A 104464-nucleotide genomic window follows, 5' to 3' on the forward strand; every position below is an offset into this window, starting at 1 on the left:
CTAGCAAAAGAAGAATTTTAGGGGTTAGAGATGTTGAAGATGAGGACGAATATGATGCGTTTGATGACTCTCCCCCTTTCACCGCCCCTACACTTGATGTAGCAAATGATGCAGACAAGGATACAAATTATATTCGATTAGACCACAATGAGGGAATACTCGAATGAGGTACAATGTTTTAAGAATTTTCAACTTGTAAATATGTTGTGTATACCAAATATGAGTTATTAGAAGGATTATATGTGAACTAGGAATGAAAACAAAGAAGTTGGGAAAGTTAGTAGCTCTTTTTTGCCATTTTGAACTTATTTCGCTCCTATAACCTTGCATTAGTATGAAATCAATTAATTTTAAGCATTTTCAACCTGTAAACATGTTACTAATGACTAATTGTTTGCGTTTTTCTTGTGGTGGTAGGTGTCTGAATAAAATAGGAGGTGATGAATATCTTCACCTCGAAGAGGATATGGATGATGAAGACATTGGTAGTTCTTAATCTGGTGACGAGTTGTATGATGTCAACAAGGAGCAAGATTTGGGTGAACCAGAAGACCAAGCTCATGATGACTTGCAGCGTAGGCTTGATGCTTATGAGATGACAGCTGACTGTGCCCCCCTATTATGGACAATATTGTCTCCGAGTTTGTACAAGATTCACAAGGACAAATGCAACGCCAAGTGAAAACCAGTGGTGGTGGAAAGGCACCGGGGAAGAGAAAGGTTAGGGGTGCAACAAAAGCCTTTAAGAAACCCAGGGAGCCCATGATTCTTGAGTTTGACGAGTTGGATCAACCTACTGGGGAATGTCGCAGCAAATATTCCACACACATTGGGATATTGACTCGTAAAATACCCATCACACTTGACTGAGCAAAGATACCTAAGGGGTTGCTTCAACTGTTTTGGGATGATACAATGGTAAGTGTTTTGTATTTTAGTTTTTCTCATAAAACTTCGTAAAAATATCAATGTGCATTCATCGAAATTAACCAAACTTAACCAAAATCAATGTGCATTCACCGAAATTAACCAAACTAATTAAACCAAATCAATGTGCATTGACCGAAATTAACCAAAATCAATGTGCATTCACCGAAATTAACGTGCATTCACCGAAATTAACGTGCAATCACCGAAATTAACGTGCATTCACCAAAATCAATGTGTATTCACGAGGCCAATATCAATGTGCACCTGCCTAGGTTGCTGTGCAGCTGCCTAGCCTAGCTGTGCAGCCTTCCAGGGCTGATGTGTAGCTTGCCTAGGCTGGCTGTGCAGCCTACCAGGGCTGCTGTGCAGCTTGCCTAGGCTGGTTGTGCAGCCTGCCAAGGCTGCTGTGCAGCTGCCTAGGGTGGCTGTGCAGTTATTTTTATTTTTTATTTTTTCTTTATTTTGTCGTTAACTAACATGTATGTTTGCCATTCTTACAGAGTGTGTTTATTATTCCTGATGATCCAGAAAAGAGAAGATCGTTTGAAGGTTTTGTACAAGAGAGGTTCAAAAACTTCAAAAGTTCGTTGAGAACAAGATGGATCCATAAGAAACAAAGGCATAAACCAAAGAAAACTGTGAAGGGTAATGCAGGAGAGGAGGAACCTGAGAAGAAACCGGGGGATGTATATCCGCAAATAACAATGAAGGACTGGGAGAAGTTTGTGGCAAAATCAACTACTACTACTGCACTTGTAAGTAGTTTCATATACATTACAGTTGTTTTCACAATTTTGCTCACTACATATTATGATGCTAACACTTGGTAATGTGTAGGAAAAAAGTCAACAAGCTACGAGCAATGCTGAGAAGAAAATGTATAACCATCATATGGGTTGTAAGACATTTGCGGAAAGTAGACCAAAGTGGATCAAAGAGGGTCTATACCCCGCATCCAAAATACCGTCATCTGATAAACCGATTCCCTCCACGGTCACCAATTTAATAAGTCGTGCAAATGATTGGTGGTGTGCTATGCATGTGATCGACAAGAACACCGGGAAGTACGTCATGCACCCGGATACAAGGCCAGTAGCAGATGCACTAGTAAGGACCCTTTGACATTTATGGTAATATTCCACAGTTATTATTAAATATTACCGTAGAAACTACAACTAACTTAGAACTGGAAACTTTTTGTGTTGTTGCAGCTCGAGCATACGTCGGAAGTGGTTGAAGGCAAGCTCACTCCAAGCGTAGAGAACGATCCTTTTACCTTGGCTTTGGGAAAACCATACCACCCTGGGCGAGTCATTGGTGCAGGAGGGAAACAACTAGGGTGGGAAAAGGTTATGGGTTCAGAATACACTAGATCAGGAAGAACTAGATCTAGTGTTAATTTGCCCCACCATATAAATGCCAAGGAAATGGATTTAATTAAGGTGGAGATACGCAAAGAGGTGCAAGAACAATTGCAAAGTCAATTCAATGCCATTTTGAAGCACATGAACTTGCCAACCATTTCTTTGCCCTTGATAACCCCAGTGGACTCATGTAGTCACCCAGAAGATGTCGGGGACAATCCACATGAGATCGAGGTAATTGAATTACAATTAAGAACATGAACTTCATATCATCAAACGAGGCCTTATGTTCCATATTTATTTTACTATTGCAGATTCCTACTCAGCATGGAGACTCAAAGAGGATTGCAAACCAGACACCTGATCCTTTTCCAGATGTTCAGGTAAATTTCAAGTCTTAATGAAATGTAAACGTATTAGGCTGAAGCTGCTACGGTGCGATTTGGTATGCAGCTAGCAATGCGACTAAGTGTCTCACACATTTAGATTGAAGGAGACTCATCTATTGTCTTCCAGAAGATTGATAACAACTTCACTGGATGTTCTCCTATATGCCTGATATATGATGAATTGATGATATTAGGAGAATGTCAAGTTTGTTCAATGTTTTTATTTCCTCTCATGTGAGAAGGGTAGGCAACTCGGTAGCCCATTTAGTAGCTTGATGGGATACTAGTACTGTTTCAAAACTTGTTTGTATGAGTCCGTTCCCCCAAAGCGTCATTACTTTAGCGAAACTTGACCTTTAATAATATTTGCCTAACCTTTCTTCAAAAAAAAAAAGGTCTACATTGAAGCTAGACTATCAATTTTGATTTGTCTAGGTGTGCTTGTATTTGGGCCTAGGGCCATTTGCATGAAATTATTATGCTAGTGTCTAATTTATGTACATTTTCAAAATAAAAATATTTTAAAACTTTTGTTTCAATGAATACTACAAGAAGGGGGGGGGGGGTTGAATTGTAGTATGATAGATTTGTCAAACTTTTTGCGGAAATAAAAACAATTAAACTTAAGGAACTTAAAGTGCAAGATAGATTTTACGTGGAAAACTCCTTGGCCCTAATGACAGAGGAAAAACCATGACAACAAGGGATTTTAGGAAAAGATTCTTTACTAGAATAGGGCAATGACCTATTATAAACTAAAGACTCTTACTTCAAGGTCCTCATCGAACTCAAAGCCCCAAGCAACAAGTCACTCAACCTGTCACTCTTCTCTTCTCTTTCTCCTAGCTTCACTCAAAGCTAAAACAAAAGTTCACTCAAACTTCCTAATTCCCCAAAATACAACTCGAAAGAATTAACTCTAGTATAAGAGCATAAGAACACTCTAATTCACTAGTGTGGAATAGGACTCTTAACTCTGTTAAAGAAAACAAAAGATAAAATCTATTTGAGGAAGGGTGAGTTTTTCCAACAGAAATAACTAGCTATTTATAGACCGTTTTAGCTTTGGAAAAACGCCTTGTGCTACTTAGCCTTCACGCCAATACTCACAACCCATTAACCAGAACATGTCCTAAAATTAAGGGCATGATCTCCTTAATGTGCGGAGTAGTCCACAAGTTTTGGAAAACTTGAGCACATTTTATTTTTGTAATTGATATTTCAAAATCAAATGAAAATAGAATCTTTTTCATAAATTAAAACGATAATATTTAAACCAACTGTTTCCTAAATTTAAACAACACATAAACTTATATTTTAGACCAATTCCTCACATCTAATTTAGAGTATAAACTTAATTCTTATACTTACATAAATCCTAAAACATAAAAATATTTTAGTCTACATGTTTCTCTGATGAAGTTTCTACTCCGAGGCTTCTATTCCTTTAGAGGAACTTCTCTTCTCTGGTGAAGCTTTTACTCCGAAGCTTATGTTCCTTAAAAGGAACTTCTCTTTTTAAGGCTCCAACTCTTAAGCTACAGTTCCTATGAGGGAACTGTTCTATTTTGGATTACTTTGTCCTGTCCTATCTTGTTTCTCATGGAATCTTCGCAAGACAACTCAATTCTCCTAGTCAAAACATCTGATCACACACTTAAACAATCAAGCACTTATTGGTAAGTAAATAAGTTAGGTTGTGTCATCATTAAAATCGTAAGGTCAATAATATTCCCCCTTTTTGATGATGACAAACAAACCAAACTTATTTACAAACAAACCAAACTTATTTACTAGGAAACAAAGATAATTTGAAACTAAACTAAAAAGAAAAAGATTGAATGAAACTAAACACAGAATGAAAATAAGCACTAATAAGCAAAAATACCCTTTATTTACATATTCCTGCTTATAGAGAGTAGGAAAATTGTGAAGACTTCGAACAGAGACCATAGAATGATTAAGTTTCCTGGAGTTTGCACCTTTTCCCCTTTTTGGCATTATCAAAAACCAACACACATTGCAACATACACCATAATACAACACCAATCCAAGTTGTTTCGGGGTTTTCTGATGTCCTGCGGGAGAGTTACAATTCCGAGACTGGAACCGGACGCCTGTACCTGCAAAATAACGGAGACTCCTGAGAGCTCCGCCTCCAACGGTCAAGTTAGTACCCGATTAAGGAGTAATCAATACAGAAATTAAAGTAATGAGATCTCTCTAGGTGAGAGTGCTTAGCGTTGGTAATCTGCGTTGTTAGCGAGATTAGCCGGTTGTTAATAACTCTGTTCTTCTCTGCTTGATCTCTTAATTATTCGATTCCCTGATTAATGAGGATTAATCGAGTATTTATAGCCTTGGGAAGCGTGCAACTCTCTAGGTTTAAGGTAAACCTAGGGCTGACCGGGCCTCTAGACTGGACTGGGCCTTGATGGCCGGTTTTCCCATTTGGCATGGGCGGACACGTGGCGTGTCTTAAGTGGTCCGTAGAGGACGTATCTGTGATTGACACGTGGCAGGCTCCTGTTGGCCTTCGTGAAGGACACGTGGCGGAACCTGGTTGGTCCACTTGTCAGACGGTGATTGGTGGATAAAAATCCCCTAATCATTTGCCCCTCACAGGTGGCACGCGACTGGTCACGTGTCGCCTGTGACAGGTGTCGCACGGTGACAGGCGACGGCCTGTTACAGGTGTCACCTTGCAGACGGCCGGGAGATTTTCCCGCCCAAATTTTGAATTTGGAAGCGACCCTTCGCCTTCTCACTTTGCCTATAAAAGGAAGTGCTGACTTCGGTCATTTTCACATTTGAGAACTTTTGCGAGAACATTCGGACCCCTGAACTTGCTCTGACATTTAAGACTTATTCTGCCTACCGCCTGTTCTGACAAGCCGACTGACCCGAACTTCCAGGACTTCATCAACCGTCACCCGTTCAGGTAACTCAGTTCTCTTACTCTTAATTTTCTTTTTATTTTTTGAAATGGCACCATGGAAGCACACGACACGCCCTAAGTTAGTGATCAGCCGGTCACCGGGGACGGCTGAATCTAGGACTAGGAGTGCCGCCTGCCCTTTTCTGGACCCATCTTTGCCCTTTATACAAAGTCCGACTGAATCTGTGTCTATGCAGAACGTGATGGCCAGAACAAAAAAGACTGCTATGATATCAAACTCAGACGGCTCCTCCCAAAGGGTGCTCCTTAGTGAAACATCTGACCAGGCGCCAGATGTAGAACGAGGCGACTGTCAAGCTGACAGTTCTGAGAGAGGGACCAAGGTGTTCCCTTCCCATCTTACCGTGGACATGTCTAATTTTCCTTCTGCTCCTTCTAAGGGAGAGGAGGCGGGCCCCTCTAGGAGAGGGGAGGAGTCGTCCTCTTCGGACTCGTCAGGGGACGAGTCCGAATCCAGCTCTTCTGGCCACAGTTCTTCTGGCTCAGAAGAAAAACATAGCCGCCTACAAGAGGCGAGACGTTCTCATGCAGTTGAGAAGGGGGATAATTGGGCAGAGCCGTCCGCCTCTTACAGAGAGGAAAACGCCCCCTACTACTGCAGGGTACCCCGGGGCCGGATTGCAACCATGCGAGACAACGTGGCGAGCTTTATTGCTAACCACAAAATGGGCCCGGAGTATTTACTGTTTGTGCCGGATCCAGAAGATACTGTCGTCTGGCCGGCTGGTACCAGCTATGGTGACGGCTGCTTTGGCTGCTATGTGGCGGCCATCAAAGCTGGACTGCGCTTCCCATTACATCCGGCTGTTCAGCGGATTTTAGATGGGTATGATCTGGGGTTATGGCAGTTAGCCCCCAACTCTTGGGTAAACGTACTCGGCTATGTGGCCGGGTGCGAACTGAACGGGGTGGAGCCAAGTTTTGAGGCTTTCGCCCACATGAACTATCTCAGCCGGACCCCTAAGTCGGGAGGTACCGGCTGGTATCAATTAACAAGCCATAGGGGTTACCTCATGACGAGAGGTAAGGCAAACAAATGGAAGGATTGGCGGAACACCTTCCTTATTATCGAGAGTTCAGACACGGAGCTGAACAAACGTTTTAACAAGTGGAACAGGGATCCGCCTCTTCTCGCAGGCGGCCGCAGCATGCCGCCTGTTCCCCCAAAGGCCAAAAAAGAGATCCTAGACAAAGGACTCTTCAAAGTAGAGACTAGGGTGAACTCTACTTCAGGGGTACGAGAGCAAGTACCCCTAAACTGCGTCCCGAGCTTCAAGTGGCTCTATGACGAGTACTAACTTTGCTGTTTATTTCTTTCAGCCGACGCCATGAGTAAAATAACAGCATCTAAGACTGCGGCGGCCATGCTGCGGGTCTCGCTAATGAAACAGTCGTATGCCGACTCCCCCAGCAAGGAGGCACCCTTGGTAAGCTTTGAAAACTCTTCTCCTTTTAGTTGTATTATGCATATACTAACTCTTTTTGTTTTCAGTCTGGCACTCCAAGGGCTTCTTCCTCGCAACAGCCGGACCCCAAGGCCCGGAGGACGACTGTTGCAAGCTCTCCTGGGTCTTCCAGGAAAACAGTGGCGGCTGAGAAGCAGCCGGCCACTTCTTCAAAAACCCAGGCGGGGCCGCCTAGATGTATGGACACTTGCTTGTAAAAACTCACCCTTGCTTCCTTCTTGATTAGGTCTAACTTGTTTTTTCCTTTCGCTTAATGCAGCCGGCCCCCAGGGACTTGACTTGGTTGAGGTAGCCAAGTCAATGGTTAAAGTAGTTCCTCCATCTGACAGGGAGGCGGTCAAGGGTGCCGGCACCCTTGACCTTGATGGAATTTCAGGGGTCCTAGCTGAGGTATACTTAGCACCTTTTTGAGCTTTTGAGTTCCAGGACGCCTGTTAACTCTTTTGATTGGAAACTGACGCCTGTTTTTCTTTGTACTTAGGCCCTGCTCCGAGTCAACAGCCTTCGCAAGCCGATTGATCGGAAAAAACAAAGAGGTAAAGGCCGCAAAGGCTATGGCCGCCTCCAGCTGTGATAAGGCAATGTTTCAAATTGCCCAAAATGAAGTACTGACCCTTGATCTTCTTTATTATCAGGCGCAGGCGACCGCCGCTGTTCGGGCTCAGCTAGAGACGGCCCAAAAGAAGGTTGACGAGCTGGAGGGGACCGTCACCAACCTTAAAGCCGAGCTGAAACCCCTTCGCCAAAAAATGCACTCTTACGAAGCCATGGAGAAATCTTTGGCTAACGTAAAAGAACGCCTGGTGAACCAGGAGAAGAGTCTTACCCAAGAGCTCTCGGATAAGTCCGAGCAAGAGAAACAAGAGCTCGTCCGGGAGATGGTGGAAGACTCCGCCCAAATCCAACGCATGACCTGGGAACGACTGTTCCCCAGTGCCGACTTTGCCTCATGGGAAAGAACGTACCGCCAGTGTTCGGAAATATATAATCAACAGATCCTGGCGGCTGCTGAAGAAGAGGCGTTGGATGGTGCGTTGGAGGAGGAAGAGCCGGTTGTGGCGCTTGTGCCACTTGGGGGTAAGGCATCAAAAGATGGTGCAGCTAAGGCCGAGTCCAGCAAGAAGAGTGCTGACCAGGCGGCTGCTGCTGATACTGAACTGCCCCCTTCTTAAGCTTTAAGTATTTTTTCTTTTCACGGCCTGCGTGCCGTTTGCTTTGTAATTACCCGGCCAGGGGGCCGGGGTTTTGAATATTCTGCTGGTCTTTTGTGGCCGGCTTATTTTTAATCAAATTTTCAGTTTTGGTTCAAATTTGTCTAAGTATTTGAAATTTGCTCACTAGACCGACTGTTGTGTATGGCCGAACGTTGAGACAGGTACAAATAGTAAGTATGCCGCCTATGCCCCTGGACGACTGGTTATCTGTTTCCAGGATCGATGATCAGTCGGTCATTTAATCAATCGGTATTCGAACTCTTTATTCAATTTGACCAAGTAAATAGAATTACCTAGTAGCCAAGGAATTAAGTAGGAAAACAAGCGGTGGGTACCGGTTGTTTCCCTTTATTGCCAATGTTGGCTTTTAATTCGTTATTTGTTAACCTAGCAAGAGTATTGGTTGAGAGCCTTTGTTTATTAAAAACAAGTGGACGACTCATACCTTTTAGGCTCCATACTAAGTTTGAGTGACTATTAAGTTAACATAGGAGTTACTTAGTCTTTGTCACAATCTTGATTGAGTAGTAGAGGTATCAGGCGGCGTAGGCCGGCTAGACCCCTTGATTCACCAATGTTTGTTGGCTATTAACTCAATAGGTTATCCAGTAGGAATAGGGGTTCGAGTGCCCTTGTTTGTTTAAAACAGGCGGACGACTCAAACTTTTTAGATTCCATACCAAATTTGAAGGAGTGACTATGAGTTAACTTTGGAGTTACTCAGTCGCCATCACTTTTGTTTGAGAAGTAGAGGTACCAGGCGGCGTAGGCCGGCTAGACCCCTTGATTCGCCAATGTTTGTTGGCTATTAACTCAATAGGTACCCCCTGCATTTATCCCAAGTAATACAGGCGGTCATCTGACTCAGATGTCAACTGCTACCACTGGTTTGGTTAGTGATAAAGTTATCCTTGTCTCAAAAATGGCTACGTGGTTGCCCTTGGGGACAGTCGTATAGGTGCCGTGTAATTAGTTTATAGAACAATGTTCCACCCAAAAGGGAGCTGCTCTCTGCGACGAATTTCATCCGGAGGGATGCCGTCGGACGCCTGCTATGATGTTGGGACAGGTCGAATTAGTTTTGTAGTTTTGATCAGGTGGCTTGGCGCCTGGTCTGATCATTCGGCCGGTGGCCTTGGTAAGTTCTTGGTGAACGTAGGTGCTAAGTAAAAGAAGGGTAGCCGCCTGTTAGTTACAGGATCGGCCAGGCCCTAATCTTTTTAGCTAAGTATTGTGAGTAAAATACTCGATGGAGAGTAGCCGACTGTAAAGGAACAGACGGCATGCCCCTCTAAAGATAAAGAGTGAAAAACTCAATGGAGAGTAGCCGACTGTAAAGGTACAGGCGGCATGCCCCTCATAATACAAAATTGAATAGTAAGTGCAAACTTTATTAAGTAGCTCTTTACTTTACATCATTCAAAAGAAATATTTCTTAAGGTTATCTACATTCCAAGTTCGAGGCAACGGTTGTCCGTCTGGTGTTTCCAGACGGTAGGTACCGTCCCTGACTTCCGCATAGATTCGGTAGGGTCCTTCCCAGTTGGGAGTTAGTTTGCCAGACTCATTAGCCCTACCAACTGCTTCCATTTTCCTAAGTACAAAGTCCCCTACTTTGAGTGGACGCCTGTGTACTTTTTTGTTGTATGATCTAGTCATTCTCAGGCGATAGATCTCATGGCGCAAAACAGCATTGCCCCTCTTTTCAGGAAGTGAGTCTAATGCCAGGCGCATAGCTTCCCAGTTTGCCTCTTCGTCATATAGCATTACTCGAAGAGTCGGCTCGTAGTGTTCTATTGGAAGAACAGGTTCTGCACCATAAGTTAGGAGGAAGGGAGTTTCTCCAGTCGCCCCTTTTTCAGTCGTCCTAATGGCCCAAAGAACATGTGGTAGTTCATCTGCCCATAGGCCGCCTGCTCGTTCAATCTTTTTCTTGAGACCGTCTGAGATGATTTTATTAAAGGCTTCTACCTGGCCGTTTGCTTGTGGACGGCCGACAGATGCAAAGTAATGTGCAATTCCTTGGTCTCCCAACCAGCTTTTGAGAACAGGCGTCTCAAATTGGGGACCATTATCAAAAACCATAGACATGGGAACCCCGAACCGAGTGATGACGTTTTTCCAAATGAATGAAATTACATCTTTCGTCTTGATTCCCTTTACAGCCTCCGCCTCTACCCATTTAGTGAAGTAGTCAACGGCAACAAGTATATACCTTCTGCCGCCTGTAGCAGGCGTATATGGACCCAGAATGTCCATGCCCCACTTAGCAAACGGTAGTGGGCTGTGAATGGTAGTGAGGTCAGTAGCCGGACGGTGAATTAATTTGCCAAACCTTTGGCACTTGTCACATTTTTTCACCATCTCCATTGCATCTGCTTCCAAAGTAGGCCAAAAGTAGCCCTGCCGCCTTGCCCTTTGAGCAAGCATCCTACCACCTATATGGGAAGCACAGAAACCAGAGTGAAGATCATCTAGTATCTCTCGTCCCTTTTCAGGAGTAACACACTTTAAGAAGGGTTGAAGGTGCCCCCTTTTGTGAAGTTCTCCTTGTATCATTTCAAAACAGGAGGCTCGTTTTTTCAGTGCTGCCGCCTCTTGAGGATCATCCGGCAGTGTACCGTTTGTCAGATATGCCCTGATTGAATCCATCCAGGTTGAGCTTCTGTCTAGGATTCCAATAGGATTTTCCTCGATGCTTCTCTTCTCCATTACTTCCCAAAACACAGTTCGAGGAGTATCGGAGGAGGCGGATGATGCTAATTTCGAAAGCGCATCTGCCTGGTTGTTTTCTGATCTCGGCACTTGGATCAGATGGAAATCCTCAAGGGAGCCGACTGCTTGTCGGACCGCCTGTAAATACTTGATCATGGCCGGATGTGTTGCTTCGTATTCGCCATTGTACTGACTCACTATCAGTTGTGAATCAGAACAGGCGTCTATTTTCCTTGCCCCTGCCGCCTTACACATGCGGATCCCGGCTAGTAAAGCTTCATATTCTGCCTCATTGTTTGAAGCCTGGAAACTGAAGCGTAGAGCATACTCGAACCTGTCGCCCTCTGGAGATTGACATACGACGCCTGCTCCACAACCGTTTGAAGTAGAGCTTCCGTCCACATATACCTTCCAGACTTGGTCTGGAACTTGAGAGTCAGGAGGACGAGTCATCTCTACAATAAAGTCAGCAAAAGCTTGCCCCTTCACTGCTTTTCTAGGCTCGAAAGTAACTTCGAGACTCTGCATTTCTATGGCCCATTTGATCATTCGTCCGGAGGACTCCATGGTGGTAAGGGGCCGCTTGATCGGTTGGTCGGTATACACGACGACTGCATGTGCCAGAAAGTAGGGCTTCAATTTTTTAACAGCCATGAAGAGTGCAAGACCAAATTTCTCCACTAGGGGATACCTCAACTCGGCATTTTTCAGTACGTGACTGACAAAGTAGACCGGAAGTTGACAGCCGTCTCTTTCAGCAAGGAGCACTGCGCTTAACGCATGATCAGAGACGGCCAGGTACATGTAGAGATTTTCTTTGGGCAAAGGGCTGACCAGCCTCGGCAAGGAATGCAAGTGAACCTTTAATTTCTGGAAGGCGGCCTCAGCATCCGGCCCCCATTCAAACCTTGCCTTTTTCTTAATTGCCTGGAAAAAGTATAGGCATTTGTCGCCTGATCGGCTTAGGAATCTTCCCAAGGCCGCCAGACAACCTGTTAACTTCTGAACCTCTCGGACGGTACGAGGCGACTGCATGTCAATGACCGCCTGTACCTTCTCAGGGTTCGCCTCTATTCCTCTCTGGTTGATAAGGAATCCGAGAAATTTCCCAGACTCAACTCCAAATACACATTTCTTTGGATTGAGCATGACATGGTGCCGCCTGAGTGTGGCGAAAGTTTCTCGGAGGTCCGTCAGATGATCTTTCTGAAGTTTAGTCTTGACAATCATATCATCAATGTACGCCTCGACGTTTCTCCCAATCTGGTCAAAGAACACTGTGTTTATCATTCGTTGGAAGGTAGCCGGGGCATTCTTAAGACCAAACGGCATGACCGTGTAACAGTATAATCCCTGATCAGTGACGAAGGCCGTCTTCTCCTGATCTTTCTTCCATAAAGGAATTTGATGAAAACCAGAATAGGCGTCCATAAAACTCATCAAGGCATGGCCGGCTGTTGAGTCGACCAGGTTATCAATTTTAGGCAGAGGGTAACTGTCTTTGGGGCACGCCTTGTTCAAGTCTGTGTAGTCTACACACATTCGCCAGGTGCCATTCGGCTTTTTAACAAGCACCACATTTGCAACCCAATCTGGGAAGTAACATTGCCGAATGAACCCTGCATCAAGTAATTTTTTGACTTCGGCGGCTGCCGCCTGACCTCTTTCTTCACCATGGTTCCGCTTCTTTTGTCGTACCGGCTTCTTTTTCGGATCCACAGCGAGTTTGTGTACTGCCAGATCAGGACTAATGCCTGGCATTTCATGGACTTCAAATGCAAAGATGTCCTTGTATTCTTTCAACAGGTTGTGAAAGTCGTCACCAAGGTTTCTCAGAGCAGTCGTCCCTACTTTGACTGTTCGGTCAGGATGGGAGTCGTCTAATATCAGGTCCGCATGCTCACCAGCCGGCTGAGGGCGGAACTTATCCGGCCGGTCCTCTGCCAATGATTGCTATTTTCTTGCCTTTCTTGCGGCCTCTGACTGGGACGCCTTTCTTTTTCTGTCGCCTGTTTCTTGAACAGGCGCACTTTCCTTGACATTGTCAAGGTCTGTTTTTTCTCCACCTGACCCAGTGGCCATAACAGTGGGCTTGACATCCGAGAGATAGCACTCTCGGGCCATCCTCTGATCTCCCCTTAGGGAGCCGACTGTTCCATTATCCCTTTCAAACTTAAGCAGCATAAGTGACGGGATTATAACAGCCTTGGAATTATTCAGGGTTGGTCGACCCAGAATCATGTTGTAGGCCGAGAGTTCCTCTACCACTAGGAACCGGACTACCATGTGTCGTCCTTCCCCTTTTTCGCCCAGGCGAATGGGTAGATCCACTCGTCCCAGTGGGTGGACGACTCCTCCTCCAAAACCTATTAAAGGGTGGGAGGCCGGATGTATGCAGTCCGTCTGATATTTCAGTTTTGACAGACATTTGCTGCTGATGAGATCTGAAGAGCTCCCGGTATCTATGAGGATTCGGTTAACTCTCTGGTTGGCCACTTTACATTCAATAACGAGAGGGTCGTCATGCGGCCCTCTTATTCCTCCTAGATCCTCTTCAGTGATGACAATCTCAGGAAAGGTATATTTGGACGGCCGTTCTTGGTGAACGGAATTTACATCTAACCGCCTTATATTATCTTTGTTGCCCCTAATAGTGGGGCCGCCTCCTGAGAAGCCGCCTGCAATGGTGTAGACGACTGCATCATCTGTATCGGAACTATCGGCATGTTGATTCTTTTTGGCCGACTGCTTTTTTGAGGAAGTATTCCCCGTTGATTTCTTGACATAAGTGTCAAGATCACCTTGATCAGCCAAGCGGTCTAGGTACCGCATGAGACTGATGCAGTCATTGGTGTGATGACCAATGTCATCATGATAAGCGCAAATTTTGTGTTGGTTCCGGTTGCTCGCAGAACCCTTCATGGGGAGCGGCTTCTCAATTGAGAGCCGTCCCTTTATTTCTTTTAGGATAAACTGGTTATCCTTGTTAAACACATACTTTGGGGAGTATGGTTTGAATTCTTTTTTCTTTTTCTGGGCCGGCTGTTTAGAGGAATCAGCCGCCCAGACCTCTTTTCTTTTTTCATCTTTGTTGGACGACTGTTTCTGTCGTCCCTCTCTTTTGTCGAACCTCTTCCCGTCCGACTGTTTCATCGTACACAGATCAGTCGCCTGTATATAGGCTTCTGCTTCAATCAAGGCCTCTTGAAGAGTCGCCACCCTTTTTCGAACTAAATCAAATTTGAAGGTAGACCCGTCTTTGAGACCTCTAAAAAAGTCAGTATAAGCTACCTCATCCGGTAACCCTTGAATCTGTATTCTCATCAGGTTGAACCGCCTGATGTAGGAACGAAGCCCCTCTTTCTCGCCCTGCTGAATTGTTCCCAAATCAAGGGTTGTTTTCTTCGCAGGGATGTTCATTGCGAAGTTGGAGGCAAATAAGTAAGCAAGCGTCCTGAAGCTGTTTACACAACCAGTCGGCAGGTTGCCGAACCATTGCTGTGCAATTCCCTTGAGAGTCGCTGGGAAACACTTGCACCAAGTGGGATCATCCAACCCTTGAAGGTACATCAGGTTGGTGAATGCCATTAGATGGTCTTCTGGGTTAGTAGTGCCGTCATAGGCGCCTACTAGAACATTTTTTACTTTGGCCGGCTGAGTGGCTTCAGTAATTTCCTTGGAGAAGGCCGACGGCTGTTCACCAAGTCTAAGCAGCCGTAGCTGCCAGTCCATAGGTTGGACGTTTTTTGCTGCAGGTCCACCAAATGGAGGTGGCTGCATAAAATACTGTTGTTGCGGCACAAATGGTAAGTTTGGTACCGCCTGGGCACTATGAAAGCCGGACTGACGGGAGGTGCCGCCTGACTGACTCTCATGGTACGACTGAGTATGCCTCATCGAGGCATTTCGCAAACTGTCCTGAAAATTTGAAGTAGAAGCCGACTCTGATAATCGGTCACTCTTCTTCTGCTCTAGCAGGTGCCGAGCATCTGTGAACGTTTGCTTTGACCCGTCCGCCTGAATATGACGAACCGGTTTCCTATTTCCCGTAGGATAACGGAGTTTTGTGAAATCAAGAGCAGATGGCTCCCGCTTCTTGGATTTAGGATGGGGAGTCGCCTCTCGCCCTTGAACTGGCTTCCTCTTCAGTGAAGTGGAAGGTTTCTTGGCCGACTGCTCTTTGACTGAAGCAGGCGGTTTTTTGTTGATCAACTCTTGGATCTCTCCCTTGAAGTCCCTCATGAAGGTTATGAGTTCGTTCCTTGTGATGGGAGCAGACCCATCAGTCGGCTGTTGCCGAGCAAGCGGTGCGCCTGCTGGCTCACTTCCTGTTTGAAGATACTCCCGTTCCCTCATTTCGGTATGACGGGTACGTCGGGCCCTTAGGGTCCCGTCTGGAGCTGTATGAGTTTCAACTTCAAATTCACTTTCGGTATCATGGTCCGACTGAACTTGAGGGTCGTCTAGGGGACGCCTCTCTTCTAGAGTCGGTACAGACTTGGATGCCATCTCTGAAGTACTCTCCCCACAGACGGCGCCAAATGTTTCGGGGTTTTCTGATGTCCTGCGGGAGAGTTACAATTCCGAGACTGGAACCGGACGCCTGTACCTGCAAAATAACGGAGACTCCTGAGAGCTCCGCCTCCAACGGTCAAGTTAGTACCCGATTAAGGAGTAATCAATACAGAAATTAAAGTAATGAGATCTCTCTAGGTGAGAGTGCTTAGCGTTGGTAATCTGCGTTGTTAGCGAGATTAGCCGGTTGTTAATAACTCTGTTCTTCTCTGCTTGATCTCTTAATTATTCGATTCCCTGATTAATGAGGATTAATCGAGTATTTATAGCCTTGGGAAGCGTGCAACTCTCTAGGTTTAAGGTAAACCTAGGGCTGACCGGGCCTCTAGACTGGACTGGGCCTTCATGGCCGGTTTTCCCATTTGGCATGGGCGGACACGTGGCGTGTCTTAAGTGGTCCGTAGAGGACGTATCTGTGATTGACACGTGGCAGGCTCCTGTTGGCCTTCGTGAAGGACACGTGGCGGAACCTGGTTGGTCCACTTGTCAGACGGTGATTGGTGGATAAAAATCCCCTAATCACAAGTGGTAAAGTGTTGAGACAAGAAGCATGCATAGAGAACAAATATTCACAAAGCATATGGGCATATTAAACATAGATATTTAAACTCTTGCCTTTCTCTATTCAAGGGTTTTGTTTAGAGTAAAAATACCCTTAACATGTGGACCAATGCCACTGCAACATGTGTCCCTAAGCTCAACGCTCAATGAGCCAATTAGAGCATGACACGTGTCATTCTAAGGGGAAAACGGGTTTTAAGCCCATAACCCTAAAAACCGTAAAGCGCGTCTACTTAGGTTAAATAACCTAAAAGGGAACCTGTCCCAAAGGACTATATATACTGATCATTTACATCAGTTGGGGGACAATTCAATACACATTGAATAACATATACACACTCAACTCAAAAACAGAGAGTGAAACACTCGGATATTGAGGATATCTGAGACAACCGGATGATCACTCCTCTCCTAAGAGGAGCCTGATCCCCCTTTACATTCCGCACTTTTTACATCCAAACACATTCTAACTTGATCGTCGGAGGCGGTACTCTCGGGAGTCTCCGTTGTTTTGTAGGTACAGGCGTCCAGAGGCCAGTCTTAGTGTTGTAACTCTCCCGCTGGACATCCAAAAAACCCCAAAACATTTGGCGCCGTCTGTGGGGAGAGTACTACTAAGATGGCTTCACAACAGTTTATACCGCCTGCTCATAAGAAACGGCCTATGGTCGAAGTCGAGGACCGAGTGCCTCCTCCCTATCCTAAATGTCTGAGTCGGCTTCAACATCGACCTACCCAGACAGCTTTCAGAATACCTCAATGAGGTATTCGTAATCAAACCGAGAGAACCAGACAGGTGGCATATCCGCCCACTCTGGTCCTCAGATGCTCCATGCAGCCCCATATGTGCCTCAACAGCCATACACGCCGTATGGACAACTACACATGCAGTCAGCCCTCTTTGGGGGTCAGCCGGCTCAGAACATCTAACCTTTGGAGTGGCAGCTCTGACTGCTAAAACTTAAGGAACAACCTTTTGTGTTTTCCAAGGAAACCTTCTGCAGACAGTATTATCTTATCATCCTGGTGTGAAGGAGTTAGACGGCCAAGTACTATAGGCGTCATGAGGCTAACTGTCAAGCACAACAAGGCGTCATGAGGCCAAATTTCAAGTACTACAGGCATCATGGGTGTTCAAGCCCACAAATTATCATTATTATGATTAAAAAAAATAAAAAAAATTACAAAAATCGAATGGCTTGGAATGCCGAGCAAGAAGAGATTTCATGCATACAAAGTGAATAATTAGGCACTTGGCATGCATGAATCACCATCATCATAATTATTATATAATTATGTTATGCATGCTTTTGTGAGTCGTATGATCACAGAGCATTATTTATATTTTCTTTGTATGAGCATGCCAACTACACTAATACTCGGCTTATAGGCAACAAAGAAACACTTGAAAGTGTCCACTTACGAACTTCTAGGCGGCAAGCTGGTTAAATGGCAGCAAGGCCGTGTGGAATTGGAGGGGTGGCTTCTATAAGAATAGCTGTCGAGCACCATGCGGTATTGTTGTGGCCGTGAGAAATTCGAAAGCCTCCTTGCAATAAGAGCAGGTCTTTCAAGAGCAACATTCCAAAAATACACGGCCAAATGTCGAGTTTGACGCGAGAAAGCTTTCAACTCTATAAAAACAAGCAACCTTCGTATTTGGCTAAACAAGGCATAATAAGCAAGTCATCCAGCACTATGTTGATAGCTCAGCCGACCTCGAAATCATCCGACGAGAACTCAAGTTCACTCGAAGAAATAAGGTAGACGGAAACCGTGTGTTAGGGTATGCTAGGCGGTACTTGTCGAATGGCCATCATTCCCCTCCTTTGGAAGACGCTAACAAACAAGCGGCAAGGTTAAAGGTGTTGGTGTACTAAGCACTTCTTTAATATAGGCGGCATCCTATTTAATTGAAGACCGTCTCACTTCTTTGCTCACCTACACTTAGTGTATGCCGCCTCTAATGCATAATTAGTTGGCCATGATTGAGCCTAGTTACACGGTAATCCAGCCAAACAACGAAGTATGGGTCAGACGGCATTGCAGCCCCGCTATATACAATCGGCTCTAATGCCGATCGAATGAGTTTGTTCATGTGTGTGAGTACGGGCTGCTTGGTTCCTATAGTCGTCCAAAAGTTCTCTTGTACGCACAAGACAAGCGGACTCGACCTGATAAATATAGCCGGTTAGTATGCAGCTTGCTAAGCTGGAAGCATCCTTCATTTGCATCATATACACTCGGCACCATAATTCTTGGCTTAATCATTACCCATACGGCCTTTCAAATAGGTAGTTGTCTAGCCATGCATGCGTGAACAACACATCATTATTATGGCGCTTGAGTAGCATATTACTTAATATATATTATACAAAGGTCAAATGGTATTGAAGCCCGGCTGCGTACAAGCGGTTCCCATACGTGAGCAGGGGCTGCCTGGTATCCTTGGGCGTCCAAGAGCTCTATTATAAGCATAGGACGCAAGCGGACTTGATTTGAAAGCATACAGCCAGTCAAAATACCTTGGCTGAATCAATGGACTCATCCGGCACTATCCTTGTCGAGAGGGGCTCTAGCAACTTAGGCTCGGCATTCAATGGCTAAGTCACTACAAAAGCCAAGCAAGAAGCGCCTCTTGCATGAATGAAGGTGCGCTTGTGCGTCTTGAGTTAGGAGGCAATTGTCACCGTTTGAGTAGCTCATTTGAAACTTATATGGTGGAAACACCCCTCACTCTTACATGCCGCCTAACTACTCTACCATGTATGTAAATACAATTTTTGTGAATATATTTATTTATGCTCACATTATGAATATGAGTAGCTTACACATGGCAAGTTCCATATGAGACTTGAAAGAATCAAGCCATCTTTTTATATTTGAATGACAAAGCTAGCAAACAAGGGAATCCTGGCCAAGCTCATGATTCCATGATTGTACACGATAAACATATGAGTGGCAATAATGCCGTCTGTAGTTCTTGCAATATAGTGGCTCGGCAAAACGAATAAAGCTCATACTCGCATAAGCTTATACAGGCGTCTCAAGTTCAGCTCGAGAACCTATTCACCCAATTACTGCGGTGGGTCAGCATAATGAGAGTGGTGGCAATATTATGATTGAGACTATCATATATTAATGAATATATGTAAGTCATATTACATTGGCGGCACCACCTGTTTGCATAATCAATAAAGAAAGGCGGCAATCGTCACCGTTCGAGTGGTGTCACGATGATACAATACTTTTGGGGCTTGAGAGAAGCCGCAAATACAAGACCCTCAACCCCACAAACACAATCGGCATTACCACGCATGGGAGAAGCGGCCTTTAAAGCCGGCTGTGAGTGTTTAAGTTGCATCTAGCAGGGTAATCACAAAGCATCCGGCTGTGTGTATACGGTGTTGTGCGACAGCGGAAGCAAAGGTCGTAAACAAACAAGAAAACAATAAAGAAATTCAATGCAAACAATAAGAACAACACCAAGAATTTACGTGGTTCACTATCGATGTGATAGCTACGTCCACGGGCACCGAGATCGAATGATTTCACTATAAACTGCAAAGATTACAAAGATGATTCTTGTATTTCTCAAGAACGGCTCTCACTCTGTCTCTCTTAACCCTAATACTGATATTAGGGAGGTTTTATATTAATCCCTAATTAAAAGATACTTGGGCAAAAAGATAATAAAATAAGATAACCTAAAACCGCAAAATCCGCGTTCCGTATTTTTCCTTCTCCGCCCGGTCAGACCGGGCAAGGTCTGCCCGATCGGGCGCGAGAAGAAAACTCCATACGAATGCTTCAACGTATCCAACCCCCACCGCCCGGTCAGACCGGGCAAGGTCTGCCCGATCGGGCGAAGGCTCGCCCGGTCGGGCGAAGGCTCGCCCGGTCGGGCGCGAGAGCAGCTTCTTCAACGAATTTGCCAGGCACCTCTTCTTCTTCCGCCCGGTCAGACCGGGCAATGTCCGCCCGATCGGGCGGACAAAGCTACGAAGTACGAGTCACCTAATATACTTATCAACAATCTCCACCTTGACGAGAACTCGTAGTCAGCAAACGACCCCATCAAGACATAGTGAAAAAACATCTCAAGCCAAACCCGATGCAAGACTCATGCATAAGCCATACATCCCGATAAGTCTTCAACCAAGACCCATCACATACTCGTCTCCAAGTATAACAACTCATAATGCTCCACCTGCATCACAAGCCCCGGGCAAGCTCCACCTTAAGGCCAACACACCTACACCAGGAGCTCCCCAACTTCGCCCCTCAGGGCCTACTACATCACGTAGTAATCAATATTTAACAAGTCTAAGCAATGTTTAAACTTGCTAAACGGAACAGGCTTAGTGAAGAAATCAGCCGGGTTGTCAGCAGTCCCAATCTTCTTCACCTTAATCCTCTTGTCAGTACGTAAGAAATGATACCTGACATCAATGTGCTTCGTCCGATCATGGTGTACTTGATCTTTAGCTAAGCAAATCGCACTTAGACTATCACAATACACTGTAGCAAAATCCTGTGCAATACCCAGTTCACCTACTAGGCCTTTGAGCCAAATAGACTCCTTAGCTGCAGAAGTTAAAGCCATATACTCAGCTTCAGTAGTTGACAACGTAACTGATGACTGCAATGTAGACTTCCAACTAACCACAGAACCACCCAAAGTGAACACATAACCAGTCACAGACCTCCTGGTATCCACATCAGCTGCATAATCAGAATCACTGTACCCAGTGACCAAGAATTCCTTATCATTCCCGTACACAAGACCAATATCAGCTGTCCCTCTCAGGTAGCGAAAAATCCTTTTCACCCCTTGCCAGTGTTCCCTCCCAGGTCGAGCCATAAACCTGCTTACAACACTAACAGCATGCGCAATATCCGGCCTAGTACAGACCATAGCATACATCAAACAACCAACCGCGTTTGCATATGGAACTCTAGACATATAAGACAACTCCTCCTCTGATTGAGGTGACATAGACAAAGACAACTTACAACTAACAGTAGTTGGCGTACTTATAGGCTTCGATTTTTCCATCCCAAAACGAGACAGAATCTTTTCAATGTAGCTTTTCTGAGTCAAGAAAAGCTTACCTCTAGCCCGATCCCTGTAGATCTCCATACCCAAAATCTTCCTAGCTGCACCCAAGTCTTTCATGTCAAACTCCGAGTTAAGCATCTCCTTTAATCTTTTGTACCACTGTCGGGGGGATTGCTTAAGTCCATACAATGACTTTAGCAATCTGCAGGCATAGTGTTCCTTTCCAGGAGCTTCGAATCCTTCGGGCTGCTTCATCAGAATCTCCTCCTCCAAATCGCCATGAAGGAAGGCCGTTTTAACATCCAACTGCTCCAGCTCAAGATCAAAATGTGCTACAATTGACAATAACACACGGATAGAAGTATGTCGAACCACAGGTGAGAATATCTCAACAAAGTCAACCCCTTCTACCTGACTGAACCCCTTAGCAACTAGCCTAGCCTTAAAACGTATTTGCTCAGTTTCCGACAACCCTTCTTTCTTCTTGTAAATCCATTTACAACCCACAAGCTTCCTCCCTTCCGGTACCTTTACCAGTTCCCACACTCTGTTCTTGTAAAGGGACTGCATCTCTTCACCCATTGCGGCAAGCCATTGCGCAGACTCACTACAACTAATTGCTTGTTTATATGTGGCAGGTTCAAATGACTCTACATCATCAGCTACACTCAATGCATAACCTGTCATCGCATCAACACAGCAATTTCTTCCCTCCATCTCTTCAATCAATCTAACAGGCTTCTTGATAACTCGTTTAGGCATCTCAAGAATGGTGTCAGGTTGACTAGATGACCCCTGATTAGATTGCTCCACCTCATCCCCAGAGTTAGAATGAGTAGGAGTAATCTCAGGTTCAGGAGTACCCGGCACTGGAACATCAGCATCATCATCAATATATTGTACCCGAGGTAAATCAGCAATGGTAGACTGATGTACCTCAAGTACCCCATCTGTCTGTAATAAATTGTCTCCTTCCCTTCTCAAATCTGAAATCTCTGCATTTTTAATTGAATACATGGTGTTTTCATCGAAAGTAACATCCCTACTAAGAATGACCCGACCCTCCGAAGGTGAAAAAATTCTAAACCCCTTCACACCATCCCCGTACCCAACAAAACACCCCTTCTTGGCTCGTGGATCCAGCTTACCCTCAATAACATGATAATAAGCAACACAACCAAAAATCTTCAAATTCGAAAAATTAGGCAACTTACCACTCCAGATCTCAAACGGAATTTTGGAATCAATTCCAGAATGAGGACCCCTATTAATGACATAACAAGCTGTTAACACAGCTTCACTCCAGTACCTCCTCCCAAGCCCTGCATTAGAGAGCATGCATCGAACTCTCTCTAGCAGTGTCTGATTAACCCGTTCTGCTACACCGTTCTGCTGTGGTGTCTTCCTGACAGTATGATGCCGACCTATACCCTCATCTGCACAGAACTGATTAAACTCGTCTTTGCAAAACTCTAGCCCATTGTCCGTTCGTAGCTTCTTGATCTTCCTTCCTTGTCGATTTTCCACCAAAGCTTTCCATTGCTTGAAAACTTTGAAGGCCTCATCCTTTGACTTAAGCAACCTAAGCCATGTGTATCGGGACTTGTCATCAACAAATGACACAAAATAGTGGTAACCTCCCATACCTTCAACTCTAGATGGACCCCAACAATCTGAATGGATGTAATCGAGCACTGCATCAGTAATGTGAGCACCCTTGCTGAACTTTGACCTGTGTTTCTTACCAAACACACAATGCTCACAAAATTCAAGGTTGGCAACCTTGACCCCGGATAGAAGACCCCTCTTGGACAATAGCTGCATCCCCTTCTCCCCCATATGACCAAGCCTCATGTGCCAAATCTTAGTCATCTCCTGGTGAGATACAGATGCGCAAACCGCAGAACTAGGCAGTGTAACACCCTCAAAAACATAGAGGGTGTTCCTTTTGATACCCTTAAGTACCAACTCAGAACCTCTGAAAATACACAACTCCCCATCTGAAAACACACCATTGTACCCCAATTCATCCAGGGTACCCAATGAAATCAGATTCTTTCCTAAAGCAGGAACATGCCGTACATTAGTCAAAGTTAACCTCCGCCCATCAACAGTCCTCAACCTCATGGAACCAATACCTGTGACCTTACATGGAGCATTGTTACCGACTATAACCATACCCCCATTGCGAGGTTCATATGTATCAAACCAATCTCGACGTGGACACATATGGAACGAACACCCCGAATCTAGAACCCAGTTATCAGATAAATCATCAGACCTAGCAGAACTGACTAATGCTAAATCTTCCTCTGAATTATAGCTCTCATTCGGTTTCTCTTCAACTACAGCAGCCTGGGACTTGTTTTTCCTCACCGGACAATTATTCCTAAAGTGACCCGGTTCTTTACAGTAATAACATGTTTTAGTAGTAGTTTTACTAGATCCATCCTTGCCGTTTCCAGCACCCGACCCAGCATTGTTCCCCTTGTTAAACCCCTTATTCTTTTTAGACTTTCCGGACTTAACAAATAACCCACTACCATTATCCCCATTATCACTCGTAGCTTTCATTCTGAGTTCCCTAGTATGAAGTGCTGCCTTCACTTCTTCTAAGGTTATAGAATCCTTACCAACAACAAAAGACTCTACAAAATTCTCAAAGCTAGACGGTAGAGATACAAGTAAAATCAACGCAGCATCCTCATCATCAATTTTAACATCTAAATTACGTAAATCAAGCAAAATAGAGTTAAGTTTTTCTAGATGTTCCCGTAAGGAAGTACCTGACTGCATCCGGAGGCTAAACAACCGCTGTTTCAGTAATAATTTGTTGGTCAACGACTTAGTCATATACAATGACTCCAGCTTCAGCCACAATCCAGCCGCCGTTTCCTGATCAGCAACCTCCGTGATGATTTGATCATCAAGACTAAGTAATATGGTAGAGTGTGCCTTCTCTTCCATAACTTCTAACTGCGAGTCAGTCGGTCCGTCTCCTGACTCCGAAGTAGTACTCTTTGGAGCCAACGGACGCCATATCTGCTGTTGTTTTAACAGAGCCTTCATCTTAATTTGCCATAGCCCGAAACTATTTTTCCCGGTAAACTTCTCAATTCTTATTGTTGAATCTCCTGCCATTGTTATCTTCAAGAAACTCTCCAAGGATTGAACCTGAGCTCTTGATACCAATTGTTGTGCGACAGCGGAAGCAAAGGTCGTAAACAAACAAGAAAACAATAAAGAAATTCAATGCAAACAATAAGAACAACACCAAGAATTTACGTGGTTCACTATCGATGTGATAGCTACGTCCACGGGCACCGAGATCGAATGATTTCACTATAAACTGCAAAGATTACAAAGATGATTCTTGTATTTCTCAAGAACGGCTCTCACTCTGTCTCTCTTAACCCTAATACTGATATTAGGGAGGTTTTATATTAATCCCTAATTAAAAGATACTTGGGCAAAAAGATAATAAAATAAGATAACCTAAAACCGCAAAATCCGCGTTCCGTATTTTTCCTTCTCCGCCCGGTCAGACCGGGCAAGGTCTGCCCGATCGGGCGCGAGAAGAAAACTCCATACGAATGCTTCAACGTATCCAACCCCCACCGCCCGGTCAGACCGGGCAAGGTCTGCCCGATCGGGCGAAGGCTCGCCCGGTCGGGCGAAGGCTCGCCCGGTCGGGCGCGAGAGCAGCTTCTTCAACGAATTTGCCAGGCACCTCTTCTTCTTCCGCCCGGTCAGACCGGGCAATGTCCGCCCGATCGGGCGGACAAAGCTACGAAGTACGAGTCACCTAATATACTTATCAACATACGGGTTAAGCAATGAGAAACTGGCATTATCATCCATAAGTGAGACAGTCTTTATGTGGTGGTTATCAAGGGGTCAGTCGGTGTTTAGTGGCCGGATGCCCATGAGGATAACATCGAAAACCGGTTGTATGTATACGGAAGAAGCCGTGGATAGTCCGAATGGTTGGCACTATATAGCTGCTACTCTATTACTTTAGAAAGCCACCTGTTAATGCGTGAGAAAATTGGGAAATCAAGCAAGGCGTCTTTGATAAGAACAGCCGGCATTATCACAAGCGTGACTTTGCATCCGAGCATTTGAGAGCCCGTGTGTGTAACAATCAGTATATTGGTTGGTCGTGTGTATGGCAGGTCGCCTTGCCGCATGAATATATGTCACATGGCCGTCTACTGCTTGAAATTGAGTATGAAAACAAACGGCATGGTAAAAACCGCCTAACATAGGGGCTTGTTCAAGAAGGCTACCTATACAGGCGTCCTAAGGAAATAAATCATTATTATGATTATAGGTTTATAATACGATTAAACCTCAAGCTTGTTTAGACAACACTATCAAGCTAAGTCTCTTGTGAGTTTAAAACACAAGCAGCATTATATATGGTCGGCTCTTACTAGCCGAGAAGTTGGGTCGTTGAGTAAGGCATCCGGTCATGCATACCTTGTTTAATTGATAACATTGAGTAGCATAGTCTTCCAATACCGTATCACCTTTGAAGCAGCTTATTTGCGTAAGGTTGGTTAGGCTACCATGCGGCACTAAAGCTGCGCCGAATGTACATAGGCAGTATTTTTTAAGACCATTCGCAAAGAGCCGCATGTATATGGGTTGAATCCTAGTGAAATGGGGTTTAGGCCTTGCCGCCTAACTCAACTGTCTGCGCCATCATCACTCAAGGTACATCAAACCGCCTGAGTCTGCTTCAGCTAACTCCTTTGATTTCAATAAAATGCCTGGGTACCTCCACAATCTCTCTTGCTTTCTTGCCGAATGTATATTGCTTGAAGTCTTGCAGCATGTAAATGGGTTGATAACCCCCTGGCAACTGAATCTGAAACTGAAACCAAGCGGCATGGTAGAATAACCGCCTGGTATAGCTCGGTTGGCATAAGTATTGTTAAAAAGCAGGAGGCATCTCAATAGAGAGCCGTTTGTATAATCCGAGAGAAAATTCATTTCTCAAGCCTGTTACTCTGCGTCTATGGCCGCTTGTCACCATTTGAAGAGCTCGGTATTATGAATCAAGCAGGAGGCATCCCAATGTCGTCCAGCATGCTGATGAAAATCCTCCATTGAAAGTCTCCTTTCAAAGGCAACATACCGAACGAAAAAGGTCTAACAAGTATGTTGAACCGGCTTTTTACATCCAATAAATGATAGATATGCTTCCCAAAAGGGAGAAGCACCGCATGTGCAATGTGCAAGCGGCAAAATCTAAACCAACCATCTATTCCAACATGAGCAAATTTAAGCTAAGTCTAAACAACTTAGCGGCTAAGTGTTGTTCCTTTTAGAACAACCTAATGAGGCCTATGGCCGGATGATCAAAATGAGGCTAAACGGCCCCAAAGGTTAACTCATAGTCGCTCGACCTGAATAACCTAAAATGGAACCTAAACGGTGCGAACTAAGCCGCCTGTCCTTTTTATAAACAAACGGCACTCGGCCACTATTCCTACTTAGGTTGGTGAAACCAAGAAATTTTAAGCTACCGCCTGTAAAATAACAGGCAGCTTCTATCTTGGTTAGATATTTCGTTTGGTGCCTACTATTTTCCAGGTATCATACAAACGACCAATCTATATTAACAAATTAAGCTAAGTCCAAAAACATAGTAGCTAAGCGTTGTTCCTATTAAGAACAACCTAAAGAGGCCAATGGCCGGATAATATTGAACGCTTACCCACTTGCTCGATGGCCGACAGTCCGCCTGATCTGGGGCTATCACCATAGTGGGGCTAAAAGTAATAAAAGTCGACATCTGTCTAGTTCAGCGACAATCATTATTATGATTAATTAACTTGGAAAATGTCATACCATTCAAGGTATCAAAATTTTCCAAGTTAATCAAATCCCTCTTTCATTGAACTAGACAAATGCCGACCAAAGAGGCTTAAAGGGTCCTGTATCGGGGTTTTTTGATGTCCTGCGGGACAGTTACAATTCCGGGACTGGTATCCTTGCGCCTGTACCTGCAAAACAACGGAGACTCCTTGTGGTGGGAGTTCCGCCTCCGACGGTCAAGTTAGTACTTGTTTGAGGAGTAATAAGTGCGGAAAAATAAAGGTTGGGAGATCTGGTTCCTCTAGGGGAGGAGTGATCAGTGTGTTTAGGTTCTCTAGGTGAGAGTAATTAATTGCTTTTTTTCCCTTTAATGAGGATTAATGAGTGTATTTATATGCCTTGGGAAGCGTGCCAGTCCTTTAGGTCAACCTAGGGCTAATTGGGCTTCTTCCGAAGACTAGGCCTAGGTGGCCATTTTGCCCATTTGGCATAGGGGAGGCCACGTGGCGTGACACAACTGGTCCATGGTGGACGGACCAACGCCTGACACGTGGCAGGTTCCCATTGGTCCATATGGAGGACACATGGCAGGGCCTGAATGGTCCACTTGTCAGATGATGACTGGTTAGGGAAAAATCCCCTAATCAGGTTCTACTTTCGAAAGGAACAATCCCTCTTAAAAGAAAGATTACTCCTTCCGAGGGGCTAATGTTTAGGGTAAAAATACCCTTGACATGTGGACCAATGCCACTACGTCACGTTTCCCTAAGCTCAGCGCTTAATGAGCCGATTAGAGCATGACACGTGTCATTCTAAGGGGAAAACGGGCTTTAAGCCCATAACCCTAAAAACCGTAAAACGGTGGGTAGCCCGTCTACTTAGGTTAAATAACCTAAAAGGGCACCTGTCCCAAAGGACTATAAATACTGATCATTTACATCAGTTGGGGGACAATTCAATACACATTGAATAACATATACACACTCAACTCAAAAACAGAGAGTGAAACACTCGGATATTGAGGCTGTCCGAGACAGCCGGATGATCACTCCTCTCTTAAGAGGAGCCTGATCCCCCTTTGCATTCCACACTTTTTACATCCGAACACGTTCTAACTTGATCGTCGGAGGCGGAACTCTAGGGAGTCTCCGTTATTTTGCAGGTACAGGCGTCCAGAGGCCAGTCTTGGTGTTGTAACTTTCTAGCAGGACATCCAAAAAACCCCAAAACAGGTTTTGTCAATATATCTGCAATTTAATTGTCAGCTTGGAAGAAATCTAATTTAATCCAACCCTTTTCAACATTATCCTTACGAAAAGGATTCCTTATATATATGGAAATGCTTGACTCTTGAATAATGGACTGGATCTTTAGATATGTAAATTGCACTAGTATTATCACAATAAATAGTAATTCAATTAAATTTAATACCAAAGTCACATAGTTTTTGTTTAATCCATAGGTCTTGAGAGCAACATGCAGCAGTTGCTACATACTCAGCTTCAGCTGTAGATAGTGCAACAGTATTTTGTTTCTTGGAACCCCAAGAAACTAGACAAGAGCCAAGGAACTGGACCATACCTGAGGTACTTTTCCTGTTAACTAAGTCACCAACATAGTCAGCGTTAGTAAATCCTCTACGCATAAAGTCATCACTTCTAGGATAGAAGACACAAGTCATCTGTTCCCTTGAGGTATCTCAAAATTCTTTTAACAACCGTTAGATGTGATTCTTTTGGATTTGACTGAAATCTTGCACACAATCCAACACTAAACGAAATGTCAGGCCTACGGGCTGTTAAATACAATAATGAACCAATCATACCTCTGTAAATGGTTTGATCCACACATATTTCTTGTGGATCCTCATCAAGTCTGGTTGTTGTTCCCATGGGTGTGTGATTTGTCTTGGCATTCTCCGTGTTGTATTTCTTCAGAAGTTCCTTGACATACTTCTACTGATGAATCATAATTTCTTCCGATGTTTGCTTTATTTGTAGTCCAAGGAAGAAATTGAATTCACCCATCATACTCATTTCAAATTCACCACCCATTAGCTCAGCAAAGTACTTGCATAAAACACTGTTAGTTGCTCCAAATATAATATCATCTACATAAATCTGAACAACTAAAAAATCAGTTCCTTAAGGTTTTAGAAAAAGAGTTTTATCAACTTTTCCTCTTTTGAAATCATTTTTCAGAAGGAACTTTGAAATCCTTTCATACCAGGCTCTTGGAGCTTACTTAAGCCCGTAAAGAGCTTTATCCAGCTTGAAAACATGATTTGGAAATTTTGGATTTTCGAAACCGGGGGGCTGTTCAACATAAACATCCTCCATTAAGTAACCATTTAGAAAAGCACATTTCACATCCAGTTGATATAGTTTGAAACCCATAAAAGAAGCAAAAGCTACTAAGATTCTAATAGCTTCTAATCTAGCTATTGGAGCAAAGGTTTCTTCGAAATCAATACCAACCTGTTGGTTGTAACCTTTCACAACCAATCTTGCCTTGTTCTTATGATGGTTCCATGCTCGTCCAGCTTATTCCTGTACACCCATTTGAGCCCAATGACTTTCTTATTCTTTGGTTTGGGCTCGAGATGCCATACTTTGTTTCTCTTGAACTCATTCAGCTCTTCTTGCATGGAGACAATCCAATCAACATCTCCCAGGGCTTCTTGATGATTTCGAGGTTCTAGAATGGATAGAAATGCATGAAAGGCACAGAAGTTCCTCATTTGCGATCTTGTTTGAGTTCCTTTACCAATGTCACTAATGATAAGATCAGTAGGATGAGAACCTTGATACTTGAACGACTTAGGTTAAAATTCCCTTGCTGAAACTCCAATTTGAGGAGCTTCTTGCTTTGTTCCTTCTGCTTCTTCTTTATCTGCTGGTTCCTCATTGATTTGTACTTCTGGCTGAGGAACTTCTTCATTTTCCTATTGATTCTGATCTGGAACAATTTGCTCTTCTCTGGTTTGCTTTTAAATTTCTTTTTCATCCCTGTCTCTTATCAATCCAATTTCAAAATAATTATTTTCTTCCTGTTCCTGTACACTCACAAATTGGTTAACTTCATCAAAGATTAAGTGAATGTTTTCCTTGACACACATTGAATTTTTATTGTAAACTTTGTAAGCTTTTCTATTAGAGGCATATCCAAGGAATATAGCTTACTCACTTCTTTCATCAAATTTACCTAGGTTTTTCTTACCATTGTTATGTACAAAGCACTTAAAACCGAAGGCCCTGAGATGAGATATATTGGGTTTTCTTCCCTTAAACAGTTCATAGGGAGTCTTGTTGATGATGCTTCTGATTGTTACTCTGTTGAGAATGTAACATGATGTGGTCACGGCTTCAGCCTAGAAGTTCCTTGGCAATCCACTTGCAATTAGCATCGTCCTTGCCATTTCCTCTAGAGTTCGATTCTTTCTTTCCACAACTCTGTTTTGTTGGGGAGTTATTGCTGCTGAGAAATTATGGTTCATTCCATTTTCCCTGCAAAACTCATCAAACTTGAAGTTCTCATATTCAGTTTCGTGATCTGATTTGAGATGGATTATGGAATAGCCGCTGATTTTCTGTACTTTTTTGGCAAAGGAAACAAACAAAGGTTTCATCTTTGCTAGGAAGAAAAATTACCTAAGTGAATTTAGAATAGTCATCAACAATAACCAAAACATACTTCTTGCCACTCCTGCTTTGAATTCTCATGGGACCACACAAATCCATATAGATTAATTCTAGAGTCTTTGTGGTTCTTCAATTTAAAAGATGAACGAACATGCTTGCCTTTCACACATGGATCACAAACCTTGTTTTGTAGGAACTTAACTATAGGAATTCCTATAACCAAGTTCCTTGACCTTATTTTGTCGAGTAATGAAAAGCTGGCATGTCCAAAATGTTTATGCCAATCATCTTCAACAACACTCAGACATGTAAGGTTGTTCCTTAGGATTAAGTTGAGGTCGACAGTATATGTGTTCCCTTTTTTCGTGTCTTCAAGAACAACCTTTCCTGACTTGTTGTTGATGATTTGGCAAGTATCAGAAGTAAAACTTACAGAGTTTCCTCTATCACAGAGTTGTGATATACTGAGCAAATTGTGCATCAAGCCCTCGACCAGGAGCACATTGTCTATAAAGTGAGACTTTGATCTTCCAATCTATCCTTTTGCAATGATCTCACCCTTCTTGTTATCCCTAAAGGTTACTATTCCTCCAGGGTAGTCTTCTAGTGAGAGTGATTTGTCACTTGTCATGTGCTTGGAACACCCGCTGTCTCCATACCACGAGTTGTTCCCCCCTCCCCCCCCCCCCCCCCCCCACTAGAACATGCAAGAAAACTAAGCATTAGGATCAGGAACCCAAGTTTCCTTGGGTTCCTTAGACGTGGAAGCAATATCAGTTTTCTTTACCCATACTTGCCTATAGTTTCTTTTATTTGCCTAATCTGCAACAAATCCCATATTTCCTTTACGTTCTTGCACCCCATAACATGATTATGTTCGTGAGGTCCAAGCCCACAGTGGAGTAATTTTATAGCCATAACATTTATTTCCATTTTGTTAAAATCTTCCTTTTCATATTTAGACATAGGTTTAGGGATTACCTCATTTTGTGCATTAGTTTTAGTGACTTCAAAATCACCAACTTCAATGACCCTCCAGACTTGCTAATTCTCGGCCTTGATGAATATCTCCATTCGGTTCTTCCAGTAAGTATAAAACTTATCATTTAACATAGGAGGCCTCTGAGTTGAATATCCTCTCGAGCTTTTCATGAGTATTCATCTTGACCAAGATCCTTCTCGTCAGGGTTTCCTGATTCTCCGAGAACTTAGGCTCTGTTACCAATTGTTGTTTCAATGAATACTACAAGAAGGGGGGGTTGAATTTTAGTATGGTAGATTTGTCAAACTTTTTGTGGAAATAAAAACAATTAAGCTTAAGAAACTTAAAGTGCAAGAGAGATTTTACGTGGAAAACTCCTTGGCCCTAATCAAGGAGAAGAACCACAACTACAAAGGATTTTAAAAACAGATTCTTTACTAGAATAGGGCAATGGCCTATAACAAACTAAAGACTCTTACTTCAAGTTCCTCAACGAACTCAAAGCCTCAAGCAACAAGCCACTCAACTTGTTACTCTTCTCTTCTCTTTCTCCTAGCTTCACTCAAAGCTAAAACAAAAGTTCACTCAAACTTTCTAATTCCCTAAAATACAACTCGAAAGAATTAACTCTAGTATAAGAACATAAGAACCCTCTAATTCACTAGTGTGGAATAGGACTCTTAACTCTGTTAAAGAAAACAAAAGATAAAATCTACTTGAGCAAGGCTGAGTTTTTCCAACAGAAATAACTAGCTATTTATAGACCGTTTTAGCTTTGGAAAAACGCCTTGTGCTACTTAGCCTTCATGCCACTACTCACAACCCACTAAACAGAACATGTCCTAAAATTAAGGGCATGATCTCCTTAATGCGCAAGACCATGACATGGACTAAGTCATGGGGAGTAGTCCGCAACTTTTGGAAAACATGATTAGATTTTATTTTTGTAACTGATATTTCGAAATCAAATGAAAATAAAATCATTTTCATAAATTAAAAAGATAAGATTTAAACCAACTGTTTTCCTAAATTTAAGCAACACATAAACTTATATTTTAGACCAATTCCACACATCTAATTTAGAGTATAAACTTAATTCTTATACTTACATTAATCCTAAAACATAAAAATATTTTAGTCTTCATGTTTCTCTAATGAAGCTTCTACTCCGAGACTTCTATTCCTTTAGAGAAACTTCTCTTCTCTGGTGAAGCTTGTACTCCAAAGCTTCTGTTCCTTAAAAGGAACTTCTCTTCTTAAGGCTCCAACTCTGAAACTCCAGTTCTCTTTTGGATTACTTTGTCCTGTGCTATCTTGTTACTCATGGAATCTTCGCAAGACAACTCAATTCTCCTAGTCAAAGCATCTGATCACACAATTAAACAATCAAACACTTATTAGTAAGTAAATAAGTTAGGATGTGTCATCATCAAAAGGTCAACAAAAACCATTAAAATCTAAACAACTTCTTCGTATTTGTGTTTCTTATAAATTCGCATTTTATAGTTTTCCAGCTTTAATTTCATGTTTTGCATCTCATTTTCAGTTTTCATGCAATCCAAACAACTAATATATTATTATAATTAAATTAGGCAAAATTCTTTAGTATATCTATATGACAGGGGATTCTTGAAACTTATTGATGCAAGCTCATCTAAAGAAATTATTAATCTCATTGATCGAATTGATCCCAATAAGTTTTGTTCACTATTGATTTTTGTCGTCAGGTGCTGTTTATTAGGAATACTCTTCATAAAACATGCAAATAATTCAGGAATAATTTAATTTTTCTTTGATAATGCCATCTGCAACGATGAATAATTAACGACTTTATTATGTCATCGTCATTGTCTATTACCAAAAACCAGTTGTGACTTGTGAGTCGTATTCAGGATTTGAAAATCTCAACATTATATTAGTCCGATCTAATCATTATTACTCCCTCGTTTTCTTTTTTATATTATGATTTAAAATCTTGTTTTATTTATAATGGTAAGGAGTCTTCTACATTACTCCAATATGCTATGTACTTGTATAAAAAACACAATCGTGTGGAATATTGTTTAATTCGTTTTCTCAAATGTTTTAAGATATTGATTTTATTTTTTTTACAATTTTCTAATACGTTAGTGATCTTAATAGTGAGATATGAATCATGTATAATGACAAATGTATGTACACAATTAAACTAGGAAATCAAAGTGAATTAAACTAGGAAATCAAAGTTAAATGGAAGAATTAAACCAATACGACTGTACGAGTATAATTCATGTTGATCTGCTTAAATAAATGGGTCAAAATATCTAGAACAATAACTTCATGCTTTGTTTGGAGCCCTACTAAACTAGCACCTCTTCCAAGTCAATCAACCCAAGTACCCAACTACACAAATCAACGTTTGAGTCTAAAGGGGAGGTAAGAAAATCAGCCCTTCTAACTCTCAAGCATATGTAGATGGTGGGACTCGAATTTGAGACTTTGACCTTGTTTGGTAAGAACTTTTCAGGAAGCTCTTAGTTTATTGATGTCTATTAGAGATTTATTTTAAAAGATCTTTTTAGACTCAAATAATTTATTCTAAAACAAAATTCATATAGTAATTGCTTTTAAAAATTTCTTACTGAATATTTAGCTTTATTAATGCATTTAACAGTTAAAATCAGTTCGTTAAACCTTTTTATACAACTAGCTAATACAACCAATTATATCAATTAGCTAGAAACTAATTACTAAACGGGAACTATTTGAGCTCTCTGATTCCAATGATATAAAGTAGTACATACCCACATACCACTATGTATACCACTATTAGGAGTATTATACAAGAGTGTTTCACCCAAAAAAAAAAAAAAAAAAATAAATAAATTACACAAGAACCAACACCCCATTACTAATAAATAAATATGGGAGTACCATAAATACTGTTTTCTCCCATTCACATTCTCATTATTTATATCCTATCGTTTCCTCCATTCCTAAAGTGAAAAATAACACATTGAATTAGCGTCAAATAACTTGTATAACATGGAAGCTTCAAATGGAATTACCAATCATAATGAAGGTATGTATAAAGTTCATTTACAATTTTTTCACTAAGCCTACTAATCATACACAATTAATGCATTTTTATTCGGGTTTTTTTTAATAATTAAATTTGTTATTATATATGTGATTATGCAGTTGAAGGAACGGGAGAAAATGTCCTTATTAAACATGCTGCTTTCTTTGATAGAAATCATGATGGTTTTGTTTATCCTTGGGAAACCTTCAAAGGTTAGATTATGAATCAAATATTTGCTTAAACTTTTTGACTAATTTTTGTAATTAAACTTCATGATATTTTGGTTTAATGATGGGGTATACGTACTGTTGTAGGAATGCGCGCCATTGGATGCGGGTTGTTTATATCCACCGCTGCCGCCATCGTCGTAAACATGAGCCTCAGCCAGAAAACTCGCCCGGTATCTCTCTCGTATCTCTAGTCAACTATAGAATATAGATCCGCATGTTATTATTTATTAATGATATTTTTGTAATTTTATAACTTTTCAAACTAGTTGTACCTTTTTTTTTCAAACTAGTTATACTATTTCTTATTTTCTTTTTCTTTCTTTTTTATTGGATTTATTTTCTTTATTGTAAAGTCTTACTTTGTACTTGCTTTATCATACAAAGTATCAAACAAGTGGTTAGAGCTTTCCTCTTGATTTCAGGAGATCTTAGGATCGGTTTTCATCACATGCCCTTGTGGCTCTCTAAACACCAAAAAAAAAAAATTGATTTAATTTATTGTTACTAATCTTTCTCTAATTTTAAAAATAGTGGTTGTAAACTTATCTAATTAAAAATTAAAGAGAGGCATGATTGAATATTTAATTTTGAAAATCTATTAGATTTACTTTAATACAAAGTATATATTTGCTTAACTTTGATGAAAATGGTCTTATGTTTAGACTTGGTTTTCATTAGAGCTTGTCTAAAGATTTAGAAGGGGTTTTGGTGATCGATATTGGTTTGATGAAGTTTCTTATGATTTTGTAGAGCTTGCTACACATTAGACTAAAGTCGAATTGTTAAATTAATTCCTCATAGCGAGCATATTACAAAGTACTCCATTTGTTTTGAATTAATCACAACGATATATTTAACAAATAATTTAAGAAAAATTCTAAGATAGGGAGCATATAGGAGATTTAATAATATAAATTATATCTAGGTAATGAATGTTTTTTTTTTTTTTTTTTTTTTTTTGAGGGCAGCTAATGCATGTATGTTTAATAGTGATAGAGTTAAAACATAACTTGGGTGTGATAGAGTGACATTTTTTTATTTTTATTTATTTTTTTTTATTTTTTTTTTTGAAAGATGTAACACACATATATTTTCTCATATTAATTATATCTTAAATCTCTAACAAAGATTAATGCAAGTTATACCACTACAAGAAAACAACCTATTTTCTACGGACACGGGATTAGTTGGAGTGAGAAATTAAACACTAATAAAGTTTTGTAAGTAAAAATTAATCATCAAGTTAGATGTTGAGACTAAATCGTATGACCTAATCATTTCTTTCATCGTCCGATCCTGGCCTCATCACCTAGCACGCAGTCGGATTCCTCAATTGGTTACGGCCACCTCTAGCCGGAGGTTTTTTTTTTTTTTTTTTTTTTTTATGGGTAAGGAATTTTGCACTAAATAAAAAATAAAAAAATAAAAATAAAAAAGTGATAGGTAATAATAATATAATATTGGATCACCAATCAATGTGTAATTAACACATGCATATAATTTAGAGATGTCGGTACACCATACATGAAAGCACCAAAGCGTGTTGTGAGTTGTATCATGCATGATTCGTTTCAAAGTATTTTGTAGCATACCAATCATTTTATTATTTAATGTTCAAATATTTGTTTCATTGTATTATCTATTTGTATGTTACTTAAGTAATAGAATAAGAAAATTTTATAAAAGGTATTCACTCAGTGTAATTTGAAATTTGATTTTCTATGTATTTGTTGGCTTTGTGTACAGGGGAAATTTCCTTCATTGCTTTTCCCTATAGAGGTAAAGAACATAGCCAGAGCCAAACATGGGAGTGATACTGGTGTCTATGATACACAAGGAAGGTATGCCTAAAAATTCAACTTTTCTTGGCTGTCTTGTTGCATCATTATTTAATTAAGTTAGATAATCGGGAGTAATTATTAATTTTGATGATAACGATGAGACTGCCTAGAAGAGATTCCATATTAAAATCAATTGCTGATAATTTTTCAATAATTAGGAAAAACTCCCCCCTTACTCCTTTAGATTATAACTTGATGATTTTTTTGTAAATCTTTAATGTGGGACAACTTACATGTAGATAATAATATTGGGTTTTGACACATATTAAGACGAAAATATAACATAGTTCCATTTCTCACAATGATGAATAAGTGTGTTGATCAATCTTTTATGTGTTTTATTCAAAGGTTTGTAGAATCGAAGTTTGAAGATATATTTAAAAAGCATGCAAGGGAAAATTCAAGTGCTCTTACTTCTAAAGAACTAAGTGAAATGCTGAAGGATAACAGAGAATCAAAGGACATTGGAGGATGGTTAGCAACACTTCTTAAACTTCTCTGCTCTAAAAATTTGTATAGAAGTCATATTGTGTCCGTTCTTTATTGTTCTATTCACTCTTTATTTTCATCGGCTCATTATATTCTTCTACTTTCATTTTATTCATATTGGAATATTAATTTTCTCTTTTGAACTAATATCTTGGGCTCTTGGCCAATCAATTTCCACGCCGCCACGCGTGGATGGTCTACGTTACTAGTCCTTATCCTCTTTTCCTTGGTCTTTAATATGTATCTATAATAATTGGGTAGAAGAAAAAAATGTTCAAAGATACTTAATACGAACTATATTTTATGGTTCGGGTTAGAATCTAATATATTCCGTGGTTTTTATTTTTGAAGGTTTGGGGCCTTTGTAGAATGGAAGATTTTGTTTTCGCTATGCAAGGACAAGGATGGGTTGATGCAAAAAGATAAAGTTAGAGGAGTATATGATGGAACCATATTTGAGAAGTTGGAGATGGATAGACAATCTACTAAGAATCATAAACAAGGGTAAAACTTTAAGAAATCATTTGTGTGTTTCATATATACAAGTATATGAAATGTAAAAAGCTTTCAATTAGTTTATTCTGATTTTTTTTCTTCCTTTTATTTTCTTCTCAAGTGTTCATGGAGGAGATAAATAAATTAGCAATGCAGTTCATCTTCAAATGGTGGACACCAATTCATTGTTGTGGCTATGTATCTAATTATAATAGTTAGTTTTGAATTTATACACTGTTCTTTTGAGTTGTTAATGTGATGCTTGTAATTTTATATATGTACATTATTACAAGGATGTATAATGTCTTTATTATACTTTTATGAGCGAGGGATGCATAATACCAAGTTATTCTCGATAGCGTGATAAGAATTTGAGCTTGTAAGTTTTGAAATCACTGTTTGATTTTTAAGTAGGGTTTTTGTAAAAAGGAACTCATACATAAGTCCAACTCACTACTCTCGTAACAAAGCCTTTAAGTTAAGAGGCCCAACTATCAATTGCCTATAAGCCCCAACCCATGGATCTAAAAATACAAGGCCCAACAATCCATGGCCCATAAGCCCCAGCCCATGATATATATATATATATATATATATATATATATATATATATATATATATATATATATATATATATATATATATATATATATATATATATATATATATATATATATATATATATATATATATATATATATATATATATATATAACATGCATGCTAAAGTACTATAAATACACCTGCATGGCAATAAGAAACTTCCTTCCTATACCCATTGCTCCCTTTTTCTTTTACTTTCTTACTACATCCATGGTAGTTGACTTGAGCTTCGGAGGCTCCATCTGGGGGACCCTCTCAAGGCTGGGAGATTACTGTGCAGGTTACCTGGCGAGGCGGGCAGGCGGCAACCTATCATCATCTTGTGATTCCACATAGGGGAATATAAGTGATTTCAATCATGAAAAAGAAAAAGGAAAAAAAAGGGAACTTCATGACCATTTTTTGTTTTTTTACATTCTCATGTAATTTCAATTCTTGTACGTTTAAAAGACGTTAAAATTGTATGTAAAGCCGTAAAGGAAGTAAAGAATCCACATATCAAGAATGACGTTTGTAACAAAAGCATGATATATTGATGTTCATGCCTGGAATCATGGTGCATGTGAGTCTATATCAAATTGAAATTATATTACTTGTATATTATTGGACGATTTAGTAGCACGCATCAACGATTAATAAAGATGAAATATATACTAATTATATGCGTTAGTTTAAATCTTATTCTATATTAACTTTGATGAACTTTGATTTAGTTTAATTTACTCATTAGTATATGGAACTATCCTTAATTTTTAATTTGATAATTACACACAAAATAAGGGATCATTTTGAGGTGCTTACTTATAGGTCTTTTGATCTAAATTGATAAATAATTTAGATAAAAGACAATAAGGTTATGTTCAATTCACATGATTATTAAATCTGAATTTTTCTAATTTGATTTATTTTAAACTGATTTTCAAATTTGACAAACTTTAACTTAATTTATTAAATAAATGTCATTATATCCCTATAATGTGCACTTTTCAAATATAAATTATTTATAATTTTTAAACCACAAAAATAATGATATTTAACAATAAATAAATGTAAAAAAAAATTTAAAAAAAAAAAAAAAAAAAAAATCTAATCTGACCTATATGATTAATTCTTAAATAAGTTGATTTTAACTTGAATAAGTTGGACCACAGAATGTTAACACATGGTTATGATCGAGCTAAAGAATGTTAACATGCATGATCGAACAGATTGTCATATAAAATTGTCAATGCCAATACATTTTCCTTGATCTTATTGTCTAATGTGGTCTTTATTTTAATTTTGTAACATAAAATAAAATAAAATAAAACTTTGTAAAAATATGAAATAATACAGAAATTTAATCAATATTGCTTAGTCTTATATGATGCCAACTGGAACGTTGACTAGCGACATTGCTAGTCATTGCCCACTTATTCAGCATCAAAAATTGTTGTTGTGAGTTGTTTCCAAAAATATACTTTTTTAGTTGTAACGTATCCATCAAATAGTCACAGCAAATCTTAATTATGCTTCTTAAAATCAATTAATTATCAAATAGTTTTCCTGAAACCGTAGTTTACTTCTACGATTAGCTCTTTGCAATTCCAATTTAAAAATATAATTTTTGTAGCCTTCTAACTTGGGAACAAAACTCTTTCCCAAAAAGGCGGTATGTAGCTAGTTCATTCCTCCAATTGATTGTCGAATATGCATGATAGGGGTATTGTCGTAATCTTAAGATCTTAATGAGGAAAAGAGGTGGAGAGAATCCTAACATGTTAAGGTAATAATTTTTTCACATGTTAAGTGCGACGATAAGCAACTTTCTTATGTTAGCTAGGTAGGAAGAATTTGTTATATACAATCAGGTGTATCATACAGTTAAATAACCTAACATTAGTGGTTGCTCTTCATTTGATAATTAAATTAAAAAAACAATCATCAAAATGAGAACAAAATACTCATAGGTTCGATTCCTCATAGCCCCCAATCCTGTGAGTATAGGATAGAGAGGCCAGAGAGCGCCATATATATAAGGTACGAGTAAATAATTTAAACAAAATTCAATTTTAGGTCTTAAGACCAACATAACTAATAGAGGCATAAAGTATATACTTCGTATATAAACTAATTATGAGTATTAACCATCAACTTAAGCTTTTGTTGTCCCTTAACAATAACCAATTAAAACAAATAATATCCCCTATATATTAAGTTCTTTACGTGCACATAAAATCTATGTTGCAATCTTCATTTGACAAGCAATTTGAAAGTTAAACTATTTTTTTTTTATTCGAAATCCGACATATTGGACTTTTAGAATAATTACTAATCAGTATCAACATATAGATGGCACAAGAACAAATATATTATTTAATAGTTAGTATATTATTTTAAAATTAATGCAAATTTTTGCATGGATAGAAAGCTAGTTATTTAAGAACCACACCCATCACAAATTTATCAACGCCATAAAAGTATTGCTTCCCTCATCAACAAATTCTCCTTTCCCAAAGTTTCCTCCATTTGATTGAAGAAAAAGTCATTGAATTAGATCACCATTTTACTTGTATAACGAACATGGATGCTTCAAGTAGTATTACCAATCAAAATGAAGGTATGTACGATATAACTTCCAATAGGTGCTATTTTAGATGTTCGTTCCAAATTGCTCGTCCCATTTTCTTAATTTAAGGTGTCCCAATTTACTTGTTTTATTTTTTTCTAATAAAATTTATTTATCTACATATTTTCATGAGATGGGTCCCACACTCAGCTACTCATATTTTTCTCTCTATATTATCGCTTGCATAAAATTATGCATAAATGATCATGGATAAGTAAATTGAGACAATGAAGTACAACTATCTATATTTAATTAACGTATTTTTAGTGTGTTTTTATGAATGACTCCTTATTAAAAAAAAATTTGACTCCGTATTAAATTTGCTATGTGGTTATGTAGTTGAAGGAACGGGAGAAAACGTGCTTGCTAAACATGCTGCTTTCTTTGATAGGAATCATGATGGTGTTATTTATCCATGGGAGACCTTCAAAGGTTAAATTATAAACCATATATTTCTCCTTAAACTTAAGTTAATTTTTCGTACTTATATTTAAAGGATTTTTGGTTCAATTATAATCTAATAATTGCTCCAAATATGATTAATTTTTGATAATTTAATCTCAAGAATTTTTTGGTAAAGTGATTGGGGGTGTACATGTTGTAGGAATGCGTGCCATTGGATGTGGGCTATTTATATCCATCGCCACCACCTTTGTCACCTTGACCATCAGTCCAAAAACTCGCCCGGTACCTCTTTGAATTTTTATAATTTTGTACTGTAAAATAATTAGTCATATCATGATCAATTTCCGCGGTAATGTAGACACTGTATGTTTTGATGGAAAACGTTTTTCATTAAAAATAATTTTTAATGGAAAAATTGATTGTAAAAAGGGTTAGCTTTGTTTAATTTTTAATAGGATAATGATATATGTAGTGCTCAGAGTTACAACTAAGCATTTAATATTTTTCCCAATTTGGTATTAATTTAGGATTGCATGACAAAATCACGCACAAATCAGTATAGTTAATTTTATATTTTCATTTGTTTTTTTTTTCATTTTTAGCTCCTTACATGTATATAGCCCTAAGCCCCTAAGAGCTATGTATATAATTTTTCTTTTTTAATTATAAGAAAACTTTGGAGAAAAAGAATATGAAAGTAAAAAGGAAGGGAAAGATAGAGGTGAGAGAATCGAGAAGTAGGAGTAAAAAGGAAAATTTGTCATACTTTTTCCCTATAAAAGAAAGATGGTTTTCCTTTTGATAAGTAATTTTTACCAATAGGAAAATTGTTTTCCGCCATTTAACAAAACAAACAAAGAAAAGTAGAGGAAAATTCAAATGTTTTTTGATTAATCAGTATAATTATTAAAAAATGATTTTTGACGATTTTTTTTTCTATTTTATTTTTGGCATGAGTGCAGGGGAAATTTCCTTCTTTGTTTTTTCCAATAGAAATAAAGAACATAGCCAAAGGCAAACATGGGAGTGATACTGGTACCTATGACACACAAGGAAGACTGGTACCTATGACACACAAGGAAGGTATGTATTACTTCCTCCATTCTTTTTTACTTGAACTGTTTTATTTATCACGTTTGTCAATGTATAATTTTAACAATCAATAACTTTAACTCCTCATAAGTAAAAATTATAGAAAATATATATTATGATAGTATTTATTGAGACGAATCTAACAAGATCCCACATAAATATTTTTTACATATATATAATTCACAAAAAATGGTCAAAAGAGATAAAATGAATAGTATAAAGTCAAAGAGGGTCAAGTAAAAAAGAACGGAGGAAATATACTGTTATTGCATCATTCTTTAAATTAATTAGAAATTCGGAACCATTTAATTATTACCCTTAAAATATCATCTCTATGGAGTAGTGTATGTCAATCTTTACTCCGTTTGTTTTAAAGGAAAACAATTGTAATGGAAAATCACTTTTCAAGGAAAACAATTTTCAATGGAAACATGATTTTAAAAAAAGTTTTCCTTTGTTTGTTTAATTAGAGGAAAACTTAAGGAGAAAAAGAAAGGAAGGTGGGAGGAGAGTATTAAGGAGAAGTAATGAGTGAAGAGGAAAATGTGGCATACCTTCTTTTTTTAAGGAAAACTGTTTTCCTTTTCTAAATTGCAATTTTCTACCTTTAGAAAAGTTGTTTTCCATCTCTTACCAAAACAAACAGAGGAAAATGGAAAGATGAAGGAAAATTATTTTCTAGGAAAATGTTTTCCACCAAAACAAACGGAGCCTAAAGGTTAATTTCAAGTGCATGGATACAACAAACTTATTAATGAAACTTGTTTTTAGTCGAAATTAGTTAGTTTATAGATCTCGGCAATGTCTTGGGTTATTGCACAAATAACAATTGTCAACTCTTACGTGAAATTCATGGTTGAATCCTTTTTCTATTGATAATTTCTTGCTTTGTTACTGATTACGAGTAGATTTTATTTATAGAAATAGAGAGCAAGTGTAACATAATTTAAGTAAATTTTTTAGATCTGTCACAAAATGAGGGAGAGTGTCACATGGCTAATAGACTACTATAACAAAAGTGTACGTGAAAGTTTATTCATTTTAGTACTTGAACTTATTGCTCATTGTGAAGTTTTGAAAAACAAGCATGTAACATTGAAAACACTAGAAAATACATCCTCTACTATGAACTTTTGAAATTATTGCGTGTGTTGACCATTTGCATATTTATTTTTAGATTTGTAGAATCAAAGTTTGAAGACATCTTTAGGAAGCATGCTCGCTCAAATCCAAATGCTCTCAACTCTGAAGAACTTAGTGAAATGCTCAAGGCAAACAGAGAACCTAAGGACTTAACAGGAAGGTTAGCATTGCTTCTTAACTTCGTTCACTCTTTCTGTTCTATCGATTTTCTTTTTTATATTTTTTTCATTTCAAAGATGATTAATTTTTCTCTTCTGTGCGCCTTTTATGTTATCTTAGTTTTACTCTATTCTGAAAAGAATAAAATACCCCTTTTTCCCGAATTTTTATACCTGTTATAATTGAATAATAGAACAAAAAAAAATTGTACGAAAGCACCTAATATACATTTTATGTTTTAAATTTAGATTATAATTGATCTTGTCTTTTATTTTACAGGATTGGGGCCTTTGTAGAATGGAAGGTACTGTTTTCTCTATGCAAGGACAAGGATGGCTTGTTACAAAAAGATGTGGTTAGAGGAGTATATGATGGAAGCTTATTTGAGAAGTTAGAAATGGAGAGGAAATCTGCTAAATAAGATTCATAAACAAAGCTAGCTAGCTTATTTGGACTATATGTCATATACATAGTGTGATTAAACATATATTGTGAATCATTTTTAAATTTATATACATCATCATTGTTTACTTCTCTTTTCCAAGTGTTTATGGAGGGTATCAATTTGTTTGCTCTGGTTGATCTTAATTGGGTTGCACTAATTTGATATTGTTTTGTGTATTAAACATATGGGTTTGAATTTAATATACAATGAACATAGCTTAGCATGTAATTATTGTGTAATGTTTATTTTTAATTTGTACATATATTATGTATGTAATGTAAGAATTTTACTTTGTATGTAACATTACATGGATGTACTATGTAATTTTTTTTATTTTTTTTTTAATATTGTATAAACGGAAGTTTATCCTGTTACACTAGTCTTAATTAGTACTTCGTATCTTGATTAGTGTTTCATTGAGCTTATTGTTTCCTTGAGATAGGGGCCTATTGTTTTAATTAATTATTTATTTCCATAATATTACATATTTTCCTCTTTTATTTTACTCAAGTAAAAATAAAATGACTTCTAACTCTATTTCGGCTTTTCTTGTTCAATTCATCAACTTTAATTTCGCATTTTGGATCCTAATTTTGTATTCAACATTTAATACTACCTCTGTTTTTTTTTTTTTTTATGTACAACTTTTGCCATTTTAATCCGCTCAATATTATGTGCAACTTTCTTTTTCCTTTCTATTTTTAGTAAAAAAAAACTAGTCAAATGTCAATTTTACCCTCATTTAAAAAATTAAAACACAATTTATTAACTATAATCGGATTTTATTACTCACTAATTCTTACCCAATTTTCACCCCAACCACCCCAATCTAATTCATCAACTCTTCATCTTCAATTTAAGAAACCCAAAACCATCCTCATTCATCTTCATCTTCATCTTCCCTCATATTTTCTCTCCTCTTTCAAAACCATCTTCATTCATCTTCATCTTCCCCCATATTTTCTCTCTCCTCTCTGATCCTCATCTTCCCCCATTGACCTTCTTTCTCTCTCTTCAACTTCAACCGGCGGTTTCGTGGGTTTTCATGAGGGTGGTGGTGGGTTGGTGGGGTTGGTACTGGTGGTACGGGTAGTGGTGAAGGGCCCGCGTTGAAGGCGGCGGTGGTGTTGGTGAAGGCGGTGTGGGTCGTGGTTTTGGGTTCGAGTTGGGGGTTTAGTTTCTGGTGGGTTGGTTTTCGTGGGTTGTCGTTTTCGGTGGGTTGGTTTTCGTGGTTCCATTGATGGATTTTGGTGGGTGGCCGTGGATTTGGGTTTTGGTGTGTGGGTTTTGGTGGGTGGTCGTGGATCTGGGTTCTGGTGGGTGGGTTTTGGTGATTCCGTCGGTGGGTTTTGGTGGGTGGTCGTTGTTCTGGGTTTTGGTGTGTGTTCGTGGAGGTGGTGGTTTCGGCGGTGGGTTTCGGTGGGTTTTCGTGGGGTGGGGTTGGTTTCGTGGGGTTGGTTATGGTGGTGGTTTCGTGGGGGTGGTAGTGGTGGTGGTGAAGCAGACGCTGGTGTTGGTGAAGGCGGCGGTAGTGTTGGTGAAGGCGGCGGTGGTGTTGGCTGGTCTTGGCAGTGGCAGTGGGTGGTTGATTAATTATCCAAACATTCTCTCTCCACCTTAATTACATACCCCTATAATACAAACATTATCAAGTTTTGCCTCGTGAACCGTAAAGCCTACCAAAGTTGCACATAAAAAAACCGGAGGTAGTATATTCCGAGTCGATTCAAATTTCGTTAATAAATTAGTGTCATAGTGTCCTATAATTTTTTTTAATCATCAAAATCTAGTTTCAATTAAGAGCAAACGACTTCACAACAGACAAAACAATAATGAATACATATTTAAATCAATTGTAAACAATAATATAAATAAAAATATTTGTAATCACTAGATTATTGGAACACTTTGACTTTTTGCACTACTTTCTATTCACATACATCAATTTGATTAGTTTATATATTTTACTAATACATGAAATAAATATAATACTAGGTATTATTATTAGTATGTGTTTTGGGTATTAAACAATCACCACGTAATGGGGGTTGATTTCTTGATGTGCAATAATGTAATTAAGGAAAACCTCATACAAATATGATTAAACTGAACTCGGGAGGGTGGTTGAGAATATTCACTTTGATGCTTAAGTTAATAATTGAATGAGAACAAAGATATAATCTTTCTCGAGAATGTGCATAAATGAACAAATTGAAAGTACCTTGGGATTTCCCCCCTTCGAAAGTTACACTTACTTATTTTGCTGGCTGGACATGGACCTAATGGGCTTCTTTTGGGGAGCGAGTTAAAAGTTTAGATTGGGCCTAAATTGACTTAGACTGGCCTAACAATTGTAGTGTTGGACATATAATAACTTAGACCTTTACATGCCTACATAGCAAAGTTGTTTGGACAACCAAATAATATAGAAAATGTTACTCCGTATTGAATTTATCTTAATATGGATTTTAATTTATTTTTTTTGAAAGCTAATATGGATTTTAATTAATCATATATAACTTATTATAACAAATAATCAAATATATTAATAATTAATGTTGTGTGTTAACAAACGTATCATACACCGGTACGTGTCTAACCAAAGTATTACAAATACTCTAGGAATTAGGGTGTTATATATCATAAGAAGTGGGGTAAAATTATATAACCAATTTTAACCTTGGGTAATGAACTAATGATGTCGTATAGATTATTAACGAAATATATCAACTAGTATATAATACGGAGTATATAGTTGGGGACTTTGGGCGTTATTGAAACATTTTTAAAACAATAAGGGTAGCGTAGCGTAGCGTTAAATCTTTTGAAACTATTGTTGTTCATACAATGCAAATTTTTTTTTCTAATGGCATATGTAGAAACAAAATCAAGGCAAAATTTTTTTCTCTTTTTTTTTTTGGAACGATAATTTCATGTTGTAATCTAGACATGAAAGCATACTCAATTAATAAAAATCAATGAAAAACAATTTTTTAAGAGGAGAAAAAGTTGACATTGCCTTATTCTTGGCTTGTAGTAGTAAAGAGTGACTATGAAAGAGCATCATTTGTAGCAACTAGCTAGCAAGGTGAAAAAATAAATTCACCGTTGACTTTTTGGAAATTAATTAGTAATTTTTCACCATTTTTACCTTCTACTGGAAACCTATACTAAGATCCCTATAATTTTCCTTCTTTTAGTTTAGGAAGAAATTTGTCAATATCACTTTTTCCTTTTATTTTATACAAAATTTATTATTTAGGACCATAAATAGATATTTATTATATATAAAAATAATAATAAATAAAGATAATATTTCCATATTCAATATATATAATTGGATGAATATGTCCATGATCTATGTAAGAATACAAAACATAAAGTATTTTTATTGGGATTTTCTAACGTATATAAATTGCAAGAGTATAAAATATACATTAAATTAGCTAAAATTTTAATTTTATTTAAGGAATATGCATGGCACATTAAATTAGTTGGTAAAAAATTTATTAAGTGGGGTCATCATATAGCATAAAAAAGTGAGGAAAAAAAAAAACCTTACGCTATATAAAGGTAACTTCAACCTTCAAATTTCTTCGTACCACAAATTTGAACACACTTCACTAAAACTATATTAATCTCTTTCTTCAATCTAGTTTCTCTCTAAATTAGAAACAACAAAAACCTAGGTTTCTATCATATTATATTAGCTCATAAGTTATTAAGCATCATTAGTTAGCTAATACAATTATAAGTATCCTCTTGATTAGTAGTATAATTCATAGAAGATGGAAAATAATGATGATCAAAACAATATGATGAACACAAAAAGATACGCTCTTCTACTAGCAGCACATGACTCAGAGTACGTGAAAAAAGTGTATGGAGGATACTTCAATGTTTTCGTGGTGGCTTTCGGGGAAGAAGGAGAGGTATGGGATTTGTATAGGGTTGTAGAGGGTGAATTTCCAAATATGAATGAGCTTGAGATGTATGATGGGTTTGTAGTTAGTGGGAGTCCTTTTGATGCTTATGGAAATGAGTATTGGATCCTTGAGCTTTGCATTCTTTTGCAAACTCTTGATTCCATGCAAAAGAAAATTCTCGGCATTTGCTTTGGTCACCAGGTAACGAATTAAACATAGTCCCTCTGTTTCAAAATCATAAGTTTCAAAATCATAATATGAGTATTAGTTGTTTCATTTGAATCGTTATAGGGCTCTCAAGAACATATATTGTTATATGGCACCATTCATGTGTATATTGCTTAGATGATAGAATACACAATTTATAATTTGATATGAATGTAAATCTTTAACAAATTAATGAAAATATATTATGAGTATGTAGGATGTTTATTTTTAATTACAAACCATATATATATATATATATTCATTTGGAGAAAGGAGAATTATTTAATAGTAATTATGGTTAAGCATTTTCATAATAATTATAATTATGGGACAAGGGAACATAAAATTACCTTATATGCAAGAAATAAAGCGAGATATCATATTATTGAGCATATTACATTGACTTGGCTTACCTTATACAACGAGGCCTATTGGTTAACTAGGTTTTGTTCTCGTGATAGCTAGTGCATCAATATGGTAGGAATTTTATTTTTGTTTATTTTTTTGGGGTTTGATGGAAAAATATAATCTTAAATCTTTATCAATACATAAAGTGGAATATATCTATTAAAGAATATTTTTGGACTATTTTTTTTTCCTCTACAACATGATTATTCTTTTTTTTTTCCATAAAATAACTTTACAAGAATATTTGTCGAATATTACAAAAATATTTTTGACTTACCACATAATACAATTGACATGTCATGATACCAATAATACACTAATTGTATGAACGTATAACAAAGAACTCTCTCAACCGGTCCTAGCTAGTAGTAGAGCACGATCAATTAAGTCCGTTTTCATTGAGTAAATAGATAAAACATACTTATCCTTTTTTATATAAGTTCTTTTCAACTCTATCATAGCTATAAGTTGTTGAAAGTTACAAGACAAAAGTATCTTAAGAATAAAATAAATTAAACCACTTTAAAGTTAATGCACTCTATTTAGTTTAAACTTAGAAAGTAACCTATTATTATTAATTACTACTATCGTTTTAATTTGAATTTTGATACATTTTTTATAGGTGTTATGCAGGGCATTGGGAGGAAAAGTGGCAAGATCTCCCACAGGATGGGATATAGGATTAAGAGAAATAAAAATAAATAACAAGGAATTTTTGACCTCTCAACTTAATTTAGAGGTTTCAAATCATGAAATTCCACAAACCCTAACAATAATTAAATGCCATCAAGATGAAGTGTGGGAGGTGCCAATTGATGCTGAAGTTGTTGCATTTTCTGATAAGACAAAGGTGGAAATGTTTACAATTGGCAACCACATTTTCGGTATTCAAGGTCATCCCGAATATACCAAAGACATTCTTTACAACCTTATTGATCGTCTACTTACCAACGGTTCTATAGTGGTAATAACAACTCCAATGTTGAAACTTAATACTCCATATCACATGTTTAGTTTTCATATCTTTTTTTTGACGAAATAGTTTTCATAATCTGAAATTTAAAACCATGCGAATTGTTTTGACATGAGCTTGTAACCAACCTTTTTAATTTCTAATATATTTCAATTTGTCCTATACATAGGAAGAATTTGCTGAAGCATCAAGGTCGAAAATAGAAAACATCGAGCCTGATAGAAAACACTTGGAGAAGATTTGCAAAAACTTTCTCAAGGGAAGCCATAATTCTTCTTATGGATTTGTTGAACTTTTCTAATCTAATATAACAATTATTGTTCAAGTATTGTACAGTCCAAACTACCTAAACAGTAGACCAAGCTAAGTTGTTAACTTGTTTAACACCAAGTTAAGTTGTTAACTTAATTACAAGTTATCCGATTATGCTAATATTATGTTACTATTATGTCTTGACCATGTTTACAACTATGAGTCTATGATATATTAATTTAAGCATTAAATTGTTGGACTTGGGGTCAACCTGTTCTTCTATTAATATCTTCCAAAACTGGGCTAGGATTGATTTATGCATGGTTTAGAATTGTCGTTGATAGGGGTACCCAAGGGGTTCTAGTTCCATAAATTTAAGGTCTCCATTCTGTTTCTCAAAACTGCAGGTTACTAACATGTTTCGGTTTCAATTCTGAATACTTTAAACTTTAGCTCACCCCTAGTCGATAATGTCCAGCGTGTAAAGTGTCACACATGATTCCAGCTATATAACAAGATATGTTTCAATTGAGAATATTGTATCTTTGAGTGAGATATGGAATCAACCCCCCTCCCCCAAACTATTGTGGAATCCTATCACAATTTCGGAATATAGTACTGTCAATTACAATAAAGAATCTCCAATTTTCAAGCAAAATCCGAGCTCAATATGCATTAGTACAATAAATGGTGTTGAATACATTTGGGGTTTTTTTCCCACCTTAATACAATGGAGAATGAATCTTATCCTTAAGTTGATAACGATAGTTAATATCATATATCATGTTTAAGATCACCAATTATCGTATTATCGGAATTTGACCTTTTTTTTTTCTTTTTCTTTTTTTTTGTGTGTGTGTAGGTGGCTTGACTTCTAGGGATTATTTTATTTTGATTTATTTTATGATAGAAGGAAAGCGATTTCACTGCAACAATTTTATTTTTGAACTACATAAAAATTAAAGGAAATTTTGTCAGGAATTACTCTAAAGATGAACAGTTTTGTGAATAACTACCCGTTTTTTTTTTCCCTTGGGAACAACTACCCATAAGATGCCTAAAGTTTGTCTAGCATTTTTCACTAACGGATTTCGTCCAATTGAGTCGTTTGTTGGACCCACATTTACGTTTTCCCACCCAATTAACTCCCTTCCCACTTATTTAAAGTCTTACTGTTCTTCACAATTTTTTTTTAAAAAAAACGTAGGTGTGGGCCCTACAAACGTAGATGTTGGATGAGTTTGACGGGAAAAGAACAACAGTAAGACTTTAAATAAGTGGGAAGGGAGTTAATTGGATGAAAAACGTAGGTGTGGGCCCTACAAACAGCTCAATTGGACGGAATCCATTAGTGGTAGTGTTAGGCAAACTTTGACAAATTAAAAAAATAAAAAATAAAAAATAAAGGTAATTGTTCACAAAACTGTCTATCTTTAGGGTAGTTCCTGACAAATTTTCCAAAACTAAATTTGATATGTTATTTTTACTTAATTATTGAAAACAAATGGTATGAAGTAAAACGTTGTTGGAAAATTTGATTTTTTTGTTTTCTTGATATTGTCAACTCATTAGTAAATCAACGTGGTAATTAAAAAAAAATGAATAAAGTATATGAAAACGAAGAGAGTGTTAAAGTTTTACCGATAGAAAGTTTTATAAAGGAGTAAGAGAAGATGGAGAAATTGATTATGTATATTGCTCCGGTAACATGGCTTATATAGCCAAGAGTCTTACATATAATGCCACACAAGTTCACAAGTCTTTGGACTTGTGTGAACATTGTGAAATCAAATCAAATAATTATAAGCATTCATATTTATCTTCTAACACTCCCCCTTGAATGCCCATACTTATTATACAGAAAGGTATTTGTTGCCTCATTAAAAACCTTGCTAGGTAAAACCCTTATGGGGTAAATACCATAGCTAGGGAAAAAGAGTACAACGATATAGTATTATATGCTTTGATATACTGCCTCGTTAAAAACCTTGTCAGGAAAAACCCGGTGGGATAAAAACCTGATCGAAGGGAAAAAGAGTGCAGTACATATAATACTCCCCCTGATCTCAGCATAGTTCACGAAGATGTCGCATTCCGATTTTGTGAACTAACTGTTCAAATTTCTTCGAAGGAAGTGATTTGGTGAAAAGGTCGGCAAGATTTTCACAAGACTGAATTTGCTGGATATTTATTTCCTCGTCCTTTTGCAGATCATGTGTGAAGAATAGTTTTGGGGCAATATGTTTCGTTTTATCTCCCTTAATATATCCTTCAGTTACTTGAGCGATACATGCTGTATTGTCTTCAAAGATGATGGTTGGGTCTTCCGTTATTGCGTTCATTCCACACTCCTTTTGGATATTACTGATCATCGACCTCAGCCACACACATTCCCGTCGTGCTTCATAGAGGGCTATCAACTCTGCATGATTTGATGATGTCGCGGTCAATGTCTGCTTTGTTGATTTCCATGATATTGCAGTGCCGCCATAAGTGAATACATATCCATTTTGTGACTTGGCATTTTGAGGATCTGATAAGTATCCAGCGTCTGCATACCCAATGAGAGCAACATCTTGTTTTGGTTGGTAATATAAACCAAGGTCTTGTGTCCCTCGTAGGTAACGGAGTAAGTGTCGAACTCCCTTCCAATGCCTATATGTTGGTGCATTGTTGTGCCTGGCTAACAAATTCACAGAGAAAGCTATGTCGGGTCTAGTATTGTTAGCTAAGTACATTAAGGCTCCAATTGCACTTAAGTATGGTACTTCTGGACCCAGAATCTCTTCATTTTCTTCTTGGGGTCTGAATGGATCATTTTTCATATTCAAAGAACGAACAACCATTGGGAAGTTGGTTGGGGTTGCTTTGTCCATGAAGAAACGTTTCAAAACTCTTTCTGTATAGTTTGATTGATGGACAAAAATGCCATGACTCAAGTGCTCAATTTGTAGTCCAAGGCAAAATTTAGTTTTCCCAAGGTCTTTCATCTCAAATTCTTTCATCAAGTATTTTGCAGTTTTCTCGAGTTCATTTGGGGTTCCGATGATATTTAAATCATCAACATAAACTGCAATGATACGAATCCTGATTGTGATCGCTTTATGAAAACACAGGGACTAACTTGGTTGTTTTTGAATCCTTCTCTCATAAGGTATTCACTCAGACGGTTGTACCACATCCTTCCAGATTGTTTCAATCCATAAAGTGACCTTTTTAGTTTTATGGAAAGCAGTTGTCTAGGCTTGTGGTTTTCTGGTAGTTTTAGTCCTTCGGGGACTTTCATGTAAATGTCCGTATCGAGTGACCCATACAAATACGCAGTCACTACATCCATTAATCGCATTTGCAGTCCTTTTGTGACTGTCAAACTTACCAGAAATCTTAATGTAGTTGCATCAACCACTGGAGAATATGTTTCTTCATAATCAATCCCTGGAATTTGAGAAAATCCTTGGGCTACAAGTCTTGCCTTGTATCTAACTATTTCATTTTTCTCGTTACGTTTTCTTACAAATACCCATTTGTATCCAACGGGTTTTACACCTGCTGGTGTAAGGGTTATTTTCCCAAAAACTTCTCGTTTTTCAAGTGACTTTAACTCAGCCAGCATTGCCTCCTTCCACTTTGGCCAATCACTCCTACGTCGACATTCTTCTACAGTTCTTGGTTCAACATCATTTTCATCAGACACGATGTCGATTGCGATGGAATTTGCAAATGTTTCATTAACGATAACATCTTTCCTATTCCACTGAGTCTTTGTAGAGACGTAATTCATTGAAATTTCATTGTTATCGATGTTTTGAACATCTTGTTCATTCCCCGTAGGGTTGTCTTCTTGTTCGTCCCCTTTTGGATTATCATCATTTTCTTTACTTTCATCCACATTTGGTTTTTCTTGACCTTCTGACGGGGGAACATCATTAGTCTCATTTTTTATTCCATCCAATCTTTTCAATTTTCTTGGCTTAGAATCTTTTGAACCAAGTGGTCTTCCACGCTTTCTGCGTGCCTGAGATTCATTTTCTATGGCCTTATTACCAGTTGGGATCTCAATACGTGCAGGGGCATTTTCTGCTGGTATATGTGATTTTGTCACCTTCTTTGTGTCTACAAATGCATCAGGAAATTGATTTGCAACACTTTGTAAATGAACAATTTTCTTAACTTTTTGTTCACACATATTTGTTCGTGGGTCTAACATCAACAGTTGTGTTGCATTCCAAATGAGTTCAATTTCTTTCTTATGTGGGTCTACTTTCTCTCCCCCTAAGGCTGGGAATACTGTTTCATTAAAGTGACAGTCCGCAAATCTAGCCGTAAATAAGTCACCAGGTCAATGGTTCAAGGTATTTAATTATAGAGGGGGATTCAAACCCGACATAAATTCCCAGCCTTCTTTGTGGACCCATTTTTGTTCGTTGGGGTGGAGCAATGGGAACATATACAGCACAACCAAAGATTTTTAGATGTGAGATACTTGGTTCTCGACCACAAACAAGTTGTAGTGGTGAGAATTTATGATAAGCTGTAGGTCTCAATCTAATTAGCTCTGCTGCATGTATTATAGCATGTCCCCAAGCAGATGATGGCAATCTTGACCTCATTAATAATGGTCTTGCAATCAATTGTAATCTCTTAATTAGTGATTCAGCTAGACCATTTTGTGTATGAACATGAGCTACTGGGTGTTCAACATCAATTCCAATTGACATACAATAATCATTAAATGTTTGGGATGTAAATTCCCCAGCATTGTCAAGTCTTATTTTCTTTATTGTATGATCTGGGAATTGTGCTCTTAATTTGATGATTTGGGCAAGTAATTTTGCTAAGGAAACATTTCTACTTGAAAGTAGACTAACATGTGACCATCGTGTAGAGGCATCAATTAAAACCATGAAATATCTAAATGGTCCACATGCTGGATTAATTGGCCCACATATGTCTCCCTGAATTCTTTCCAAGAATTTTGGAGATTCAATAGCAATTTTGTTCATAGATGGCCTTATTATTAATTTGCCAAGTGAACATGCAGAGCATGTTAATTCATCTGATCGGGGAATTTTGACATTTCTTATTGAATGTCCAACTGAATGTGCTATTATTCTTTGCATCATCCTAGTTGCTGGATGTCCCAAACGATCATGCCATAAAATAATCAAATGTTTGTCATCTAACTTTTGGTTAGATACCATGTTGATTTCCACGGGTCGTATGTTTATACGATATAACCCCGAAGAGTATGCTGGCAATTTCTCATATATATGTTTCTTGCCATGTTTTTCTGCCGTGAGGCATATATACTCTTTTTGATCTGTTGTCATTGTTTCTAGATGATAGCCATTTTGGCGTACATCTTTGAAGCTTATGAGATTTCTTCGAAATTTACTCGAATATAAAGCATTATTTATTATTAATTTTGTTCCATTTGGAAGCATTATACAAGCCTTTCCAGATCCTTCAATTAATTTAGCTGACCCGGAAATGGTGTTTACATTTGCTTGAAACAACTTTAGTTGTGAAAATATTTTCTATCTTTTAAGATAGTATGTGTTGTTCCACTGTCCAAAAGGCATTGATATTCGGAACTAATTTCAGGCAGATCCATATCTTCATAAAATAAATTTGAGATTAGTTTAGAATAATATCATACAAACTTTTATTGATGATAAAGATTTAAAGTACATGACTAGAAATTTAAAATACAGGGAACTAAGAAAATACATTAAAACATAGCATATGTTACATTAGTAGATGGGGAACCTAACCATTGTTGTTTTCTCCAAGAATGAAATCATTTCCAATTTCAGCATTATCCATGAAATAATCAGACACATCAAGGCTGGGACAAGGAGCATTTTCCTCATTAACATAATTTCCTTCTACATTTTTCTCTTTGCCTTTTACAGAAGCCTGGTAAAGGTCTACCAAATGTTTGGTCGTTCGACAAGTACGTCCCCAATGTCCTGTCATGCCACATCTGTAACATGTGTCTTTTCCTTTCGAAGGAGTTTGTTTGTGGCTTCCAGATGACTGTCCCTTCTGTTTTTCAAAATTTTTGAAATTACTGTTTCTTTGAAAATTATTTCTACCACGACCACGGCCGCGTCCGCGATAATTTCCACGGCCTCTTCCACGGCCATTGTAATTTCCACGTCCACCTCTTCTTGTAGCATTTGACTCGGGTGGATAGGAATTTGTTGCATTTGCCTCATGATGAGTGGCCAAAGACCCAGTTGGTCTCAGGTTATGATTTTTCAACAAAAGTTCACTATTTTGTTCCGCAACAAGCAATACACTCATTAATTCATTGAACTTTTTAAAACCTCTTTCACGATACTGTTCTTGCAACAGTATGTTACTTGCATGAAAGGTAGTGAGTGTTTTTTCAATCATCTGTTCATCCGAAACTGGATGATCACAGTATCTCAATATAGACACTATCTCATGTATGGTTGAATTATAATCAATTACAGATTTGAAATCCTGGAACCGTAAATTTGTCCAATCAAATAATGCCTTAGGAAGGAGCACCCTTTTGTGGTGTCCAAATCTTTCATTAAGGCAATCCCATAATTCTTTGGGATCTTTAACCATCATGTACTCAGTTTTAAGGCCTTCATGTAAATGATGCCTTAACAACACTAAGGCTTTTGCCTTATCTTGTTCAATAACAGGTTTTGCAACAGTCATTGCAGAAATGGTAGTATCAGTTGTTTGACTAGAGGGACTTTTATTTTCTTTAACAGTGTGCTCCAAACCTTGAGATTTCAAATTCATCATTGCATCCACTTTCCATTCCAGAATTTTCTTTCCAGATAAATCTAAGATGCTGAACTGTCTTTTCATAAGGTCTCCCATTTTAGCTACAACAAATTTCGTGATAATTAGTTTATAATAACAAATTATATGTACAACTCACATGTTTAGTTCTTCCATATTTATAATTAAGTTAATAAGACACGTGATAATTAAATTTAATAATAATAAACCATAAATAATATAGTCTTTTCTCCCCCTTGGTTTATTATTGTGAGTAATTATATGATTAGACAAAAAATAATCATGTTAGTTGCAAAAAAAACAGCAAAACGACAACAATGACAGTAGTAACAATAATTATAATGATAACGGTAATATTATACAATGATGATTAATAACAACAAACAACATAATAAAACAAAAACAAGCTTTTAATATACTAAAACGACAAAATAAGTGAGTTTTACTTATACATAATGACAAAAATTAATATTGCTACTAATAGAACTACAAGTGCCGTAATTAGAAGGAAATATTGTTTTATCTTCCTTAAATCTTCTTCAAAAGTGAAGTTGTGGGTGTTTTGGGTGTTTTGGTTGCCGTCGTCGGGGAACATATCGGAGAAGAAGGGGGTGAATTTTTTTTTTTTTAGGTGATTTTTGGATAAAAAGTAGGAAGGGATAAGGGATTTGTGGTGAAATCGGGGAAAAATCCGTCTTTTATAGAGGTAGGTTTATCCGTTACTGTTCTGTACAACTGTAAAAATATCATATAATAGTCTAACGTACTGGCATAAAATTATGGTCCATATATATATTTATAATTGTAAAAGGTTATCACACTGAGAATGCAAGCCATAGTGGTCCGAGAGCCCTAATATCTATAAAAGATCATGGGTTCGAAAACGAAAAGAAACACAAAAAAGTATGTAAAAGTAAGAAAAATAATAAGTATAAAAAGGCTGCATCTTTTTGTTAATCTAGTTAATAATAATATGCATGCAAAGCTACTACTTAGCAATTATAATAACTAAGATAAAAATTTACGTAAAATGAGTATGTAATACCAACATGGATCAAACAAAGAAACATCAACATGAATAAACAAAAGATGATAGTAGTAAATTCACAAGTAAGAGAACTTTCACCGTTGTTTTTTTTTTTTGAGGTATATATAGTAAATGTTTGAGTTTCTGTTATAGAGGATCCCAAATATGGGCAACTATAGAGCATACTCCTCGAAACATTTAGAAGTAGATAGTATTATTTGTTATAAATTTTTTTAGAAGTAGGTATAAATATACCTGACTGAAAACTGGTGCTGATAACGTGTTAAAGTTTTACCGATAGAAAGTTTTATAAAGGAGTAAGAGAAGATGGAGAAATTGATTATGTATATTGCTCCGGTAACATGGCTTATATAGCCAAGAGTCTTACATATAATGCCACACAAGTTCACAAGTCTTTGGACTTGTGTGAACATTGTGAAATCAAATCAAATAATTATAGGCATTCATATTTATCTTCTAACAGAGAGTATATAGTTGGAAATTATTGAATATGGATTTTTCAAGTTGAGTTTTGCACACAGCCACACAAAAAAACCTTCCATGTTCCATATAGTAACTTGAATGATAGAATTAGGGTGATAATCGAGTGAGTCGATCACGAGCTAGGGGGTGCTCAAGTCGACTCGAAAACTTTATAAATTTGCTCAACTCATGTCTGCTAAAGTTTCAAGTCAATAAAACCTACTCGACTTGTGCTCGTTAAAGTTTCGAGTCGAGTTGAGTAGCTCACGATCTGCTCCTTAAGGTTTTGGTCCTTATAATTTAAAGTTATAGGCCTTTATTTTTTATGTTCAATTTATATAATTTCCTTAATTATTTTTCATTATTAAAGCTTTACTCTTTCTGTTTTGATAATATATATTAACTCTTATTAAGTGTCAAATTATTTTAAACATGGTAACTTCGTTTGTAAATTATATACTAATAAAATACATTATTGAGTTGTTCACGAGCTTATCAAGTCGAGTTGGTGATTGCTCAACTCGTGTTCATTAACCTCTCGGGTCAAGCCGAATTCGAGTCGAGCCAACTCATGCCAAATTTTGACCAAACTTTAACCAAGTTGAGTTCGAATTGCTCGCGAACTGCTCAGCTCGATTAGCACCCCCTTCTAGAATCATATAATTACATAACATAAACGAATTAAATCACACAAGTATTATTTTATATGGACAAAAGTTCCACTAATAAACAAGGACCCCACATAACACATTGAGAATTTGAGATTGAGACAAAATAAATAAGACACGTGCTTAAAAATGAATTTTTTTTTTTTCAAAAAAAATAAAAAATAAAATTGGTTGTCATAAAAATTTTCTTATTCCCTTTTTTATTCCTCAATAGTTACATATTAATGGATTGCTTTTTATTTTTATTTTTTAAAATTTCTCAATAGCTACAAAGGTCAATACTTGAGATAGATGCAGGAGGTAAGGTTATCCCCTACTCCCTAGAAAGTGTAATTGGTGAGACTCAAAATGACCTCAAATTCACACGTTAAGTTTTACATTAACTCCATCAATCTTACTGGGTTACTTGTAGATCACTTATTGTTTACATTAACTTAAGAGTCAATTTAGACTTTTCAGATCATTTTGTACATCAACAATGCGCTATTAATTCTTATAAGAGAATAGATACTAGGTGTCCACGAAGACACGAAGTACTAAATTTGTATATACAATCATTTTGTAAGAAAAATTATACAAGTATATATTTGGGACTATTTGGGAGGCTACAATAACTCAATAAGATACACTTTGTTATAATTAACAACTGTCAAATTCTCTCTTCTTTTCATCAAAAAAGCACAAGTAAAAGATGATACGAAGTATGTTCCAAATATAAGAGCTACCCCATTTCAATTCACGGCTTAGAATAGATTTATTGATGTTAACACAAATCGAATCAATTTAAGGAGCTACGGAAAGTGAAGGGGAAATCTTGAGATAAAATAAGCATGATTTTGCCAAAAGCAGTAATCACACTAATTAGTAGATTATTCCAAGGAATAATCTGGAAAGGAACAGACAAAGCATCTTTCTTATATGTTTTCGCATGATTATTTACAAAGATTAATCATCAAATGCAAATATTAGATATAAAATCATCATAAAGATAAGCTACACTACATACACAATTCATATTTATTTTCCAGCTCATGTTCAGAGCACTCAATTGTTCTCTAATTTACCGTCTTTAAACAATGCTTGCTGTAATCAAGAATCAAATTACAAGATTGTGAGTCTAGTAGAAGCTCTAAGCTACAGTTTTCGATTCATGTATAAGCTTACAACACACAATCGAAAATAATTCGGTGCCTACATGAGCAATCATTGAATGATATAAAGCTTTACAAATGTAATTGCGAAAACAGGAAGAATACACAGATTCTTAACCTCTGCAGTCGTTTGCTTGTGTATGATGTTTTGCTTGTATTTCTCGCTGAATTTAGCTGTCATGGTTTAAAAATACAACATAAGGATGTATGTTATAGGCTTCAGATTGTTTAATTTGCCTTCTGTTTCTTTTCTTCTATTCACGGGTGTCTGATGGTAAGAACATAATGTACAGCAGTTTCATTAAGAATGTCTCACTGCTACCACTTGCGCTTTCTGGCTGATTTTGATGTTCTCATCCGCTTTAAACCCCATGAAAGGCTTGCTAGATGCATCCTTCTTTTAGTATCAAGGATATCTAAGTTAATCTTTTTTTTGGCACCTAAATATCCTTGACAGTTAACAGCACCACAGCAGCACTTAACCTCGGGCCCAAATTGCACAAACCTACAAAACCAGAAACCAAAGCCAGGAAAGCATGAGGGAAGTCACTAAATCCAAAAAATCTTGTTGCTTAGGCAGAACAACAAAGGGAAACAGATGAGAGTACAAGACGTCAAGATTGACATGCCAGGATACTAGTGTCAAGTTAAAATAAGAGCAAGAAGGGCCAAGATTTAAGACAAAGCAAAACAGATAAATATAGTAGGAATGAAGAGGATATATACATACCTGTAATCATACGTCAGTGGTTCTCCGGCTTTTATGGGTCGAGCAGCAAAGACACCCACACGTATATCCCCTTCTACTTGCCTTCAATAACAAAACAATAGGATTATGACATTCATTTCCAGTGCAATGTAAAGAGAAGAAAATTCACAGGCAGGCTTTGCAGAGGATGACATTATCCTTAAATTAGTATATCCTGTTTTTTTTTTTCCAATAATTGAGATCAATGTTACAAAAATTTTGTGCAAGATTGCCTATAATTGAAAAGCCATTTTCTTTCACAGCTCCAGATTACAAGGAGCAAACCCCTCGCTTAAGTGTCTCTAAATTTTTTTGACATGTAGAATCATGGACCAGAAATACCTTCAACTAATCTAATAGCCTAGCCCCTCATTATTAGAGGTAAAACTCACCATCAAAACCAACTATCACATAGCTTTTAGTTACCCCTAAAGTTTAAGTTTCATTATCTTATTAAAAATGCCTAATATCATGAAATTGTCAATGCCATGATATGCTATTTAACCTACAGAAATTAGTAGATCCTTAACTCCCTAAGAGGTCAATTGAGAAAACCATGCAGTAAAAAATTTACTACGGAAGACAGTTACAAGAAACAGATAATAGGTGAAGCTACAGACTGGTAAAATTAGTTCAACGGTGAATCAACCACATAGAAAACTAAAAATATGGTATATTTAATTGTAATAGAAAATCTATTGAATAAAGGTTGACTAAGAAATCATCAAGCTAATCTGGCACTCTGATACTCCTATACTCTTATACAAAAGAGAATACCATACAGTTTCTTTTCAACTATCACTCAATGTTCATATACAGAGTAGAACAATAAATAACCAATTATAATCTTAAATGCTTTAATCAAAATGCCAAATCATACAAGTTTTGAAATGTAAAGGGACCAGAGGTAGGGCTAAGTAAATTACACAATAACACTGCTCTTTCACTTCATCAAGAACACTGCAGGAGTCTAGTCAGATCATAACAATTCATATCATTTCATAATCATTAGTCACAATAGAACGGTCAGAGTAACTCACCATTTCTCCAATTTGCAGTTCGGATCACAACTATGATTTAGGAAACGAGATGCATTCCCCTTGAATGTTGCATCGATTGTGAAGTCTTTACGAATTTCACACATGTAAAAATTTTTCACCTCTTTGTTTTTCATATCCCATAGCCTTTGTGTACATAACAGATCATCTATAACTGGTAGAGAAACAGAAGTAAAAGGAGGTTAAGAGTAAACAACAAATTTTGCACTCATAATTTACGTGATAGATATTTTGACACTTATAGCACAAAATACAACTAGTTACTACACATGTTCCTTTGCAGCTAGCAACCTCTCAAGCATGAAAGTCAAACTTGTTCTCTTCAATAAATACAAGGTGTTCTCGTCTGTTTTTATCAAGAACTGATCTGATCTTATCTTTAATACCAATACAATTACACTTTGGCCTTGTTTTTACACTAATAAGAAAAAAATAATAAAAATAAATAAATCATTATCAAGTAGATTCATCTCAATGTGTGCTTTACAATTATAAGCAGTTACATATATCTAGTAGTAAGTAAATGAAAATATAAGTTTGAGAAAGTTTTGATGGTGAACTTTATTGCATAATTCCAGATTATGGAAATTTCTCTTTTCCTTATATAACATCAAAATTTTGTTAAAAATTAATGTTTTTCGGGAAATTTTATACGGTGACCTCAAATTCTGCAAATTTTTAGATGGTGGATTTTATAGAAAATCATATATTCACTCCCTTCCTCCATGATTAACCACCACTAACACCCTCCTCCATCCTTGCCACCCAGCCCACCTTCCCTAGAAAATCATGTTCCTCCACCCTCTTTAAGGTGTCGTTTGGTTCACATGGGAATTAAAAATTCCCGTGAATTGCAAATTTATGGGAATTAAATTCCTATTATCACATTCATGGGAATTTCCTACAATTGGTTGGTTAACAATGAGGGAAGTAACTTCCCATGGGAATTTCTACTTACCTAGGGGGGGCTAGGTAAGTAAGTTCCTACCTTTTGTGGGAACTTAAAATTCCTAGGATGTTCCACTTCCTCCATTTCACCAAATTTTTGTCAACCAAACAACACATAAAACTTGCAATTCCTAGGAAGTTTCATTTCCCATGCTTTTTTATGTCAAACAAACAAGCCCTAATCTACATTTCTCTCCCCCATCACATCCACATCCACCTCCAATACAATCTCTCTTTCTTTACGTCCATCGTCAAAACTCCTTTTGGAATTTTCTCCTCTTTAACCGCCACCGACTTCATCTTCTTCCTTCAACTCCCTTCCTCCACCATGTTGGGCTCTAGATAAAACCAGCATAATCAATAGCAGGAATTAGAGATGGGTATATGGTGGTGCTAACAGTAGTTGCAAGGTATGTGGAATGTTGGGTTGGCTGATTGGGCAGTGGAATGTGGGCCAGTAAAGATGAAGGAGAAGGGAAACAGTTTTTTAACAGGTTATATATAAGGTCACAAAAATATATTTTAATCAAAAGTTTAGGGCAACCTTACAAAGAGAAAAATATTTACCATCACTAGAGGTCCACTATCTAGAATTTCCAAATATTTCTGGTCTTAAATGGTTTGATCAATATAAGAATAATATATAATTTTAAAATAAATCAAATATAACAAGTTATCAAGCATGAAATATAGTACAAGCTTGACAATATGGAATTACACAACCAAATGCATCAGAAGAGTTAAATATAAAATTCCCAACTATTGAGCATAAAATTTCTCTCTAATGAGCATGTCATGACAGGAAAAACAAAATGCCAAAGATTGTTCGCACTTAATATTCAACCAAGAATCACTGTTATTAACTACTTATTTCAGCAAAATCGAGACAATGCTAGTATTAGTAAAGAGCTAGTTCCTCAATTGACAAAGATACAGGAAACATGGATGCATTATTCTTGAAGATAAAACTGAATTGCTTGTAGGTGACATTACAGCTTATATTACGAAACAATGATCTTGCAAAAGTTTAGATCAGTGGATTATGAGTTATGACCAGTATGTACTCTAATAGCATGATTCAAGAAGATTGCATATGACAAATAAGTATATCTCACTTTCATCGCCAATTAACACAAATTTAAAGCAGAATGTAACGAAATAAAGCAAAATATGCTTATTACCTTCCCCAACATATTCTATGATAAAATCTCCCTTGTTCATAGATTCAGCAGCCTCTACTCCCCATCCACAAAGTTCAGTCTGAAGAAAAGGGAAGCATAGATGTAATTTGTGAGATCAAACAATTTGACTAGGATAAAGTGCAAATTTTAAAGACAAGAAGACGAAGTAAAGCAGATTTTTTTTTTTAATGTCTTAACTTTCGACAAACAAATCTGCTCATTACTTTAAGTAGCAAGCTTACTTGTCCAATAATAACATCACAAAAATCTTACCCTAACAATTTTGATCTTCTTCTCCTTGCGAAATGGTTTGTTTGTGCATGCATCTGAGCAGTGACAAGCTCTTGAACAACTAATGCTTTGAACTCTACAAGATCAGATTAAATATGGAAATTATAGTATTAAAAGACTGATGACGCATTATGTACAACAGTACAAGGACATGGGCACATGCATAACTGATTCTACATTGAATGACAAACCACCAGAGATGACGCTCGAAGGCATAATAAGAAATAGCTGTGAATAATTTGCATTGAAAGACGAAGACTGACACTAAGAGAGAAAAAAAAAAACAGTTTGAAACCTCCCTACAGATAGATGAACCACTGTGATTGGCTTAACAGATCATCAAGAAATTCATGACATATATGACTCCAGACAGGAAAATCTAAGCATTAGATCCTTGAACCTTATTTTATCAGAATTTGGGGTTTGCAAATTACTAGAGGCACATTAATCTAAGGATTAAAAATATATTAAAAAAATAGAAAGGAAAAAAAAAAGCCTATATATTTCAAATTGTCAATCAATGAATGAAGAATAAATAATTAAATAGGACAATGCAATTTATTAGGGGAAAAAAACAGCTAATATAATCTACATGATGATACTAACAGTTTTTGAGTAAATTCGAATATCTAAAATTAAAAGTACAAGGAGAAAACACCTGATTAAGATTCAATAAGATTGTATTTACATTCTTTCCTTTTATTATCTCGAGCCACAAAAGTAGACATATAGCAAGTATAACCAGATACTAAAAAAAAGGTGGATTTGAATTATATACATTGTCATGCATTAGCTTATGAGTAATTTACTCCTTCTAGACAATCCTATATATGTATATAAAGGGTTTAACACCACTCAAGCAGCCGCAGGGTCACTCACTATTCACTAGCCACTTTTAAAACAAGATACTAAAACAAATAATGAATACTTCACACTTAATGACACTAAATCCAAATGCATGACAAACAGAATTGCATCTGACCTGCAAACACAGTCATCAGAGCATGTTGAACGGCAACTTGTGCAACCGATATCCATACTAGCATCTTCCCGCTTTTTCTTGACAAGATACACATCTAGATTTAGTTAAGCCACTGACCATAAGAATGAAGAGAAGATAGTTCACTTGTTCATTCTATTTCGAGAGCATAAGTATCAGAAACCCGGGGGATGTTATTTCCTTCGCTACCAAACTTTGATGACAGTGAGTCTATAAAATATTAACTTTCAGCTGCCAAATTAAGAACATTACGTGTTTTTTCCGCCCTTTCCCTCGCTCTGCAAAGAGTTCCATATAGACAATTTGAATGTTTTTTATACTAGGTTAGTTATTTAAAGTCTAGTTGGCAATGGTACAATTTTAGCAGAACAAAAGATATCTGACAGAAGAAATAAAAGAGGATACTGCGCCTAATATGCACATAAGGAGGTGGCTCCAACTTGTCAATTGGACTATCCTTCAGCGTTGACTCTATATTGAACTCTTCCTCAATGTATGGCAAAGGCAAGCGAGAGAATACGTCCTGAAATTAGAAGCAAGCATAAGTTTATTAATGCTAGCATAGCAACAAGCATCTCCAGCAACTTTGCAAGAGATGTATGTCCTGTTGTCCCAATCTGATGACATATGTCAGGAAGTTCCACGGTTCCACCGATTAACTTTTGTAAAACAGAAACATTGCAAATGAATCCTCCAACAGATTTTAATCCCTAAATCCATTATTAATATGGATGTCTACCAGTTGTATTCAAAAATCGTCTACATTGATTAGCCTTTATGCCTCTCAATAAAAGGTGAACAAAGATATTTTTATTACACCTTTTAAGTAAACAACATATTCCTACAACATGCACTACAACATTATATTTTATTCATTTATCTTCACGGCGAAAATCATGCAACTAGATTTTAATAAACAATTTTACAAAGTCATGTTTTGTATAATTATATTCACGTATAAAAGTGACAATAGCTAGAAGAAAATCAAATCTGACCTCAAAGTTATTAGTTGCTGTTCCATGCTGCTCAACCAATAAGAGATATCAGTCCTGTCAGCCAGCTTAATCAATGAATAATAAGATAGAAGCAGCAAAAATGAAAGTTGATAGATTCATTTTATATACAAAGATGTTTTAAGATATACAAGTTACAGGTTAAGCAAACCATCATGAATTAAAATCAGCCTAAATACAGCAACATAAAGGGGGTCTTGGTTCAGACTTTTAGGTATCAACCATATTTTTCACCAAATAAAACCCACTCTCCACCCAGCCGCCCATTCCTCTTCACTATTATCTTTAACTATTATTTGGCACTTCATGCACTTATTTCTACAAGATTATCCCCATCAAAATGCTAAGATTAAATAAAATCCATCTGATATTTTAAAACCATAAATATAGACCAGCTAGATCCTAGTGGATTTCAGATCCAATAATTAGAAATTCAGACTAGAACTAATGGCAATATGTTCATATTTTCCAGAACCAAGATATGAGCAATTAAATCCGCTTGGTCTAAGCCTAGCAGCTTCACCTTTTTAATCTCATACAAGTATTGAAAGTTTGTGCTCATACCTAGTCTCAAACATTTCTTCATCACCTTTTTCATACTTCTCTCTGTAAGAATCAAATCCTCCGAGTCATTCCCCATTTTAGTTATTGTAGATTCCAGGTCCTCGGTCTAAAGTCCATAATCTTGGGATTATATGCCTTCAAAATTCCCTGAATGGCATCTTGCTTCTTTTCTCTTTAATCAACTTTCTGTTGTATATTCCGACCTTCAACTTTTCCTTCACAAACTTAAGGTTCTGCATGAATCCTAAATAAGTCTAAACACTGCCAAATAATCACTCTAAAAATCTTGAAACCTATTACTTCCTCTGTTTTTTCATAAGTGCAACATGTAGGGGAAGTACAATTTTTTGAAGAGGAGAGAGATAAAGAAGTGAGGAGAGCAATAGAGAAAAATCATATCTATTAAAAAAGAAGTGATGTTGCACTTATTATGCAACTTCCATAAAAGGAAAACATTGCACTTATTATTTAAAAAAAAAAAAAAAAAAAAAAAAAAAAAAAGAGGAAGAAATTAAAATTGTGGTGCAATGTTCACATAGTTTAGGAATCAAGACCTAAAGAACACAAGCAGATTCTAAAAGGATTAGCAAGTAATTCAATGTACTTCTAGTCCTAACCATCAATTATACACGTTCAAGCTCTTCTGATCAATTGTTGGAGCCCAAAAATCTATCCAGCCTCATGGCCACATTATATGCCCCACAGACCATTTGCAACAAATCACAACCATATAATAGCAACAAAGCCTCCTGCTACCAATGATATATACTTTCTCATATCCCCACCCCCCAAGATCCACCTCCGGAAGCACAAACCTTACATATCTCCACCCTGCTTAAGGAAACCTTTAATCAAAATAAGGATAATAAGGGCCATAAAAGATGTAATTCATGTAAACCACCACCAATTTCCCTCTAGAATTACAAGGTAAACAAATGTCAAAAAGGGTCCATAAAGGTCTTTAACCCTAGTCTCATAAAAGCTACATAGTATCGAAATATCTCCAAAGCATCACGAAAAATAAGACAAACCTAATCTCTGTATTTAAAGTTACCCCAATAGACCTAGTTTGAAAATAGTCAAGCAGCTCGAGTGTCATCTCCTTAACAAGTTAATTTTTTGGTCAACTTTCCAACAGTGACCTAAAATTGAATTAGATTAAATGCCTTAATGTCTGCTAATAATTTTGTGTGCAATGGTTGTTTTTAGTAACAAATTGATGATCTTCTTACCACAGGGTTCAGCAAGAACAACCTACCCATAACTAGAATAATAAGATCGTGTACAATGGTACATCTAACTCCTCTACCTGGTTCCAGAAAGGGAATTAGGAGTTTAGTATTATGTGGTAAAATTTCAATATAGGTGTTAATATACCAAGAAAACGGAGATATGTCAATAAATGCTTCTTGTTGTCATACAACAAAATCATATTACAACATATCATAGATTGATTAGATCTCAGTTCATAAAGAATATACGAAGAAAAAAATGTTTCACTAGTAGGAATGAAACTATGCTAATGAAGAAAAAGAGGAGATTGACCTCCTGCCGCCAATCTTTTGGGTGCCTCCAGCAAACAGTCCATCCCGGACGCTCACTCAGATGAATCACTTTATCTGGCCAAGCTGCACATTTATCATGTGAAGCCACTTCACACCTCACACAGCGCCAAATAAATTTCTGTTTACATATAAAGCATGCCTGGAGAACAAAATGTAATCAATGTAGAAAATTAGTGAAATATGTAAACAATTATTTAAAGATATTGCATAACACCACACAAGATATTCAAATGAAAATAACAAATAATTGCAGGTTTAAAATAATACAGAAACAAATAGATTACCGAATCCACATAAATGAGTCAAATGAACTACTAATTGAAGAGGAAGAAACAATCCTTAACCATCACATGCAACTCAGTGAGATCCAGGATTGACATGCTCAGTCATTTTAATAGTGTGAGGTTGTCACATCATGAAAATCAACTAATACCTTTTACGTGTGCACAAGTATCCAGTATATTATTTGAAAATACAGCCAATATACCACAGATATACATGTACGATTTATATACAAGTCCCCAACCTTTGATATTAATTAAAATAAATATATATGGTAGGAATTATCTCTCTACCCAATTTTCTTTCAATTGATATTCATCCAGATAATGTTAAACAATAATGATTTGTGTGGAATAAAGACAGAAATTCGACTACTAGAAGAAACAGGAGTTGGTGGACTAAATATGACACAACAATTAGGAGCTTACATGTTGAGGGCACTTGAACTTTCTTGAGACCGAATATCGAAAGTTATCCTTTGCACACTTCAAATGATAAATTCCCTTACACCCTCGGACAGAGCAAGGGACCTCATCCCCTGGGTAGATGTAACTTGAACAAGCACGACACTCAACCTGAAAAAAGTCACTAGTGATAGTTAAGCTTACCATATGAGCAACACCATGTCTGCTAGAGCAAAAAATACAAATGCATAATTATCACAAGTTCACAACTTATAATCATATATCATATCAATATTCATGAAGAATGTTAATGAGTTCTCTCAAGAACAAATTTGAATTAATGATACTAATCACGACCAATCTATCAAGCAATAATCTTTTCTAAATAGTTTAGCGTATATAGGGCTTAGTTTTATAATAGATACAAAACGTGCTTTCAAGCTTGTCGTGACACCAGTGAAAACGTATCTGTTTCCAGATTATGTTATCATCACTATCCAGTTCAATTAATGGTAAACGAGGTTTGTGTGCATTTAATGCAGAGCGACAAAGCCTTTTAAGAAACTCTGACGAGTTTCTATATTATAACAATCAGGTTAGCTATCAATAACTTTGTCAATATGAAATTGAGAAGCAATGCTAGAACAAGATCTCACTAAAATGGCTCAAGCATTTCACAACATCAGAAAATAATCGCTTCCAACTTTAGCCTCAAACCCCCAAAAAAACATAAATCCTAGAAATAGATGATGTGTAAGTCTCGGAGACTAGCTTTCTAGTTTCTACAAACAATAAAACAATGATTCCTCTTAACCTTAACGCCTATGACACGTGGATATAGAACAAGAATGTCAAATTATGCTTAGACGTTACACTGAAAACAGAATAAACATGCATACTACGATAAATATAATGAACGTGTACTAGGACACACATTCCCACTATCAATACACACTGACATAAGTTGAAATTATCAATCTCAGACAAACATCCAATAATTGACAACTCCTAATTATCAATAATTCACTATTCACCGTGCTTATAATTGACAATTTTTACTACATTTTCCCGAGATTCTATCCGTGTAAGTCGGAAATGATCCTCTCATCACCAACAAATATACAAAAAATGGATCTTCAACAAGTAAATTACTCATTTCCAATGAACAAAGCGTCATGATAACTAATCATACAGCAAATACAAACTCTTAATCAACAATTAGAACCAATTCACCTCAACCGATCAATCAAACCAAATCAATTACTTCAATTACACCATAAATAAACCATAAAACAACAACAAATCATTTTAAAAACAATTTTAAAAAATCAACAAATCATTATAAAATCAATTCAAAAAAAAAAATCAGCAAAAATTCAAATAAACAGCATTACCAATCTATTCGAACCCTCAAGAAACGGAAGAAAGCAACGATTTTCCGGGAACCCTAAATCCAACCTCCTCGCTTTCCAATCACCAACATAATCATCCAAACACTTATCACCACCACCACCACCACCAATAACCCTCTTCTTATCACAATCAATAGCACCAGAACTCATCCTAGTAACCCTAATTTTCAACAACCCTCTTCTACTCCCACAAATCTCAGCAAAATCACCATTAATCGGAAGCTCAGGCCGCAAATCGAAGTCATCCATATAATCTAGGGTTTTAATAGGGCAAGGAAAAAGAGAATCAGAAGAATCGGATAAAGAAGATTTGATGGGATTGGGGCAATAATTTAGGGTTAGGGTATCGGAATTAAGGAAAGGAGCACCGAAATCCGGCATGGTATCGTAGAAGATTGGAGGAGAGAGAAAAACAGTATAAGACTGAGGTTGGCTGTGTTCTTTAAGTTTTGGAGTGGGGGAATTTGGGCGGGAAGAATGAAAATTATTTTGTGCCAAATTTGTTGGGATACTTTGATTTTTAACGCGGTTTTTTTTGGTTGTTTAAGATGTTAAGAAGCACCACTATGTGTCTATGTCACTATGTCACTATGTGTGCTTCGACTTCGGATCGATTGGTCTTTGTACTATTCCCTCTCTGTTCTCGAATAATTATTCGGGACGATTTGGTTGAACTTTTTGAAATGGGTTGAAAATCTTGAAATGGATTTATGATTTTATTTGATTGGTTGGGCTATTTAAGTATGAAATCTTATACTTGGGAATTCTAGCTCTACCTCATTCCCTTGAAATCTCATACCACCTCCCTCCCAAGGATTCATAATCCATACTACCATTCAAATATGAGAATTCATTCCATGATTAAACCAAATAACTTTAGATTGGTATGGGATATAAAATTCATACCACCCAAGTATTACATATCAATCCATTCCAGCTTAATGAACCAAACGAATGTAATCAGTTTATTTCATACTAGATGAAAGCTCGTGCGATGCACGGTTTTTTTCATACATAAATCTCAAGAAAAGATATTTTGCTATAGACTTGCTATAGACTCTAAGTTTATATATATATATATATATATATATATATATATATATATATATATAATTATTTGATTTATTTTACTATTTAATAATTTTAGACGAAAAAAACACTTTAATTAAAGTGTTATTGCCTATTATTAAAGTATAATTTTTTTTTAATGTAATTTATTATGCGACTTTATTTATTGTGGTTTTGTATTTTATTCGTTGTTGTTAGTTATATGACAACTGAATTTAATAATATGAATAAATTGTAAATATGAAATCTTTCAAAAAATAATTGTAAATATGATATTGTATCGATTACATATTAGGTTAAAATCTTTAATGTGAAAAGATTTTTTTTTTTTGAATAATTTAAATCCTAAATCATTATTAGTTGTTTTTAAAAAAATAGAATTATTAAAAAATAATAAAAACATGTATACTATTTATCTTCCATTTCAATAGAATCATCTACTTCGTTCACACCCATATCTCTTCCATCTAATAAAGTGGATAAATAAAACATGTTAGCAAAAACAAAATTAGATATAATTAATCGTTATAGTCTTATAAAATAAATCAATATATTTACCAAGAAATGAAAAATTGTTGTGAAATTGATCTAAAAATTGTAATTGTACAAAACCAAATCTATGCATTGGAATTTTTTTATCGTCCCTAATCGCCCGAACAATAGTATTTTGGAAAATTGAATCATTATTTTGTTGTCACTGACAATGCATGCAATATTGCTTCTTATTTGTAACGAATGAAAGGTATTTAAAAATAATTTTTAGTTTTTTAAATAAATTAAATCCTAATAAATCACTATTCGTTGTTTTAACTACGTGGAAAAATTCTTAAATCTCATTCGTCACTTTTTCTTAGGTGGCGAGTGAATTTATTAATTCCAAAATAAAATACAAATCTAATTTTTAATTGGTCAAAAAAATACCTTTGTTTATGTGACGAGCCGAATGCTCTCGAAAAATGCCTACTTTATATTATTAATTAATTAATTATATAATATATATTAGATTATTTAGATGAATTTTTTTAATAATTTTCCAACTCTGTCTTATCTTAATTGGAAAATTTTACTCGTCTAACCCAAATGGTATTTGTGATGTAGATTCCGCAGTTGTTAGTTTTTTTTTTTTTGAACAAGTTTCGCTGTTGTATTACTTTTCACTCTTAAACTTCATATTTCAAGTGATGTGGGGCCTTCCACTATCTAATACGAAGCTCTTTGTGAAGTTAAAAAAAATGGTGTGTGTGTTTGTCTATGTCGATCAAGACAATAACTTGAATATGGAGGGAGTTATTTACAAAGTTATTTCTTAGATGTATTTGGGATACTATTTGTAACCGATTTATTCACCATATACCCATAAATAATTTGTTTATTCATCATATACCCATGAAAATTTTTAAATTTACCATATACCCCTAAGTTTAAAAAAATGTCACCAAATACCCAAATGACTAACGGCGGTTAACTCCGTTAGCCATTAAGACTAGTTATGTCACACGGCAACCTCTGATTGGTTCTTTTAAATATTTTATTAAAAAAAACCCCAGCCAGCCACCCTCCCCACCCATCACCGCCGCCCAGCCCCATGTCCCACCCAGCCTCTGATTGTTGCATAACTTTTACAAATGCGGATTAATAGGCAATTTTTGGTGTAGATAGAGATAGAGAGAACAAATAAAGATGGCCTGTGTGATAGGAGAGAGATAAAGAGAATTTATTAACTTAAAAGGAAAGTGATGCATCTACATTGAAACTTCTATTTTTAAAAAGTGATGCATCTAATTAAAGCTGAAAAAACCACCCCTCCCCCACCAACTCAGCCACCTTTCCCCTCCCACTCCACTGCCAGCGCCCAGGCTTCCTCTCCCACTGGCCAACCCTACCCCAACACCCCAACCCCACCCCGATTTCCCCACCCTAATCCCCACTCCCCTTTTCCCCCACCCCAATACCCAACCTTAACCCTGATTGAATCCCTTTCATTGTGAAGAAGGCGGAGAGAAAGACAGAGGTTGAAGGATTCACGGTGAGGGAAGAGAGAGGAGTTGGAGTTGAGGATAGAGAAAAGGTGGTGTTCACAGGAGGAGTAATGGAGAATGGAGGAGTAGCCGCCATTAAAGCAATAGTGGATGAAGTTTGCGGATGTCGTGGTGGCGGTGGGAGGGGAGTGGAGAGTGAAGGATCAGAGTAGGAGTAGTAATGGTAGGAGAAAAAAGAGTTTTAGAGAAGAAAGCTAAAGGTGGTAATGGGAAAGGGAGGGTCGTGGGGGTTTATGGTGTCGGGGTAAGGTGTGGGAGGGGGGGAAGAATGGAGGAGAAGCCCAATGAGTCAATAACCCCTATAACACTAACGAAGTAGCCTCCATGATGGAAGGGGAGTGGAGAGTGAAGGATCAGAGTAGGAGTAGTAATGGTAGGAGAAAAAAGAGTTTTAGAGAAGAAAGCTAAAGGTGGTAATGGGAAAGGGAGGGTCGTGGGGGTTTATGGTGTCGGGGTAAGGTGTGGGAGGGGGGGAAGAATGGAGGAGAAGCCCAATGAGTCAATAACCCCTATAACACTAACGAAGTAGCCTCCATGATGGAAGGCCACACCGTATGTCTAGCCACATATGAAAATTTGTGAATATTTCATGATTACCAAGGATTTATTTTATTTTATTTTATTTTATTTTTTGCAATTTATCAAACGAAAAAAATAAATAATAGAGGGTTACTAAATAGAATAACTTTTTTAAATATAAATTAATTAATTAATTTAGTAACATAATTTCACAAAGAAATTGAAGAGTGCCACTTTCGCTCACTGAAAAACAAATAGATGTTGACCTACTAACACTCTCGGAAATCTTATTTTTTACCTACAACAAATTAAATGTAAAATAAAAAATATACATAATAAAACATTCAACCTACTCCACACAAAATAATCAACTGAATTGAATTTTATATTAAAAAAATCAAATATGATCAAGTGAAAGATTCAAAGAGAAAAAAATGGAAAACTAAAAAAAGTCGAATAAAAGAAGATAGAGAGTCGAACACAAAGGAAAGAGAAAGACAGGTCGATATTGACGCCTTGTTGGTGGTTCGCCGATCGATAACCATCGTACGATTCATTGAGGGAAAAGGGAAAGCGAGAAACCCACCGGTATTCTATTTTACATTTTTAGTATTTTTATTTTGAAATTTTCTTAAAAAAACAATGAATATGGTCTCTGAAATGTCCCAAATTACGCTAACCGTCCCCCTCTAGTCAACAGTGTTCCCAAGACTTCCCATTTGTCCCCGACCCCGTGCAATCTCCAATATACAGGGGACACCAGTCACACCACTTCCTAGGCGTCTCCGTGCAAATTAATTAGGTGGGAAATCAAAAAACAAATTTGCATCTTTATTGTTTAAAAAAAAAATGATATTTAATTTACTTCTCAAATAGATGACTTAAGATAGTTTTTTAATCAGACTAATTGAATATATTTATATAAGAAATAGATAAGTTAATTTGTCAATTAGTGAAGTTGAGAGAAGCAACTTTCAAAATGTTGATTATATTTTTTCTCTTTATCTACATGATTATAGTAATTTGCTGAGCTAATTTAATGATAAGATATGTAATAAATGTCCGGCTTAATGTCATGCTAACTCTTTTCACTTCATCAATGCACTCTGCCCCCATCGGAAGATAAGCTAGGGCACCTACTTTTGTTATATATATAGCTTCGAAAATGACTATGTAACATGGTAACAAAGAAGGCAACAAAGAGAGAGTAGAATGGTTATCAAACGGCTTATGTGCTTTTAATGGAACTAGAATTGTTTCCAAATGAGCCTCCATGCATACTTATATGGCTCTTGGCCTTTATCCTAGAAACTTCTATGGCCTAGAGAGTTGCACTCTACAAGGCCTTCCTATGTACCACGCTTTTCAAATTCTCCACATAATTCCTACCAAGTTTTAACAAGAGAGCACCATAGGTCTCTACAAGACTAGAAAATTACGACTAGGAACAACCTATTGCCTTGAACATGGGAGATTATTGGGAATCTTCCTGGAGGTTTCTCATGTCCACGAGGCTTTTTCATGCCTTATGATCTTGGCCACCAATTTCAAAGCCCATCGAATTGAAGCTCATTTAGGCTCTAGATCGGCTCATTATTAATTAATCGAAAAATTAACCCTTTTCCCTATCTTATAAAAAATACAAGACTAGTCTTATGAATAGTGTGCAACTAATTGCCTAATTAAACCCTTCAAAATATGTACTTACATGTTTACCCCCATTAATAAGTACAAGTTTTTTTTGCCTTCATTAATGTTAATTGCTGTTTTTTTTTTAGAATAGTGTGTGGACAATTATATCCCTATCTTATCTTATCTTCTCTCATAAAAAGTACAAGACTACTCTTATGAATAGTGTACTGTCAATTATACCCTTCAAAATGAAAAAGTACAAGACTACTCTTATGAAGAGTGTGCTGCCAATTATACCGTTCAAAATGTGTATTTACATGTTTACCCTTATTAATATGTACAAGTTTTTTTGCCTTCATTAATGTTATTTATTGTTTTTTTTAACTATTTAAAATAGTGTGTGAACAATTATACCTCTTAAATATTTTTTTACATATTTTCCCTCATTAATGTAGCCAATAATTAAATAAACTTCAAATGATGGGTGTCGCATATGTTGCTACCAACTAGGGGCGAAGCCGGGGGGAGGGGGGGGGGGGCTGGTGGAGGCCCGGCCCCCGCGGCCTAGCTCCGCGTTCTTTGTTTTACAAACTCGACCCCTTAGAATTTGTATATATATCAGTTTAGTCAACTAATTTATATTGGATAGTAGTTGCTTCAGTGGCATTATTTTTTAGAATTAAAGATTCAATCTCCTAAATCCTAGGTTCGAACCTCTTAGCATCAATATGGCCACTTTTTTTTTATTTTTTTTTATTTCCCTCTTAGAGCTTGGTGAATCCAAATGGTACGTAGTTAACAAAGTTGATTACTTACTGATATTGTTATTTTTTTTTATGCTACCTTTCTACTCATTTGATTACTTATTGATAATTACTAAACTACTCATTTAACGTTGTATGTTATTTAATTTGTATAATTATCTTTCTTGATAGCTAGGTTATCTAATTTGAGATTAAAAACACTAACATCTTTTATAGCTAGCAACACAAGAAAATATGAACAAAGATAATATCCTAGACTATAAACATATTTATATTGATTTTTTTAATTTTTTTTTTAAGAAATTAATACAGATTTTCTAATTCATAATAATACTATTAAAGATGACAAAGTACAATTGATTATAATATTCAAGTGCTTTTACATTTATATTTTATAAATTAAAGTATCAATCGGCCCCGAATTTTTTTAATCCTGACTTCGCCCTGCTACGTACCAAGCCGCTACATGCATCCACTAAAAAAAAATTAACGACGCTAGCATATAGATGAGACTATGAGTTAGACCATGACAATACAATTCATTAAAAAAAAAAAATTAACAGTGCTGATCATGATGAGTACGACTGCACTTGTTTGGTTGGATGGTAAAGTTAGGTATCACTTGACCCTTTAGGTTTTTGGGAGGGACATCAGTAACCTAGCCAACTTGGAGCCTAGCCGGATCAGTTTGTTATTATGAAATTTAACTTTACAACCATGTGAAAATTTGTATCTAGTAAATTTATTCTGTAAAGTATAACTTATAAGCTTATAGAAGTATATCTTTTCATAATATTACTAACCATGTAAAATTTACCAATAATGCTAAAATAATTCTTCATTAAAAGAGGGGGGGGGGGGGGTTTGGATTTCCAGATAATGCTAAAATAAAGAAATAAATAAGAAAGTATTATGAAATAAGGGGAAAGGGAGAATATTAGAGAGAGAGATGTAGAAGGTAATTGTGTTGTATTCTTCTCATTTTAATAGACCATGTTATATATACATGATGAGCATAAGGTAACCTTCATGGACAATTAAGGTTCCATTTAAGTGGGGGTTACAAAGGAGGTAATAGCAAATGGGGGGTTACAAGGAGGTTACAATGGGTGGCATTATACTAAGGGTATTACAAACCATAATGACCATCAACAATAAATATGTTTAAAATAGATTTAATGCGCATATATACTGCCTCATTAAAAACCTTTCCAGGAAAAACCTTGTGGGAAAAAACCATGGATAAGGGAAAAAGAGTGCAGTGTGCAATTACTCCCTCTCATTATTATATCATTGAAGATCTTTGAGACGACGCAATCCAATACAATAAACTAACTTTTTAAATGTTGCGGTTGGAAGAGCCTTAGTGAATAAGTCTGCTAAATTCTCACTTGAACGAATTTGTAAAACATTTATATCTCCATTCTTCTGAAGATCATGAGTGAAGAAAAATTTGGGTGAGATGTGCTTTGTTATGTCACCTTTGATGTATCCTTCCTTAAGCTGAGCAATACAAGCTGAATTGTCCTTGTATAGAATTGTCGGTGCCTCTTACCCGCATGATAAACCACAAACTTCTTTTATATGTTGAATTACCGACCTTAACCAAACACATTCACGACTAGCCTTTTGAATCTAAAATCTCAGAATGATTGGAAGAAGTAGCTACAATGGTTTGTTTCATGAAACGCCAAGAAATGGCAGTACTACCATATGTGAACACATATCCAGTTTGTGATCGAGCATTATGAGGATCTGATAAATAACCTGCATCTGCAAAACCAATCAAATTTTCTTTGGACAACTTAGGGAAAAATTAAACCTATATCCTTCGTACCTTAAAGGTAAGGAAGTATATGTTTAATCCCATTCCAATGCCTTCGGGTTGGACATGAACTAAACCTTGCTAATAAATTAATTAAAAATTATATGTCGGGTCATGTATGACTTGCAAGGTACATTAGTGTTCTAATTTCACTTAGGTATGGCACTTCAAAACCAAGAATTTCTTCATCATTTTCCCGAGGTCGGAAAGGGTCCTTCTCTACATCAAGTGATCTTACAACCATAGAGCTGCTCAATGGATGTGTTGTATCCATAGAAAATCTTCTAAGAACTTTTTCTATATATGTATGTTGATTGATGCACAAGGATTCCATTCTCTAGGTGCTCTATTTGTAACCTAAGCAAAATTTTGTCTTTCCAAGATCTTTCATTTCAAACTCTTTCTTTAAACAGTCGACAGTCATCGAAATGTCTTCAGGAGTTCCAATGATATTCAAATCATCAACATACACTTCAATTATAACAAATCCTGATCCAAATTTCTTTATAAAAATACATGGGCTGATAGGATCATTTTTATAACTTTCTTTTAAGAAATACTCACTTAGATGATTATACCACATACGCCCAAACTACTTCAATTCATAAAGAGATTTGTTCAATTTAATACAGAAATGTTCTTGAGAACTAGATTTTGCTACTTTTGGCAGCTTGAATCCTTCTGGAAGCTTCATGTAAATGTCATTATCCAGTGGGCCATATAAATAATCTGTGACTACATCCATCAAACGTAAGCCAAGTCCTTCTCTTATTTCCAGACTAATCAAAAATATAAAAGTAGTTGCATCCACCACAGGAGAGTATGTCTCCTCATAATCAATATCGGGTCTTTGTGAGAATCCTTGTGCAACTAATCGTGCCTTATATCTTACGACTTCACCCTTTTCATTTCTCTTTCGCACAAAGACCCATTTATATCCCACGGGCTTTACACCTTCAGGTGTACGGACTACAGGTCCGAATACTTCTCTTTTTCCAAGAGATTTTAATTCTGCTTCAATTGCTTCTTTCCATTTTGGCCAATCATTTCTTTGTCTACATTCTTTAATGGATTTTAGTTCATGATCCTCATTATTATCCATAACATCTAATGCCACATTGCATGAAAAAACATCATCGATGTCGATTTGATTTCGGTTCCATGTAATTCCAGACATGATATAATTTGTTGAAATTTCTTCATTACAAGGTACTTGAATTTGTTCTTGTATCATGTCTAAAGTCTCTTTTGGAGATCCTTCGGAAAATGTTTCTTCAATTTGACCGTCATCAATCATTGCTCCTTTTCTTTTCCGAGGATTCTTATCTTTGGAACCCATTGGTCTTCCACGTTTCTGACGTGGTTTAGACTCATTAGCAAATTTATTTTGTCCTTCCGGGACATTATTTTAAATGGAGCATTTACAGGTGGAATATGTGACTTAGTCACTCTTTTTGGGTCAGCAAACGAGCCTGACAATTGATTTTCTAAGCTTTGTAAATGAATTATCTTTTTACTTCCAGTTCACGTTGTTTAGTTCGAGGATCAAGATAGGATAATGATAATTCATTCCATTTAATTTCTTTTTCCAGTTCTCTTTTTTCTCCCCCTAATGTTAGGAAAAGTGACTCGTTAAAATGACAATCTGCAAAACGAGCCGTAAATAAATCCCCTGTTGTAGGCTCAAGATTTTAATTATTGAGGGGGTTCAAATCCAACATTTATTCCTAACCACCTTTAAGGACCCATCTTAGAGCATTGTGGTGGAGCTATTGGAACATAAACTGCACATCCAAAAATTCTTAGATGGGAAGTATTTAGTTCCTGACCATAAACCAATTGTAATTGAGAGAATTTGTGATAACTTGTTGGCCTGATGCGAATTAGTGCTGCTGCATGTAATATAGCATGTCCCCATGCAAAAATTGGGAGATTGGATTTCATAAGCAATGGTCTAGCAATTAACTGAAGATGTTTAATTAATGACTCTGCCAGGCCGTTTTGTGTATGAACATGTGCTACAGGATGTTCAACATTTATCCCAATGGACATGCAATAATCATTGAAAGCTTGAGAAGTAAATTCACCAGCATTATCAAGACGAATAGTCTTAATAGGAGTATTTGGAAAATGTGCCCGTAATTTAATCAATTGGGCAAGTAATCTCGTAAACGTCAGGTTACGAGTTGATAACAAGGACACATGTGACCATCTAGTCGATGCATCGATTAAAACCATAAAATATCTAAATGGTCCACATGGAGGATGTATGGGCCCACAAATATCTCCTTGTATATGTTCTAGAAAACTAATTGATTTAAAATTAATTTTAACTGGTGATAGGCGAATTATCAACTTGCCTTCTGAGCAAACAGCACATGAAAAATTATTATGAAGAATCTGCTGGCTCTTCAAAGAATGTCCACATGAATTTGTAATTATTTTTCGCATCATTATTGAACCGGGATGGCCTAACCGGTCAAACCAAACAACAAAGTTATCAGTAAACTTATGGTTTACTATAGCATGAGTTTCAATAGCATTGATTTTTGTGTAGTACAAACCAGTGGAGAATGTAGGGAATTTCTCCAAAACATGTTTTGTGCCTTGAGCTACATTCGTGATTTGAAGGTATTCATTATTTTTTTCATTGATTGTCTCAATATAATAATCATTGTTGCGAATATCCTTAAAACTTAATAAATTTCTGTGAGATAGTGGGGAGTATAATGCATAATTTATTTTAATTTCAATTCCCCAAGGCAATTTTATGTTGGCTTTTTCGGAGCCTTCAATGATATTTGTACTACTCGATATGGTACTCACATTAATTCTTTTCATCATCAAATGAGAGAAATGTTTTTTATTTTTAAGTATTGTATGAGTAGTTGCACTGTCAGCAAGACATAATTGTTCACCATTCATAGCAAACTGAATTTGATGAGTAGTATCCATATTCTTCATGAAATAAAATACATGTCAAAATATTAAGCATAAAAATAATGATGATAAAATAAATAAATCAATTAAAACACCCAAATAATCCATAAATTCATAAAGCAAAAGTCCTTATTACAACCATAGAAATTAACATAAGTAAATCACTAGATGAAGTCTAATACTTAAAACTGACACAAAATAATATAAATTTAATTATTCCCTTCCAGGGCAGTGAAGAAATCAGCAACTTCTAATTGAGTTGTATTGCCAAAATCAAAATTATTCCCTTCTGGGGAAGTAAGGAAACCATCAACTTCTGAATGATTTGCATTGCCAAAATCAAAATCACCTTCACCATATTCAAGAACAAGGTTTGCTTCAACTTTCTTTCCTTTCTTCAATGATTCTTGGTGAAGTTCAACAAGATGCTTTGGAGTTCTACAAACCCGAGACCAATGGCCTTTTACTCCACAACGGTTACATATATTGGTCTCACTTTTCTCTTTATCTACTTTATCATCTCTACGTTCCCACTTCTAGTGGGAATGTGAGTTTGTGAAATGACCTCCACGACCTCTACCACATCCACTAAATCCACGCCTACGCCCACGACCGCGCCATTGGCCACGACTGCGACCTCTAATAACTCGACCACTACTGCTGGAATGGTCTCTTTTTTTTAGTTTTTTTTTACCATAATGGGTTGTCACATTCGCTTCAGGGAATGGAGTAGAGCCAGTAGGACGTGATTCGTGATTTTTCATTAATAACTCTTTATTTTGCTCAGCCACAAGGAGACAAGATATTAATTCAGAATATTTTTAAAAACCTTTTTCTCTATATTGTGTCTGTAGGACAATATTATTTGCATGGAAAGTGGAGTATGTCTTTTCAAGAATTTCTGCATCAGTAATATTTTCTCCACATAATTTCAATTGAGAAGTTATTTTGAACATAGCTGAGTTATATTCACTAACAGATTTAAAATCTTGCAATCTTAAATTCAACCAATCATAACGAGGTATAGGGAGTATCACTGTTTTTTGGTGGTCATACCTTTCCTTTAGATTACTCCAAAGGATTTGTGGGTCTTTCACAATTAAACATTCATTTTTGAGCCCTTCATGGAGGTGATGGCGAAGGAAAATCAAGGCTTTAGTCTTATCTTGAGGTGTTTCCTTATTAGCCTCTTTGATTGTTTCACCAAGCCCTTTAGCATCTAGGTATATTTCAGCATCTAACACCCATGATAAATAATTCTTTCCAGTGATATTAAGGGCCACAAATTCAAGTTTGGCAAGGTTCGACATTTTCACTATATAAAATAATATTAAAAAATTAGATCTCATAAAATATCAAACATATACATATCAAAACATAATGGTTGATAAAAGTGTTAATATGTAATGGCAAAATAAATAAATAAAATTAAGCATTACTATTATAACCGATTGATGCATAATATAAAGGCTTTAATAATATTAAGATCCCATATTATTGTTAATTTAACTATGCAAGATAAACATATATACTTAATCAAGCAAGAAAATTATAATTAGAGACCGAAACACTTATCAAGAGTAATGCACGAATCAAAAGAAAAATGTTGCCGTACCAAAAATAAGCCATGATAATAAATTAAATCAATAGCAATCATGATAATATATAGCAGAAAATACTAGTGTACTCACAGTTAGTAATCAAATTATGAATTACAATACGGTTATTGTATTATAAAGTCTTAACATTCTCATAGTATATTATATATTTATGATAATGATGGTATATCATCACATACTCGACTAATTAAATTAACAAAACAAAAACTTTACCTTATACAAAATAAGAAATCATAAATATATATATATATATATATATATATATATATATATATATATATATATATATATATATAAAAACAAAACATGGATATTCAACAAATTTTTAATGATTAACATGGATAAGAAGGCGAATAGAGGTAGCTTATAGTTTCATATGAATATGTGACATGATTACAACTGCATATATATGGACTAAGAAAATAAAACAACAGATCATAAATATGATTTAGTAATTAAATTGAATCGCAACATCAATACAAGGCTAGTAAATTTCAATATCAAGTGATAGCAATTAGCAAACAAGTAACAAACAAAGATGTTGTAATTCGGCAGTTCGTCACTAACAAACAAAAGGACCTAATTTTTTATGATTGTAATCAAAACAAAGTGGAGGTAATTACACTTACCTCAACGGGACAAAAACTATTGTGTACGAATTGTATATTTCGTCAACTCGATTAATTGAGGTTGGTGCAAAAAGCAAGCTAGCAATAATGTTTCCTCCGAATCCCGATAACTAAAGTGATGTTGCTGATAACGTATTATGAAATAAGGGGAAAGGGAGAGTATTAGAGAGAAAGATGTAGAAGGTAATTGTGTTGTATTCTTCTCATTTCAATAGACCATGTTATATATACATAATGAGCATAAGGTAAGCCTTTATGAATAATTAAGGTCCCATTTAAGTGTGGGTTACAAAGGAGGTAATGGCAAATGGGGGATTACAAGAAAGTTACAATGGGTGGCATTATACTAAGGGTGTTACAAGCCATAATGACCATCCACAATAAATATATTTTATAACAGAAAGGGATAATAATAAGATATTGACAATTCAATAAAAAAAAAAAGAATTACTCAGCTCATCTCCGTAAAAAAATTGTCCCCTTTGCCTTATGGAGATAAAATGTAATCAATAATCAACCTCTTTAAAAAAAAAAAAAAAAAAAAAAAAATTCACAAATAGTATTGTTCAATATGTACCAAACATAACAAATAATGTGACTAACTATGCTATTTAGGACAGTGTAGTATAAGTGTTAAAATCTTGATAAATTCCCCATTCATGCAATCATGTATCAATCACCTTCAATCGTAACTTTGAGTACTAGAAATGCATTCATGTCTCAATTTGTTCGGCCTCCATAACATCAAAATCACATAAAAGCGAGCTAAGATCACTGAAGAAATCTTTTTCATTGTTTCCTACATCATCGATAGAACCACCACCTTGATGACCATCCACACACGAATATAGATTATCATTCGTCACATTATATTGCAACAAGTCATCATATTCATTGAAACCTAGCAATGTAGATGAACAATCAACTGTTGGTTGTTGATGATCGCTCCATAAAAGTTCATCGATGCTAATAGCATCATCTACTTGATCATGGGTAATTTTCTCAATTGATGATGTGTATTCTAACAAGCTTTGATTGCTACTACAAGTAGAACCACTACTATCATCAACTAGCTTGCAATTGCTTGGCTCAACTTCATTATTATTATTAGGGCTTATTGGTTGATCTTGATCATCATCACATGAAATGTTTGGTTTGTCCAAATTAATGTAACGGCTAAGGTCAAAGTTTGTGACAGCATTGAGTCCCCTATATTGAATTGCTGCAATATCATAGGCTATTGCTGCCTCTTCTTGTGTAGCTGTTTTATGACAACAAAAATGAATAGTTATAAGTACAGCAAATTATATTAAATAAATAGGTGCGTAACTTAGTTGAGAGTTGGAAAGATTTGATGTTATTATAAATTAATAAATAAATTTGATAGAATATTATCATATATTATGTAACCGTTGAAGTTGTTGAACTTCTCTAACCAAGTGACAATGACATTATTGGCAAGATTTGCAACATTGTTCATTATTGTTGAATCTAAATAGGATGGAATAGATCCTCTTTGATCCGGTCATTGGACGGTCTTATTATAATTAGAGTATACGATATACAATTACATTAACCAACTAAGATATTTGATTGATGATTATTGATTATAAACTACAGATTAGTTCATTAGATAGAATAGTCAATACATATTTATTACGGAGAAAAAAATTAAAATTACGGGGTTTTCCTTGTATTCATTTAATGTAAGTGAAAACTATTTGACAGAAAGTGATTGAGCTATAAATGAGAAAACATGGTCTAACTTCTTTTAGGCTATAAAAATAGTACGGAGAAAAAAAGAAAAGAAAGTAAATATAATTAATTATGAAATAGCAAAAAGATGAACATAACGTATGTACAAGAGGAAGGTACCATATGTCCCGAGATAAAGATATTTATTGCCAAGCACCCTGCCAATCCGAGCTTCCCATCTTCCATTGTGGTGATGTCTGAACAAACACACCCCACAAAAATTAATATCCAATGTAATTAGCCTCTTTTCGTCGGTAGAGTTGATCGAAATCATAAATTAGGTTAGCGAAGCTATAGATTAGTCCGTTTTGAGTAGGTGTTTAACCTATTAGACAAGGCCCAAATTAAGTTGAAAACGTCGTAAAATTTGGGTCTAGCCACACCCTTAGATATAGGCCGAATATTCTGATCAAGTCGAGCTATAATCAGAATAGACTCTGAAAGCTCATTGCTAAACATGTTATTAATCAAGAAGTACTCAAGGTAAAAAAAAAAGCGTGCTTATGTTAATTACCTTGCAACTCCTCTATATTTTGACACCCCTCTCGAAAAACCATTACTTTTCCTGAAAAGTAAACAAACATTTTCTATTATATAATTTTTTCAAATAAACGTTTCTCCATACCATATTACTACAAAGTACAAAAAAAAATTCAAAACATATAAACATAAAAAAATAAAATAATAATAATAAAAAAAAACATTATTTAATACCTTCTTAGTGATCCTAAATACTCTTCTCTTGACAAACCATCCATCTCCTTCATCTCATTCTCATAAGTTGATAGCTACACTTACATATAAAAATTAAAAAAGTAAGTGAATAATCAAATCTATGGTTATAGAATTTTTCTTTTAAATAAAAAGAGTAGAATGTCTTACTGAAAAATTTAAAATGGTATCTTTGCCCCAGTATTTTAGTGCTGCCAAGTCGTAAGCTCGCGCAGCTGTTGATTCATCATCATAAGCACCTAATCAACCAAATTGACCAGTAGTGTTAATACGAATATATAATATATAAACTCGAGTAGATAATTGATCATAATAATTTAAGACCAAGGGAGTACTAATAATCATCTAAAAAGACACTCTTATTATTAACCCAAAAGGTTAGCCTTATGTGGTAATAAACCATTAATTAGATGCTCTTTTGATAATTATTTTAAGATTGTTATGGGTTTACGAAGACCAATAGGACAGACTTCGTAAGTGATATATGTTGAGAATTAAGTAGACTAACGCCTCGTTCACTTCACCTTATTTTTTACTGAACTGAAATTATTTTTACTAAACTAAAATTAATTTTGCTGAACTGAAATTATTTTTATTGAACTGAAATTAATTTTACGGAACTGAACCTTTTTTTTTTTTTTTTACTGACCTGAACTTATTTTTGCTAAACTGAAATTATTTTTATTGAACCAAAATTATTTTTATTGAATATTTTTTTTTAAGGTGAACTCAACAAGGCCTAACATGTAAAGTTTCTCCCAAAGTGGATGGGAATGAAAAGGAAAAGAGAACTTCATAAGTCGTATATAAGTATATAACCGGTATATAAGGATATAATCCTTACCTTATGCACATCTTTTATTTATCAATTCTAAAAAATTCCCCAATAAGCTTTTTTTTGGTTGAGTCGAGTTAGGGTTTAGTACTTTTTTAAATTGTGAGAATGGGTGGAGCCATTTAATTAAGAGTAGCATCTAGTATTTGCGTGTACACAACATTAATTTTCAATCAAAACACTTGGATGTTATCACTTCTCAGTTCTCATTTGTCACACTATTATCACAATTGGTGAAATTCAAAGAGTCTAATGATAATAAACGAGTATTATTCAACACTAACATTCTAATTGACTTTTCTCCCCAAACTTAAACCTAATATTGGTGATATAACTCTAAAGACTATTTTCTTGATGATTGAAGAGACTAAAGCATAGTACATTGATGTAGATAAAACGTAATCTCATGTATTGAGTATCAAACAATAACATTATGATTAGTACGTACTTATATTAAATAAATATTTAATGTCAAATTAATTTTTTTTGGACCCACTTACTTTGTGATGTTCAAAATTAACAATGTCATTTTGTTAAGGTTGACCAAGCTCACTTTTTGAGCATGAATTGCAACACTCCAAATTCACTATTTATCTTTTAAGAGATGTGTGTTAACTTCGATCAAGCTAACTTTAGATTAATTTTATAAATATTATAATAGAAAATAGGGCCATCTTTTTGCTTCATTATGATCAAGTTATCAACTTATGCATTAAAAGTTAAACGAGTGTGACCATGTAGCTTGTTTAAGTTACACTGGTCGAGTAAAAGGATTGACAACAAGATTAGTAGTTGAAGTAGAACATTATGTTTTGTATTATTGGGAGCCCACAATATCCCCACAAAATGTGAAATTTGGAAACTCTATATATTTCCTCCGTTTTTTTTTATTGTATCATAGGGTTTTGGAGGCAAATTTGGTAGTGGAAAAAAGTAAGAGAGAGAAACGTAAAAATACAAAATTGTCCATGTAATGTAAGATAAAATAAAAAGTAAGTGTGAAAAAGTAAGGGTATGTTGGGTAGGCAGTGTAAACATAGATATTTTTTATCCTAAAAAGGAAATGACGCAATAATAAGTAAACTTCCTAAAATAGTAAGTGATGCGATAAAAAAATAACGGAGGAAGTATAAGAAGTGGTCCACATTTTTGTAAACCCCAAAAGGAAACACTATTTTTTATTTCTTTTAACTGTTATTTTTCAAAAAATATAAAATGGGCCTAGGCAACCTAATAAAGAGGAGAAGGTTCAATCACTAACAATTCAATCACTAAAACCAACAATATGAGTACCCTTAAACAGTGGCTAGATTGTCTAAAAAAAAAAAATAGTGACTACATAGATGTACCATTCGAGTATCATGTTAAATTTCACAAATAAGGGTGAATGAGATTTGAATCTGAATGATTAGACTCTTTTAAGGATTAGGTATATTCTATTAATATCATCTCTTTACACGCGCTTATGTTACTTGTACACCCCACAAACATGACACCTTTCCGTACTTCATAATTTATCATATACGCGTTAAACATTTCACTACAATTAGCATATTTATTTCTAGATAATTGTTCATCATGGAAAAAATGTCACTTTCCAAAATTGACCTTAGACATTCTATCAAAAAGAAATTAAAAATAAATTTACAATAAAATTCAAAGACATACCAAGATATACTGCGGATTCAAAAGTGTTCCAACCCGAATTTGAAGCATTCCAACAATAACAGATAACAAGGCACAAATAAATTGATCAGTATCACTAAAAAAAAAAACAGATCAAAAACAGCTAATATTAATTAATACAACTTCAAAAAAAAAATATACCAATAAAAAATAAAATAAAATAAAAATAAAAATAAACCTTGTCTTCCTTTCTTCTTCTGTGTATCATTCCAGCAATCTTTATCCCATAAATGTGCTTCATATCTTCCTGTCCACCTATGCCTATATATATAATCGCAACATACAACCTTGATCAATTAGCTAAGTGCATGCACCACCAAAAGTCTAGCTTACTTCAACAAAAATGCGCGTCATTTTCCTGCGGGGGCGCGCAAGTAATTTGAAATAGAGGAAGTATAACTAAAACAACATAGGTCATGTACTATATAATCATAATGAAGATTACCTTGTAACACCGCGATAATTGGAGCTACGTTGAAAAGGGGACTCTCTAGGCAAACTTTTCCTTGTTCGCTTAGTTTTCGTGCTCGAAATTTTAACAAAGTCATTCGTAGTAGTAGTAGTAGTTGTTGTTTTAGTATTATCTTTAGAATTGCTCTTTTGATTTCTCTTTGCGGCTTTTGCCATGTTTTTTCTGATTTGAAAAAGAGAAAAAACCAAAACCTTCAAAAATGGCAAATTATGAGGGCAGGTAGAAGTTGTTGTTGTTGTAGTTGATGAAGGTTTATATTGGTTTAAAAAAAGGGGGTTAAAAGAGGTAGTGAAGAAATAAAAAAAGAGAGAAGAATTTTGGCATAAGATTTAAGAGTATAGAATTTAGAGTTTATATATATTTTGTTGTATAGCTACCATGGAGATTTTGGGGCCTACGATTCCCGTGCATTAGGCGTAAATACTAAATAGTGAAGTCTAAGTACGGTGAGTTATTTAAGGAGTAGCATATGATTTAGTTTGACTTGTATGCTTCTTTGTCTTTTAGAGATTTCAATTTTATTTTTTCATTTTTAATTTTTTTAAAGTTTAATTTAGAGAAAAAAAAAATACTCTGTACGTAGTATATATATTTAAAAAATGTTAAAGATAGTGATTCTTAAACAATGAGACAGAGTCACAAAGGATCGACAATGATGTAAAGGAGATTTGATCCCAAATTTGAGGTACCACCACTCAATAGTCAATAATTTAACCAACTAAGCTAAATGATATTCAATGTGTAATCTCTATTATGAAAAGGGATACAGAGAGAAATGAAAACTCCTAACTTCCCGCCAAACCATTACACATCATTATTGAAAACCATGCACTAATATCCTAAATAATTACGTACATCACCCTAAAACCTTTACCCTTACATAAGAAATGTAAGTTAAGTAGTTAATTTAATAGGATCAGACGACAGCAAAATATGCAAACAAGAGACAAGGTTATGCAAATAATTATGTGAAAACCCGAGAATTGGGAGAAAAACCTCCAATTTGTAGTAAGATGTTCGATGATGGGCGTACAAAGCTCCCTAAGATCTCTCTTAAGGCTTCTTTTGATCAATGTCGAAAATTAGTCCGCCTTGAAGGACGCCGGTGCAACTTGCTCGTAGCTTCAACTATGGCCTTTAGCCTCCAAAGCTTATGCCCTATACTTAATATGTATACCATCTCCACACCACACCCAACAGTGCCCTAAATTCCATCTAAACTGATAAACTTAGTTCTTGTTTAGTTTACACAAAATGGATTATTTCATGGGAATGAATTTATTGCATTACAAGAAAAATGTCTTTTCGTAGCGATTATATTGTAGTGATTGTACATTCGCTACAATATACATGTATGTTTGTGAAATTGTAGAGGAAAATCGTATTATTTTACAATCGCCATGGTAATTCCTATATAAAGTTGATATGAAAAACATAATAATACATATCCACTTTTTTTTTTGCACATTTATAAAATTATTGGAAATCGTAGCGTTTACAATCGCCACTAAAACCCAAAAATCAATACGAAAAGCCTTTTTCACACTAAATATACAAATATTGTTTGACAAATAATACATAAAATGTGTCATAACTACTTATTGGTAAAATATTTAATATTAGAGCTTAAGGTTGCATATGTTCGAATCTTGTAAAGATCATATGTGTGATTTTTTTTTTTTTTTTGGAAGAAAATGAGTTCAACATTTTATAGCGATTATAATCGCTACAGTAATCACCACGATTGGATGTAATTTTTCATATCGATTATTGAGGACAACCCCAGCGATATCGAAAAACACTACTAAAGGTTATGGTAACGACGGATATTGTATTGAATAACCATTCGTTAGGAAAGCTTTTTGTAGCAAATACAATCGATACCAAAGGAATAGTCGCTACGAAAAGATATTTTTCTTGTAGTGTTGCTTCTCTTATGTAATTCATTTACAAAGTATGAATTATATAGACTTGTTTGGTAAGAAGTTAGGATTTTCAATTCTCTTGAATTTTGATTAACTATAGAAGCTTGATATTTTATCTCGTACTTTTCTATTTTACATGAATTTAAACTTTCTCTATTATTATATTTTATATACCCATCGTCTATATAAAGTTGGGTAAAGTATAAGATTTAAACGAATAACAGCTAAATAAAGTGGTATTATATATTGATCGAATCAATAACCAACTCACAAAGCTCATCTTCATTATACACACACTTTTTTTTTATCCATACCTAGCCGACATAGGTTTTAAGCATCGGCAAAACTAAAAAGAAACATTAATATTCATATTGTTTTTCACTTTAATACCATCATTGATCATTGTCATTTTGTGTGACTCTAGCTGAATAAAACTATCATGAAAAAGGTGTCAATATACATGAAGATAAGATTAACACTCATCCAAACCCCCAAATTAAAACAAGTTGACCAAATGATTCTTGTGTTATGTGGAACTAGAAACTATGCTACAATTGGAGTAAAAAGTGACTCTGATGTACCACTACGAAAAGTACTAATCTTTAGCTTTAGCTTAGCCACACCAATTTTAATTAAACTAACATTTCGGCCTACGTATATACTTTGAATATACACCCTCGTCTAAAGTTAATCGCCACATTTTTCAAATCCTTGTTTAATATATGGTATGCATGGTTCTTCAACAGTGTATTCTATAATCTCAATGTAACATCATATTCATAATACAAGTATGTAAGAAATAAGATTATTAATTATTTTTAAATGATTCAATATTTACTCGTATAGCTTAAAATAGAATGAGATATCCACCACACAAATTTGACAAATTATCTTTTAATCATCACGTAGTACTATCCACTACTAAGTGAAAAAAAGACTCGACATACTAAGATCATCATGAGCCTAGCCACTCTTGAGTGACAATTGACAAGTCAATTTCCATTATAATCACGTCCAACACTAGAATTGAGCTCAAGAAAATTATGATTTAATTCAATTAGATAACCTCTTTTTTGTTGTGCAAGAACCACATGATTTAATTTGTATACTTCCTATATTTACCATAAAATTTACATGTTACATCTAAGTAGTTAGACCAATAAAACCATGTTTTCGTGGTTCATATTCATAAATTCCTGTAGTTGGTTGAACTGTTTACCATAATGCCGCAAATAAAGGTGTCAAAAGAGTAGGACCATTGATTTTATGCTAGACCAATAGATTTTATTAACATAGGTTAGCTTGCTTATTGAATTTGAATTTGGTAAGCAAATTGCTGGCTAATTATTATATTGGACACGTAATTTAGCTTATTTTGGAATGAACAGATCACCTAAAAAACATAGCTTGTGAAATTAGTGAAGAAGTTAAATTAAAGTATCTAAGAGAATATATTTGGTATTATAAAAATTAGAATCTACTTATAAATAAATAGAGTAGCTTATTTGTTTATATAATTCGTTAAAATATTAATTGACCAAATCACTTTCTAGAGCTTTCTATGATGCTTTATTGAATGTCTTCATGCAGGTTGGTATGTTGTTTGTGTCTTTTCCCATACTTTGTCTCATTTGATTTTGTGGCTTGCACGAAGAGAAGAATAAGTATACAAATTGATTTTATGTGCATTTTAAAGTTGATTAAACTCGATATGTACTCGAATAACTTTGGTGCATGATATTCGATCAAGCTAAAATTGGATGGAAGCTGTATAAACCAAGTTCACTTTCAATTAAGATGTTTTGAGTTTTGAAAGTAAAAAGTGGCATGTGACCAAAATTAAAAAGAATGCACATGTGAGTCAAGTGTTTAGGCTAGGGATATCGAATTCAATCCGAGTTCGATTTGAATCCGACCCGATCTGAAGGAAAAAAAATCCAATCCGAATCCATTTAAAAATAGTCTGAATTCGATAAAATAGATCCGAATCCGAATAGGAGGTGGAGCGGACTTGGACCTTGCACAAAGTCCGACCGAGTCCGAGTATAAATGAGAATATGCTTTATAACTTTGGATAATTGCTTGCTTGTTTGTAGCAATTTTTTGTTATGTAACTTAACTCATAAGTTGAATATGTTATACTTAGACTTTATACCCTATGTTTTTTCTAATTTTTTACGCATCAATTCAATATGATATAAGAAAAAACATTTATAAGGGCAATTATAGATATATCATACATTACCAAAAAAAGGGGATCATTCGGAGGTCCCGAATAAATGGATCTGATTCAATTCGGATCTAACAATTACGAGCCGGATTGGATTCAGACTCAGATTTTTCGGAATCGGATTCGGATCCGAGTCCAGGGTCCGTTTATTAAATGGATCGGCTTCGGATTTAGCCACACCTGACCCGAATCCAATCCGTTACCATTTCTAGTTTAGGCATAACATTTCTAATCAATTAATTGACCTATACTAAAAGCAAATCCTTCCATGACACTTGTCAATTTGTCATTACCTTGTGAAAATTTTTCCCGCTTTTTTTTTTTTTTTTTTTTTTTTTTTTTTGCAAAATCTTTAAGTAAACTATATACCTTGTGATATTTTCTTTCCAGTTTAACAATCATATGTCATATATACCCAAATGAAATATTTCTGAATATCTTTTATATACTTTAATACTTTTATGCAGTATTTTGTAATATTATTGTCAAAAATATATAACATGCGTGCATTGCACGGGATTTTAACCTAGTGTCATATATATGTGAATATCCACCTTGATAAAACGAAATTAAACAATTTATAAGGCTACAAGGCTATTCTCCTCGTTTGATTTTGTAGGATAGAACCTCATCTGATCTTGTAAAGTGAATTCTTAATGACGGATGCGGCTTAGGACAATATTTTAACAATATGTAATTATGCATAAGGGAACAGGTGAACAAAACTGAGTACTCTGTATATTGTCAACTTGTCTTTCACTTGTATAGGAAATGAAGTATCAGCTTTAGCTTCGACTAGAGGGTTCAAATCCTTGAAAAAGTATTCATTGCAAAAACGTCTTAGTAAGCATCATAGTATTTCATATTAGCAACACCTTTTATATACACTCAAGTGCACATAGAGATAAGTTTATCAAATGATAATCTTTTACTCATTTAATTTTGATTTTTATTTTTCTCATATTAAAATTTTAAAATGAACAAAAAAAAAATGAACTTGAGTGCATACCTTATTAAGAACATCAAATAAGTTGCTCCTTTACTTAGAAAAAAAAAGAAAAAAGAAAAAAGAAAAGATAAGGGTTGTCCCTGTACTACTTTAGTGAGATGGAACTCCAAGTTGGGCTACAGAACCTCGAGTGTAGGACAACTAGTACAAATGTGAAGTTGCATTGCCGGTTAAGAGAAAACACATTTAAGCACAAATTTGTTGTTGCATAGGCTTGATATTCCTTTCATGGATATCTTCAGATTTAGCTTCTGCCTACTAGCTAGGAATCTAGGATGTTTTAATTCACCAACTTTTATCCATAAACATAGGACGTATAGTAAGAATTTTGGGTGGCAGAGTCCTAATCATGATTTCCCAAATAAATAAATAAATTGAAAACAAACTATTAGGCGTGGCTTCAATTTGCACCCAACAGGAAAGAGAGAGAGTGTGGTGGTGCGTGGTTGTGTTAGTGGTGGGTGGGGGCTGCAGCAGGAAGGAGAGAGAGTGTGGTGGTGTCGTGGTGGTTGTGTTGGTGGTGATAGGATTAGAAGAGAGAGAAAGAATTCTTGGTTGATCTTGGGCTCTTAGCTGATATGATTTTGTGAATATGCTAATAGGAGAGAGAAAGAAAGAGAGGAAGAGGGGAAAAGAGGAGAGAGAATGAGATAAAAATATTTTGTACTTGTATATACTTTGTATATCAGCTAATACAAGTAATATATCAGTGAACATTAAATACATTAATAAAAACTTATCATCTAACAAAAGGAATATACCAGCCAACAAAAGGTACTTATCAGCCAATAGAAGGAACATATCAGCCAACAAAGGAACCATATCAGCCAACAAAAGCATGAAATTAGCAAACAAAAGCAACAGGTAAGCCAAAAAAATGAAACATATAAGCCAACAATTAAAATATACATATCAGCCAATAAAATAAATATATTCGCCAACTAAAGAAACATATAAGCCAAATGATGTCTGATATCAGCCAACAAAAGGAACCTATCAAAAATAAAAAATAAAAAAATAAAAAAAAATCAGCCAACAAAAAGAGGTATATTAGCCAATGGAAAAATCATATCAGCCAACAAATGAAACATATCAGCTAACAAGTAAAACATATCAGTCAAGCCTGCCGCACGAAACCGGCACCCAATACATTCTCTATATTGATTTGACAATTAGTAGTACCCTATAGCCTAATACAAGTGCTCATTTATCTGCTATAGTAAGGATATATTGAGAAGTTCAAAGATGACACATGATGTTGGGGTTGAAAGAAATTGTTAACAATTTTGAGGTGCTTGTGAATTTGGATTAATTAGTCTAGGTTGCATCATTTTAAAGTAGTTTGAAATTGAGGATTATTGATAAAACTTGGATCAAAAGAGAGAATTTTTAGATTATTTATATTAGGACTTTGAAAATAAAGGTTTTTTTCCCTATAATATTGATTAGTTTGATCCATCATCAATGATATAAGTATTTATTAAATATAAAAGTCATCCCGATAGTAAATATAAAAATCATCTTGATCTCACAATAATCTATTCTATTGCGGCACATTAACCTGGAATAAATTTTTGTCTACAATCATGCAGAACCAAAAAGATTTATCAAGGGGAGAACCTACTATATGATTGAGTTATCTACTGTAGATAGAAAAAACATTATCTTTATTTGTCTGCTCCATATAAGGTTATAACTACTCAAAAGGTTGTGTAATTTACTAAATTTGGCTCAGCAAATTCATATTGGGTGGTGGATATTGTAACTTGTAACTTTGTTAGCATATACAAGTATATATTGTACAAAATCATACACAAATCCATAAACAAAGTTTCTGTTGGCCCATTGCGCTCTACACTTACGTAATTGAACTGCGACTCAACATGCCCACATTGTGCTGCCCATAAAGCAATGTCTCAAGTCTTTCTGAATTTTGTTTGAGCGTTTGGGCAAAGTCTCTAAACCGTGGAGAAACTATGTCCATTGTTTAGAAGTTAAGAAAGTACTCCCTTTAAGCGTTGTTGTTGAAAGATCGACTTACTCGTAGTATGTTTTATATATTATAGATTAGTTGACATACGCTTTTTATCATGTTTGACAATGCATAAATTCAATTAAAAATATATAATGTTCAAAATGAAGAAATTGAACAGATTACATAAGTACTTTTGTTTTATTTGTGGTAGGTAAGAAGAAGAGTCCTACCAGATTGAAACCTCTTACAGGTCAACTCTGTATGGGTTAGACCCTTTTAGAGTGGGGGAAAGCCGGAAAGGATAAGGGAATCCCCCAACCGATGTGCCTCTAGTGGAGCCAGATTCCACATCCTCATGGTAGTGAGATACAAATTTTCTCACTAGACAAAACATTGTTTGGTGTTTGGAAATTATAATTGGTTATTTGGATATCAGAAAAATGTGGATAAAGTAAAAGGTCAATGGTTGTAATAAAAAAAATGTAGAATTAGTGATTCAAACTTAGCTTGTTGAGTCACACGCTGACTCTAATATTAGTATGGTAATGTCCGCTTTGAGCCTAACCCACACAATTTTATTTTTGGACATCTTTTCAAAAAGCCTCATAATAATGGAGATAGGTAACCACTTATTGTATTCTTCCTTATTCTTTTATATGGGACTTAGGTTGATGCTCCAACAATGAAATTCATTCTAGTATGATATGTACTTCCTAAAAAATAATTGGATAGAAGCTAGAATTTAAATAACTCTTTGAAATTGTTAAATGTGGGTCTAAGCCAAACTCGTAATTAAGAGAAAAAGTCCACTTCACAAGACCAAAGGAGGTTCCATCCCAAAATCATATGGCAATAGGAGGTTTAGTCCCTTAGCCTTATAAAGTGTTTAACTCTCTTATTATTTTTTTTTAACAAAATAGGACGCTTACATAGTTACATGTGCTATGTATGAGATATACTTCAACATAAATCGTCAAATGAAATAAGATTGATGGAATTTTTTTCATGATGATGTTCTAATTATTACCTATAAAAAAGATCGTCAAAACAATTTTAAAAGAGTAAAGCTAAAAAACACATCATATATGAAATTATTGCTTATCAAATTACTTTGCTCATAATCATCACATGATAAGTCATGATAATAAGGTTCCCTCTTGACCAATTTAAAACCAAAAACTCATGCTTTTTGCCAACGAGAAAGGAAATACTTTCTTGCAAGTGAACAAAGCAAGATTACATTTGGAGTAATAGTGTAACACAAATTTCTTACTTTTGAAATTACTTTAAAGACTTTTCATCATATTTTTGGGTCAAATAATTCCTTTATTTACACTACCAACGAATTCTTCCGAAAAAAAAAAAAAAAACCTTTACTGTTTCGCACACAATCAACGACATCACTAAATTAGCTAGAATCTAGTACCTTACTACACAAATCGACGATAGCAACACTTCCTATGTTCATTTTTATTCTCTTTGTTGGTTTTTTTCAACTTTTAATAACGTACCAGATTGAAAGGGAAATAGCATAAAGGAATTTAATTATATGTTTTAAAAATGATTAAAATTTTACAAAATAAAAGTGAACATTCAAACGAATATATCAAATTCTCATAAGATAATATTTTATATTTTTTGTGGAGTATTCCGTAGAAAAGAAAAGAAAAATATATCCCCTATTTCTTCTTTATATTCCTAGTTATAATCTTAATACTATGTACTACCTCCGTTTATTTTTATGTGCAACTTTTGCCATTTTAGTCCGTTCACTATTATGTGCAACTTTCCTTTTTCATTCTGTTTTTGGTAAATAAAAACCCTTGAATTTACTATATTACCCCCACTTAAAAAATTTAATCATCTTACTTTTACCCCTCATTATCCAAAACCCTAACTTAATTTAACACACCTAAATTAACCTAACCTAATTACTCCCTCCAATTTACCCCCCAACCGACACAACTCTACATCTTCCCAACCACCTTTTCTAAACTGATCTAGAGAATTCTATAGAACCCTAGATCAGTTTCTTTGTTTTCCTGTTCTTCGTGTTCTAGGGTTCCTGTTCTTCGTCTTCTTCGTTTCGTTCGCCCTTTTCCTGAAGAATTCAGAGTCCCACAATTATGTCTTCCCCCTTTCCCTCCCCTTTCGAGAGGCATCCAGACTTCACAATTCCGTTACATGACCTAGATCCACTTGTTGACGCCTATATTGGCACAGATTCACAGAGTGAGGCTCGGTTCATCAAGTCCCTCATTAACGACATCAACAGGGGCAATGATTTTCCTCGCCGCCTTTACAACTCTGAGGAAGGCCCTAGTTGCTGTTCTTCGACGACTTTCAAAGCTTTGGGGGAAGTCCTGAAAAATATCGACGAGGGGGAGAAGACGAACAAAGAGGAGGGTGAAGGCGAGTCCCATGCCAAAAAAAAAATTGATTTTCAGGTTAAAGATGTAGATCTGGAGTCCGATTTTGAGGTCAGTGTTGCGCCCTCCCCCACCCCCAAGCGCGGATCTAAGGTTTCCAGGCCTCCTCCGAAGCTTTGGCGAAAGAGGAAGGCTGCGGTGGTGGCGATGAGGCGTTTGCGCGGGTTGCCTGATTTGCCGGAGTCCGACCTCGTGGTGCTGTCCTCTGATGAGGAGGCTGAGCACTGACCTTTGCGTAACGATTCCTATTCCTAATTTTTTTAAATTTTTTAAAATTTAAAAGAGTCCTAATTTTTGTGCCGGTGGATCTATGGCTGAAACTAGGGTTTCACTGTTTATTGCGGGATTGTTTGACTGGTTGTGGTTTCATGATGGGGTGTTGGTTGTGTTGATCTACTCTGGCTGCTAAGGGTTTGCTGTTATGGGTAACTTTGACTCGTTGTTGTTTATTGTTGGGTTGTTGATTATGTTAAATGTTAGGGTTTATTTGTATGTTTGTGTTGATGTAGGCTGGATACTAGGGTTTGCTGTGTAATGTTGGGTTGTTGGTTATGTTACATCTGGGAGATTTATTGCTGGTTGCATGTGTGTGTTGATACATCTGGTTGCATGTTGTCTTTATTGCTGGCTGTGTGGACTTGATTGATGAATGATGAGGCTGGTGTCTTGTGCATGTTCATTGTTGCCTAGTCAGTCCCTTAAAAGGAGTCCCATGATGTTGCCTTCTGTTTCTTGTTTATTAAAGAGTCCCCTACTTTGATATGCTATTTAGCTTACCCATATCCACATGATGAAGGGACTCCAATGAATTTCAATATGCACAGGTGATTTGCTCCATCAACATGAAAGTTGTTGTTGTTGTTGAGGTACCCTTGTGCATATGTGTAGTATTCAACATTATAACCCTCTGATGGATTTAGTGCCCACATAAATTGTTTATCTTTGTCATTCATAATCAACTAAAAATGTGGGTACAAAATACTAGTACATAAAACTTTACAAAAGACCATATGTATGATAATCTAATGACTATACTTCAGACTGCCTGACTTGTTTGGGTAATTGTAATCAACAAAATACACCTAACCACTGGATTGCTCAAAATGTTTTTGGGAAAAAAAAAACCAATAAAACTTACTATGATAAGTGGTTATGTGTGGCAGTCCATGTGTTGTCTGGTTGTTGTAAAGACTCCCCTAATCTGCATCCACCTCCAAATCTTCTGTGTCTTCTTGAGTGCCTTGATTTGCTGGCCTAAACATGGTGTTTAGGTACTCCACAGCCTCCAATACATCCTCTTTCTGAACCTCTACCAAATCTGGAAGACTACCTAGGTTTTCCAGCTTTTTTTTTGTTCATATGTGGTATTTTGTACTTGTTACCACCTTCTGCCTTGAGTATCTTAATCATACACTTTTGCAATGTAACCCAGATGTACTTGTTTACATGAGGGTTGAAAGTGTCATAAGACTGTTTGACCTTTTGAATTAGCTCCTCTAAGTCCCTAGGAAAAGACTGATATTGCAATGATTGTATAGACCTAAATAGCCCTAAGTCAAGGACATTCAAATCAGGAGACTGTGCTGGCTGGAAAACAAATTGAATGTTAAAGCCATTAGCTGTTGTTGCTGCCACAAACTCATCATCTGTAGGAACTTGGTGTGGCCTTGCATTGTCCCATTGGATGACCACATCCTTGGGCAGACCTTCAGGCCACTTTGATATGATTGCTGGAATAACCTTTGTTAGCAGCATCTCTCTGATTACTTCTCTGTTTATGTTCTGGAGTGCCTTGGTTTCCATGGTCCCTCTTGGTCTTTTCTTTCTTGCTTTCTGTGCTACTTGCTGGACAGTGAATGGAAAGATGCCATACTTTCCATCATGTAAAAGTTCCCCATTTATGCCATATAATGGCTTCCCTATGATTGCCATGAACATTGCCTTTAGTTTGAATCTTCTTGACTGAACTGCCATATAGGGATCCTCCTCACATGGCAGTAGGTAGAACCTCCTTTTGTCAGGGTTCAAGTAGAACCACTTTTCATCACAGTGTATGACATTCCTCATGTCAACAAATGTGGGGTCCTCATTCCCTGTAATTGGATTTATATGTGACAAAATCCATCTTAGTCTGGCAACCTTGTGGTCTGATGTGAGCAATGGTTTGTTGCAGCATGTGTGTGTTCTTAGCCTGCCTCTTTTCTTCAAATTGTGAACTGTAGTTAGACTGATCTTCAATGCTCCTGCATAGCTTCTTTCTGTCTGCCTTAAATGTAATGGGACTGACTGGAGAGTTTCATCAGAAATCTCCATTGGCTTTCTCCCTGTTTTGCCAAATTTTTTGGTCCTGACATCAATCAAGTCCCCTGTTGCCAGCTGTTTTTTTATGTCTGAAAAGATTCTTGTGATTGTTGATTTGTGGACATTAAATTCAGATGCTAATTGCTTCATGTGACCCCTTGGTAAAGTCCCATTGCTCATTTTCAGCAAAATTGCATCAACAATCTTTCTTCTTTGCTGCAAAGTTAATTGTTTTCTGCATACAAGACCAGTCCCTTCATGACCTTGCTGTTGCATTTGTGTGTTGAGAACATTAGTTTCTGTCTGTGGCTGCTGTTGCTGTTCTTCTTGGTTGCCATCCTGCATTTCATCTTCTGAGTTGTACTCCCATATTCCTGCATCCTGCATTTCTTCTTCTTCCTCGAACCACAGCTCTGCTAGCTCTTCTTCATTGAGAATGTGTTCAATATCAAAAAAAACAGAGTCATCAATTTCTGCCATTCCTCTTTTCCAGCACAGGGAGGATGAAGTCAGGGCCCTGCTGAGTTGTGTGGGTTGAAGATGAAGACTACACCCACCTGTGCATGAAGGACAACAGAGCACCCCTGTTTTTTGTAAAGTTTTAAGGAGTAGTTAGTGTGTAATTATTCTAACCTAGGATTTGATAAGCTTTTGTGGATGAAACTGTGTTTTTGGTGGAATGTTTCACCCACCTTTAAACAATGTTGATTGTAATTAATGCCTGACAATGGAGGATGATTTATTCCCTCCTTAAATGCTTGAATGAATGGTGACATTAAATGGGGGCATGGCTGTATTTATAGCCTCCTAAATTTTTTGGGAAAATTTGACTTTGGTATGAAATTTTTAAAAAAGGAGGGGGAAAGTAAAATTTCACCCCAAATTTTCGGTGGGTTTTGGGTGGGAAATTATGCTTTGGTTTTTTCTGCCAAACTTTCCCACCACAAACAAAAAGTGTGGTCCACACTTTCTCTCTCCTTGCTTTTTAATTAAACCCACTAACTTCTCCTAATATTTACTCTTCAATCTTTTGCCTCGTGAACCGTATTATCACTCAAAGTTGCACATAAAAATAAACGGAGGTAGTACATTATTTGACAAAATCAGTCTAAAATATTCAAAATATATAAGAGTAAACATAAACATGTAGAGTTTTGTTTGATTCGTTCATTTTAATGGAATATTGTAATTAAAATATTTGTATTACAGAAAAATATAAAAATGATTTATTTGGAAACTACAAATCGAGACAAATGTTAATATAACCTCTCAAGATTCCAAATGGAATAATATTTAAAATGGAGGAAATAATAAATAATACTCGTAATAATAAAATGACACTCCTTTCACTTTAGATTAATCACACAACTTTTTTTTTTTGACACAATTAATCACACAACATTGACCATTAATAACCATTAAAATTTGCAATTACATACGTAGTAGTATTAGAAGAAGTATAAAATGTTAATACAGTAAAAATACACATAAATACTAATCCAACAGTTTATGTGACACCATTTGCATTTACATATTGGTTAAAAATAAATATACGAAGTACAGAGTATTTATAGTATAAAAATTGTTGTTATTAATTTAAAATGGAGACAATAATAAATAATAGGGTAATGTTAAACGTAGTCCTTATGGTCCTTAAAAAAAGAAAAGGTAGCCCTTATGGCTACAAATAAGCATTTAATATCTTTCCTAAATTGGTACTCCTTCCGTCCCCAAATATCCTTCCGTAGACTTTAGAGTAATAAAAGTATATGGGAAAGTGAAATTCCCAACAAATAAAGTAATAAAAGTTCATGGGAAAGAGAAATCTATCAAATCATATATAACTATTATATAAAACTAAACTTAGCCAGACCACGAGATAGCGACACTTGATTTTTCAATTTTTCGCCAAATGTCACTACTAGAAATAGGCTGTTTTCCGACGAAATTATTCCGACGGACTTATATTCCGTCGGAAAATTCGAATTTTCCGACGGAATTTGAGTTTGTCAGAAAAATCTGTCGGAAAAGATAAGTTGCGACGGAAAATCCCTCGAAAATATTCCGACGGATTTTCTTTCCCTCGGAATTTTCTACTTCCGACGGAATATTCCCTCGGAAAATTTCTTCTGATGGAAATTCCGAGGGAAAAAATCCGTCAGAACATTTTAATTTCCTACTGTTTTTAAATCCGTAGGAAATTTTTGACGGAATTAAAATTATATCCGTCGGAAATATCCGACGGAATTTAACCCATTCCGACGGAATTTTACTAAAAAAAAAAAAAAACTAAATAGACGAACCCCCTCCCCCATCCCTATTCATTTCTCTTTCTTCTCCCCGCCTCTCTTCTTCTTCTCTCTCCTCTCTTCTCCTCTTCTGGTTCTTCTGTCATTGTACTTCTCTATTTTTTCGGTCTCCTCCTTTTCTCCTCTTGTTCATTACAATTTATCCTAGATTCGCTTTCTCTTCTGGTTCTCAAAATGCTCATTCGGCCTTTCTCGGTTTCTCGTTCCTCCTTTAGATCCGGCGTTTCGCGGCTGGTGGTGTGATGGTGTGAGGTGTCCAAGCAACAACGACTCGCTTTCTCTCTGCTGGTGGTTTGAGCCCAAGCAACAACGACAACGGCCTCTCGTTCCTCCTTTAGATCTAGTTTTTTTGTTTTTTTTTGTTTTTTTTTTTTTTTTTAACAATTCAGATTATAATTAATTTTTGATATAATTGTAATGTTATTTGATTAATTTCAAAAGATAATTGTATATTTATTTATTTTGTTTAATTTCAATTTTTTTTTAATTTTTTCGATTTTTGGTTGTTGTTTTGGTTGTTAATTGTTTCGATGTTGTTGTTTCAATTTTGGGGGTTGTGGTTTCGGTGGTAGTGGGTTTGTGGGTAAGGGAATTGGTTGTTGTTTTGGTTTTTGGTGGTTGTTTTGATTGTTGTTTTGATCTGGGTTTTTTCGATGGGTGGTGGTTGATTAGAGTGGTTGTTCAGGGTGGGTGGGGGGTGGTCTGGGTTAGGTGGGTGGTGCTGGGTGGGTCGTTTGGGTGGGTGGTCTGGGTGGGTGTGTTGGGTGGTCTGGTTGGGTGTGTCGGGATTTTTTATTTTTATTTTTTTATTTACTTTTCCGACGGACAATTCTGTCAGAATATACCTCTTCCGACGGAAATGTCCGTCGGAACATCTCCAACTCCGACGGAAATTTCCGTCGGAACATCTTTAACTCCGACGGAAATTTTCGTCGGAACATTGCGACGAAATTTCAGTTAAAGTCAACAGAAGCGCCGACAGAAATAAATCCGTCGGAAATTCCGTTGGAATGGACCTTTTCGACGGAAAATCCCTCGGAATATAGCCAAATTCCTACAAAATGTAATGCGACGGTGCTTTTCGACGGAATTTCAGGATATTCAGAGGGATTATTTCCGTCGTTGATTAGGAGTTTTCTAGTAGTGTGTCGCGCAATGTAGGCAAC

The 104464-nt window shown here is 36.1% G+C and overlaps 8 protein-coding genes across 8 annotated transcripts; 3 read left to right on the plus strand and 5 right to left on the minus strand.

The window, feature by feature from the left end:
• The first annotated feature begins 34123 nt into the window (after window positions 1–34123).
• LOC110721887 (probable peroxygenase 5) lies at window positions 34124–38054 on the plus strand. The gene is made up of 7 exons (XM_021901112.1): window positions 34124–34745; window positions 34865–34957; window positions 35060–35145; window positions 36722–36816; window positions 37165–37290; window positions 37657–37809; window positions 37922–38054. The coding sequence occupies exons 1-7, from the start codon at window positions 34709–34711 to the stop codon at window positions 37941–37943; spliced, it is 612 nt and encodes a 203-aa protein (XP_021756804.1). The 5' UTR covers window positions 34124–34708; the 3' UTR covers window positions 37944–38054.
• A 2786-nt stretch (window positions 38055–40840) lies between these two features.
• LOC110721888 (probable peroxygenase 5) lies at window positions 40841–44901 on the plus strand. Its single transcript, XM_021901113.1, has 6 exons — window positions 40841–41002; window positions 41351–41443; window positions 41616–41698; window positions 42379–42470; window positions 43683–43811; window positions 44090–44901. The coding sequence occupies exons 1-6, from the start codon at window positions 40966–40968 to the stop codon at window positions 44229–44231; spliced, it is 576 nt and encodes a 191-aa protein (XP_021756805.1). The 5' UTR covers window positions 40841–40965; the 3' UTR covers window positions 44232–44901.
• Window positions 44902–47760: 2859 nt separating this feature from the next.
• LOC110721737 (gamma-glutamyl peptidase 3-like) lies at window positions 47761–50532 on the plus strand. Its single transcript, XM_021900924.1, has 3 exons — window positions 47761–48382; window positions 49419–49760; window positions 49939–50532. The coding sequence occupies exons 1-3, from the start codon at window positions 48044–48046 to the stop codon at window positions 50068–50070; spliced, it is 813 nt and encodes a 270-aa protein (XP_021756616.1). The 5' UTR covers window positions 47761–48043; the 3' UTR covers window positions 50071–50532.
• A 3235-nt stretch (window positions 50533–53767) lies between these two features.
• On the minus strand, window positions 53768–54207 carry LOC110721937. Its single transcript, XM_021901172.1, has 2 exons — window positions 53901–54207; window positions 53768–53781 (listed from the first exon to the last, which is right to left on the minus strand). Exons 1-2 carry the CDS (start codon window positions 54205–54207, stop codon window positions 53768–53770), a joined length of 321 nt encoding a protein of 106 aa, XP_021756864.1.
• Window positions 54208–55790: 1583 nt separating this feature from the next.
• LOC110721938 lies at window positions 55791–56888 on the minus strand. Its single transcript, XM_021901173.1, has 2 exons — window positions 56238–56888; window positions 55791–56069 (listed from the first exon to the last, which is right to left on the minus strand). Exons 1-2 carry the CDS (start codon window positions 56886–56888, stop codon window positions 55791–55793), a joined length of 930 nt encoding a protein of 309 aa, XP_021756865.1.
• Window positions 56889–59991: 3103 nt separating this feature from the next.
• LOC110721889 (histone-lysine N-methyltransferase ASHR3-like) lies at window positions 59992–71329 on the minus strand. Its single transcript, XM_021901114.1, has 11 exons — window positions 70588–71329; window positions 69218–69364; window positions 68488–68646; window positions 66361–66387; window positions 65771–65888; window positions 65348–65441; window positions 64348–64441; window positions 64075–64153; window positions 61928–62099; window positions 60870–60950; window positions 59992–60644 (listed from the first exon to the last, which is right to left on the minus strand). Exons 1-11 carry the CDS (start codon window positions 70984–70986, stop codon window positions 60458–60460), a joined length of 1557 nt encoding a protein of 518 aa, XP_021756806.1. The 5' UTR covers window positions 70987–71329; the 3' UTR covers window positions 59992–60457.
• Window positions 71330–82213: 10884 nt separating this feature from the next.
• LOC110721939 lies at window positions 82214–82702 on the minus strand. The gene has a single exon (XM_021901174.1). It carries the CDS (start codon window positions 82700–82702, stop codon window positions 82214–82216), a length of 489 nt encoding a protein of 162 aa, XP_021756866.1.
• A 1399-nt stretch (window positions 82703–84101) lies between these two features.
• Window positions 84102–89825, minus strand: LOC110721890 (AP2-like ethylene-responsive transcription factor At1g79700). Its single transcript, XM_021901115.1, has 8 exons — window positions 89094–89825; window positions 88827–88909; window positions 88631–88639; window positions 86278–86366; window positions 86110–86183; window positions 85910–85960; window positions 85516–85592; window positions 84102–84901 (listed from the first exon to the last, which is right to left on the minus strand). Exons 1-8 carry the CDS (start codon window positions 89273–89275, stop codon window positions 84354–84356), a joined length of 1113 nt encoding a protein of 370 aa, XP_021756807.1. The 5' UTR covers window positions 89276–89825; the 3' UTR covers window positions 84102–84353.
• Between the last annotated feature and the right edge of the window lie 14639 nt (window positions 89826–104464).

Source organism: Chenopodium quinoa, unplaced genomic scaffold (assembly GCF_001683475.1).
Source record: "Chenopodium quinoa cultivar QQ74 unplaced genomic scaffold, ASM168347v1, whole genome shotgun sequence".
Taxonomy (NCBI): domain Eukaryota; kingdom Viridiplantae; phylum Streptophyta; class Magnoliopsida; order Caryophyllales; family Amaranthaceae; genus Chenopodium; species Chenopodium quinoa.

Bases quoted from the DNA above. Each gene is read 5' to 3' on its own strand.
- LOC110721937 (XM_021901172.1), bottom strand. From the start codon at position 54,207: ATGTGTGAACAAAAAGTTAAGAAAATTGTTCATTTACAAAGTGTTGCA.
- LOC110721737 (XM_021900924.1), top strand. From the start codon at position 48,044: ATGGAAAATAATGATGATCAAAACAATATGATGAACACAAAAAGATAC. The intron at 48,383-49,418 runs GTAACGAATTAA...CATTTTTTATAG, and splicing joins GCATTTGCTTTGGTCACCAG to GTGTTATGCAGGGCATTGGG. The intron at 49,761-49,938 runs GTAATAACAACT...TCCTATACATAG, and splicing joins TTACCAACGGTTCTATAGTG to GAAGAATTTGCTGAAGCATC.
- LOC110721888 (XM_021901113.1), top strand. From the start codon at position 40,966: ATGGATGCTTCAAGTAGTATTACCAATCAAAATGAAG. The intron at 41,699-42,378 runs GTACCTCTTTGA...GCATGAGTGCAG, and splicing joins TCAGTCCAAAAACTCGCCCG to GGGAAATTTCCTTCTTTGTT. The intron at 43,812-44,089 runs GTTAGCATTGCT...TTTATTTTACAG, and splicing joins CCTAAGGACTTAACAGGAAG to GATTGGGGCCTTTGTAGAAT.
- LOC110721887 (XM_021901112.1), top strand. From the start codon at position 34,709: ATGGAAGCTTCAAATGGAATTACCAATCATAATGAAG. The intron at 34,746-34,864 runs GTATGTATAAAG...GTGATTATGCAG, and splicing joins AATTACCAATCATAATGAAG to TTGAAGGAACGGGAGAAAAT. The intron at 34,958-35,059 runs GTTAGATTATGA...GTACTGTTGTAG, and splicing joins TCCTTGGGAAACCTTCAAAG to GAATGCGCGCCATTGGATGC.
- LOC110721939 (XM_021901174.1), bottom strand. From the start codon at position 82,702: ATGTCGAACCTTGCCAAACTTGAATTTGTGGCCCTTAATATCACTGGA.
- LOC110721938 (XM_021901173.1), bottom strand. From the start codon at position 56,888: ATGGGAGACCTTATGAAAAGACAGTTCAGCATCTTAGATTTATCTGGA. The intron at 56,070-56,237 runs GCAAATGCAACA...TTTGAAAAACAG, and splicing joins CTTTGGCCACTCATCATGAG to AAGGGACAGTCATCTGGAAG.
- LOC110721890 (XM_021901115.1), bottom strand. From the start codon at position 89,275: ATGGCAAAAGCCGCAAAGAGAAATCAAAAGAGCAATTCTAAAGATAAT. The intron at 88,910-89,093 runs GTAATCTTCATT...TTATATATATAG, and splicing joins AATTATCGCGGTGTTACAAG to GCATAGGTGGACAGGAAGAT. The intron at 85,961-86,109 runs GTATTAAATAAT...TTTACTTTTCAG, and splicing joins TATTTAGGATCACTAAGAAG to GAAAAGTAATGGTTTTTCGA.
- LOC110721889 (XM_021901114.1), bottom strand. From the start codon at position 70,986: ATGCCGGATTTCGGTGCTCCTTTCCTTAATTCCGATACCCTAACCCTA. The intron at 66,388-68,487 runs GTCAATCTCCTC...TTGGTTGAGCAG, and splicing joins CAAAAGATTGGCGGCAGGAG to CATGGAACAGCAACTAATAA. The intron at 62,100-64,074 runs GTAATAAGCATA...TTTCTCTACCAG, and splicing joins CATAGAATATGTTGGGGAAG to TTATAGATGATCTGTTATGT.